Raw genomic sequence first — 144,179 nt, 5'->3', positions numbered from 1 at the left:
AGATCTGGAGACTGGCTAGGCCACTCCAGGACCTTGAAATGCTTCTTACGAAGCCACTCCTTCGTTGCCCGGGCGGTGTGTTTGGGATCATTGTCATGCTGAAAAACCCAGCCACGTTTCATCTTCAATGCCCTTGCTGATGGAAGGAGGTTTTCACTCAAAATCTCACGATACATGGCCCCATTCATTCTTTCCTTTACACGGATCAGTCGTCCTGGTCCCTTTGCAGAAAAACAGCCCCAAAGCATGATGTTTCCACCCCCATGCTTCACAGTAGGCATGGTGTTCTTTGGATGCAACTCAGCATTCTTTGTCCTCCAAACACGACGAGTTGAGTTTTTACCAAAAAGTTATATTTTGGTTTCATCTGACCATATGACATTCTCCCAATCCTCTTCTGGATCATCCAAATGCGCTATAGCAAACTTCAGACGGGCCTGGACATGTACTGTCTTAAGCAGGGGGACACGTCTGGCACTGCAGGATTTGAGTCCCTGGCGGCGTAGTGTGTTACTGATGGTAGGCTTTGTTACTTTGGTCCCAGCTCTCTGCAGGTCATTCACTAGGTCCCCCCGTGTGGTTCTGGGATTTTTGCTCACCGTTCTTGTGATCATTTTGACCCCACGGGGTGAGATCTTGCGTGGAGCCCCAGATCGAGGGAGATTATCAGTGGTCTTGTATGTCTTCCATTTCCTAATAATTGCTCCCACAGTTGATTTCTTCAAACCAAGCTGCTTACCTATTGCAGATTCAGTCTTCCCAGCCTGGTGCAGGTCTACAATTTTGTTTCTGGTGTCCTTTGACAGCTCTTTGGTCTTGGCCATTGTGGAGTTTGGAGTGTGACTGTTTGAGGTTGTGGACAGGTGTCTTTTATACTGATAACAAGTTCAAACAGGTGCCATTAATACAGGTAACGAGTGGAGGACAGAGGAGCCTCTTAAAGAAGAAGTTACAGGTCTGTGAGAGCCAGAAATCTTGCTTGTTTGTAGGTGACCAAATACTTATTTTCCACCATAATTTGCAAATAAATTCATTAAAAATCCTACAATGTGATTTTCTGGAAAACATTTTCTCAATTTGTCTGTCATAGTTGACGTGTACCTATGATGAAAATTACAGGCCTCTCTCATCTTTTTAAGTGGGAGAACTTGCACAATTGGTGGCTGACTAAATACTTTTTTTCCCCACTGTATAGGGAATAGGGTCTCATTTGGGATGCATCCAGTTGCTCCCATGTTAATATGAGTATTAATGATATTCCTCTAGGTCATCCATTTGGCAGTTGGCACCACACAGAGAAGCAGATAGAGAGAGCTCAGAATAAACCCAGTACACTCCCTCAGGCTGCCTGCACTGCACAGTGCCCCCACACATTGACTCGGTACCGGTACCCCCTGTATGTAGCCTCGTTATTGCTATTTTATTGTTTAACTTTTTTTAAACTTTAGTTTATTTAGTAAATATTTTCTTAACTCTTATATTTCTTAAAACTGCATTGTTGGTTAAGGGCTTGAAAGTAAGCATTTCACGGTAAGGTCTACACCTGTTGTATTCGGCGCATGTGACAAATACAATAGTATTTTATTTGATAGTAACACCTCAGAGGGTGATAATAGTCCGATCACAGCCATTGCCCTGCTGGGCCTGTATTCTCAACGCATCTCAGAGTAGACTGCTGATCTGGGATCAGTTTAGCCTTTTAAATCATAATGGATAAGAGGGGGAAACTGATATTGCTATGCAATTCATCCTCTAGGTTTACCATATCACCTTCACCTTCTAGCTGGGATCAAGGTTAACAAAGTCACAAAGCTAACAGATCCAGGATCCACATTCAATCTCAGCAAGGAGAGGATTTAAGCAAAATAGATAGTACTTTTCATTTACTGAAATTATTCAGGTTGGAAATTCAATCAAGTCCACTCTGGGGAAGTGCTTAACATCAATTTTTGATTGGTTTCGATATCCATGTGAAGTGTCAGTCAGTTCATTGGTTATTAGGTTAATATAATGTAATTGGAGTCATAATCGCATTTGTTCACCATGTGCGGTCAGTCACTCCACATAATCACAGTGAGTTGTTGCAATTCAAACGCAGTGGATATCCTTGCATGTGCAAATAGCTGTCGTCATCAGTTTAATCTGGATCATGTATAGTTTCCCCCTAAAATTTAGAAAATTGGACACGTAAACAGATATTTTTCTGTCTGTTACAGTGGCGCCTAGTTATGTGGCCCACTCATGCTTGGCCTATCGTAGCACTGGTCTCATCTCTCGGTAAACCTCTAAGGAAATACGTTTTGCACTACTGTTTCCTCTCATTAAGAGTAGCTTTAATGTTACTGTTAACAGGGACACAGGTAGTAGCAACTAGCAGGTTAAAAAGGTTTCAGTGAGTCCACATATGGCCTAATGTGTCAGGTAGCAGTCTGTAGAGCACATGTTGACCAGAGCACCACCCTGCTCAACAAGATGCTTTATGGCTGTTAAAAACACAAAGGACCTCTAATAAAAAATATTTACCACCACCGAAATGGAGAACAGGAGTTGGCTGTTGGTAAGTGGCTGGTATTCTGGTGTGTAATTGAGTGTAATGGAGTGTAATGTAATGTAATGTAATGTAGGCCTATACGTGGTGTGAAGGTTTTGTCTTGCAATGACTGTGATACGTGGTTGTTTTTACCTATTTGAATGCACTGACTATAAGTCCCTCTGGTTAAGAGTGTCTGGTAATGAATAAAATATAAATGTGTGTGTGTTGTGTGTGACAGGGCTGAAGCTGCTAGCCACAGCGAGTCGGGACCGGCTGATCCACGTGCTGGATGCAGAGCGGGAGTACAGCCTGCTGCAGACGCTGGATGAACACTCCTCTTCCATCACTGCAGTACGATTCGCTGGTGAGACTTGCAGATGACCTTTGACCCTTTACCTCAAACTCTCAAGTCTCACTCCTTTGACAGTTATATTAGTTATGGAAGTTAGACCTCTGGCATCCAAAGATATCATGGAAGTTTCAATTGTGGCACTAGCTTGCAGTTTAAAGTTAACATGGTTATTATTGCCATGGTAACATTGCTCCTTCTCTTTTAGCCAATGAAGGCAAGGTGAGGATGATCAGCTGTGGCGCTGACAAGAGCATCTACTTCCGCACAGCGCAGAAGGTAAAACACACACACACAATGGCGCTGCTCTAGAACAGCTGCTGCTGGAGGCGTAACTAGGTTAGGGGGACTAATGATTTTGTGGCACGGCTTGGCAATATTTCATCATGATCTTTCAACATATTTTGGCCATGGACCCACATTCTTAATCGTGGCTCAGCCAACCCCTCTTTAATTTGACTATCCTTGTTGCTTACAGCTAATTCATTAAACTCCAAGTGGCCTATTTAATAATGAAACTTTTCCTCTAAGGCTTTCTGTGTCACACTGGCTGTTGTATGCCCCAAGTCCCTGGGTCCCACTGCTTTTTCCAAAAACCTGCTCTCTTAATCTTCCCCTCCTGTTTTCAGAGCCCCGTGCTTATGAGGGTCACAGTGACATTTTTACAAGGCTGTTCAACACACGAAGTCAAATTCCTGACCCAAGGAACTCAGAGGGCCCCATGACTAGGCTACTATAACTCCCACCCGGCTTGGCAGAAACTAACAGGCAGGGCAATTAGAACCAAAGAGCTCCAATTAGAACCATTTCCCAAGGCAAGCTACAGTTTAGAGATTGTTCATTGACATCACAAACAAACAAGTTTGGTTTGTTTATCCGCAGTAATGCTACGTCTCTTTTGGAATCCAGTCAGGATTGAAGGAAAAGCTTGATGATGTTGCCGTCTGTGGTACATAGTGTTCTTAGTTCTTTTTAGTTCTCTTTGGCAGGCGTTGTGTTGTGTTATTTGGAGGGAATACTAAAGCAGGCCCTCCCTACTGCATATTGTTCTTAGCAGCTGTTATGTGAATTATTTAACAAACTATTTCAGTTTCTCTGTGCGTCTCCCAAAAGGTTGTAAGTCTTTTGGGATTTAAGTAACGGCCAGAGTCCCGGTCTGCATAGTCAGAGATATTTATTCATTGAGAATTCTGCCATCACAATTTCAGAGTCCATCTTTTATACTCATACGTCATACAAAAAGAAATCCCTCCCCTCTGTAGGCGGGCTGTAGTTTTCCACTCTAAAACTGCTCTACTGACCTTCAGTTCACACACACACACACATGCATACACACATACATACACACACACACACACATATCCTACTCCCTGCATTACTCAGTTATTGCCGTTCTCACAATATTCTGCACCATGTTTTCATAACAGTTTCTCCCCTCCCTAAATTTGGAGGCCTCTTTATCTTAGTTTCTCAGTTGTCTTTGTTGGCTGGCCTAACTCTTACTCACATTGCTAAATAGTGGCTCAATGCCATAGCCTTTACTGGTCCTACACTCACACATTTCTAACACATTATACACAGTTTCAGGGTGTAATAATTAGTCATTAATAATTAATCTATCAGCAGCGCTGGCAGCTTTGGGTGTCAAGAATCAGATAATGATCTAATGGAATACATAGAGGAAGAACACACAAAGTGAGACTGATGATATCAGGTGACCAAAGCCATTTTAGTGAACAGAAGCAAATCAACTTCAGATTAAAATGGACTCAGAATTGGAGGAGTCTTTTGAGGTGATAGCCTAATCCTGAAGTAGTCAGACTCATTTCAGGTCAACTCGTGGAATGTAACCTAACCCGTGTATGAAGAAACAAATGGAGAAAATTCTAATTCGTCCACATTGAGATCAGAGTGCAATTCTAACCCTCGGGATGTGAATTTTACAATCTAATTAACAAGTAGATGGAAAGTATCCTCATTCTCTACCATTTAATCCATGGACCGCTTTAGAAGTCACGGGACACTGCTATAAAAGCCACAAAAACCCTACAAGGATAAATGTTCTGGTTTATTAGAATATGCCTGCGTCCCAAATGGAACCCTTTTCCCTATATTTACTACTATTGACCAGGGCCCATAGGGACGCATACTATGACTCATTGTAACAATATGTCTGCCAAAACACCTTAAATAGGACAGCTCTCATTTCTCACTGGAGCATTTACAGTAGTGTTGTTAATGGGACTAGCATGGCAGTGAGTGGTGACCTGTTTTAACCTCTGGTTGTTTTACCCTGTCGTTTACAGTCAGATGAAGGAACCGTGTTTACTCGCACCCACCACATCGTACGCAAGACAACGCTGTATGACATGGATATCGACCCCACCAGGAAGTACGCTGCTATTGGTTGTCAGGACCGCAGCATCAGGTGGGGGCCTGGTCTACCTGTCCTTGTTTGTCTCAATTATTGTTTTTGTGTATGTATATGTCGGTCAATGTGTGTGTGACGACAGTGTTAGTCTGTGTGTGTGTGCGTGTGTGCGTGCGTACAGTACGCGAGTGTGAGTATGTACCAGTGGAGGCTGCTGAGGGGAGTACAGCTCATAATAATGGCTGGAATGGAGTCAATGGAATGGTATCAACCACACGTCTTTGATGTGTTTGATACCATTCCATTGGCTCCATTCCAGACGTTATTATGAGCCGTCCTCCCCTCAGCAGCCTCCACTGGTATGTGTGTGCGAGTACATGCGTGCGAGTACGTGAGTGCGCAAGCACGTGTGTGTATTTGTGTTTGACCTCTCCGTAATCTGTCAGACTGTGCAGTCATCCCTCCCTAGCAGGTGGATTAGTCCTAACTCAGGTGTTGTAAACACAGGAAGGATGAGATCAGGGGCCCAGCCCCTGGCTGGTGAAGCCTGTCTGTAGCTACGGTCATGCTGCTGTCCATGTGCCTGTCCTGACCTGAGCCTCCATCTGCCTGCCTGCCTGCTCAAGTGTTTACATCTCTCACTCACATTTTCCACCCTTTATCAACGACAATAACAAACACGCTTTGAAAGCAAATATGGCTTAGCGTTGGCTTAAGCTGCTGATATTGCAAATGCAGACTTGGAAGAAATGAGCCTCTCTGTTTCACCACTTGTCTCCAGCAGGTCTTGTGCCAACTTGTTTGAATGGCCAGTCCCTTTTATAGCCTAAATACCCCATGAATCTGATATTAAATTGTTATGGTTGAAAGTTCTACCATAACGGAGAAATTTCAAACAACCAAGTTATGTTAACAACCACCCTCAAGTTATAGCGTACTGCTTTATTAATCTAGGGTTCCCAAACTTTTTCAGTCGGGGGACCCCTTTTTCAGTCGGGGGGCCCCTTTTTCACTCGGGGGGCCCCTCTTCCACCACGTCTGTTTCTCTGGGCACAAGCACTGTTCATGACACAAACTGTTCACATCCCTCTTGTTGATGGAGAGGATTTTGCAAGTTTAAAGCTTATTTCATGCAGTTCTACACATTTTGTCACGGGGTGCAAATAAAATGTTGCAGTTTTAATGCTAAGTTTCTTGCAATTCTATACATTTTGCCATGTCTAATGTGTATTCATGTGATATTTGAGTGACTAAAAAATTACAATTATCTATGGGCTAAAAAAACTAAATAAAAAAACATTAGCTGACATGGGCTAGTTGATCTGGACATTTCTGACAAGTTATAAATAGTTCTCTAAGGTATGCAATGACTAACATGACAAGAGGAACTGATGATGCACTACCCAATTTCGAAATTGCACCTTGTGCATTCTACGTTTAAAGCCGGACTGAGTTCCTTAAGATTATTTTTTTATATACAGTGGAGAAAAAAAGTATTTAGCCAGCCACCAATTGTGCAAGTTCTCCCACTTAAAAAGATGAGAGAGGCCTGTAATTGTCATCATAGGTACACGTCAACTATGACAGACAAAATGAAAATCACATTGTAGGATTTTTAATGAATTTATTTGCAAATGATGGTGGAAAATAAGTATTTGGTCAATAACAAAAGTTTCTCAATACTTTGTTATATACCCTTTGTTGGCAATGACACAGGTCAAACGTTTTCTGTAAGTCTTCACAAGGTTTTCACACACTGTTGCTGGTATTTTGGCCCATTCCTCCATGCAGATCTCCTCTAGAGCAGTGATGTTTTGGGGCTGTCGCTGGGCAACACAGACTTTCAACTCCCTCCAAAGATTTTCTATGGGGTTGAGATCCACTCCAGGACCTTGAAATGCTTCTTACGAAGCCACTCCTTCGTTGCCCGGGCGGTGTGTTTGGGATCATTGTCATGCTGAAAGACCCAGCCACGTTTCATCTTCAATGCCCTTGCTGATGGAAGGAGGTTTTCACTCAAAATCTCATTCACTAGGTCCCCCCGTGTGGTTCTGGTATTTTTGCTCACCGTTCTTGTGATCATTTTGACTCCACGGGGTGAGATCTTGCGTGGAGCCCCAGATCGAGGGAGATTATCAGTGGTCTTGTATGTCTTCCATTTCCTAATAATTGCTCTCACAGTTGATTTCTTCAAACCAAGCTGCTTACCTATTGCAGATTCAGTCTTCCCAGCCTGGTGCAGGTCTACAATTTTGTTTCTGGTGTCCTTTGACAGCTCTTTGGTCTTGGCCATAGTGGAGTTTGGAGTGTGACTGTTTGAGGTTGTGGACAGGTGTCTTTTATACTGATAACAAGTTCAAACAGGTGCCATTAATACAGGTAACGAGTGGAGGACAGAGGAGCCTCTTAAAGAAGAAGTTACAGGTCTGTGAGAGCCAGAAATCTTGCTTGTTTGTAGGTGACCAAATACTTATTTTCCACCATAATTTGCAAATAAATTCATTAAAAATCCTACAATGTGATTTTCTGGATTATTTTTTCTCAATTTGTCTGTCATAGTTGACGTGTACCTATGATGAAAATTACAGGCCTCTCTCATCTTTTTAAGTGGGAGAACTTGCACAATTGGTGGCTGACTAAATACTTTTTCCCCCACTGTATATACAGTACCAGTCAAAAGTTTGGACACACCTACTCATTCAAGGTTTTTCTTTATTTGTACTATTTTCTACATCGTAGAATAATAGTGAAGACATCAAAACTATGAAATAACACATATGGAATCATGTAGTAACCAAAAAAGTGTTAAACAAATCAAAATATATTTGAGATTCTTCAAAGTAGCCACCCTTTGCCTTGATGACAGCATTGCACACTCTTGGCATTCTCTCAACCAGCTTCACCTGGAATGCTTTTCCAACAGTCTTGAAGGAGTTCCCACATATACTGAGCACTTGTTGGCTGCTTTTCCTTCACTCTGCGGTCCAACTCATCCCAAACCATCTCAATTGGGTTGAGGTCAGGTGATGCAGCACTCCATCACTCTCCTTCTTGGTCAAATAGCCCTTACACAGCCTGGAGGTGTGTTGGGTCATTGTCCTGTTGAAAAACAACAGCCCAAACAAGATGGGATGGCATATCGCTGCAGAATGCTGTGGTAGCCATGCTGGTTAAGTGTGCCTTGAATTCTAAATAAATCACAGACAGTGTCACCAGCAAAGCAACCCCCACACCATAACACCTCCTCCTCCATGCTTTACGGTGTGAACCACACACGCGGAGATCATCCGTTCACCCATTCCGCGTCTCACAAAGACACGGCAGTTGGAACCAAAAATCTCCAATTTGGACACCAGACCAAAGGACAAATTTCCACCGGTCTAATGTCCATTGCTCATGTTTCTTGGCCCAAGCAGGTGTCTTCTTCTTATTGGTGTCCTTTAGTAGTGGTTTCTTTGCAGCAATTCAACCATGAAGGCCTGATTCACACAGTCCCCTCTGAACAGTTGATGTTGAGATGTGTCTGTGACTTGAACTCTGTGAAGCATTTATTTGGGCTGCAATTTCTGAGGCTGGTAACTCTAATGAACTTATCCCCTGCAGCAGAGGTAACTCTGGGTCTTCCATTCCTGTGGCTGTCCTCATGAGACCCAGTTTCATCATAGTGCTTGATGGTTTTTGCAATTGCACTTGAAGAAACTTTCAAAGTTCTTGACATTTTCCGTATTGACTGACCTTCATGTCTTAAAGTAATGATGGACTGTCGTTTCGCTTTGCTTATTTGTGCTGTTCTTGCCATAATATGGACTTGGTCTTTTACCAAATAGTGCTATCTTCTGTATACCCCCCTACCTTGTCACAACACAACTGATTGCCTCAAACGCATTAAGAAGGAAAGAAATTCCAGAAATTAACTTTTAAGAAGGGTATTTGAAGAATCTCAAATATAAAATATATTTTGATTTGTTTAATACGTTTTTGGTTACAACATGATTCCATATGTGTTATTTCATAGTTTTGATGTCTTCACTGTTTTTATTTTTATTTATTTTATTTCACCTTTATTTAACCAGGTAAGCCAGTTGAGAACAAGTTCTCATTTACAACTGCGACCTGGCCAAGATAAAGCAAAGCAGTGCGATAAAAACAACAACACAGAGTTACATATGGGGTAAAACAAAACAAAGTCAAAAATACAACAGAAATAAGTATATATACAGTGTGTGCAAATGTAGCAAGTTATGGAGGTAAGGCAATAAATAGGCTATAGTGCAAAATAATTACAATTAGTATTAACACTGGAATGATAGATGTGCAAGAGATGATGTGCAAATAGAGATACTGGGGTACAAATGAGCAAAATAAATAACAATATAGGGATGAGGTAGTTGGGCGGGCTAATTTCAGATGGGCTGTGTACAGGTGCAGTGATCGGTAAGGTGCTCTGACAACTGATGCTTAAAGTTAGTGAGGGAGATAAGTGTCTCCAGCTTCAGAGATTTTTGCAATTTTTTCCAGTCATTGGCAGCAGAGAACTGGAAGGAATGGCGGCCAAAGGAGGTGTTGGCTTTGGGGATGACCAGTGAGATATACCTGCTGGAGCGCATACTACGGGTGGGTGTTGCTATGGTGACCAATGAGCTAAGATAAGGCTGGGATTTGCCTAGCAGTGATTTATAGATGGCCTGGAGCCAGTGGGTTTGGCGACGAATATGTAGTGAGGACCAGCCAACAAGAGCGTACAGGTCACAGTGGTGGGTAGTATATGGGGCTTTGGAGACAAAACGGATGGCACTGTGATAGACTACATCCAATTTGCTGAGTAGGGTGTTGGAGGCTATTTTGTAAATGACATCGCCGAAGTCAAGGATCGGTAGGATAGTCAGTTTTACGAGGGCATGTTTGGCAGCATGAGTGAAGGAGGCTTTGTTGCGAAATAGGAAACCGATTCTAGATTTAACTTTGGATTGGAGATTCTTAATGTGAGTCTGGAAGGAGAGTTTACAGTCTAACCAGACACCTAGGTATTTGTAGTTGTCCACATACTCTAGGTCAGACCCGTCGAGAGTAGTGATTCTAGTCGGGTGGGCGGGTGCAAGCAGCGTTCGGTTGAAGAGCATGCATTTAGTTTTACTAGTGTTTAAGAGCAGTTGGAGGCTACTGAAGGAGTGTTGTATGGCATTGAAGCTCGTTTGGAGGTTTGTTAACACAGTGTCCAATGAAGGGCCAGATGTATACAAAATGGTGTCGTCTGCGTAGAGGTGGATCTGAGAGTCACCAGCAGCAAGAGCGACGTCATTGATATACACAGAGAAAAGAGTCGGTCCAAGAATTGAACCCTGTGGCACCCCCATAGAGACTGCCATAGGTCCAGACAACAGGCCCTCCGATTTGACACATTGAACTCTATCAGATAAGTAGTTGGTGAACCAGGCGAGGCAGTCATTTGAGAAACCAAGGCTATTTAGTCTGCCGATAAGAATGCGGTGGTTGACAGAGTCGAAAGCCTTGGCCAGGTCAATGAAAACGGCTGCACAGTACTGTCTATTATCGATTGCGGTTATAATATCGTTTAGGACCTTGAGCGTGGCTGAAGTGCACCCATGACCAGCTCGGAAACCGGATTGCATAGCGGAGAAGGTACGGTGGGATTCGAAATGGTCGGTGATCTGTTTGTTAACTTGGCTTTCAAAAACGTTTGAAAGGCAGGGCAGGATGGATATGGGTCTGTAACAGTTTGGATCTAGAGTGTCACCCCCTTTGAAGAGGGGGATGACCGCGGCAGCTTTCTGTTAACCCTTGAATGAGTACCTGTGTCCAAACTTTTGACTGGCAGTGTGTGTGTATATATATATATATATATATATATATATATATATATATATATATGGGCGTGCCCCCTCCCCCATATAAGATGAATGTGGCAGCGTAGTACGACTGTCCAAATAGGCCTTTCCCTCCGCTCGAGATAATTAAAATAAACTGTAAACACACCTCATGCTCCTCTTCTGTTTCAGCACAGTGATTAAACATTACTATGGAAACTAGGCTGTTTAAACTGCATTTGAATGATAAATGTCCTCCAGGCCTTTTTGTGTATTTATTTCTGGTAGAGTTAGAGGGCTTAGCTTTTGTTTAACAGGCTCTGATTTGTTCCTTATGCAACTAAGCGGCGGTGCTTAAGAGTGTGAATCAATGGTTGACTGGCTGCCCTCACACACTGCCAGCTCCCCACAAGGTTGGCTGGGCCCTGGCTGGGCCTTGTGGGTGGTTGCCTGCCAGCTAGCTGGTGGATGCTGGTCTCTCCTTCTGGCACTCAGTGGAAATGCACCAGTTAGGCTGTTAGCGTGACCCCATGTGGTCAGATGGGGATAGACATGCATACCAGCTGAGCAGAGGGGTAGGCTACAAAGTAGGATCAATGAGTTAGCCAGCTAACTTTGATAAACAACCAGGAATAACTATTGATTTTCTGGTTCATTAAGAAAGCTAAACTTTGATATGTGTTTTTGGTTGTTGAGTCAATTAGACCATGCCCATTTCAAACTTATCTTTCTAAAAAATAGAAAGTCATTTCAGAATATTTAGGCAAGTTAGCTGGCTAACTCATTGATTCTGCTTTGTAGTATACCCCACAGCTGTGCTGTTCGCACACTATGTGGCACAGAGTTGGTTGATTCATGAACAGAACACAGTCAAGTGTTTCCTTGAACTTTCAAGGTCAGATGACACAGTCCCTTTATCTGAACGTTTATCGGTCTAAAACTTAACTGCTGAGGCAGGACGTAAATAGACAGACGTGTCTGACTTTGGTTCATTGACTTATCGGCTTCCATCGTCCTCGTGTAGAGACGTGCTGACATTAGATAAAACGGTCACCTGATAAAGCCACGGGCGCTTAGAAAGCAGAACTGTTTTTGTGATTTACTCCTGGAGTATTGAGCTGCTGGTGTGTTTTCATGTTGTGATCTAAACAAGACCTCTGTGTGTGGAGGCCGGTTCTTAGTTTAACACTTCTTTCCCCTCCAACAGAATCTTCAACATCAGTAATGGCAAACAGAAGAAACTGTACAAGGGTTCCCAAGGAGAGGATGGGACTGTCATCAAGGTGGGTTAGGCTTGCATGTTTTCATGTAATGTAGTGTTGCTGTGAAGACTCATTTGACAACACCGTAGCTGGTTTATAATAATGGGCCCACAATGGTTGTCTTCTTCGCTCCTCAGGTTCAGACAGACCCCTCAGGGCTGTATGTGGCCACCAGCTGCTCAGACAAGAACATCAGCATCTTTGACTTCTACTCTGGGGAGTGTGTGGCCACCATGTTTGGACACTCTGGTAAAAAAAATACCCCATTTAGTTAGAAGAAAAGAAATACAGCAAAATGTCTGACTGACAATCTGCAGCCAGCAGTGTATTCAGAAACAGAAGGAGAAACCAGCTGGAACTCCTCTTCTTCATCATTAGGTCCATCTTTGCATTTAATGACCTCTCATACTGTGAATTCCACAGATCAATTCTTTGTAAAAAAAAATATATATATATATGTCCATAATTGAGAGGCCAGATATTTTCCTCTTTTTCTTTTTCACAGAGGTTGTGACTGGAATGAAGTTTACCAATGACTGCAAGCACATGATAACTGTGTCCGGTGACAGCTGTATCTTTGTGTGGCGTCTGGCCCCGGAGCTGACCATCAGCATGAGACAGCGTCTCTCGGACCTCAAACAGAACGGCAAGCCAGTTCAGAGGACCCCACCTCACAAACCTTGCAATCTCAGGTAGCTACAGTATTTAAACACACTAAAGTACCTTGACTCTTATGACTTATTCCTGTTGTTGGTTGTTCTCTTGTTTCTGTTAGCTCCTCGTGGAGCAAAGGGCCTCCTTGGAGTATGTAGTTAATATGTTTGTGCTAGCTAATACCCTTAGAAAGCAAACATAACGTTTACGTAAGTTAGTGGAGACACATATATTCTGAATGCCAATTGAATAATATTTTTGATTGATGGAGTGAAAGACAAGTGTTAACCCTGTATTGTTTACATTTTAGTCATTTAGCATACTTACAGGAGGAACTAGGGTTAAGTGCCTTGCTCGTGGGCACATCAATAGATTTTCACCTAGTCAGCTCTGGGATTCGAACCAGCAACCTTACGGTTACTGGCCCAACGCTCTTAACCGCTAGGCTACCTGCCGCCCCCCTGTTTGTCTACAGGCTTGTTGCTATGACCGTTGTTAGTTATTATGAGAGTTGTACAATGGCAACTGGAAATGCACTCTGCTTCCCAAATGGCACCCTATTCCCCTTTATAGTGCACTACTTTTGACTAGGACCCATAGGGAATAGGGAATACGGATATATAGGGAATACAGTGCCATTTAGGACGCATACATGTTCCGTTTGACGATTGTCACCTAAAAGTGTGAGTGTTCTATTCTCTGTCTGTCCTGTGCAGCACCAGGAGAGAGGTACACAGCACCCCTCCCATTGTCACCATGTCCTCCGACAGTGACAAAGACTTGGAGGAGGAGGAGGGGATAGAAGAGGAGGATGAGGAAGAGAGGATCTCTCCTTACATGGTGTCAGGCTGCAGTGCAGGGGAAGAGACAGGTTGGTATCTCACTAACATATGCACACAAACAAACAATATATAGTGGGGAGAACAAGTATTTGATACACTGCCGATTTTGCAGGTTTTCCTACTTACAAAGCATGTAGAGGTCTGTAATTTTTATCATAGGTACACTTCAACTGTGAGAGACGGAATCTAAAACAAAAATCCAGAAAATCACATTGTATGATTTTTAAGTAATTAATTTGCATTTTATTGCATGACATAAGTATTTGATCACCTACAAACCAGTAAGAATTCCGGCTCTCACAGACCTGTTAGTTTTATTTTAAGAAGCCCTCCTGTTCTCCACTCATTACCTGTATTAACTGCACCTGTTTGAACTCGTTACCTGTATAAAATACACCTGTCCACACACTCAATCAAACAGACTCCAACCTCTCCACAATGGCCAAGACCAGAGAGCTGTGTAAGGACATCAGGGATAAAATTGTAGACCTGCACAAGGCTGGGATGGGCTACAGGACAATAGGCAAGCAGCTTGGTGAGAAGGCAACAACTGTTGGCACAATTATTAGAAAATGGAAGAAGTTCAAGATGACGGTCAATCAAATCAAATCAAATCAAATCAAATTTTATTGGTCACATGCGCCGAATACAACAGGTGCAGACATTACAGTGAAATGCTTACTTACAGCCCTTAACCAACAGTGCATTTATTTTAAACAAAAAAGTAAGAATAAAACAACAACAAAAAAGTGTTGAGAAAAAAAGAGCAGAAGTAAAAATAAAGTGACAGTAGGGAGGCTATATATACAATAGAATAAAGTGACAGTAGGGAGGCTATATATACAGGGGGTACCGTTGCATAGTCAATGTGCGGGGGCACCCAGGCTAGTTGAGGTAGTTGAGGTAATATGTACATGTGGGTAGAGTTAAAGTGACTATGCATAAATACTTAACAGAGTAGCAGCAGCGTAAAAGTATGGGGTGGGGGGCAGTGCAAATAGTCCGGGTAGCCATGATTAGCTGTTCCAGGAGTCTTATGGCTTGGGGGTAGAAGCTGTTGAGAAGTCTTTTGGACCTAGACTTGGCACTCCGGTACCGCTTGCCGTGCGGTAGCAGAGAGAACAGTCTATGACTAGGGTGACTGGAGTCTTTGACAATTTTGAGGGCCTTCCTCTGACACCGCCTGGTATAGAGGTCCTGGATAGCAGGGAGCTTTGCCCCTGTGATGTACTGGGCCGTACGCACTACCCTCTGTAGTGCCTTGCGGTCAGAGGCCAAGCAGTTGCCATACCAGGCGGTGATGCAACCAGTCAGGATGCTCTCGATGGTGCAGCTGTAGAATTTTTGAGGATCTGAGGACCCATGCCAAATCTTTTTAGTCTCCTGAGGGGGAATAGGCTTTGTCGTGCCCTCTTCACGACTGTCTTGGTGTGTTTGGACCATGATAGTTCGTTGGTGATGTGGACACCAAGGAACTTGAAGCTCTCAACCTGTTCCACTACAGCCCCGTCAATCACCCTCGGTCTGGGGCTCCATGCAAGTTCTCACCTCTTGGGGCATCAATGATCATGAGGAAGGTGAGGGATCAGCCCAGAACTACACGGCAGGACCTGGTCAATGACCTGAAGAGAGCTGGGACCACAGTCTCAAAGAAAACCATTAGTAACACACTACGCCGTCATGGATTAAAATCCTGCAGCGCATGCAAGGTCCCCCTGCTCAAGCCAGCGCATGTCCAGGCCCGTCTGAAGTTTGCCAATGACCATCTGGATGATCCAGAGGAGGAATGGGAGAAGGTCATGTGGTCTAATGAGACAAAAATATAGCTTTTTGGTCTAAACTCCACTCGCCGTGTTTGGAGGAAGAAGAAGGATGAGTACAACCCCAAGAACACCATCCCAACCATGAAGCATGGAGGTGGAAACATCATTCTTTGGGGATGCTTTTCTGCAAAGGGGACAGGACGACTGCACCGTATTGAGGGAGGGATGGATGGGGCCATGTATCGCAAGATCTTGGCCAACAACCTCCTTCCCTCAGTAAGAGCATTGAAGATGGGTCGTGGCTGGGTCTTCCAGCATGACAACGACCCGAAACACACAGCCAGGGCAACTAAGGAGTGGCTCTGTAAGAAGCATCTCAAGGTCCTGGAGTGGCCTAGCCAGTCTCCAGACCAGAACCCAATAGAAAATCTTTGGAGGGAGCTGAAAGTCCATATTGCCCAGCGACAGCCCCGAAACCTGAAGGATCTAGAGAAGGTCTGTATGGAGGAGTGGGCCAAAATCCCTGCTGCAGTGTGTGCAAACCTGGTCAAGACCTACAGGAAACGTATGATCTCTGTAAATGCAAACAAAGGTTTCTGTACCAAATATTAAGTTCTGCTTTTCTGATGTATCAAATACTTATGTCATGCAATAAAATGCAAATGTTTTACTTAAAAATCATACAATGTGATTTTCTGCCTCTCACAGTTGAAGTGTACCTATGATAAAAAATTACAGACATTTATATTTACATTTACGTCATTTAGCAGACGCTCTTATCCAGAGCGACTTACAAATAGGTGCATTCACCTTATAGCCAGTGGGATAACCACTTTACAAAGTTTATTTTTTTTTTTTGGGGGGTAAGGGGGGGGTAGAAGGATTACTTTATCCTATCCCAGGTATACCTTAAAGAGGTGGGGTTTCAAATGTCTCCGGAAGGTGGTGAGTGACTCCGCTGTCCTGGCGTCGTGAGGGAGCTTGTTCCACCATTGGGGTGCCAGAGCAGCGAACAGTTTTGACTGGGCTGAGCGGGAACTATGCTTCCGCAGAGGTAGGGGAGCCAGCAGGCCAGAAGTGGATGAACGCAATGCCCTCGTTTGGGTGTAGGGACTGATGAGAGCCTGAAGGTACGGAGGTGCCGTTCCCCTCACAGCTCCGTAGGCAAGCACCATGGTCTTGTAACAGATGCAAGCTTCAACTGGAAGCCAGTGGAGTGTGCGGAGGAGCGGGGTGACGTGAGAGAACTTGGGAAGGTTGAACACCAGACGGGCTGCGGCATTCTGGATGAGTTGTAGGGGTTTAATGGCACAGGCAGGGAGCCCAGCCAACAGCGAGTTGCAGTAATCCAGACGGGAGATGACAAGTGCCTGGATTAGGACCTGTGCCGCTTCCTGTGTAAGGCAGGGTCGTACTCTCCGAATGTTGTAGAGCATGAACCTACAGGATCGGGTCACCGCCTTGATGTTAGCGGAGAACGACAGGGTGTTGTCCAGGGTCACGCCAAGGCTCTTCGCACTCTGGGAGGAGGACACAACGGAGTTGTCAACCGTGATGGCGAGATCATGGAACAGGCAGTCCTTCCCCGGGAGGAAGAGCAGCTCCGTCTTGCCAAGGTTCAGCTTGAGGTGGTGATGTGACTGGTGGTGATTTCCCTCACAGGTGACAGACCTCTACAGTGAGGGAAAAAAGTATTTGATCCCCTGCTGATTTTGTACGTTTGCCCACTGACAAAGAAATGATCAGTCTATAATTTTAATGGTAGGTTTATTTGAACAGACAAAAAAATCCAGAAAAAACGCATGTCAAAAATGTTATAAATTGATTTGCATTTTAATGAGGGAAATAAGTATTTGACCCCCTCTCAATCAGAAAGATTTCTGGCTCCCAGGTGTCTTTTATACAGGTAATGAGCTGAGATTAGGAGCACACTCTTAAAGGGAGTGCTCCTAATTTCAGTTTGTTACCTGTATAAAAGACACCTGTCCACAGAAGCAATCAATCAATCAGATTCCAAACACTCCACCATGGCCAAGACCAAAGAGCTCTCCAAGGATGTCAGGGACAAGATTGTAGACCTACACAAGGCTGGAATGCGCTACAAGACCATCGCCAAGCAGCTTGGTGAGAAGGTGACAACAGTTGGAGCGATTATTCGCAAATGGAAGAAACACAAAATAACTGTCAATCTCCCTCGGCCTGGGGCTCCATACAAGATCTCACCTCGTGGAGTTGCAATGATCATGAGAACGGTGAGGAATCAGCCCAGAACTACACGGAGGATCTTGTCAATGATCTCAAGGCAGCTGGGACCATAGTCACCAAGAAAACAATTGGTAACACACTACGCCGTGAAGGACTGAAATCCTGCATTCGCCCGCAAGGTCCCCCTGCTCAAGAAAGCACATATACAGGCCCGTCTGAAGTTTGCCAATGAACATCTGAATGATTCAGAGGAGAACTGGGTGAAAGTGTTGTGGTCAGATGAGACCAAAATCGAGCTCTTTGGCATCAACTCAACTCGCCGTGTTTGGAGGAGGAGGAATGCTGCCTATGACCCCAAGAACACCATCCCCACCGTCAAACATGGAGGTGGAAACATTATGCTTTGGGGTGTTTTTCTGCTAAGGGAACAGGACAACTTCACCACATCAAAGGGACGATGGACGGGGCTATGTACCGTCACATCTTGGGTGAGAACCTCCTTCCCTCAGCCAGGGCATTGAAAATGGGTTGTGGATGGGTATTCCAGCATGACAATGACCCAAAACACACGGCCAAGGCAACAAAGGAGTGGCTCAAGAAGAAGCACATTAAGGTCCTGGAGTGGCCTAGCCAGTCTCCAGACCTTAATCCCATAGAAAATCTGTGGAGGGAGCTGAAGGTTCGAGTTGCCAAACATCAGCCTCGAAACCTTAATGACTTGGAGAAGATCTGCAAAGAGGTGTGGGACAAAATCCCTCCTGAGATGTGTGCAAACCTGGTGGCCAACTACAACAAACGTCTGACCTCTGTGATTGCCAACACTGGTTTTGCCACCAAGTACTAAGTCATTATTTGCAGAGGGGTCAAATACTTATTTCCCTCATTAAAATGCAAATCAATTTCTAACATTTTTGACATGTGTTTTTCTGGATTTTTTAGTTGTTATTCTGTCTCTCACTGTTCAAATAAACCTACCATAAAAATTATAGACTGATCATGTCTTTGTCAGTGGGCAAACATACAAAATCAGCAGGGGATCAAATACTTTTTTCCCTCACTGTACATGCTTTGTAAGTAGGAAAACCTGCAAAATCGGCAGTGTATCAAATACTTGTTCTCCCCACTGTAGCTGCAGTATTAAGAATGTGGTTCTTCACAATGTTGACAGGACACATCGTGACATCAATTGGTTTTGTGTTTGTTTTTCAGACACCTCAGACGAAAAGCACAACTCTCACGACGGAGAACTGAAAAGGGTTAGTAGCAGCAGTCTTTCTGAAGCAGCTTTTCCTCAGTCCTCTCTGCCCCCAGCCTTGTCTCTCTCCCTCCCCCATGTATTTTCGCTGTTGTTTTTGTCACTTGTAAAGTAGACATTTAATTCAGACACGGTCTGTGAATATTCCCATTATAAACTGTGCGCTCAACTCGTGTGTGTGTCCTGTAGGAGAACTCTTTTGGCAGGCGGTCCTCCCAGGGCAGTCACCACTCTGAGGACAGGGATCCCCGTCCGCGGCGCCGCTGGTCCAGACGCATGGACAGCATGGATCTGATGGTCAAGTCCATGTTGGACCTCAGACAGCTGGACTCCTTCGCCATGCCCCCCTCCTCCCCCACTAAGACCCAGACCCAGCCTGTTGCTGACTCCTTCAGAGACCCATTCAGAGAGGACGAGCTGGGCAGCACCATCAGCCTGCAACCCCTCACTGCATGGGTGAGTTAATAAAACAGAGAACGGCCACCTGACCTTACTTTGGCCCTGCTTGATACAGTGCATAGACAATGTATTACTCCATCTATATTACATATGGATTTGCTACTTCTAAATGTTTAACCATGGGTCACAAAATAGGTTGGGTGAAACCATGGTACTCTCATCCATATTTTGTGTATAGAGGATTGTGAGGTCCAATTCAGTTATTTCAGGTGATGTTTTATGAGTCATAGTATTTTCTCATGTTTGTGTTCCTTGCAGGGGGAGTCTGAGCAGAGGTCCCAGCAGCGGCCCCAATACATCATGCTCTCTCCACAGACACCTGACACAGAGACAGGCCCAGTGCTGTACCCCAACGGCTGTGAGGACAGGGTCAGCTTAGCTGGCAGGTAAATCAATCAAATCAATCAATCAATTAGCCGTCAGGTAAACATACAGCTTCTACCTTTTTTCTCCTGGAGCTCTACAATCTCTACATTACGCCATTGATGTATCTCACTGTCTTATCATAGTACACATACAATATAGTTGGGGCCTGTAGTTTTCCCTGACATGGAAAAACTCCTGGATCTATACTATATGCAGTGCCTTCAGAAAGTATTCATACCTATTGACTTATTCCACATGTTGTTGTGTTACAGCCTGCATTCAAAATTGGTTAAATGGATTACTTGTCTCACCCATCTATCTACACACAATACCCCAGAATGACAAAGTGAAAACATGTTTTTAGCCATTTTTGCTAATTTATTGAAAACTAAATAGAGACATATCTCATTTACATAAGTATTCACACCCCTCAGTCAATACTTTGTAGAAGCACCTTTGACAGTGATTACAGCTGTGAGTCTTTCTGGGTAAGTCTCTAAGAGCTTTCCACACCTGGATTCTGCAACATTTGCCCATTTATTATTTTCAAAATTCTTCAAGCTCTGTCAAACTGGTTGTTGATCATTGCTAGACAACCATTTTCAGGTCTTGTCATAGATTTTCAAGCAGATTTAAGTCAAAACTGTAACTCGGCCACTCAGGAACATTCATTGTCTTCTTTGTAAGCAACTCCAGTGTAGATTTGGCCTTGTGTTTTAGGTTATTGTCCTACTGAAAGGTGAATTCATCTCCCAGTGTCTGGTGTAAAGCAGACTGAACCAGGTTTTCCTCTAGGATTGTGCCTGTGCTTAGCTCCATTACGTTTATATTTTTTATCCTAAAAAACTCCCCAGTCCTTAACGATTACAAGCACACCCATAACATGATGCAGCCACCACTATGCTTGAAATATGGAGAGTGTCACGGTCGTCAATGAGCGAAGGAGACCAAAACGCAGCGCGTTGAACGAACATGACTTTATTAGAGAAAAGTACACGAACGACAAAAACAATAAACCAAGACGACTAGTGAAGTCCACAGTTACAAATACTGTACAGGAACAAAAACCCACAAAACCCAGGTGAAACCACACAGTATAAATATGGCTCCCAATCAGAGATAACTGAGCCGACAGCTGACACTCGATTACCTCCGATTGGGAGTCATATGACTAATCAACAACAAAACCAAACATAGAAATGAACAACTAGATCCAACATAGAAATACACCTAAATGAAAATAACAACCCTGGCTCAACAATCAGAGTCCCTGGAGCCAGAGTGTCACAGTACCCCCCTAAAGGTGCGAACTCCGGGCGCACCAGCATACAGTCTAGGGGAGGGTCTGGGTGGGCGTCTGTCCATGGTGGCGGCTCTGGCCCAGGTCGTGGTCCCCCACCCCCACCTTAGTCACTATCCGCTTCCGTAGCCCCTCCACATGACCACCCCCTCAACTAAACCCCACTGGATTAAGGCGGCACCGGACTAAGGGCAGCACCGGACTAAGGGGCAGCACCGGACTAAGGGACAGTACCTGACTAGCTGGCTCTGGCGGATCCTGGCTGGACGGCTCTGGCGGATCCTGGCTGGACGGCTCTGGCGGATCCTGGCTGGCGGAAGGCTCTGGCTGATCCTGTCTGGCAGAAGGCTCTGGCTGATCCTGTCTGGCGGAAAGCTCTGGCTGATCCTGTCTGGCGGAAGGCTCTGGCTGATCCTGTCTGGCGGAAGGCTCTGGCTGATCCTGTCTGGCGGAAGGCTCTGGCTGATCCTGTCTGGCGGAAGGCTCTGGCTGATCCTGTCTGGCGGAAGGCTCTGGCTGATCCTGTCTGGCGGAAGGCTCTGGCTGCTCCTGTCTGGCGGAAGGCTCTGGCTGCTCCTGTCTGGCGGAAGGCTCTGGCTGATCCTGTCTGGCGGAAGGCTCTGGCTGATCCTGTCTGGCGGAAGGCTCTGGCTGATCCTGTCTGGCGGAAGGCTCTGGCTGCTCCTGTCTGGCGGAAGGCTCTGGCTGCTCCTGTCTGGCGGAGAGCTCTAGCGGCTCCGGTCTGGCGGACGGCTCTGAAGGCTCATGGCAGACGGGCGGCTTTGCAGGCTCAGTACAGACGGGCAGTTCCTGCGGCGCTTGGCAGACGGACAGTTCAGATGGCGTTGGGCAGACGGGCAGTTCAGACGGCGTTGGGCAGACGGACAGTTCAGGCCTCGTTGGGCAGACGGGCAGTTCAGACGGCGTTGGGCAGACGGACAGTTCAGACCCCGTTGGGCAGACGGCAGACTCTGGCCGTCTGAGGCGCATCGTAGGCCTGGTGCGTGGTGCCGGAACAGGAGGTACCGGGCTGAGGACACGCATCTCAGGGCTAGTGCGGGGAGAAGCAACAGGGCATGCTGGACCCTGGGGACGCACCGTAGGCCTGATGCGTGGTGCCGGAACTGGAGGTACCGGGCTGAGGACACGCATCTCAGGGCTAGTGCGGGAAGCAGCAACAGGGCATGCTTGGCCCGGGGGACGCACCGTAGGCCTGATGCGTGGTGCCGGAACTGGAGGTACCGGGCTGAGGACACGCATCTCAGGGCTAGTGCGGGGAGAAGCAACAGGGCATGCTGGACCCTGGGAACGCACATAAGGGCTAGTGCGGAGAGCCGGAACAGGGAATGCTGGACCCTGGGGACTCACATTAAGCCTAGTGCGGAGAGAAGGAACAGGGCATGCTGGACCCTGGGGACTCACATAACGCCTAGTGCGGAGAGCCGGAACAGGGCATGCTGGACCCTGGGGACTCACATAACGCCTAGTGCGGAGAGCCGGAACAGGGCATGCTGGACCCTGGGAACGCACATAAGGGCTAGTGCGGAGAGCAGCAACAGGACGCACAGGACTCGGGAGACACACAGGAGGCTTGGGGCGTGGTGTAGGCACTGGTGGGAAAGGGCTGGCGACGCGCACCGTATCCCTGGTGCGAGTGGCCGGAACAGGCCGGGCCGGGCTGGCGACGCGCACCGTATCCCTGGTGCGAGTGGCCGGAACAGGCCGGGCTGGGCTGGCGAAGCGCACCGTGTCCCTGGTGCGAGTGGCCGGAACAGGCCGGGCTGGGCTGGCGCAGCGCACCGTATCTTTGGTGCGAGGGGTCGTAACAGGCCGGACCGTACTGGAGGCACACACCACTGGCTCTACCCCGGGAACTGGAACGGGCCGGACCGGACTGGATACACACCTCAGTCTCTCACGCCGTGCCTCTACATCTCCTTTCCCTACTTTGGCCAGTGACCCCCGTAACCTGGTTGCCTCTTGAATTCGCCCCTTCTCTGCCTCCGTTAGCCCCGTCGTCCAAGCCATGTGCCCCCCCCAAAAAACGTTTTGGGGTTGCCTCTCGTCCTTCCAACGATGATGGCCCTGCTGACGCCGTTGCTCCTCTCGCCGTCGCCTCTCCACCGTTTCGCTCCATGGACGGCGATCCATCCCATCCAGGATCTCCTCCCAAGTCCAGGACCCCTTTCCGTCCAAAATCTCCTCCCATGTCCAGGAAGCCTTTGGAGCTGGGTCCTGTTGCCGCTTGACACGCTGCTTGGTCCTTTGATGGTGGGTTTTTCTGTCACGGTCGTCAATGAGCGAAGGAGACCAAAACGCAGCGCGTTGAACGAACATGACTTTATTAGAGAAAGTACACGAACGACAAAAACAATAAACCAAGGCGACTAGTGAAGTCCACAGTTACAAATACTGTACAGGAACAAAAACCCACAAAACCCAGGTGAAACCACACAGTATAAATATGGCTCCCAATCAGAGATAACGAGCCGACAGCTGACACTCGTTACCTCCGATTGGGAGTCATATGACTAATCAACAACAAAACCAAACATAGAAATGAACAACTAGATCCAACATAGAAATACACCCTAAATGAAAATAACAACCCTGGCTCAACAATCAGAGTCCCTGGAGCCAGAGTGTCACAGAGAGTGGTACTCAGCAATGTGTTGTATTGGATTTGCCCCAAACATAACACTTTGTATTGAGGACAAAAATGTATTGCTTTGCCACATTATTTGCAGTATTACTTTAGTGCCTTGTTGCAAACAGGATGTATGTTTTGGAATATTTGTATTCTGTACAGGCTTCCTGCTTTTCACTCTGTCAATTAGGTTAGTATTGTGGAGTAACTACAATGTTGTTGATCCATCCTCAGTTTTCTCCAATCACAGCCATTAAACTCTGTAACTGTTTTAAAGTCACCATGTGGTGTGAATACTTTCTGAAGGCACTGTACATGCTGTACCATCTAATCCATATATGCAGATACTTGTGGTCCACAATGTTGTTTTCACTATGTAATGTCTCATCAATTGCTGTTATATTGTGTAGTAACACTTTAATTTTTTACATTTACATTTTAGTCATTTAGCAGACGCTCTTATCCAGAGCGACTTACAGTTAGTGAGTGCATACATTTTTCATACTGGCCCCCCGTGGGAATCGAACCCACAACCCTGGCGTTGCAAGCGCCATGCTCTACCAACTGAGCTACAGGAGGCCTTTAATAAGCGTAAAGGCTGTGTCCTAAATAGTACCCTATTTCCTATGGGCCCAGGTCATAAGTAGTGCACTTTATAGGGAATATGGTGCCATTTGGGATGCATCCTAACACTTTAATAAACTTACACTCTACTATGTGTGTTTCCCTCTCTGTAGTGAGTACCTGGTGAAGGAGCTGCTGCCTGGGCCTGGGGCCAGCAGGAGTGTGAAGGGGTACCAGAACCACAACCAGTGGAGCCAGGGCCACCATGACAAACACAGCCCAGACAGTGCCTGCTCTGTGGGCTACTACAGCAGCAGACTGTCCAGTCCAGACAGCCCAGACAGCCCAGACAGCCCAGACAGCCCAGACAGCCCAGACAGTCCAGACAGTCAGCAGCAGCCTCCTGGAGAGGGTGAGCCCCACACAAGCACATACAAATACACACACACAGGGCTCACACACAGGGCTCACACACAGGGCTCACACACAGGGCTCACACACAGGGCTCACACACAGGGCTCACACACAGGGCTCACACACAGGGCTCACACACAGTTTCTCTGTGGACATTTTTATGCAATGTACCTCCGCTAGTTAGTCAAATTGTCTGTGTGTCAGACTCTGAGCCCACGGAGCCTCTCAGTGTGGATGGGAACTCCTCTGAATTGGACATGGAGGAACTGGAGGTGGAAGAGGAGGGGGGCGTAGGGAGAGGAGAGGCCAAGGGGACGACGGTAGTACCCCAGACCCCGGACCAGGAGGCCTTCCTCAAACAGCACTTTGGCAACCTGGCTGAGCTTAACAACCCAGGTAAGAACGGAGTCTGTGTCCCAGTTACCTCTCCTTGACTGGTAAAATACATTTTGGTGGAAACTCCCACTATCCCATGCCTCCACCAATCCAATGCTTTTAGATTTGTAGTGAAGTAAATAGAAGTAGTGAACGAGTGCACACTTCAGGAGAAAATAAATATTATTGGGATGCACCCAGAGACTTTATTGTCCACACAGGAAAATTCATTGTGTAGCCAGGAGTACATGAGACACAATAGTTTACACATAACAAAGACACACACACGTTAATAGTAAAACTATTTTTCAGATATATTAATTGTATTAATCCTCTCTGATTGTCAGTGAGTCCGACCAGAGTTGCCACCCCTGACAGTGTCAGCATCTCCTCCAAGTTCTTGTCCCAATGCTCTGCTGGAAGGTATGCCGCACATACCAGTTAGTTGATCAAAGAAAATCAGTTAACCCATACTCATTTATCTCAAACGTGAGATATCATTTTAAATCTACTGAATATTGAGATAAACAGTCCTAACTGAATGACTCACTGTTTTTCCTTTCTAGCAGGACCTCCTTTCCATTCCTATCTAATAGCGTTGGTGAGGGGAAGGTAGCCAGCGGTGTGATGAGGCCCCTGGTCTCTCAGGTGAGGCCTCTCATGGAGCACAACCAGGGCCGAGACCAGACCCAGAACCAAGGTCAGAGCCAGGCTCAGGGCCACAACCACGGCCACAGCCAGAGGAAGGGCTCAGAAGACTCTCAAAAGGGCCCCACCGGGAGACTAGAAGCAGTGGACACTACGGATACGTTTTTTAATCTGCGGGCCTCTCCTCTGAGGAAGAAGCTGGCCAACCCTGCAGTGGACTCCCGTAGGATGGTCAGCCCCGTGGCCAAGGCTACAGCCTCACACCTCATCTCTACAGGCATGAGGAAGTCCCAGTCAGTCCAGAACCTGCACACTGAGGGTGAGACACTAAGTAAGGGATTGTGATAATGTATTAATGGACAATGTTATGATAATGTATTGATTTAAAAAGGTCCTCATCTTATATTCTATGTATGGTGTAAAACTATAGACTGTAAAATCAGACTGTAAAACCAGTAGGTAGTGATAGTGCTGACGTCATCCACATATTCCTATGGGAAACTCCCGATGGTGCATGAAGACGGAAGTATTTGAATTTGAGGCGCGCCATATTACTTAATGTGACTCAATGGCACCAAAAAATAGTTAAGGATCATGGTGAAAATGGCCGTAATTAGCAAAGGATCATGGTCGATGTAGTCGTTTTCATCCTGCCTGAGAGTCAACCTTAATGTCTATTGCATGAGAGCGCGCTCCTCCTCGTAGCCTGCCGGCCCGTGATTGGGTCTGTGTCAGCACGTGGTCCTGTGTGACGACAAATGTAATAGTCAGAATGGATCACTATTTAATTAAATATCTCGATTTGTAGCAAAACGGCCGTCTAGGTTGCTATGTAGTAGCCGACCAGCAGAGCTTATGACTTCACGCTCCAGACCGGACACTGGGGGCCTGTGTAAAGCATTGGTCAGCAACAGGAGGCCCGCGGACTAAAAAACACTGAAATCACCAGGAATTCAGCTGCAAATTAGTTTAATTTAGGAAATCTGTTCCCAAATATTCCCACGACTAAAACGATTTCTGATAAGAGACACAGATGTTGTCGCCCTGGCCTGCATAGCCTAATCATTTACCTTCCTTCTCTGTCTGTCTCTCTCTTGTTACCAGTAGACATGCCTCTGACCCTGTCTCGGCCCTCCAAGGAGGTGGCCCCCCAGTCCCATCACCCCCAGGCCAGCGAGCGTCCAGTGACCCTCCCCACCACCCCCCGCCGCACCCTGCCCAGCGTGCCCCCCTTCTGCAGCCCCACCTCCCCCCAGCCTCGGGACAGCACCAGCCACAGCACAGCCACTACGCCCAGGAGCCTCAAGTCCCGCTGCTCCTACATGAGCCCCACCACCAGCTCCATGGCCAAGATGTCCCGCTCCGTGTCCATGGGAGACAACCTAAACGTGGCAGAGGAGGAGGCTGGGTCTGGAGGTAGTTCCGACACCTCCAACTCCAACCCTCCAATGACCAAGAGTCAGAGCTGCTCCTCCCAGAGTCAGAGTACTACCCCAGTGGCCATGGTCTCCTCAGCCTCCTCCTCCCTCTCAGGGTTGGGTTTAGCCATGCCCCAGGCTGCTGTTATCCCCACCCTCATCGCTAGCTCTAACCCCAGCTCCAACGCTAACCCAACCACCAAGAGCCTGCAGGCCAAGCTGACGTGCAGCACTCGGCCCCAGCTCAACCTGGACAGCTCCAAGTCCCTCCCAGACAAGCCCTCCCTGGCAATCTTCACTCCCAATGGTACCTCTAAGACCGCCACATCCTCCAAGACTGTCAAAGAGGACAACAACTTCTCCCCCAGATCCCCAGTTAGCTTGTTACCCCACCAGGGCCAGAATCAACCACCACAGCTCTCCAGCAACGTCCAGCTAGTCATTGCACTGTCCCCCTCCCCTGCGGAGACTAGCCCAGCGCAGAGCCCTGAGGCGGAGCAGCGTGGTCTCACCGCAGAGCTGCGTCCTGAGGCCCCTGTTGTAGACAACAGACTGGAACAGCCAAAGACAGAGGAAAGCCAGGGCCTGACCCAGGAGGAGAGGCCCGTGACGGAGCTGTCTCTACAGGGCAATCCGGTCTACCTGCTGTCACATCGAGGGCCCGGCCAGGACCGCACAGGTTTGCTCCAGCGTTCTCCCTCCTTCATTCTGTCATCTCTGCGTCTGAGTCTGGCCCTGGCCAGCACCAAGCTCTTCTTTACTACTGGTGCACTGTGGCCTGCTGTCTCCACCCCCATGTACTCTTCACCTTCACCCTGTCCGTGTCCTCCGTCACTTAACCGTTTTCTCTTGAAGGGTGAGGCATTCTCTCTCTCTCTCGCTCTACCACTCTTTTAATCTCACGGTCTCTCCCTGTCTCATCTCTCGCTCTCTCACTTCCCCCTTTTCAGTGGTCCTGTGGTCCTCCTGTGTCCTTGTCCTGCTGTGTTTCCACCCCTTCTTGTGTAATAGATCAAACATACCAGAGCCTATGATTACGGTACATATTGTTGACAACATGTTCCCTATGTTGGCATATTGCCCAATGAAATAACCTATTGTCTTGTACTTTCTTACATTTACATTTTAGTAATTTAGCAGACGCTCTTATCCAGAGCGACTTACAGTTAGTGAGTGCATACATTATTTAATTTTTCATACTGGCCCCCCGTGGGAATCGAACCCACAACCCTGGCGTTGCAAACGCCATGCTCTACCAACTGAGCTACATCCCTGCCGGCCATTCCCTCCCCTACCCTGGACGACGCTGGGCCAATTGTGCGCCGCCCCATGGGTCTCCTGGTCGCGGCCGGCTACGACAGAGCCTGGATACGAACCAGGATCTCTAGTGGCACAGCTAGCACTGCGATGCAGTGCCTTAGACCCCTGCGCCACTCGGGCGCAGTGCTATGATGGTTTAAGCAGCGTGAACCTTACCATGTACTATAACTCTCTCCTCTTAAATAGACTGTTCTCTCAGTATGGAGTCGTGCAGGGTGTTGGCCAGCGAGCTACAGAATACTTTTAGGAAGGCCTCCCGGTTCTACAGGATGGTGAGTCACTCACTCCCCCGACAACTATACACTGAAAGTACTGCTTTACATTGGCTACTATTTTATAGACCACTATCTCTGTCTGGGTGATGCAGAGATGAAATGTGCTGTTGATATGCAACAATCAATGTACAACAATATGTTAGAACATTTGCATTCCACATTTTTGTGGTAATGTCTGTGTCTTGCAGGTGAACAGTGTGCCTGTAGACTCCAGGCAGGAGCACCATGAGATGGCCCAGGTCCTGTCTGAGGCCTTTGAGGCTGTGAGGGCCGAGCTGAGCTCCCTGCCCCAGAGCTCACCACCATCCCCCTCTGGAGAACCTGCAGCAGGAGGCTCCCTGTGTACACTGGGCTGCCGGCCTGTAGGACCAGGGACAGGGGGATCAGGCTCAGGCTCAGGGGAGGAGAGGACTCTGGCTCTGCTGGAGCAGTATTCTGAGCTCCTCCTCAAAGCTGTGGAGAAGAGGCTGGACAACAATCAGCTCTCCTAGACAATCCTCAAGGGAGAGGCATCTTCTTTTACCCCCTCCCTTTAAGACTGAACCAACCAACCCCCTTGCAAATGTAGGATCTTAAGCCATTGTGCAAGGATATCTGCGGACCTGATTTATCAGTGGACCTACTACAGTACTTGTTTTTTAAATCGACTTGTTGTTTTGAAGATGAACAGATTAAAATATTCCTGAGGGACACCTGTACATAAGTTCTTTTTTAAAGGACTTCTATCTCTCTCTCACCCTGCTGGACTCTGGTTGGGTGGTGGGATTGTGAGGGTTGCAGTCAGCACAAAGGCCCACTGTAGTAGGCCAACGTGTAACACTAACATGCCAACAGCACAGATACTGATACTGCAGGGAGACCCCTCAGGATGATCGATGCCTCAGCATTCATTCCCAGTGTGGCTAAACTGCACTATAGACTGTCATTCACCAACCTACCTCCCTCTTAATATGTATCACCTACAGTACCTACCAGACACCTGCACTCTCACAACCACTTGTTTTATTTACCCCTGTTGCCAAATATTGTGCCCTGCTACTTTGTTTTAAGGAAGTTGTTGTTGTTATGGAAACGCCTGAGGCTATTACGTAAGTAATTAGCAGTTATGCCCTTTGTTACATAGATCTCTCATAGATTAAGGAAATATTAATAGTTGCTACATTTCATGCTGGCTATCATTTTGGGTAGAAGAAGCAGAACATTTGACAATCGAAGGGTGTTGTTGTTCAATGCCATTCCTGACCCCAGTGTTCTAAAACAATACAATTGTGATCCCTACAATTTGAACTTTCTGTGTTGGTGTCCCTGTCCCGAGCAGGGCTCTTACCCACCAACACGATGCACCAGGCCATAGCCACCTCAAAACTACAAGTGGAACACAAGAACCTTCCAAGTCTTAGAAGACAGATTGTCAGACATAATCATGTTTTAGTGGGTGATTCGATTTGATACATTGTGTTTTGAGAGGCCCTGTCTGTGTGTGATGTGTGGTTGTATTTATTATATTGTAAACGGACCATGTTACAAATGGGGTTGTCAGCCTCTTGTGAGTTGTACATTTTGTTTTGATACTGCTGACTGGTGTCAGTATGTTTTGTGCCAGAGCTAGGTCATCAGTGGGGGACCAACAGAAGACTTGAAGATATACAGTATCAACTGAGTCTCCTCGTTCTTGAACTCTGCTGGATGATTTTATAAAACGTGTGAATTGTGTTCCCTGTAATAATACAAATGTCTCAAAGAAATGGGTGCCTTAATTCAAAACCAGCTTTTTTCATGGTTCTAAATTTGTTACGCAATACCAAAATAATATTTAATTGTGATCAAAAGGTGGCTACTGAAATGTATCTACTGCTGTGGGAATCAAATGACATTGAGGAGAAGCGTTCTCTGGTGACACTGAAAAGAGACATCTTAGGGTTGGGTTACCTGAGGATAATAACACATGTAATTCACAGCTCTTGCATCAGATACAAACCGGGCAGGAAAATAATGATTTCCGCACCAATTCCTCAACATTAATTGGCTTCAGGTTTTCATCCTAGTCTCTGGCACTTATCCACCACAGTAACAATATATAGCACTTCCTTAGCTATCAAAACGGTCATAGGTCAAATTAATGTATTTGTAATAGCTTAGGATACTAAACTAAACCTTCAGGGTCTCTGTGTGTATATAATGGTGTAACTTATCTGTGTCAAAGGCTCAGACTAATTATTGTGTTCTGCTGCTGCTATGGCAATTGTGGCTGCAGACAAGCACAACACTGCCCTCTGTTGTTGGACCTACATCACTGCCCAGCTGCTGTGACAAACAGCCCAATCACTCACCTCCCACCACTCATCTCTGGTCAGGAGAATGATATTCTGTGCTGTGTTTTACATGTTATAATACACTAGTGCTCTCAAACAATATTTTAATCACCTGTGTATACAATACTGGGTATTTTCTCAGTTATTGATAGACTTATTGTTAGGAAACTTTCACATATTGGTAGAAACAGTCTGATCTGGTACCCAATGTTCTTCCATCCTCTCAAAGTGCCATGCCTGGAACTTTATCATTTCTCTACTTTTGATTAAAACATTGTATGTACAAATGACTAGATGGATGTGCATGGACAGACCGCAAAGTTTTTAAATTGCAGTCGAGCACTGAAAGAACATGGGTAATGGTATAGAATAAGAATGAATTATTCTGCTGTTTATTAGTTATTCAGTATTTCCCCATCTGACTGACAATATTCAGAACGGTAACGTTATCTAGCAGACTGGAGGTTTCATTAAGACATAGGATTGTATTTCAATGGACAGTAGTACAGATACCTTTCTGCTGCTAGTATGCATGAGTATATATGCATGAAGGGTAGTGAGGTATGGAGGTTGACTGACTGGCTCGTTCCTTAGCAGGATTGCATGGTTGAACGTACCCTAGGCTTTTTAAACTGAGTCGATCCCGCTCTTTTTCACTGACTGGTACCCCTGTAGCTGACCCTAGTTCTAATCTCACCTTTTATATGTTATGATGATTACTTGTCTTAAACTGCAGATGATGGACCTGCATTTTCCTCTTTTAGGAATGATCACCTTTCAGGCATTTTGTGAGCTGTTTTCTGTTTAAACTGCAGATGATGGACCAGCATTTTCCTCTTTTAGGAATGATCACCTTTCAGGCATTTTGTGAGCTGTTTTCTGTTTTGCACCAACCTGAGTTCAGTGTTTTTACTGTATTCCCTCTCTGACAGAGAATAAAAACAAATGTATTACACTCAACTTTGTTTTTCAGACTGAGCAGACTTATTTACATTGGGTGCCATTTGGGATGTTAACATTAGAAGGGAATAGGGTGCCATTTGGGATGTTAACATTAGTTGTAGTGACAGTACAGTACTAGTTGTAGTGACAGTACAGTACTAGTTGTAGTAACAGACAGTACTAGTTGTAGTGACAGTATAGTACTAGTTGTAGTAACAGACAGTACTAGTTGTAGTGCCATTTGAGACGCAACCATACAGACATTTGCTGGTATATTATCAGATTAATTGAATGTGATGTCAAAGTGGCCCCACAGCTCCAGACAGGGACTCCACCAGCTGGAAGTAGCTGTATTTGATGTCATACTCCATATACCAGAAATTCACTCAGGAAGAAAAAAACGAGAAAAATATGCATGATCCTCCTGACAGACTCAATAGCCCTAGTGTTATCAGTTGTAGTAACAGGCAGTACAGTACTAGTTCTAGTAAGAGACAGTACTAGTTCTAGTAACAGGCAGTACATTACTAATTGTAGTAAGACAGTACAGAACTAGTTGTAGTAAGACCATACTAGTTGAACAGACGGTACAGTACTAGTTATAGTAACAGGCAGTACAGTACTAGTAGTAAGACAGTATTAGTTGTAGTAAGACAGTACTAGCTGTAGTAACAGACAGTACAGAACTAGTTGTAAAACCGTACTAGTTGTAGTAAGACAGTACTAGTTGTAGTAAAAGGCAGTACAGTACTAGTTGTAGTAAGACAGTACTAGTTGTAGTAACAGACAGTCCAGTACTAGTTATAGTAACAGGCAGTACAGTACTAGTTGTAGTAAGACAGTACTAGTTGTAGTAACAGTCAGTACAGTACTAGTTGTAAAACCGTACTAGTTGTAGTAAGACAGTACTAGTTGTAGTAACAGACAGTCCAGTACTAGTTATAGTAACAGGCAGTACAGTACTAGTTGTAGTAAGACAGTACTAGTTGTAGTAACAGTCAGTACAGTACTAGTTGTAAAACCGTACTAGTTGTAGTAAGACAGTACTAGTTGTAGTAACAGACAGTCCAGTACTAGTTATAGTAACAGGCAGTACAGTACTAGTTGTAGTAAGACAGTACTAGTTGTAGTAACAGTCAGTACAGTACTAGTTGTAAAACCGTACTAGTTGTAGTAAGACAGTACTAGTTGTAGTAACAGACAGTCCAGTACTAGTTATAGTAACAGGCAGTACAGTACTAGTTGTAGTAAGACAGTACTAGTTGTAGTAACAGTCAGTACAGTACTAGTTGTAAAACCGTACTAGTTGTAGTAAGACAGTACTAGTTGTAGTAACAGACAGTCCAGTACTAGTTATAGTAACAGGCAGTACAGTACTAGTTGTAGTAAGACAGTACTAGTTGTAGTAACAGTCAGTACAGTACTAGTTGTAAAACCGTACTAGTTGTAGTAAGACAGTACTAGTTGTAGTAAGACAGTACTAGTTGTAGGTGAGGCCAAATGTAAGATCGGAGCCATTTTGATAGATGTGCAGCAGAAGAGATGGGACTTTGAGCCCAAGGGTTGGCATTTATATGCCCTCCAAAGAAAGGTCGGTGGACCAAGATTCAAAGGTCAGATTAGGAAGGAAGAGGTGGATTTTGCTCGATTGAGCCTAGGACACTGTACATTGAACTCGTCCCGTGTAGGCTCAGTTGGCACTGTTTCATAGAGCCCCACAGTGGAGGTGTCATAATACCCATAAAGCTAGTGGTCAAACAGGGAAATGGTTCCAATTGTTTTTCCACCATTCATTTTCCCCATAGGGGATTTTAGAAACACTTACAGTAAATCAAATCAAATTTTATTGGTCACATACACATATTTAGCGGGTGTAGCGAATTGCTTGTGTTCCTAGCTCCAACAGTACAGTAGTATCTAACAATTCACAACAATACACACAAATCTAAAAGTAAAATAATGGAATTAAGAAATACAGTGGGGAGAACAAGTATTTGATACACTGCCGATTTTGCAGGTTTTCCTACTTACAAAGCATGTAGAGGTCTGTAATTTTTATCATAGGTACACTTCAACTGTGAGAGACGGAATCTAAAACAAAAATCCAGAAAATCACATTGTATGATTTTTAAGTAATTAATTTGCATTTTATTGCATGACATAAGTATTTGATACATCAGAAAAGCAGAACTTAATATTTGGTACAGAAACCTTTGTTTGCATTTACAGAGATCATACGTTTCCTGTAGGTCTTGACCAGGTTTGCACACACTGCAGCAGGGATTTTGGCCCACTCCTCCATACAGACCTTCTCTAGATCCTTCAGGTTTCAGGGCTGTCGCTGGGCAATATGGACTTTCAGCTCCCTCCAAAGATTTTCTATTGGGTTCTGGTCTGGAGACTGGCTAGGCCACTCCAGGACCTTGAGATGCTTCTTACGGAGCCACTCCTTAGTTGCCCTGGCTGTGTGTTTTGGGTCGTTGTCATGCTGGAAGACCCAGCCACGACCCATCTTCAATGCTCTTACTGAGGGAAGGAGGTTGTTGGCCAAGATCTCGTGATACATGGCCCCATCCATCCTCCCCTCAATACGGTGCAGTCGTCCTGTACCCTTTGCAGAAAAGCATCCCCAAAGAATGATGTTTCCACCTCCATGCTTCACGGTTGGGATGGTGTTCTTGGGGTTGTACTCATCCTTCTTCTTCCTCCAAACACGGCAAGTGGAGTTTAGACCAAAAAGCTCTATTTTTGTCTCATCAGACCACATGACCTTCTCCCATTCCTCCTCTGGATCATCCAGATGGTCATTGGCAAACTTCAAACGGGCCTGGACATGCGCTGGCTTAAGCAGGGGGACCTTGCGTGCGCTGCAGGATTTTAATCCATGACGGCGTAGTGTGTTACTAATGGTTTTCTTTGAGACTGTGGTCCCAGCTCTCTTCAGGTCATTGACCAGGTCCTGCTGTGTAGTTCTGGGCTGATCCCTCACCTTCCTCATGATCATTGATGCCCCACGAGGTGAGATCTTGCATGGAGCACCAGACCGAGGGTGATTGACCGTCATCTTGAACTTCTTCCATTTTCTAATAATTACGCCAACAGTTGTTGCCTTCTCACCAAGCTGCTTGCCTATTGTCCTGTAGCCCATCCCAGCCTTGTGCAGGTCTACAATTGTATCCCTGATGTCCTTACACAGCTCTCTGGTCTTGGCCATTGTGGAGAGGTTGGTGTCTGTTTGATTGAGTGTGTGGACAGGTGTCTTTTATACAGGTAACGAGTTCAAACAGGTGCAGTTAATACGGGTAATGAGTGGAGAACAGGAGGGCTTCTTAAAGAAAAACTAACAGGTCTGTGAGAGCCGGAATTCTTACTGATTGGTAGGTGATCAAATACTAATGTCATGCAATAAAATGCAAATGAATTACTTAAAAATCATACAATGTGATTTTCTGGATTTTTGTTTTAGATTCCGTCTCTCACAGTTGAAGTGTACCTATGATAAAAATTACAGACCTCTACATGCTTTGTAAGTAGGAAAACCTGCAAAATCGGCAGTGTATCAAATACTTGTTCTCCCCACTGTATATCAATATTAGGATGAGCAATGTCTGAGTGGCATTGACTAAAATACAGTAGAGTACAGTATGTAAACATTATTAAAGTGACTAGTGATTCCATGTCTATAGGGCAGCAGCCTCCAAGGTGCAGGGTTGAGTAACCGGGTGGTAGCCGGCTAGTGATGGCTATTTAACAGTCTGATGGCCTTGAGATAGAAGCTGTTTTTTAGTCTCTCTGTCCCAGCTTTGATGCACCTGTACTGACCTCGCCTTCTGGATGATAGCGGGGTGAACAGGCCGTGACTCGGGTGGTTGATGTCCTTGATGATCTTTTTGGCCTTCCTGTGACATTGGGTGCTGTAGGTGTCCTGGAGGGCAGGCAGTGTGCCCCCGGTGATGCGTTGGGCAGACCGCACCACCCTCTGGAGAGCCCTATGGTTGCGGGCGGTGCAGTTGCCGTACAAGGCGGTGATACAGCCCGACAGGATGCTCTCAATAGTGCATCTGTGAAGGTTTGTGAGGTTCTTAGGGGCCGAGCCGAAATTCTTCAGCCTCCTGAGGTTGAAGAGGCGCTGTTGCGCCTTCTTCACCATATTGTCTGTGTGGGTGGGCCATTTCAGAATGTCATTGATGTGTACGCCGAGGAACTTGAAGCTTTTCACCTTCTCCACTGCGGTCCCGTCGATGTGAATAGGAGCGTGCTCTCTCTGTTGTCTCCTGAAGTCCACGAACAGCTCCTTCGTTTTGTTGACGTTGAGGGAGAGGTTATTTTCCTGGCACCACTCGGTCAGGGCCCTCACCTCCTCCCTGTAGGCTGTCTCGTTATTGTTGGTAATCAGGCCTACTGCTGTTGTGTCGTCTGCAAACTTGATTGAGTTGGAGGCGTGCGTGGACACGCAGTCATGGGTGAACAGGGAGTACAGGAGGGGGCTGAGCACGCACCCTTGTGAGGCCCCTGTGTTGAGGATCAGCATAGTGGAGGTGTTGTTTCCTACCTTCACCACCTGGGGGCGGCCCGTCAGGAATTCCAGGACCCAGTTGCACAGGGCGGGGTTCAGACCCAGGGCCCTGAGCTTAATGATGAGCTTGGAGGGTACTATGGTGTTGAAGGCTGAGCTATAGTCAATGAACAGCATTCTTACATAGGTATTCCTCTTGTCCAGATGGGATAGAGCAGTGTAATGGCGATTGCATAATCTGTGGATCTATTGGGGCAGTGTGCAAATTGACGTGGGTCTAGGGTATCAGGTAAGGTGGAGGTGATATGATACTTGTTAGATATTACTGCACTGTAGGAGCTAGAAGCACAAGCATTTCGCTACACCCACAATAACATCTGCTAACCACTTGTATGTGACAAATAACAGCTAATTAGCATTTCATTTTGGTGGGGCATTTACAGGCGAATATAAGTCACCTTGTCCTAGAGAGATTTACACTGTTATCAAAATGTCACGCCAGCCTATGCCTATGGGAAAAATAAATGGTGGAAAGAGGATTGGAACCATTTCCATGTTTGACCGCTAGGTTTTTTGGTATTATGACTCATACTGTGGTACTCTATTGAGATAGAAGGAACACGATGTATTTAATATTATTGCTTCAGTGGGTAGGTTGCAAAGGAATTGTACAGTTTTACAAAGGTCACCTTTTTTTTAGGAGAATGTTTTAACTCACCATGTGCCTCCTGATGAAAGTCTCTCACAGTTTTTCACTACATCTATATTTTCTGCCATTACGTTGCACGTTAAAGCAATTCAGTTTTAAAATTGACATATTTGAGGTCTGACAACCCGCAAGAATCAATGCTGCTAATTCAATATTAGCAGCTCTAAACTTCTAAATGTCCCGAGGAACATTATTCATATAAATAATATATGCAATATTAGACAGTATTCGTGTAGAAATCTTGAAATACAGTAAAAACGTGATCATACGCTTTCATATTTGTTTACCTCCCGTACATATATGTTTACCTCCCGTACGCGCATGTATCGTCTACTTCTTCTACAAGACAATCGCTGCAGTTCATTTCAAGTTGTATCCCTCTTCTGGTGGAAGACTTGAATATTATAATTATATATATATATATATATATATATATATATATATATATATATATATATATATATATATATATATAATTATAATATTCTCATGCTATGTTGATATAAATATATATATATATATATATATATTTATATCAACATAGCATGAGAATCAGGTGAGCATCAAAACTTTACAATCCCTACAGTGGTTCATTATAATATTATCATTTAAATACTTTCTTTTCAGCGCACAATGTACTGTGGCCTAGTTATCAGAAACAGGCTACTCCTGCAGGGCATAGACGTTCACTCCAAAGCATTTACACCTGTAGCCAATTTAGCTGTCTGTCAATCACAAGGCTCCCACTTGTGTCTAAAAAATCCTGTCTCTGTTCCTACATGATCAATCATGGATGAAGATTCAGCATTGGAGAGTTATTTTGATGACCCAGTTGGAAATGTACCAGTAAGTAGCCAGTGGTCCTGATTGCCAGGGTAAAGGGGATTATGAAAGAAGTCAGAGTATTTTTCAGCAAAATTAACCAAATTGACCTCAACATTTGATTTGAAATTACTTCAACCAACAGGTGTTTTATCCTCATTTTCCACTTGGTCTCATCGACACATGCTATTCCCCAGCAAGTGACACAAGATAAACTGACAGTAAATGATGCATCTAATTCCACTCTCTTCATAGTTTTTTCTTCTCTGGTGTGATTTCTAGGATGCCTCTGGCTTCCTGTTTGAAGGGGACCTGGGCTTGCAGGGCCCCCCTCAGCTCCACGACCCATCCTTTCTCTCCTCCTTGAGCCAACCGGAGAAGGACATCGGGGAGGATCTGGATCTCAGCTTCCTACCTGATGACCTGCCAGAGGACACCTGTGGAAATGCTGCTTCTAATGCTAACATGACACAAGACCACGTGTTCGATGGCTACAGGCCTGAGGAGTCTGCTGAGACTGACCCTAACAAGCCGGCCGTGATGGGAGCCTCTACCTTCTGTCCCATGACGCCTATGACCCCCATGACTCCAGTGGCTGAGAGTTCTGGAATAATCCCCATTTTACAGTGCGTGATGGACGTTACGATAACCAGGATTGCATTCATTAGTGCAACGTAAACCGTTTACACCAAATGCTCTAAATGGTTTCTGTTGTGAAACGTTTTGCTATGGTTTGCACTAATTAATACGACCCTGGGAAATGAATTAGTGCACTATACAGGTATTGGCCAGGATAGGCTCAGATTAAAAGTTGTGCACTATAAAGGGAATAGGGTACCATTTCAGATTGCCCCCTACTTGTCTAGCCTCTAACATCTTATATTGATAAGCTAATATTGATCAGCGCTTGCATGTGAGCCTGTTTGTTGTTTATGTGCAGGAATATTGTATCCACAGTGAATCTGGCCTGCCCACTGGACCTGAAATCCATCGCTCTTCAAGCCAGAAACGCTGAGTACAACCCCAAGGTAATCAAAGTATACCCAGTCCAGACAATGTTTAAGTCAATATGGTGGTGTCGTGCCATGATGTGGGCATTGTACTCTGTTTCAGCGTTTTGCTGCTGTCATTATGAGAATACGGGAACCTAGGACCACAGCACTCATCTTCAGCTCCGGAAAGATGGTCTGCACAGGAGCCAAGAGGTGAGGAGGGAGAACAGTTCACCATGATCCATGGTCTTGTTCAGTAGGAAGAACATGTTAAGAAAGAGGGAGGTATAATCTGAATTTGTCCAATAAGAGCACATATTCATTTTCTGTTGCAAGATGTTTTGTTACGGTGTGCCCTATTGAACACTGACACTCTGTCATTACCAAGGACCACTCCTAGAGGATTCTCTAAATAAATAATTTGGTGTACTGTACCTGTCATTGCTCAAGGATAGGAAAAAGTGGAGGGAGGTCATTGAGCCCTTGTCCCAAAGTGGATGAAGAAGATGATCCCCTCATTCCTCAAGCCACTCCTCTTGTTTTTGCTGTCTATTCTGACAGCGAGGAGCAGTCTCGACTGGCTGCCCGCAAGTATGCTCGTGTGGTGCAGAAGTTGGGCTTTCCCGCCAAATTCCTGGACTTCAAGATCCAGAACATGGTGGGGAGCTGTGATGTCTGCTTCCCCATTCGGCTGGAGGGTCTGGTGCTGACTCATCAGCAGTTCAGCAGGTATACTTACTGTGACATATTGAGTGTCTGCTCTGTAAAGTACTGACACCCTTTAGTCAGAGAAAGTCTGTCCATTATGTTGATTGAATGATAAAGTTTTAATGTTTTCATTTATGAATTCCTTTTTACAGGGGGAAAATAATGTAAAATGTTTAGTGTACAGTTAAGAACAATACATGACCCCATACATGAGCAACATTTTATTTTATTTGACACTATGTATGTTAGTGCTGCAGTACTCGTGTTTTTTTTTCACTATGTAAATAAAATCCCTTGCACAGAAGTGCTTTTGCGGCTCCGCTATCATTTTCTTTTGTAGAGTTTAAGTCCAAATAGGTTTAAGTTAAAGGTTTTCAGTATAGCCTTACGGCTTACTCTACCCAACACAGTAGACCTATTGATATTCAGAGGGTTCCCTGTGTTTTTTTTACAGCATTGTCAAAATATACTCCAGACCTGAGCAACCTATTCTCCTGTAACCAGAGCCATATATTTAGATATTTCTAAATGGCTCCCTGTAACTAACTGTGTGATGGTATTTGGCCCTCTAGTTATGAGCCAGAGCTGTTTCCTGGTTTGATCTACCGCATGGTGAAACCACGTATTGTCTTACTGATCTTTGTGTCTGGAAAAGTGGTTCTGACAGGTACGTATGTTGACCACTGGTGTTTTCTGTCTGACTCCCACACACCACCACGCTATGATGACATGCTTCAAATGCTTGTTTTTCACATTTTAAAGTTTCCGATAACAAAACGCAGCCAGATCTTCTGTACATTTTCTTTCAGGGGCTAAAGAACGTGGAGAGATCTATGAAGCCTTTGAGAACATCTACCCCATTCTGAAGGGATTCAGAAAGCAATAAGTAGCGCAATTGTAACGCTGATGTGGGTGAAGAAAATGAATCTTCATTTGTTTAAAAACATGAATGTGTCCTAAATTGTTTCATTTTGAGTGTTGGCTACACTTGTGGAAAGTGTGTATATCGTGCACTTATGTACTTTTATAATTTTGTAATGGTGGATGGATGAATCTGTAATGGAATATTGACCATCTCAAAGAAACGAATTAAAGGAAAGTTTGCATATAATACAGCTAACCCATTCATAGACGCTAACCACCTTTAGCGCCTAATGACGATAGTATCAAAGATAGAACCATGAGCCAGATGTTTCACCAGATGTGTAAATCTGAAGCATCCGGTTGGCGTTTCCACTCGCCACCAAATATGGTGATGAGTGGATTTTGGCCGACATTGTGCAAATTTTCTCATCGATGAAACTTTTGATCCCAATACAGTTTTCTGTTCCCAAAACAACAATCTGTTACGAAACAGAGTGGACTAAGTTTTGTAGACTTTACCCTTTGCCCAAGTTTCAAAAAATTCCATTGTTTAGGAGTGCTAGGGCGAATTTAGTTATTGCACATGCGCACTTCAGAGTAGGTGTTCCCTAACGGAAATATGCAAATACATGTTAGAACAAGCCAATAGGATCTCACTAGCTCGTGCTTGGCTCTGCCCACCTCCTTGCTTGTTCTGCCCACTATGATTAATTTGCTACCATTGGAAACGACAGGCTGTGGTCTATCTTGGGTTATTTATAAAAAATCTTTGATAGTATCTTCTGGCCGGGGTAGTTTTGTTATTTACATTTTAGTCATTTAGAAGACGCTCTTATCCAGAGCGACTTACAGTTAGTGAGTGCATACATTTTTTTCTTCCATACTGCACCCCCCCCCCCGTGGGAATCGAACCCACAACCCTGGCGTTGCAAACGCCATGCTCTACAAACTGCGCTACACGGGACCCAACGCTCGTTTGAACGTTAAAACGCATCGCTTACGGTATGGTTTTGGAAACATAAGGAACATATCAGAGATAAACATTTCTAAAACCAAAAGGTTCAATTACTACACATCTTTATATGGTTAGGGTTCCCACGCGGCCATATTGCCATGTTACAGGGCTTGTTTACGGAAGACAGAGGCAGCCACCTGTGCTAATTATCTATCTAGTGTGCCCAGAACACCTGTGTAAGCTAACTCGGGAGGAAGTGTAGTTCGTCAACTGAATGCACACACAGCATATGGATCTGTGCAAAACTGCTACAGTAAGTGCATCTTTTTTTATTTGAAAATCTTTCTCGCTGATATTAAGGGACATATTAGCATATGTTTCAAAAACCGTTTTGCAAGTGATGATTACTAACGTTTCTAAACGTTAAAACACAGCGTTGGAATTGTAGTTCACATGCAACCAAATGTGTGCGGTGATAACTGCTGAAAACCCTAAGGAGACGGGTTTGAGAGCTAGTAATAATAAAACATGCATGTTTCCATATCAGGGAGTATAAGTTACAAGTGTGAGTTACTTACACTGATCCCATCCACATGTAATGTAATGTAAAGTAACCATCTCCTTACAGCATAGGCAACTGGCAGCCCGCAACCCCCGTATTGAAGGCCCTCGGATCAATTTCCAATTTACTGTTGTAAATTGGGGTCTAAACTTACTGTTGCAAGATAGAATAGTAGAATACACAACGTGCAATTTTGAAATGTGGTTGTGCATCAACAGTATCTTCTGTCAGTCACTGAGAGTCACTCAATTAACCCATGTCAGTTAACATTTTTTAGATTAGTAAATTAGTCTCGCGGCCAGCTATCTAAATGTAGTAATCATGATCGAATTACTGGCGGGGGGCCCCATTGATGTTGTTAGCCTGTCTCACTCAGATATCATTAAAACCTGCAAACATTTCTCTCTGTCCCATGGCAAAATGAGTAGAATTGCATGAAATGAGTTGTAAAATAGCTAAATCTTCTCTCCACCCCATGTCAAAATGTGTAGAATTGCAGTAAACTTGCTTTGAAACTGCAACATTTTCTCTACACCCCATGGCAAAATACAGTATGTAACATTGCACGAAACAAAGACAGTAGCTGCAGTGTGAAGATGGGTTAACTGCTTCTCCAATAGAAATCCCCAATCACACTTTAAGGCGACGTTGGCTAGCTAAACCAAAGATTTGTTATAACTAAACCTCTCAAAAAATCTAGTTGTTCTTTCTGTGGCTAAACTCATGCCTATAAACACGTAATCGGGTCTGAGGGTCGTCTTGTACCAAACTGCGCATGTCGTCAAATCAAAGGCACTCCTTCGATATAAAGTAGTTTTTGACGAAAATGAAAACGTGTCAGTTTGTCACCCTCACGAGGTTAGAGTAATAAGTTCAACTACTTAAAACATTGGCTCGAATCTAGGTTGTGCCTTTAGATTTCGAGAAAATTAACAACAAAGTAATAATGTTTCACTTCTCTCATTTACTTCCCAAACCCCGGGCTGGCCTGTTTGGTCTGTTTGTGGTGATGAGTATAATTTTTTTGTGGCCCCTACCCTCATCAAAGTTGCCCATCCCAGTCTTACAGCAAATATTATATCCATCTGTGCCAAATATCCATAAAACCAAATATTAGCTATATTCAAACGTAAACAGATCTGGGCCTACACTCAGATTTTCATATGCCCACGTGACCATACGTACATAAACAAACCATGTCACGCAAAAAAACTGTGACACAGTTTGCTAGCAGCCTCCTTTACCAAATATCCGAAAACGGCATAACCGTAACGTTTACAAGAAGCAATGAAGACTGTATACCTGTAGCTAGCTAGCCAGAGTAGCAATCATTTAGTTAGCTAGCGCTTGAACGGCAGTTCCCATGGCATCCTCAGCGGGAAGCGAAGTCCGAGCCCTCGGCTCTAGCGAAGGGACTTTGGGAGCACTGCCCGGTGCTCGGCCACCACTTCGCTCGCACCACCTACACACCACAACCACAACCACCGCAGGTTCCCCTGGATCTCTGATGGTGGAGTCGGTGGACGACGCGGAGGGTCTGTATGTCGCCGTGGAGAGATGTCCTCTCTGCAACACCGCTAGGCGCAGGCTGACTTGTGCCCGATGCATCCAGGCAGGGGATTTCGTGTACTTCGACGGTAGAAACCCCGAACGGTGCGTGTTAACATTCAGCTAACTTCATAACACTGCTCTAAGTGATGTCACTAATGAAAACATATGCGGCATCATCAGCTAACATTGCATTTAGCGATCAACAATCGAACAAACATGATAGCTAACTAGCTGTGTCTACAAGAAGCTAGCATTGCCATTAACAAAACGTTAGCTCTTAGCACTAGCTTGTTAGCTAACAAGGTAGTTTGTTTACAAGAGGACCATGGAACATTACACCCAGTAGGGCTGTTTGGGAAACATTCTTGTCCTAGAGTGGATAACACGTAGCTAGCTATATGTTATGAATAATCAAGCCATTTGAGAACCAACCTTCTCACACTAAACAGTGTAGCTAGCTTTCTAACTTTCTAGTGTCGTGAAACTAAAAATAACTGTCATGACATGTGGTGTCATGATGGCTCTTTGTCAGTGAAGTCGTGAATGGCCATTTGCCTACTACTTTACTTACATTTGCATGTTCTATCATACTTTTGCTTTTGTGAGTTTCCAGAATTCAATGACTAGCTAGTAGTCTAATGACATTTCATTTAGTTTTTCTAAAGTTCAATGAATCTCAACTTGTTTTCTGTAAAGTAGCATGTTCTATGCCACTCTCTCGCCCAACACCTGTGCTTGGAGCATGTGGGGGGCACTTCACTCATTCTGCTGTGCTGCTGTAACATGCCATTGGGTTTTTAATGAAGTCTCTCTTTTTTTTTATATAGATACACTGAAAAATTGGAAAGACTTCAAATGCTGAAGGAGGAGAAAGAACTTCTTGAACAGAGGTAAAAAAAAGACTAGTTGCAGTTAATAATCATGAATATGTTGAATAATATCATACTACTTTGCTGTTGTCATGTTTTCAACCATTTCTGTATACTGGCATATCTCTTTCATCATTATATACATCATATTAATAAATCTACACTATACTCTCTTTTCCCCAGGGTCATTACTGCCATGGATAAGAAGGTCCAGGCAGATCAGCTGGTAAGTTAAGTTATGACGACACACAAGAACATGATGATAAGCTTAATTTAGTCTGCCCTAAGCAAGGTAGCCTGTGTGTGTAATATTGTTTCTATGTGTCAATATCCTGCCTATTCTTTTCAAATCTAATGTGTTCGGTTTCATTCAGAAATGGAAGATGATGTCATGCAAGATGAAGATTGAGCAGCTGAAGGAGGCCATTGGCTGTGGGAACGAAGAGGTGAAGAGTGGTGAGTTACATGGCTCCAACGGACATTCAAATCAGTGATGAATGACCCTAGATTATTACATTTTAATGTATTGTCTTCTTTATACTTTCCGCGTAATGTCTTTATGAAACTTGGAATCTGAAATAGTGGAAGACATTGGATGCGTCCCAAATGGCATTATATTCCCTATATAGTACACTACTTTTGCCATTTGGGATGAATTCATTAAACATATTATCCCTCCCTCTCCCCCCCCCCAGGTAAGGACCTGCTGCTTCGCTCCCAGGAGGAGAGCCAGAGGCTGCAGCGGCGGGCCAGCCGCCACCAGGAGAAGAGGGACAAGATAGAGAGACACAACCAGCGGCTGGGAGAACTGCTGGAGAAGAGGGGCAAGGAGCTGCAGGGTCGTCTGGAGCACCTGGCCGAGGTCCGCAAGGGACACATCCTGGAGCTCACCGCTCACATCTTCCCCACACAGGAGGAGAAACAGGGCAGCAGGTCAGTGATGCTGTACCTCATAAAACAGGACCATAAATGTACAGTTGCGTCCAAATATATTGGCACCCTTGCATTTCATAAATTATTCCAATTTTTTTTCTAAAATAAGGTGAACAATTATAATAATTAGTCACCACACCTTGTTATTGGATTTTCAACATTGCAGACCAATTTTATTTTTTGTAAACTTAAGTTTACAAATTTAATTTAGAAAATAAAGACATGGCTTGGACAAAATTATTGGCACCCCGGAGCTAGTACTTGGTTGCACAGCCTTTGGCCAAGATAACTGCAGACAAACGCTTCTTGTAGCCATCCAATGAGCTTGCTACACCTTCCTACTGGCAATTTGGCCCACTTTTTAGCAGCAAACTGCTCTAATTATTCAATGTTTGAGGGGTGCCCTCCACCAACTGCGGGGTAAATAGAATACCCTGACATAATCCTTTGAGAATTCTGACAACGGTTAGTGCTCACATTCTCAGAGGACCCGAGGAGGGGTTAGAAGGTTGGGAGGAAGGGGGAAGTGGTAAAGGAAGAGATCCAGCGATTCCTCATCAGTATCAGCAACCTGGTTGCCCTCAGACTCCCCACAAATAAATGCACATATGGCGACACACAGACACACGCAGCCCTCAGACAAAATAAAGTGCACAGAAGTAAAGTCAGTTCTTCTCCCATTGTCTGTACCACCACTCCTCAGAGACCTCCCTGGGTTTCTTATACAGTACCAGTCAAAAGTTTGGCAAACCTACTCAAGGGTTTTTCTTTATTATAGAATAATAGTGAAGACATCAAAACTATGAAATAACACATATGGAATCATGTAGTAAGTGTGTAAAGCTGTCATCAAGGCAAAGGGGGGCTACTTTGAAGAATCTCAAATATAAAATGTATTTTGATGGTTACTACATGATTCCATATGTGTTATTTCATAGTGTTGATGTCTTCACTATTATTCTACAATGTAGAAAATAGTAAAAATAAAGAAAAACCCTGGAATGAGTAGGTGTGTCCAAACATTTGACTGGTACTGTAGATTGGTGATGGTCATACCAAGGATCATTTAGCTATTTGATTTTGAATTTTAGGACCCCTTTAGGTATAAAGAAGAAAATTAAATTTGGCCTTACTGCTATTAGCCCATAGAAACGCATTGAATAACAGATTCATACATGGAAAAACAGTAAAAAATATATATATCTAAAGGAAGTTTGTTTGAGGTGTCTGTCCTGTATCTGAGAGATATAAGAACCCCTTTTCTTAGGCACTAAACTCCTTCCATATATACTTCTATTAATTTTTTTAAACTGGTACCGGGCTACCTTCAGACGAGTCTTGTGAGGCTTCTGGGTGTCCTAGAGCAAAACAGACATGTTCGTGAGAGACTCACCTTTCCATAGAGGGGTCATAATAGTTTGTAGGCCTAACCGTTCGGACGCTACTGAAAGTTTCGTGAGAAGACACATTTTCGGGATGTCTCATGGTCTGACAAACACTGCTGTAGCTCTGCCACCTTTCACCGCAGAAGGCCAATATCGGCAGATGTGGTGGATTGCGACGCAGACCATGCAACTCCCCCCCCCCAGATCTCTCTACCTTAAACACAAACAAAGACTTTTATGGATATGTTTTTTATTATGCTAATTAGATTTATGCTGGGCTGCGGAAATTGACTCGAGGGTTAATGTCAATCCCTGCATATTCACTACATGATCAAAATTAAGTGGACACCTGCTTGTCGAACATCTCATTCCAAAATCATGGGCATTTAATATGGAGTTGGCTTTCCACTAGATGTTGGAACATTGCTGCTGGGACTTGCTTCCATGTTGGGCGAAAAACATTTCTGTATGGACCTCGCTTTGTGCACGGGGGCATTGTCATGCTGAAACAGGAAAGGGCCTGCCACAAAGTTGGAAGCACAGAATCGTCTAAAATGTCATTGTATGCTGTAGCGTTATCATTTCCCTTCACTGGAACTAAGGGGCCTAGCCCGAACCATGAAAAACCGCCCCAGACCATTATTCCTCCTCCACCACCAAACTTTACAGTTGGCACTATGCATTCGGGCAGGTAGCGTTCTCCTGGCATCCGCCAAACCCAGATTAGTCCGTCGGATTGCCAGATGGTGAAGCGTGATTCATCACTCCAGAGATCGCGTTTCCACTGCTCCAGAGTCCAATGGCGGTGAGCTTTAACACCACTCCAGCCGACGCATGGCACTGCGCATGGTGATCTTAGGCTTGTGTGCTGCTGCTCGGCCATGGAAACCCATTTCATGAATCTCCCGACGAACAGTTATTGTGCTGATGTTGCTTCCAGAGGCAGTTTGGAACTCGGTAGTGAGTGTTGCAACCGAGGACAAATTATTTTTACACGCTTCAGCACTCTGTGGTCCCGTTCTGTGAGCTTGTGTGGCCTACCACTTCGCGGCTGAGCAGTTGTTGCGCCTAGAAGTTTCCACTTCACAATAACAGCACTTACTGTTGATCGGGGCAGCTCTAGCAGGGCAGAAATTTGATGAACTGACTTGTTGGAAAGGTGACATCCTATGACGGTGCCACAGTGAAAGTCACTGAGCTCTTCAGTAAGGCCATTCTACTGCCAATGTTTGTCTATGGAGATTGCATCACTATGTGCTCGATTTTATACACCTGTCAGCAACGGGTGTAGCTAAAATAGCTGAATCCACTAATTTAAAGGTGTGTCCACATACTTTTGTGTATATGTAGTTTATATACTGTATTACTCCATGGCATCTAGCCATGACTGGCCGGAATATGGCTCAGGGCTTTAGTTTGCTTCAAGGACAGGACCAATAGTCTCTGTCCAGGGATTTGATGCTTTAACAATATACATCAAGTATAGGCCTACATTAAAATCCATACTGCCCTCTCATCTACTGGTTGAAGAGTTTTAGAGATGTTCTTCCCAGCCCTCTGTCCCTCAGGGACCCAGCGGACGTGTTGTCAGAGTGTGACCAGGCCCTGACCTCCAGCACGGTGAGTGAGCTGGCTGAGGCCCGCCGCACCACCTACCTTTCAGGGCGCTGGATCTGGGACGACCAGAATGGAGAAACCAGCATTAGCATCACCGGACCCAGGGTCACGCTGCCTAGCAACGGGGACTGCTCCCCCTATTACAGCTGGGTGGAGGACAAGAGCACCAACGAGGGGCCCGGTAGGACTTTTTAGCTAAATACAGTTGAAGTCGGAAGTTTACATACACTTAGGTTGGAGTCATTTAAAACTCATTTTTCAACCAATCCACACATTTCTTGTTAACAAACTATAGTTTTGGCAAGTCGGTTAGGACATCTACTTTGTGCATGACACAAGTCATTTTTCCAACAATTGTTTACAGACAGTATAATTCACTGTATCACAATTCCAGTGGGTCAGAAGTTTACTAAGTTGACTGTGCCTTTAAACAGCTTGGAAAATTCCAGAAAATGATGTCATGGCTTTAGAAGCTTCTGATAGGTTAATTTACATAATTTGAGTCAATTGGAGGAGTACCTGTGGATGTATTTCAAGGTCCTCTGTAGCTCAATTGGCAGAGCATGGCACTTGTAACGCCAGGGTAGTGGGTTCGATCCCCGGGACCACCCATACGTAAAAATTTATGCACACATGACTGTAAGTCGCTTTGGATAAAAGCGTCTGCTAAATGGCATATTATTATATTTCAAGGCCTACTTTCAAACTCAGTGCCTCTTTGCTTGACATCATGGGAAAATCAAAAGAAATCAGCCAAGACATCAGAAAAAAAATTGTAGACCTCCACAAGTCTGGTTCATCCTTGGGAGCAACTTCCAAACGCCTGAAGGTACCACGTTCATCTGTACAAACAATAGTACGCAAGTATAAACACCATGGGACCACGCAGCCGTCATACCGCTCAGGAAGGAGACACGTTCTGTCTCCTAGAGATGAACGTACTTTGGTGCGAAAAGTGCAAATCAATCCCAGAATAACAGCAAATGACCTTGTGAAGATGCTGGAGGAAACAGGTACAAAAGTATCTATATCCACAGTAAAACGAGTCCTATATCGACATAACCTGAAAAGCCGCTCAGCATGGAAGAAGCCACTGCTCCAAAACCCCATAAAAAAATAAATAAAAAAAAAGCCAGACTACGGTTTGCAACTGCACATGGGGACAAAGATCGTACATTTTGAGAAATCTCCTCTGGTCTGATGAAACAAAAATAGAACTGTTTTGGCCTTAATGACCATTGTTATGTTTGGAGGGAAAAGGGGTCTGCTTGCAAGCCGAAGAACACCATCCCAACCGTGAAGCATGGGGGTGGCAGCATCGTGCTGTGGGGGTGCTTTGCTGCAGGAGGGACTAGTGCACTTCACAAAATAGATGGCATCATGAGGAATGAAAATGTATGTAAGACATCAGTCAGGAAGTTAAAGCTTGGTCGCAAGTGGTTCTTCCAAATGGACAATGGCCCCAAGCATACTTCCAAAGTTGTGGCAAAATGGCTTAAGGACAACAGTCAAGGTATTGGAGTGGCCATCACAAGCCCTGACCTCAATCCTATAGAATATTTTTGGGCAGAACTGAAAAAGCGTGTGCGAGCAAGGAGGCCTACAAACCTGACTCAGTTACACCAGCTCTGTCAGGAGGAATGGGCCAAAATTCACCCAACTTATTGTGGGAAGCTTGTGGAAGGCTACCCGACACGTTTGACCCAAGTTAAACAATTTAAAGGCAATGCTACCAAATACTAATTGAGTGTATGTAAACTTCTGACCCACTGGGAATGTGATGAAAGAAATAAAAGCTGAAATAATTCTCTCTACTATTATTCTGACATTTCACGTTCTTAAAATAAAGTGGTGATCCTAACTGACCTAAGACACTGAATTTTTACTAGGATTAAATGTCAGGAATTGTGAAACTGAGTTTAAATGTATTTGGCTAAGGTGTATGTAAACTTCCGACTTCAACTGTACATTGTATGTAATGATGATGTATGCCATTTAGTGCACGCTTTTATTCAAAGCGACTTACAGTACATTTTTACTATGTTTTAGTATATTTTTCTAGCGCCACACACTTACCAAAAGAAGACATCTTAATCAAGTTATGTCTTTTGAGATGTAACAAGGAAAACTACTAGCCGATTGAGAGGAACATCTAGTCCTTAGAGATTACCAATTGACAATATTTACTTGTACTGTGCCAAGGCTATTTGTGATCATAAAAGAGCTTCCATTTCCAGAGCTGGACCACATCAACCCAGCCCACACCATCAGTGCAGCTCTCTGCTACGCTACCCAGCTCATCAACATCCTCTCTCATATCCTGGATGTCAATCTGCCCAAGAAGTTGTGCAACAGTGAGTTCTGTGGTGACAGCCTGAGCCGGTACAGGTTCACCCGGGCTGTCACCAAGCTCAACACCAACATCCTTCACCTCTGCTTCTCACAGGTACTACAGAGCATGGTTCCTCTAGGAGTTTCTTCCTTCTGAGTGTTTTTCCCCTTGCAATTGTTCTGCTGCAGCTTTTCTGTTAGGGATAGTTCACCTAAATTACAAAATGACATTTGTTTCCTTACCGTGTAAGCACTTTATGGACAAGGTATGACAGAAATCCATGCTTTGGTTTAGTTTCCCTGGCATGGTTTCTGCATGCAAAAGTTTTAGCATTTGTGGCACAAATCCCATTCAAGTCATGGGACCGATTATTAGCATTTTTCGCACATCATGTCCAAACAATCTAAAAATGATTGTGAAACTCTCTACAAAGTCACTTTTAGATGTTTTGAACGTGTGAAAAATGCTCATATCGGTCCCATGACTTGAATGGGATTTGTGCCACAAATGCTAAAATGTCAAAATAGAGGTAAGATGGATATCGATTTTGAGATATGGCGTAGTATTTTAGTATACGCTTTTGATTGAATTTATTACACAATTTTTAAAAAATACATACATAATGCGAAATTCCAGTTCTTATTTCGATTTCTCACAACCAAGCGAATCTCTGTGAAATGTCAACGGAGCACAGTGTACCGCAAACTTTTTACATTTAATTCAGTTCGTGTTAATTTGGCTTTTTGCGATCCGCGGAAAACAACTTTGCAGACGACCACCACATGTAAAATCCTCAAGTCGCTGCGAGAAAGCGCATAGCTATGTCAAAAGAGCTCAACTCTTATCAGATGCATTAGGCCACGAAATCCAACTTTTTGGATATAATGTTAATGATGTTTATAGAAAGACCCTACTGAATGAATCAGAACATGAAGAATCATATTTGTCTTTGTACAATGTATTTTATGACATAAGGAAGTGAAATTACATCACCAATGCACGTTTTCACCCACTCTGGGCCGAGTGGGTGGACACCCTACACTAACCAGTTGTGTGTATTCTCCTGGAGCATGTTGAGAGTGAGCTGCTGCACCCTCACCACACCCTGAGGAATATCATGTTCCTGGTCTCTCCCGACAACAAGAACCTGGGCAGGTAAGAAAATCCCTGGTCAAAAGTAGTGCATTAAATGTTGAATAGGGTGCCATTTGGGACGCAGACTGACTATCTCCTCCCTCTGTGCAGGACGGGTCCATATGAGGTGACTGCAGACCTGGAGGACTCCATGGAGTTTGTGGAGCCGGAGGCGGCCGGCCAGGCAGAGGAGAGCGGGGACGAGATGGTGACGGACGAAGAGACAGACCTGGGGACAGACTGGGAGACTGTCCCCAGCCCGCGCTTCTGTGACATCCCCTCCCAGCCCATGGACCTGTCCCAGAGCATGGCCATGCAGGTGTCCCAGCCCGTGGGCCAGGCCGGGGGCATGATCTCCTCAGCAGCTGCCTCCGTCACCTCCTGGTTCCGGGCCTACACCGGCCAGCGCTGAGGGAGAGGAGGCTCACTGGCCAGGGTTGTATTCATTAGTGCAAAGAATATATAAATAATTAAACGTTTTGTAATGTAGAATAAAAATGAGGGTTTCTTATTGGACAAGTTCAGGTAGTCCCTCCCTGTTTTAGTCCATTTGATTTCTAATGAATACACCCCAGGACAGGCTGGAGCTATGCAGAACCACCACCTACCAACACCATGGCACCAGCACACCCAAACACAGAGATAGTTCTGTTCTCTGCCTGTAGTCAACTGCAGCCCTGCTCCACAACCACCAACAAGGGATATTTGTTTTTACTAGAAAAGTTGTAATTGAAATAGCAGCAGTGATTCTTCTGGTGAAAAATGTTTATAGTGAGAAAGACTGACTTTTGGGGAGGGTGTTGTTCAATGAGTAGTCTCTCTCTTGCAAGACTCTGGGTGCTCTGCACGCTCCATCCCAGTGGTTGTGAGAAGACTATTCAAAGAGAGACTGGACCAGCAGTTGCATGAACTTACATTGATTGAAAATGTCAAGACTGAGGAATGCCACAGCATTGCACTGGATATGGGACTTCATTTTGATCCTGTTATTTTCCTCCTGAGATCTGGACTGTCCTGTGTACCTATCCTTATTGTCAGTTTTTAATGTATATTTTCTGCATCCCTACGGGCCTTGGTCAAAAGTAGTGCATTACATAGGGAATAGGGTGCCATCTGGGATGCAGTTGACTACCTTCATGTTGCATTATAACAAAATGGTTCATGTAAGGATCGTGTTTGAAGACTGACAAATGCCAATTATGACATGACACTTTCTTTGTTTTACATCAAATGTTGTTTGCTTACGGGTCGGGCCGGGCCGGGCCGGGGGGGAGGGAATGACCTAGTGGCATCTTGTTTTCCTTAAAAGGGTTAATTTAGGGCTCTAGTCAATCCGTTTCATGGAAATTCTGGCTACAGCCCAATATACATTTTAAAGCCCATGTTCCAACATTGGCGGAGACTACACTACAGGTGGACGATGACATATAGGTGGCTTAAATGAGAATGATAGAAAGGGACACATCTTTGGCTTACTTCATTTGTACACTGAACAAAAATATAAATGTAACATGTAAAGCTTTGATTTCATGAGCTGAAATAAAAGATCCCAGAAATGTTAAATATGCACAAAAAGCTTATTTCTCTCATTTTGTACACATATTTGTTTGTCTGTTAGTGAGCATTTCTCCTTTGCCAAGATAATCCATCCACCTGACAGGTGTGGCATATCAAGAAGCTGATTAAACAGCATGGCCATTCATTACATAGGTGCACCTTGTGCTGTGGACAATAAAAGCACACTAAAATGTGAAGTTTTGTCTCACACAATGCCACAGATGTCTCAAGTTTTGAGGGTGCATGCAATTGCGAATTGAATGTTCATTTCTCTACTATAAGCCGCCTCCGTTGTTTTAGAGAATTTGGCAGTACGTCCAACCGGCCTTACAACCGCATGGCGTCACGCGGGCAAGCGGTGTCAACGTTGTGAACAGAGTGCCCCATGGTGGCAGTGGGGTTCTGGTATGGGCAGGCATAAACTACGGACACCGAATACAATTGCGTTTTATCGATGGCAATTTGAATGCAAAAAGATACCGTGACGAGATCCTGAGGCCCATTGTCGTGCCATTAATCTGTCCCAGTTCTTCTATGGCCTGCATACTCACCATACATGTCACCCATTGAGCATGTTTGGGATGCTCTGGATCGACGCGTACGACAGCGCGTTCCAGTTCTCGCCAATATCCAGAAACTTTGCACAGCCATTGAAGAGTAATGTAACCTAAAGAATTTATTTCAATTGACTGATTTCCTTATATGAACTGTAACTCAGTAAAATCTTTGAAATTGTTTCATGTTGCGTTGTATATGTTTGTTCAGTATAGAACCCGATAGCTGTATTCTACTGATTGTTCCGTATTGGAGACAATTTGTCTCCTTTAGAGTGACGATCATCATCCGTCTGTAAAAGCATGTCTTAAACTGTTGGTTTATTTTGTCATTGGGTCTTGTGGAACGTAATTTGGAAATTAAAGGTAATACAGATTAAGCTTTTACGCAAAATGTCACAATAAGCAATATTTCACGAGACAAAATTTGAATGAAGATCTCTAATGACCTTTAACTTGTACCTACTAGTGACAAAATAGGTTGTGTAAAAGGATTCATGCGATTTATGTTCAGATGGACTCAAGGGCATAAGTGTTAACTGCACTGCAAACCCCAAACTATTGTAACGAGTTTACAGAAAAACAGGTTACATAGTTGAAGGCTGTGTTTACACAGGCAGCTCAATTCTGATTTTTTCTTCACTAATTGGTCTTTTGACCAATCAGATCAGCTTTAGGCTGTGTAAACATAGTAACCTTTGCTTGCTGGTAAATGTATATTTTGTATAGCAGGCAGACTACGGTGTACATGAAATACACATGGCATGCTAGTACTCAGATTTCAGAGATCTCTAGCAAGTTTAGATTTAGAAGATGATCCTTCTCGTTGATCAGCAATGCTCAAATCAAAACGACTGGCCACCACAATATATTTTAATGCATTTTATTACCAAGCCTTGTTTCATCCCCTAGTTACGAATTCCAAGGGCACCCAACAATTCATTTTTTGGGGGGCATGTGACCACACCATTTCAGGAGGCAGACAAATCCATGCTAGTCCAACCCTGGTTAATATTAGCACCCTTTGTTTGGTACATTGCCTACTTATCTCACCGTCCCTTTTAAAGTGGACAGTCCAGACCCTTTGTCTGAGGAGAATGCAATTTTGATATAAAATTGACAAGCGGTAAATCTCCCTCAAATGTTTGACATGACTAAATATCAACTTCCAGGAAGTCATAGATTTATTTTGCTTTTATAATTCAGTTGTGCTCTTTTCCAACACACCTGGACCCTAACCAATTCCCCTTGCCCCAGTGAAAGGCAAGCATACCAACCAGCTCTACACTACTGAACTTAAGTTGTGAAGAACACAACATTGACAATTGAATGTTATTTAATGACATCAAGATGTGATAAATGACAATTGAATGTTATTTAATGACATCAAGATGTGATAAATGACAATTTAATGTTATTTAATGACATCAAGATGTGATAAATGACAATTGAATGTTATTTAATGACATCAAGATGTGATAAATGACAATTTAATGTCATCAAGATGTGATAAATGGAAAGGGGTGACATTTAAGGCTGGAGTCCCTCCATATATATTCAGTAAAGATAAACATTCAATTTTATGTTGTAACAGTTCCACTTCCTTTCAGTTTAAAGAGACTGAATGAAAGGTAGGGTATGATAGTTAAAACCTCAAAATTAATGCGCTTTATTGAAGTAAAATGCATTTACAGACAGAATACAGCAGGAATATTATACAACAAAGTAAAAAAAAATATCTGGGAGCAAACTACTTTAAGAGACCATTATTTTCCCATTTGTAATCAATCCTGATTATTTTTTTTATATTTTTTATATCATGTCCAGTTAGTCATTGTAAAGAACAGCGACACTGAGGTGACATTTTCCATGGTTCCCTTCAAGAAATTACTGCATTATAAAAAGAGGGATATTAATAACAAACACCTGTCCAAATGGCACTATATAATAACACACTACTTTTGACCAGAGCCTTATGGGTCCTGGTCAAAAGTAGTGCACTACATAGCGAATCGTGTGCCATTTCCAACACATAAAAAAAACGGTAGAGAAAAAAAGAGTGGCTAATAAGCGTATGGATTACAGACTGGGTTATACATCTGGGACCCACTGCAAAAAAAACACCCAATAATTATTCATCAATATACACATGACAGGGTAAATACGTTTTTCTTTTTACCAAACTGAAGCTAATAAATGCATTCAAGTCATGTCATAGATATTCGTGCTGCTTGTCAATCTTATTCTCCCTGTTTTTGATATAGGACTCTAGCACTATGTACAATGTAAACACAACCGGGGACAGAACAAACTAGTTCCAATCAATTCAGATCCAAAACAGACAACAAACCCTCTCTGGCCCGGAGCCTGATACAGTGGAGTGGGGATATAGATTCCACCACCCAAATGGCGCCCTATTCCCTATATAGTGCACTACTTTTGACCGGTGCCCTATATAGGGAATAGGGTGCCATTTGGGATGCAACCAGGATATGGAATATGGGATGGGGTTGATTCACATTTTGCATAAACCGAGGACCTGCAGCAATGTATGTATCCACTTAGACAACATAATAAACACACTGAGTAAATCACTTGTGGGTGGGGTACACTGCATAACATTGATAGGCTTTACCTTGATTAAAGTATCTATTCCAATGTAACGGTCGGTCGATGCATAAGGAAGGAGATATGGCAGGAGGGACACATTAAGCATCAACACTGAAGAGAAAGATTAATTAAAGCTTTTCTCTGCAATACACTCTTATCAGATTTGATGCTTTAACCCAAAACGTTGAAGCAAGTAAATAGAATACCCTGACAGAATCCTTTGAGGATTGAGAATTCTGACCAAGGTTAAAGTGCTCACAATCTCAGAGGACCTGAGGAGGGGTTAGACGTCAGGGGTCAGGAGAAGGTTGGGAGGGAGGGGGAAGTGGTAAAGGAAGAGATCCAGCGATTCTTCATCAGTATCAGCAACCTGGTTGCCCTCAGACTCCCCACAAATAAATGCACATATGCATATGGCGACACAGACACGCAGCCCTCAGACAAAATAAAGCGTACAGAAGTCAAGTCAATTCTTCTCCCATTGTCTGTATCACTACTCCTCAGAGACCTCCCTAGGTTTCTTATAGATTGGCATGTTGATACTATGGAAGGCGGGCACCCAGCGGTTGTCATGGAGACCGACATTGCAGCCGGGCGTGTCTTTGTGGGAGCCGTGGCAACACATCCAGTACCCGGGGCCGTAGGGCAGCGCCTGGCAGTAGGGCTTGTGGTGCCAGCGGCAGAGGGACACGTCTCCACGCCCGTACCGCTTTTTACACTGCTTGCAGGGATCGTCTTTGTAGCGGGGGTCGCACACCCAGCGGGAGTCTGCGGGTCGAACGCCGTAGCTCTCGATGATGAACTTGAAATAGTGGCAGGTGCACTTGAGCACGGCCAGGCTCTCCGTGGGCAGCAGGCAGAAGATTTTGATGATGATGTGGTGAGGCAGGAAGGCCATGTACTGCTGGGGTTCCAGGAGCAGCTGGATCTTAAAGCGCATCTCCAGGAACTCGTGAGACACCATGCGGCGCAGGGGGAAAGGCACAGTCTCACACCGGCTAACAGCACTCCCCTCTCCCTCACTCACCGCCTCTTCCTCCTCAGCCCAGTTCTCACTGTGAGATATGGGTTCAGAAAGGAGGGAGGTGATAGCGGGGTCGCAGGGCTGAGTCTTGGAGGGTTCCGCTGAGTCTCTTGTGGGTTTAGGGCTGGACTCCATGTCCTGGGGGGTGGGGGTGTGGGTATTGTCTGTGTGTGGCAGTGTGTGTTCAAGCACCGCCTGTGAGGGCAGAGGGTGTGAGAAGAACAGCATGCCTGGGAGGGGCTCCTTACACTGTAGTTTACAACTACTGTCTGTCCTGCTGGCCCTGGCCTGCTCTGACTGGAGCTGGAAGTGCAGGTCCTGCCCAGCCTCTACAGCCCTGTTCTTCTGCTGCCCCTGCCCCAGGCCCTGGGCCTCACAGCTCTCCTCCGGCTCTCTGACGACGGAGGCGCCACACCCAGAGTCCACGCTGTGAGACGGAGAGCCTGAGTCAGAGGTGCTAGAAGCCAACTGGGCAGCTTCACGGCAGCTGCTGGGAACTAGTTTGTCCGTGTGGCTGGTGCCAGTAGAGGGATAGCCAGTAGAGGGACTAGCGTGGCGGTGCTGCACCCTGGTCGTCTCCTCTAGTCCATGGTGGGGCTCGGTGGGAGACTGAGGTGGAGGAGGCTGGGCTGAGATGGAGAAGGCGTCTGCTCCTGCCAGTAGAACCCGGCCCACCCTCCTCCGCAGGCTGTTGTTGCGCGAGAGGCTGTTGTTGCGCGAGAGGCTGTTGTTGCGCGAGAGCTCTCCCCCAGATCTGGACCCTTCCCTTGTAACATTCTGGTGCTTCAGGCACTCGGACTCCAGCTTGGCCACCATGTCTGACACCTTTACACACTCTGCTTCCTCACCTGTCCCCTGGGGGCTCTGGTCTGGGGCTCTGGGTTGCTGGGGCTCTTGGGTCAGTGACAGCCCCCTGGATAAGGTAATGCTAGTGGAGCTCCGCAGAGACACAGGCTTAGAGTCCACTTGCTTGTCGCTAGCTCTCTGCTCCAAGAAGGCCACCAACTCCACCACAGAGAGAGCCTTGCCCGTCCCAGTCTCACTCCCCTCCTCGCCCTCTACCCTACACACCTGCTCCCCACCCACCCTTACAACCACCTCCCCACACTCAGGCACTCTGGGGCTCTCTCCGAGGCAGATGGTCACCTCTACAGGGCTGTTCTCAGTGGGGCTCAGTGGGCTCTGTGTCTCCAGGGCTCTGGATGACTGTCTGTCTCGGTCCTTGTGTTGCCCCTGATGCCCTGACCTCCTCCTGCGCTTGGCCACAGAGCCACCCTCGTCCTCCCAGCAGCTCTTCATCTTCACAGACACTGTCCTCCCCAGGCTGCTGCTCACAAAGTCCTCACCGGCCTCCCTGACCGGCTCTCCACCGCCACCGTTCACCAGGCTGCCACGGCACTGGGGCGAAGCGAAGATTGCGATCTTCTCCTTGGTGTTGCCGGGCTTGATGACGGCCCAGATTTCCAGCGGTCCCTCTCTGTCCTCCCCTTCATAGGAGATGCTGAGGGAGGCCTCCTGGTCCTCAGAGCCCACCGAGCCTGTAGAGGTGGTGGTGCAGGAGGAGGTGGAGAGGAGTAGCAGGGAGGAGGGGGTGTTGCAGGTGGTGGTCTTGGAGGCGCTACTGTGGAATACATCCCCTTCGGACTCACTCAGCCTCGAGGTCTGCAGCCCACAGCCACTACCACGGTTGACGTGGATATTATTACTGTTGTTGTGGTGGTTGGAGCCGCTGTTGTCGTTACTGCAGCACTGCAGGGTGTTGGTGGATATGACACTGAGGGGGTAGCAGGCCGTACCCTGGCCAAGCCCGCTGCTAGACGGGCCCACCCGGCGGACCCCCCCCACTGTCCTCTGCGACAGAACACCCTGCTGGCTCACATGATGAAGGCCTCTCTGGCTGTCTTGACTGGACTCCAGGTGGAGCTCTTTCTTCTGCAGTTTGGGGTATTGCTTGAGATGCATGGCTGCAACCCTGGAACAGAAGAAAGGAAATTAATGAGTTATTGTGGTGCATGTGATGTGACCGTCTGACCAGGGGCCTGTTCAGGAGGATGCAATGTTAGTGAATATTCATAGAAGGCAGAATAGCTAATTAAGTCAGCTTTAGTGATTATATTTGTATCTGACACCAGATGTATTATCAACAAAATCCGTTAGGACAACTATGACCCTCTATCTAGGCACTGACTGCTGGGCCTCAGGTCAGCTGCAGAGAAATGTCCAGGATCAAAAGTCGTCCAATTGAGTTCCCTTGGAGAGGAGACAGATGTACGTCCCAAATGGCGCACTATGTAGTGTATAGGGTTCTATTCGCGACACAATCCGAGGAAACTGAAGAGCAGGTTTTTGCACTTGGCATGGAGACGCAGAAGGAGAGGAGGCCAGGAGGAGAGGAGACCAGGAGAGGAGACTAGCTAGCCTACTTTATATTGGCGTAAGATTGTGTCACGTATGCATTATCAGAGGTTGTTAAAGTAAAGATTCACCAATTTAAAAATGTTATATTGTTTTTGTGCATCTCTGAGCGATGTTCTACCGATTCCCTGGGTCCTTTCATGTGCATCTGAGCTATTGCCGTTCAAGCAGGCAGAAATTTGGCTGGTATGATGTAGCATTGTGATAAAGCAATGCTCTCACTACACTAGAAGTTAATAGGAATATGACTTTTAGATTGCGAAAACGTCTATTATATATGTCAGATTTCAATACTGGCTGATGTCATAACATGGGAGGTTGTCTTCTCTTGAATGTCAGACTCCACTGTGAGGCACATAGATCTGCAGGTTGAACATGGTGAGATTGTAGACTCCTAAATTGAGAGTGCAGTTTGTTTAGATGATTTTACGGCTAACTAGCATGCTGATATTAACTTTGGTATTATTGTGTGTAGCTAGCTAGCCCATAGAGAGCATTGCAGGTTTTGTAGTCTACCTGAGCTGCAACAGATTTCCACAACGATTTTCATGTTACTACCAACCTTATCATTATGACAAAATTATACTTTAACACATTTTTTTGTTATTTTGTAAATTATTGGATTGGGTGGTTTTGGGTGGATTCTTCCTTTAATGCAGCCTGCTTCCTAAGCTTATCTAAGATATCTTTAATCCCAGTGATCAGACAGGCAGGCAGGGAGAGGGAGCAGAGCTCCATGCCTTGGAATGGGTGGCTCAGAACCAGGTGACCCTATTTGTTCACACTGCAGACAGTCTTAGTCACAAATGGCACCCTATTCCCTACATAGTACACTACTTTTGACCAGAGCCCTATAGGCCCTGGTCAAAAGTAGTGCATTAAAAAGGGACTAGGGTGCTATTTGGGACGTATGTGGTTTCTTGGGGATGGAAAGGCGTGTCACATTAAACCTCAACACAAGGGCTGCTGTTCCCCCAGCCCAGCCTCCCTCTGCTGTTCCCCCAGCCCAGCCTGCCAATTGGTGCAGAGCCTCTGAAGTCAAGACACAGCTGGGCTCTTAAACAAGCCCTCTCAGCTGACCTAGCCCCTGACACACCCCTAACAAACAAACACACTGTCTCTCTCTCTCCGTCAGACACACACACAGGACATGACTTCAAGCAGCCGCAGTGGGACAGGACAGACGGCAGGCAGGCCCTAGCCTTCACAGCCTTACAGGCACAAGTGCATATAAGGCATTCTTCACTGCAGCCCTGGAACTCTGATAATGGGGGACAGAAGGGAGGGGAGGTGGGACACCTCACGTGACCAAATCAGGGATGGCATGCAGGGGTGGGGGGAGGTGTTAGAGGGCGACAAGGGGACAGCAAAGGCACTGGCTGCTTCTCAAAATGGCTCCCTATATAGTGCGCTAAGCTCGACCAAAGCCCATAAGGTATATAGGGAATCGGCTGTCATTTGGGATGCACAAGTAGGCTTCATCTACTCATTGGCTAGCTGGTGAGTGTGTAAAGTGGTGTGCCAAGGAAGGAAAAATTGCAGCCTGTTGTTGTGTGTCCTTGAAAGGCCTGCAGTAGCCCCCGTCACTCTCCTCTCCTTTCTTCTCTCTCACCAGTCCCAGGGTTCTCACTGCTCTATGGAAACCGACAGAAGGAATTTATGTCAGGTCAGTATCACATTGCCTGCCTCCGTCGTGGTCGTGTGTGTACTGAGGGGCAGTCACAGCAACAAGAACAAGTTAAGAGTGGCACAAACGTCAACAACATGGCTGATATTATATCTCCATGGGAACAACTACACGAAGACTTGCACTACTTCCTGGCACAATACTCCAACTTTCACTTCCTGGTTTCAATGACAACACTGTCTTGGCAGCACTTAAGCAGGCAGGAGGCTCTGCTTTCAAGCCAGGGATTGGTTTATCTGGGTTACTGAGGAACATATAGACTAATTCACCATGTCCCTTAGCCTGAGCAACAGTCTGTCTGTGCCATTGTCATGCCAACTCCTTGTCACTCATTGTCATGGCAAACATGGAGTGTATGCCTGGAGAGGAGCCAACTCAGGAGTGTATTATTCAGTGAGGTGAAACGTTGCAGATAGAAATGTAACGAAGAGATGCTGAAATGACTCCCTATTCTAGATGACAGAATTATGTTGTTATACACTATATATTTCCATGTGAATGTTTTGTAATGTTTTAGTTGCACCCTCCTAAACAGGCCCCTGGTCTGGCTCGCCAAGTTTCACTGTAAGTCATTTTTACACAACCAGGCCAGAAGAGACACTTCCCCTTCCCAGCAGTGCTCAGACCCTACACTACCCCTTCCCAGCAGCGCTCAGACCCTACACTACCCCTTCCCAGCAGCGCTCAGACCCTACACTACCCCTTCCCAGCAGCGCTCAGACCCTACACTACCCCTTCCCAGCAGCGCTCAGACCCTACACTACCCCTTCCCAGCAGTGCTCAGACCCTACACTACCCCTTCCCAGCAGCGCTCAGACCCTACACTTCCCCTTCCCAGCAGCGCTCAGACCCTACACTACCCCTTCCCAGCAGCGCTCAGACCCTACACTGAGGCTGCGTCCCAAATGGGGTCTGGTCAAAATGAATGCACTACATAGGGAATAGGTGCCATTTGGGGGACACCCCCTACACCAACTCTACCCTCCTCAGCCTTTTCTCAATGCCTTGGACTGTGCCAAAACACACATCAGCCTAATGGCAATTTGAGGGAAAAGTACAACTTAGCGTTACCTAAAAAGAAAACAAACGGTCTGAAGTGAAAAGCACAACAGAGCTGGCCCTGGGTAGACTGGGGGGTGAGTCATGGGCTCTGATGGGGTGAGCTCATGCCTGAACTCAGCGAAAGAGAGCAGCTTCAATTTAACAACCTTTTTCCTTTCTCTCTCTTTCAAGAGTCCATGACTTCTTCTGCATAGGGCGCTGCCAGGGAACTGAGCCAACTTCAAAAGTCAAAAGAATGAAGTCACATGAGGGCTGTGTCCCAAATGGCACCCTATTCCCTATGTTGTGCACTACTTTTGACCAGAGACCTATGGGATCTGGTCAAAAGCAGTGCCCTATATAAGGAATAGGGTCCATTTGGGACGAAACCGAGCAATCAGAGTCTGAGGCTCTGCCTGCCTGCTGCAATTATGGTGTAACATCACATCATGTTCTTCCTGAGGCAGGGGGCTAGTGGGCCTCAGACCTGGGTTCAAATACTATTTGAAATCGATCAAATACTTTTGAGCATTTGCTCTAGCCTGCCTGGAGTACCAGTATGGGCAGGGTTTGCAGTTTTGGGACTACGCTATGGATCCATTAAGCCAGGCAAACTCAATCATGCACAGATTATTATAAAAAATATTTAACTCCAGGTCTGGTTGGTTGGGCTACAGCAACTTGGGCTGAGGCAGCCTGAAGCACGGCACGGGCCTATATGTCATAAACAAATGGGCAGTTAATTACAGACGAGGTAAACACAATATACTTTTATCTGGCTAGGTAAACAAACCCCAAACAAATAAAGCTGTACGATTTGGACCAAATATCTCATTTCCAGATATTGCAATTGCGATTATGAATTGCGATTTTTCTAAAACTTGCGTGACAACTTGGCAATTCCATCAGACTTGGTTAAAATAAGTGTCAGGGTAGAGAACATCACTTTTATAATGAGATCATATGAATGAATACATACTGTGCTAACTGAATACAAAACCAAATGACACAAATATTTTCCAACATTGTTATTTACATTTACATCATTTAGCAGACGCTCTTATCCAGAGCGACTACAGATAAGATTATTACACTGCTACATACACACTGCTACATACACACTGCTACATACACACTGCTACATACACACTGCTACATACACACTGCTACATACACACTGCTACATACACACTGCTACATACACACTGCTACATACACACTGCTACATACACACTGCTACATATACACTGCTACATACACACTGCTACATATACACTGCTACATATACACTGCTACATACACATAAAATAAATATGGTGGGTACACCCCTGCATATTAACAAATAAAAATTTTACATTATCAAAATATAGTACAACACTTAATTGATGAATAACATGACTTCTGATTTCTATTTTACCATTATGAGTTCTTAAATAACCTAAGATAATTATTTATTCAGGCACCCATAGGCTGCAGATGGAATAGGAAGCTTATGACTGTGGTAATTATGTATAAATAAGCTCAATCATTATTATAATTTAAATTATAAAAGTCAAAGTGCCTTAAAAACTTGTAACATGTAGTCTACCGAATGCAAGGTGCAGCCTGTGTCCAAAACATTGGAGTCTGGTCCAGTCATTCAACGCGACATGTTTAAACTTTTCCCTTCATTTTGTTATAGTGTTGGAATGGCAACTTGGGAGAAATATGTGCGAGGTGGAATCTTGCATCTCCTGTCCAGCTTGTTTATCATCTTCTTGAAGCCGTCTTTTCTGACTGTGTCAATAGGAACCATGTCTTTGGCTATTTGATAGGCTCAGTTATTTCTATGTGTCTACGGGATGTTTTTTCGTAGGGTGTTAACACTTCAAAATGCATTGGCAATCAATGCTTGTTTAACGTAGGTGGCTGGTTGTGGCTGATGGCCTTTGCTGCTATCGGGCACTTTTTTACCATGCAATCGTGGTAAAGTAGGGGATGGTTCTATTTAAAATGATTGAATACATTTGTCGTATTGCCTCGTTGTCACCACAACTCGAGGAACTTTTTGCACAACACTTGCATTTGGTTGACATCGGTTTGCCTGTAGCAGAAATACTGCCATACCACTGAAGACGCGCCCTTCTTTGGCACCAAATCGAAGTTCTCGTTAGCACTCATGTTTCTGATGATACACTGAGGTAAAGACAGATTTATTTTAATCTCATACTGTACCACAGACAGAAGGGAAAACTCAGACACGGGGCTATCAAGCTGAAGCATCCGTTTAGAACGTTTTCTCACCACCAAATATGGTAGTGAGAGGAAGTCCAGTCGCAGGTAGTTGGAGATGATGGAACTAGGTGAAACTGGGCCATCATTCTGCTAATTCTCAAAAAATGTTTGTTCCCAAAACTAGAATCTGTTACACAGTGCACAAAGTTTTATAAACTTGACGCTTTGCCAAAGTTATTTTTTGTTATTTAGAAAGAGTGCAAAGTCTAATTGAGTTTGTGCACACGCAAACTTCAGAGGAGAGGCGTTCCCTAACAGAAATACATGCTACAACGCGCCAATAGGATATCGCTAGCTTGTTCTTGGCTTTGCCCACCTACTTGCTTGTTCTGCCCACTATGCTTACTTTGCTCCCACTGTAAACGCCACAGATGAACTATCTTGGGTTAGTTATAAATATCTTTAATTGTACCTGTCTTTGGTAAAGCCCTTTCTCTCCTCACCAGCATCTAACTGCACGCTCTAAGCGGGGACGCTTGTGATTGGCCAGCATGTGCATGCCATGCAGAGTGAGAGCCCACTTGTGATTGGTCAGCATCATCTGTGCATGTAGAGAGTGAATTAATTGAGTCTAGCGCATCTCATTGGAGGTACCGTAGATCTAGTTTTTTTCTATTAACGGGGGGTGTCAAAGAAATTCGATTTTTCTCATGTCAATATCACAATGAATTTGATTAATCGTGCAGCCCTACAAACAAAGCATGAATTGTAGTCTTACTTGTCCATAAACTACTTTTAACATAAGGAGCCAGGTATGTAATTTGGGTGAGCTGTCCCTTTAACTGTGCAGTAGGTAAGTAGAGTGGTGATTTGTGAGTGGGGGGTGAGGTGAGGCTTACCTCCAGTGTGTGTTTGTGTGTGGTCGCTTACCTCCAGGCTGACTGCAGCAGGTTGGGTGGTGGTGGTTTCCTAGGTTCCCTGTGAGAGGCGGCAGTAGCGCTGCAGTAACTCATAGATTCACATCTCTCAGGCATTCCCTCCAGTCCAGTGTGATGACGGACTATTCCCTTCAGTCTTCTCCCACAACCCCCTGGTCGTCTGCAGGCCACAATCTGAATGCCTTACAGTTCAGGGTCCCACCCAAAACACTGTAGGGAAACACAGGTACAGGATATACAGTTTATTACGCAGTTTAGTTTCAGACCACCTTGCCTAGGAAGGAACATGGCTGTGTGTGTGTGCTGTTATGACAACATAACGACAATTCAATTAGCCAATAATCATAATAAGTGAATCACCCTGGCCTCCCACAAACAATGACCTGAAGAACTGCCAAAGTCAATAAGCCCAGGGCCGATTCAGAATCAAACACTTCATGATGGAACGCAGCCTGACAGATTGACAGACAGGTTGCAATAAGTAAATATACTAGCAAAATACAACAAATAATTCCCTAAATAATTCCCACAAAGTTGTTCTACTGAATGTGAATGAATGGTTTATGGGCAATTCCACAGCAACAGAATTACAAACTCAGATTTTTCACTTTAAAATGTAAGCCAAACAAAAAACAAGGACAAGGACTACTTTGAACAATTTACACAGAACATGTCACAAAAACACATTTACTGAAAGAACTGTGCAGATGCAAAGTTTGGTAACAGAATTATGGTAAAATCTCCCTCAGTTTTCTTATGCGACCACGTTTTCCAAAAACGTAAAAAGGTGCACTATGCAGAAATCGCTCTGCCATTTACTGGTTGCAAAGATAAATAGTTTGCCTAAAACAAGCATAGAGAATGTAGAGAATCATTGTACCATCTAAACCGCTGTGAAATACACTGCTAAAAAAAATAAAGGGAACACTTAAACAACAATGTAACTCCAAGTCAATCACACTTCTGTAAAATCAAACTGTCCACTTAGGAAGCAACACTGATTGACAATAAATTTCACATGCTGTTGTGCAAATGGAATAGACAACAGATGGAAATTATAGGCAATTAGCAAGACACCCCCAATAAAGGACTGGTTTTGCAGGTGGTGACCACAGACCACTTCTCAGTTCCTATGCTTCCTGGCTGATGTTTTGGTCACTTTTGAATGCTGGTGGTGCTTTCACTCTAGTGGTAGCATGAGACGGAGTCTACAATCCACACAAGTGGCTCAGGTAGTGCAGCTCATCCAGGATGGCACATCAATGCGAGCTGTGGCAAGAAGGTTTGCTGTGTCTGTCAGCGTAGTGTCCAGAGCATGGAGGCGCTACCAGGAGACAGGCCAGTACATCAGGAGACGTGGAGGAGGCCGTAGGAGGGCAACAACCCAGCAGCAGGACTACCGCCTTTGTGCAAGGAGGAGCACTGCCAGAGCCCTGCAAAATGACCTCCAGCAGGCCACAAATGTGCATGTGTCTGCTCAAACGGTCAGAAACAGAGTGGTATGAGGGCCCGACGTCCACAGGTGGGGGTTGTGCTTACAGCCCAACACCGTGCAGGACGTTTGGCATTTGCCAAAGAACACCAAGATTGGCAAATTTGCCACTGGCGCCCTGTGCTCTTCACAGATGAAAGCAGGTTCACACTGAGCACATGTGACAGACGTGACAGAGTCTGGAGACGCCGTGGAGAACGTTCTGCTGCCTGCAACATCCTCCAGCATGACCGGTTTGGCGGTGGGTCAGTCATGGTGTGGGGTGGCATTTATTTGGGGGGCCGCACAGCCCTCCATGTGCTCGCCAGAGGTAGCCTGACTGCCATTAGGTACCGAGATGAGATCCTCAGACCCCTTGTGAGACCATATGCTGGTGCGGTTGGCCCTGGGTTCCTCCTAATGCAAGACAATGCTAGACCTCATGTGGCTGGAGTGTGTCAGCAGTTCCTGCAAGAGGAAGGCATTGATGCTATGGACTGGCCCGCCCGTTCCCCAGACCTGAATCCAATTGAGCACATCTGGGACATCATGTCTCGCTCCATCCACCAACGCCACGTTACACCACAGACTGTCCAGGAGTTGGTGGATGCTTTAGTCCAGGTGTGGGAGGAGATCCCTCAGGAGACCATCCGTCACCTCATCAGGAGCATGCCCAGGCGTTGTAGGGAGGTCATACAGGCACGTGGAGGCCACACACACTACTGAGCCTCATTTTGACTTGTTTTAAGGACATTACATCAAAGTTGGATCAGCCTGTAGTGTGGTTTTCCACTTTAATTTTGAGGGTGACTCCAAATCCAGACCTCCATGGGTTGATAAATTTGATTTCCATTGATAATTTTTTTGTGATTTTGTTGTCAGCATATTCAACTATGTAAAGAAAAAAGTATTTAATAAGATTATTTCATTCATTCAGATCTAGGATGTGTTATTTTAGTGTTCCCTTTATTTTTTTGAGCAGTGTATATTTTCAATAGCCAAAAAGATTGTATTTTCATCTGTTTGAAGCTGGTAAAAGTAAAAAAAGACTCAAACTAAACTTAAAGGAAAGCATAGAAATAAAGCACATAGAACATATCTACCGCTTCTTAGACTTGTTTTCAATGAGAACTACAGATCTATAACTCAAATGTCTATGTGAATTTGGTCTGGTCGCCCAAAAAGTTATATATTACAGCTTTAAATATCTACTCCACATTAAGATTCAAAGATATCTGCAGAAAGAATGTGCGCTCCTAGTGGCCGGGGACTTTAATGCAGGGAAGCTTAAATCCGTTTTACCTCATTTCTACCAGCGTGTTAAATGTGCAACCACAGAGAAAGAAAAACTCTAGACCACCTTTACTCCACACTCCCTCCATTTGGCAAATCTGACCATAATTCTATCCTCCCGATTCCTGCTTACAATCAATAACTAAAGCAGGAAGCACCAGTGACTCGGTCAATAAAAAAGTGGTCAGATGATGCTAAGCTACAGGACTGTTTTGCTAGCACAGACTGGAATATGTTCCAGGATTCTTTCGATGGCATTGAGGAGTACACCACATCAGTCACTGGCTTCATCAATAAGTGCATCGATGACATCGTCCCCACAGTGACTGTACGTACATACCCCAACCAGAAGCCATGGATTACAGGCAACATCCACACTGAGCTAAAGGGTAGAACTGCCGCTTTCAAGGAGCGGGACTCTAACCCGGAAGCTTATAAAAATCCCGCTATGCCCTCCGACGAACAATCAAACAGGCAAAGCGTCAACACAGGACTAAGATCGAATCATACTACACCGGCTCCGACGCTCGTCGGATGTGGCAGGGCTTGCAAACTATTACAGACTACAAAGGGAAGCACAGCCGCGAGCTGCCCAGTGACACAAACCTACCAGACGTGCTAAATTACTTCTACGCTCGCTTCGAGGCAAGTAACACTGAAACATGCATGAGAGCATCAGCTGTTCCGGATGACTGTGTGATCACGCTCTACGTAGCCGATGTGAGCAAGACCTTTAAACAGGTCAACATTCACAAGGCTGCAGGGCCAGACGGATTACCAGGACGTGTACTCTGAGCATGCGCTGACCAACTGGCAAGCGTCTTCACTGACATTTTCAACCTCTCCCTGACTGAGTCTGTAATATCAACATGTTTCAAGCAGACCACCATAGTCCCTGTACCCAAGAACACCAAGATAACCTGCCTAAATGACTACCGACCCGTAGCACTCACGTCTGTAGCCATGAAGTGCTTTGAAAGGCTGGTCATGGCACACATCAACACCATTATCTCAGAAACCCTAGACCCACTCCAATTTGCATACCGCCCCAACAGATCCAAAGATGATGCAATCTCGATTGCGCTCCACACTGCCCTTTCACACCTGGACAAAAGGAACACCTATGTGAGAATGCTATTAATTGACTACAGCTCAGCGTTCAACACCATAGTGCCCTCAAAGCTCATCACTAAGCTAGGGACCCTGGGACTAAACACCTCCCTCTGCAACTGGATCCTGGACTTCCTGACGGGCCACCCCCAGGTGGTACGGGTAGGTAACAAGACATCCGCCACGCTGATCCTCAACACGGGGGCCCCTCAGGGGTGCGTGCTCAGTCCCCTCCTGTACTCCCTGTTTACTCATGACTGCATGGCCAGGCACGACTCCAACACCATCATTAAGTTTGCCGATGACACAACAGTGGTAGGCCTGATCACCGGTAACGACGAGACAGCCTATAGGGAGGGGGTCAGAGACCTGGCCGTGTGGTGCCAGGACAACAACCTCTCCCTCAACGTGATCAAGACAAAGGAGATGATTGTGGACTACAGGAAAAAGAAGAGGACCGAGCATGCACCCATTCTCAGACGGGCTGTAGTGGAGCAGGTTGAGAGCTTCAAGTTCCTTGGTGTCCACATCACCAACAAACTAACATGGTCCAAACACACCAAGACAGTTGTGAAGAGGGCACAACAAAACCTATTCCCCCTAAGGAGACTGAAAAGATTTGGCATGCGTCCTCAGATCCTGAAAAGGTTCTACAGCTGCACCATCGATAGCATCCTGACTGGTTGCATCACTGCCTGGTATGGCAACTGCTCGGCCTCCTACCGCAAGGCACTACAGAGGGTAGTGCGTTCGGCCCAGTACATCACTGGGGCCAAGCTTCCTGCCATCCAGGACCTCTATACCAGGCGGTGTCAGAGGAAGCCCCTAAAAATTGTCAAAGATTCCAGCCACCCTAGTCATAGACTGTTCTCTCTGCTACCGCACGGCAAGCGGTACCGGAGCACCAAGTCTAGGTCTAAGAGGCTTCTAAACAGCTTCTACCCCCAAGCTATAAGACTCCTGAACATCTAATCAAATTGCTACCCAGACTATTTGCATTCCAGTCCATTGTCTGTGTTCTTTTGCCCATCTTAATCTTTTCTTTTTATTGGCCAGTCTGAGATATGGCTTTTTCTTTGCAACTCTGCCTAGAAGGTCAGCATCCCGGAGTCGCCTCTTCACTGTTGATGTTGAGACTGGTGTTTTGCGGTTACTATTTAATGAAGGTGCCAGTTGAGGACCTGTGAGGCGTCTGTTTCTCAAACTAGACACTAATGTATTTGTCCTCTTGCTCAGTTGTGCACCGGGGCCCCCCACTCCTCTTTCTATTCTGGTTAGAGACAGTTTGCGCTGTTCTGTGAAGGGAGTAGTACACAGCATTGTATGAGATCTTCAGTTTCTTGGCAATTTCTCGCATGGAATAGCCTTCATTTCTCAGAACAAGAATAGACTGACGAGTTTCAGAAGAAAGTTATTTGTTTCTGGCCATTTTGAGCCTGTAATCGAACCCACAATTGCTGATGCTCCAGATACTCAACTAGTCTCAAGAAGGCCAGTTTTATTGCGTCTTTAATCAGCACAACAGTTTTCAGCTGTGCTAACATAATTGCAAAAGGGTTTTCTAATGATCAATTAGCCTTTTAAAATGATAAACTTGGATTAGCAAACACAACGTGCCATTGGAACACAGGACTGATGGTTGCTGATAATGGGCCTCTGTACGCGTATGTAGATATTCCATTAAAAATCAGCCGTTTCCAGCTACAATAGCCATTTACAACGTCTACACTGTATTTCTGATCAATTTGATGTTATTTTAAAATGGACAAAAAAAATGCTTTTCTTTCGAAAACAAGGACATTTCTAAGTGACCCCAAACTTTTGAACGGTAGTGTATATCATTCTCTTCATGGTGATGTATCCTGAATAGGTACACAAAAAGGTAGAAATATGCAATATCCTTTTGCATATTTGGGTGTTATTCTACACACTGGCTATTATTGTAATGAGTTCCACCCCCAAACAAGACTACATTTGGTTGGTCCAGACCAAATCAGAATCAAATCATAGACGTCTATGTTTGGACATCAGTAGAAAACAGTAGATATATTCAGTAAAGTACAGTACATTATACTGTACTCTAGTGTGCTCTACTGTACTGAACTCTACAGTACTCTAATTTTCTTTACTTCACTGTACTGTTCTCTGTGTTGTACTTTTCTCTACTGTGCTCACACAATGCCAGTGGCAGGGAGGACAGCAGCAGGTGACCCAACTCTGGTTTGTGACTACTATGATTTCCCATTGTTGCCAATTCAATTGCAGTAATTCCGTTTCAGATTTGGTAACAGATTCACCTAATAATTCATAAACCTATATCAGTAAAAACACTAATTGGTAGGTCTACCTTTAATTGTCACCTCTGAACGTTCATTATCCTCCCTCCTCATGAGGGAAAGAAATGTGAAAACAATCTTAAAGATGTGGGTTTTTGGTAACGGAATTACAAGGCACAAGGCAATGTTTCTTAAAAACTTAGAGAAGGCAACTAATTTCTCCAAAACTAAATATACGTGTTGATATTAGTTGGCAGGGGTCTTTTACTTCAACATTGTGTTTTTATGTATTTCTAATACCTTTTAAGACTTTTTCTGGTAGTTGTCTAAGACCCCTTTTCTATCAGTTTGACCAGAAATCAAAGCATTTGCTTTTGACAAATTTTTGGGGTGGAAAATTGCAGAAAAATGTATATATGCCTTAATTTCTAAAAAAAATAGACCCTTAGCTTTCATTTGACACTCCTATGAACTTCCCATGTTGGTGCTCATGGGACCTTTGATGGAAATGCCCTTATGCAATGCAAGCCAAACCTGGCACTGTCTTCTAACAAAAAGAGACAGGAAAAACAACCAGATGCCTTTACATGGTTTCCAATTTTAGTCATTTAGCAGACGCTCTTTTCCAGAGCAACTTACAGTTAGTGGATGCATACATGTATTTTATTTTTTCCCCATACTGGCCCCCCGTGGGAAACGAACCCACATCCCTGCCGGCCAAACCCTCCCCTACCTTGGACCAATTGTGCGCCGCCCATGGGTCTCCCGGTCACGGCCGGCTGCGACAGAGCCTGGACTCTAACCAGGATATCTAGTGGCACAGCTAGCACTGCGATGCAGTGCCTTAGACCACTGCGCCACAATTTTGTGTTTTTGTGGTTTACCCACCTTCGTTCCCATTCGTATTGAAATCCCTTAAGCTTAATTTCTAAGACAATCCAATATGAATCAAATGGAGAGAAATCCAAAAAATAACCCACCATCACTGATCTGGAACAAAAGTCAACCACAGTTGGTCAAAACAACAAAGACAAATTATTCAAATTGCTTCAACTTCCAAGTCAGAGATCAAACCAAAATGACAGTCTAATATTCAGTTGCAGTCGTAGATGACTGAAAAACACAGCAGTCTAAATAATAATAATATGCCATTAGGCAGACGTTTTTATCCAAAGCGACTTACAGTCATGTGCGCATACATTTTTACGTATGGGTGGTCCCGGGGATCGAACCCACTAACCTGGCGTTACAAGCGCCATGCTCTACCAATTGAGCTACAGAGGACCACATTTAGACTGGCCTTGTAGTAAACTCTGTAGCTTTGTAAAGACAAAGCAAAAGAATTGAATCCAGTCCAAATGCTCATACAGTATAAATGAACTGAAGGCATGGGCACAGTAACATTACAGTACATAGACCTAGCTTCAGTTCAAACTGAGCCAACACTGAAATGGAAACATGCTCCCTCTTTAAGGCTGCGTCCCAAATGGCACCCTATCTACTCCCTATTAGTGCGCTACTTTTGACCAGGGCCCATATGGCACAGGGAATAGGGATGCCATTTGGGACGCAGATATTAGCCCTTCCCCCATTCTAATTTGCTGGCTGGGAAAAAACAAGCACCCAGTTTGTTTTCAAAGAGATATGTCAGCCATGAAGACCAGATAAGCCTGAACAAAAGCTGCTTTGGGAACAGTGGAACAGTGACCAGCCAGGGGACTGAGGGGAGGAAGGGACAGAGGGGAGGGGAAGCCTGCTCTGCTTACCATCCACTTGGCTAGCTAAAACACAAGACCATCAGTCACTGAGGGACATGCTTGCACCTCTTGTACACAATGATGATTAAGACTACTGGCCTCTCATTCCTTTATTTCAGTATAATTTTTTAGCCCAGCACCAGTATTCTCAGCACCAATGTGCATATCAAATCAAATCACCCTCATTTTCTTCAGAGACTACTGTCCCTGCCAGTGTGGCTGGATAAGGGTGGAAACAGAGTTAAATTCCTAAATGTTTGGTTACATTCGAGGGTCAGTACTGGACATGTGATCCTGCATGCTTGCACAATTTAATCTGTTGAGAACTCTGATAAAGAACTGATGTAGCCTAGCAAGCCTCCACATTTGCGTTCAATAAACATGTTCAGCTAGCATGTTAAATCAATAACATCCAAATATTTACAAATGTGTGATAGATACGAGGCAGGCTGAGGAGACACCACTTTCAAGTTACTATTGGCCAGTGTCTAATCAATCGTAAGCAGAGAGTTCAGACTATATAGACAAGAGGGAAAACAGAACACTGGTCCATTCAATGTTTCTCGGCACATCCCAGCACAGAGAGGGGTGTGAGCTGGACAATTTCCCTCCTGATACAGAAGGAAAAGTGCAATAAAACAAAAGTCTCTGTTGTCTGAGCAAAACATGGACAACAAACGAGGCTACTTCCACAGCGTGTTCCAGCAATGTCTGCTAGAAAATGCATCTGTACAGTGCAGGGAAGCATGGCTCTCGACCTCCGCCTCTCCCGAGTCCGTACAGGAGTTGTAGCGATGGGAAAAGACTAACTACCAATTGGATATCACGAAACTGGGGAGAAAAGGGGGTAAAAAATACCCACAAAATAAAATACTAACAAAATTCTGGTGATAAGGAGACTGGGAGTAGGACTTTAAAGATCCATCAATCTTTTTTACTTTTACTGTTGAAAAGCGATATCCCATGTCTAAATACAGTGAAGTACACACACTAAGGAGAAAACTATACATTTTAAGCAAACTAGTGTTTAGACAACTGCAAACTTTGAGTAGGGCATTCAAGGAGTTGGTCTGATTGGATGTCGTGATGTCATCGGAAAGGCCCGCCCCCACCACTTGTGCCATGTCATGAATTACCCGAACCACCTATTTTGATGTGCCTTTTGTTAAGTAAATCAGGTGTTAAATGAGGTGAGAGAGAGACTGGAGTGCCACTAAGTTCATCACCTCCCATTAAACTGTGATTAGCTTAAAATGACAGATGTTTTTGAGGAAGTAAACGACTGCGGCTTGTGAGGTGCTAAAGGTCATTGCACATGACATGATTATACTCTTGTTAGTCTTGCAAATACACTTTTAGCCCAAACTTTGGACTTAGGACAGGCCTGTGATTAACAAGTCAATTGTCTGCAAGATGAGCTGATGGATTCAAAAGGCTCTGTTTTTGCCATGTGGGAAGTGGGCTGTTCAAAGTGTTACAGCAGTGTTTTGCTCATTTATGCACAGTGTAGTTACACGGTTTTCCTACGGTGCAGTACCCACAATGTGTTGGATGATGAAGACCAATGAGCTATTTGGCAAAAAGCTTCTTCGAGAAAAAAATTCATGAGTTGTGATTGCTGTATAATAAATGCCTAAGTCGCGCTTCTGTTGAGCATTGTTCTTGCTATGTATTCATATGGTTGTACTCAACTAACTAGCTCTCCAAAGTGCTTATATTCAATGTTAGGCTTTTCCTAATTTTGTCGGTTGTGGTTTGTGACGAAGATGTACTAGGCTAAGTAAATCAAATCAGATTTTTTATTGGTCACATACATATTTAGCAGATCTTATTGCAGGTGTAGCGAAATGCTTGTAAATCAGGCGTTAAATGAGGTGAAAAGGAGACTGGAGTAGGACTTTAAGATACATCTGTTTTTCCAGCAGCTACTGAACATGAGAAAGACTTAACCATCAGTGACCGTATTCACAAAGCTTCTCAGAATAGGAGTGCTTATCTAAGATCAGTTTTGCCTTTTAAATCATAATGAATAAGATATGATCCTTAAATTAGCACTTCTACTCTAAGCCGCTTTCTGGGTGAGGGCCCTTAATAACAGAACTTAATAACACTGCACTATGCTTAAAATGCTCAATCAAAATATAAATTGCACTGATACAGAATTTACAGCCCAGAATAAATTACACTGGAACTAGGCCTATTGTCATTTCACTGAGCAAGACAGCCTTTTCTATTTGAGAGAAAGACTAACTTACATGGTTCCTGAAGAGGTGTTCTCTCTTTAGCTAGAGTCCTTGCAACGCAACGTTTCTGTTGCCCATTGTGGCCTGCCTGCAGCACAGCACCAGTGTAGACTAGAGTATGTGGGTGTATGCATGCATGGGAGTTAAACTAAAAGCTAGTAAAGTGCTAACTTAAATTCTTCCCAACCTTCCCCGTACAGCACTGCAGTCGCTCTGGATAAGAGCGTCTGCTAAATGACCAATTATTATTATTATTATATTATTATTATTATTATTATTATTATTAAGACTGGACGGACAAAGAGAAACAGACACCTTGTGAAAGCTTCACCTAAACAGCTGTCATTGGCCCCAGCATCTCCACTTACAGACACGTGTGTGGCTGTCAAGGAGGAAATAAAGCATTGCGATGAGCCAATGGGCTGCTGGAACTCACTTATGTCTATATACGGCAGCCAGATAATCAATAGTATTGTAGAGAGAGCGGGTCTCCTCTCCACTGACTGCTGATTATGTTGGGTAGGTGTCAGATTCTCTCCTGCTACTCCACACAACATGTGCCCCCGCGTACACAAATAGGCCTACACACTCTACAAATACACAAACAAACACCCTACTGAGCCAAGCCAACACTCCAGTCCCATGACTGGGACAAGACGAAAGGGAAAAAAGGACACCCTGAATGACACTGAAGCCCACAGAGAAGAGCAGAATCTCCAATGTCAGCAGCAGCTCAGACTGGCCACATTCTGATGCTGCTGCAGCATGTCCCTATGGACACAGGGAGACACAAAGGATACTACAAGCTCCACTCTGTTGAGCTACGTGAATACGTGCACATGGATGTAGGCTTGAGCGGTATACTGGGGTATTTGGAAAAAGCCACGAGATGGTTTTTCAATACAGTCCAAAGTATTTATTTGAAGTTTTTCCCAATATATTTGAATATTTGTAGCTACTTTAAATACCTGCAGTCAACTTGTGCAATACGTTAGGAGATAAAGCAGATTGTGTTCATTTCACCGGTCACATTATTTTACATTATGAAGCTTACCTTAGTGGCAGCCTGGCTAGCTGGCTAAAAACATAGCAAGCTAGCTAGCCTTTTTAGCTTCCCACATCTCCATGTGAAATAAATCGGATTTATTAAAAAAAAAATATGCCCTGGCAAATATACTTATACTTGCAGATGTAACCTAAAACATTTTCCTTGTTTGATATGCTGCTTGTGTATTAATTCCCATAGCAGCTAAAAATAAAACATGTTTTGGTCACGGAGAAAACGTCACATGGCTACCATTTCACAATAGCCTGTAATCACTGGATATTACTTCTAAACAAAATAACTTTGGGGGTTTTCTTGTCGTCTTCTCATTTGTGGTGAAAGCAAAAGAAGAGTCTCTGGTCTTCCCTTGCTAGCAAATCTCCAAGTGAAATAATCAGATTTATAAATAAATAAATATTCTTATACTCGTCAGTGTAAACTACAACATTATCATAATTTAATATGATGTGTCAATGTATTCGCTCCCATATCAGATAAAAATAGAAAATCATTTTTCAGAGAAAAAAAAAAGCACATGGCTATCTGTTTTAGCTTAAAGTAATGTTATCACCTCAAAACAAAATACATTTGGGGGGGATTCTATAAGGCTACAATGTTTGGTTTATTTTTTGAACAGTCACTGAGATTATACTTGGTTATCAATACAAAATAGGCTACTTCGATGGATAGTTTATATAGCCTATAGATCCGATTAAGGAACCAAGTGACAACACTGCCCCCACAGCAGCGGAAGGAATGATACATTTGTTCTCAATCTCCAGGTAGAAGAAAACTGCGTAGAATGCCTTAGCGTATTCTTTTGTGGAAAAAAACGACATTGCGCTATGCTCTGTCAGCCTCGACTACGTATCCTCTGTAGATGCCTTAAGGGGACTTTTCTGACCAGGATCCCATTGACAACCCATCTAGCCAAATCTAAAACTGACCCTTACATTAGGCTAACCCTAAACTTAACCAAACCTAACCCAATTTTAACAAATTTGGAAATTAAATATTGGTTTGCATGTCAGCCACATAGCCTTTCCCATAAATGATAAATGCATGGCTGCCCTCTCCTTTCATAAGGCACTTCCTTTACCTGAACCTACTGGGGTTTTTCCATACAAATACAATAGCACTTTAAACACCCAGGAAGAGGGGTGCGGCTGCCTGACTGCAATTCTTATACAAAGCTATTTTCATACCCAAGCACTTGTGGACGAGTGCTAAAATTGCTATAGAGTCCAGCTGCTGAAATACCTTTTGAGGCGGTTTTCTAATCTAGTGGTGTACAGGACGGTACATCCAAAACTCTAAAACATCTAGCCCAACTATAAATCAGAAAGCGACCAGAGAGAACAAAGCTTTAGCTTAATATATTTTGGACCACGCTAACAAATCAGTACTTTCCTGCTCTTAGTATCAACCTATCATAACCAAAACACCTTGTAAAGAAAGAAGTTCAAACAACGCATTTCACTGCTCGTGACTCCATTGACTAGAGCATCCTGACCACTGACTGACTATTAACAGTTGTGCAATAGCCTGGGTAGAACACATAACAGATTAAGTACAGAGACATCCATCCACTAACTCAGTAACAAGTGCTGTCCTGTTGGAACAGTAACATGGCACATAAGACCATTGATTTGGAGGTGATCTCTCATAGCAACATGAGTATGTCATAGCATACAGTCTCAACACTTCAGCTGGCAACAACCCAGTTAACCCATTGTTGATCAGTAGCTACATGCTAGCTGGGGCCTGGGCCAATAAAGCTATTAGCTCGGTAAGGTCAATCTAAAATAGGGAAATATTAGGCAAGTCAACACAGAATTTGACTATTGTAAATCAGATCTCTCCTTCAAAAGTTCAAACAAAAATATTCATATTTTTTATGATTAGGCTATTTAACATACAGTAGATTTCTAATGTCAATGCTCTAGTTACACATGCAGCCTATCAATAACACCATTGCAGGCATACATAGGCCTACACAAACAGAGGACCTCTTCCCTAACAGGGCTGGTCTTGAATTCCACACATCAACTAAGAAGTTCACACCTATTCAGTAATTACTTTAAGGAGACCTGTGAAGAGCGCATGATGAGTAGCTAGTTTTCCACAGCCAAAAGTTTGTGTATTCCCTCCTTTGCCAAGCACAAGGTTTCAGCTCTGACATCATACCACCAGACCAGGAATGGCAACAAAATGCAACAGCCTCTGCTATCTCACCCTCCCCATTGGATAGAGACTCATAAGGGGAATGGGAAACAACACATGCTGCTGAGGTGCAGGCAGAGGATACTGACATGAGTTGCGTTACGTCAAGACTGGGCAACTATCTTTTTTTCCACAGAGAAACTGGGAAGGCTTTCAACACACCTTATACAAACAACGACCATCCCAGTTCTTTTTGGTTTAGCGAATTCGTTCCTATCTGGCCCTTTCAGACAGTGGCACACTTAATTCATTCACAGTTCTATGCTACAGCCTTTCTTGTATTACAGTAATCTGGATGCCCACCATACAATTGGTCTGTCTGTATGTCCCAAAACACAGGCATTCTCTGCCATGTCTTTGTGGCAATTGTGTAGCCTAACATTAAAGCAGCATGCCTCCAACTTCAACATTGACCCAAATGAATCAGTGTGAAAAAGACCAATGCTGGAATGCACTGAGGGACAATGAGCAAGTAGGAAACGTGCATTCATAGCACAAGGCATGTATTAAAGTATTAAACAGGCCATTCTGAATATAACATGTAAAAAGGACAAGCAAGGCGACAATTCATACAGCAAAAGACAACCTATCATTTCTACTACAAAATGTGGCTTTCAATTGTTGCTTACAATTAGTATGGCCATGAAGTAGAAAACAAACACCTCAGCTTTTCTCAAGTTCTCAAGGGTGAATTATTGGGGCTCAGGCAGGTGGAAGGCTGAGCGCAAAGACAAGCCAACGCAGAGCGAGAGAAAGAAAGCAGTGGGAACAGAACAGGACAGGATTAAAAGCCACGTATCTAAAACACAAAGGCTTGTCACAACCTGTTGCACTCGCAAGGTCTGGCCCTCCTCACCCGCTCCAATCAACACTGTGTTGAACACAGGGCTCTAAATGTTAAATTATTAGTAGCACTGGTGCTCCCAATTTAAAAAAAAGATAGGAGCACCACATAAAATGTAGCAGCACCAGAAAATACGATTTTTTTTATTTTTTTTATTGAGATACAGCCTTTATTAGGCCTATGCATTCTAGCTACTTTTGAAGCACATGTTGTGCCCTAGAAACTATTATGTAACTCTGTAAAGACATTTGTTTATTATAAAAGCTAAAATGTCAATACAAATAACAGTCATTGAAATTACAAAGTAATTTGTGGAATATTAGGGTTTTGCAATGTGTAAAAACAAAGTTTCCTATTGAGATGCATTACATTGAAAATTGTACACTGTCTCTTTAAGAACGTCAAGTTTGTGTGTGAAGACATGGACATCTGTCATTCATTCATTCATTACTATGATATTGATCTCACGAAGAAGCTATACCTTTACCATTCTTTTGGTGCCCCCAAATGTTTGGACTGGTAAAGTTACCAGGTTGTGAGCAAGCTAGCTAATGTGGTAACATGAGGTGTTAACGGCCCGCGACATGGTTTATGAATGTAAAATGCGGCATGCCAATGGAGATGCACCCAGCTGCAGCGCCAATGTGCAATAGAAGGAAACAAACGTAGCGCCGGTAACGGTTTGGGCTAAGAGACAAGCCGTTTTCTCTGTAGTAATGATGCAACCACCACAGTCACAAATATGTGTCTTAGAGACTATTTGCACTGACTCTCCACACATTCAACCCTCACACAAAACCACCCACCCACACTCCCAACCAAACCACCCACAGCTGGTGTTCTACTATATACTATTTATTCAACTGACCAAGACACTACCCACTTCATATTTGTAAATACAGTCATACTTATAGCACATTCATTATCCATTCTGTATATCCTATTGTGTACATACCAGACATACTACCTCTTATTTTACTTTTTTTTTTTTTATTTGACTTTACTATTGTTATATTGATATTGATTATTGTACTGCAATGCTTAGGTAGCTAGCGCACAAGCATTTTGCTGCATCTTTTATACCTGCTGTAATCTGTACGTGACAAATAAAATGTTATTTGATTACAACAAGTATATGGCAGATTTTTTTTCTAGGTGCACTGGTGCTCCTAAATAAAAAATTCCAAGTCGCACAGCAAAATATTTAGGAGCATATGCAATCAAAATGGCCACACTTTAGAGCCCTGGTTGAACACGTCTTTCTCCTGCCACGCAAGTCTTAATAGAGTGGACAAAGATGTTTTTGACATTGAGCTGTCCAGTTGTCAGGGTGCCTTGGTGGGACGGAGAGGCTAATTCACCCCAACAGGTGGTAAAGGAATTCAGACAACTGCACTTGACTACACTAAAAGGGGTTCTAATCATTTGTTCATAAAAAAGGTAGGTTGCATGGCCTGGGCTTGATGAAAAGAGATTCACCCAACGTGCACACAAACGTCTATGTAAGCCATCTACATGGCAACTGTTGCTCAATGCCAAAAAAAAATATATATATATATATATATATATATGGATACAAGCCATGAACATTTCCATCGATCTTTATTGACAACGCTGAAGCTGAGTGCTTGTTTTCATGATGTATTGTAGAGTACAGGGTTCAACGTAAACTTTTTTTCTCACTGTCCCGAACAGAATCCCTACTGGCCCGGCCATTGGATTCATACAGGGCCTGTTGGCATGTTTTCTCTCTATATTCAGCTAGTAATAGGTTACATTTGGTTATTATGGTAAGTATTAAAAAGCTGTTTAATATCAATTAACAACGTGAGACATCACTCTATTCTTTAGAATTGCTTTGTATTAATTGCATACATTTTTGATTGTATAATAGCCGATCATTTTAAAGATTACATTTTTTATACATCTTAAAATAGGACGTTGCCCCAAGACAGCTGCTTCTCAAAAGAGATATTGATCTGGGTATAGTAGGCTATCCAAGATTAACGCTAGGCATCTTATTGTAGCTTTCTTTTTACATACTATCAACAGTAGCCAGCCTATGGCTAGTATGTTCACTATATAAAGATTTACTTTTGGAAATCACTTTCCCTAAAATAAATAAGCTCAACGTGTGGGTTGAGCGGTTCTTTTTGCTCTGGACAGCTGGCGTGTGAACACATCAACTTATTATGTACAGCTGGAGAAGTTCTGACTCCCGGGGAGCGTGGTTGTGCTTGAACCACCAAACATATCGATCAAACACAAATAGGATTACTTTTCCGTGTCTTGTCTTCAATGGTTTTCAATGGCAGAATGCGACAGAGCAGGTAAATGTTCAACTGGAATGCAAAATTCGCTGAGAAGTTACTGGCCTGTTGGGTCAGTGACTGACAAGCTCCACTGGCCCAACACGTTTTTACTGGCCTCGGGCCAGCGGGCCATTGTTAATGTCAGATCCTGGAGTCAAACGATTTCTCCCAGTTAAGCAAGACTTAAAGCATCATTGCACAATTTGGGCCTAGGCCTACACGTGAGATTATTGTTAGACAGTTAAGGGGTTCTGATGGATTAACTAACAGAGAGAAAACACACCAGACCGACAAATGATTAAATGCAGAGGGTGACCATCCCATCGCCTCTGACCACAGAACATTGGCCGCCATTTTATGGGAATTTCCCGACGATTCTACATGTTGAATCAGTATTGTTTGTCGACACCAAGCAGGTGATCTACTTCGCTCAGCCGACGATCGTCATGGTGGAGTGTACTATCAATAAGGTCTTACAGTAGTTGGGAGGTGTTACGGAGTTGTTCAATATTAAAATCATTGGAGACAACACCCGCCCTGAAACATCTGCTTCAGTTCCATGGGAGTGCCAAAACCTTCTCCGACTGTACAATTACATCAACCACTCAATACCATAAGGGAGATCAGGCACCTAGCCTAGTGCATCATCAGCACAAACCACAACCAACAAAATGAGGAACAGCCTAACATTGATTAGAAACACTTAGGAGAACTAGTAAGTTGAGCAGAGTGCCACCATATGAAGACGTAGCAAGAAAAAGACTAAACAGAATTGTGACTTAGGCATTTTATTATACAACAATCACAACTCATGATATTGTTCAAGAAAAATCCCATGGCAAAAACAGACCCTTGGAATCCATCAGCTACTCTCACAGACAATTTACTTGTTAATCACTGGCCAGGTCTAAGTACAAAGTTTGGGCTAAACGTGTATTTGCAAGACAAGAGTATAGGCATGCTGTGTGCAATAACCTTTAGCACCTCACAACAAGCAGCAGTTTACTTCCTCAAAAACATCTGTCATTTTAAGCCACTCACAGTTTAATGAGAAGTGATTAACTTCATGTTGCACTCCAGTCTCCTTCTCACCTCATTTAACACCTGATTTACCTAACAGAAGACATCTCAATAGGTGGTCCAGGCATGTCAACATAGCACAAGTGCCTCAAGCAAGGGGGAGGCCGATGACATCACGGATTCCCTTCAGACCAACTCCTTGAAGTTTGCAGTTGTGTCTAAAAACACTATTTGCTCAAAACATATTTTTTTTGTCTTTGTGTGTACTTGTGCCGTATTTATACTCTGAATATCGCTTTTCAACAGTAAAAGTTCAAAATCACTGGATGAGGTCTTTATAAGCACAACCAAAATCAAGTTCCTTCACTCCTATTAAGATGGGACATTAAAAGGTAGTCAGTGATATGACATAGCAGCTCAAAGTAAACAACAGTGAGACAATTTCAGCAAAAACTAGCAAGGTTAAACTTCTGCGGGTTTAGTCCCGTGGCTACCACATTGTAAGAGCGTGATGCGAACCCATGCACAGATACCAAATGTGAGTGTTTGAGGGAAGTCTTGCTCACTGCAATATCTGCAGTGCTGCTCCTGCAACATAATTTAGCTGACCTCCTTTAAAGATGCTCATCAGTTAGGCTAACACACTCAGGGGGGTTCTATTACATTTACATTTTAGTCATTTAGCAGACGCTCTTATCCAGAGCGACTTACATGAGCAATTAGGGTTAAGTGCCTTGCTTAAGGGCACATCGACAGATTTTTCACCTAGTCGGCTCGGGGATTAGAACCAGCGACCTTTCGGTTACTGGCACAACGCTCTTACCCACTAAGCTACCTGCCGCCCATGGCTATCTACAATCAAGATGGAAATAATCAAAGACAAAAGTAAGGAGAGGTTGTTTTACACTTTGGACAAAGCTGAGAGTTCTCTTCAAATCAGTAAAGACAAGGCTTAAAATAACAATAATGTTTTGTAAATGCACAGCTAAGTGTTGAATGCAACTATTCTGTATCAGGGCTAAGGGATGTGCATGGAGGTTTATGGGACGGTGTATGTGTGTCTGGTCAAGGAAATGGACTGCTCCAAGTCCCATCCATCTCTGACTTTCTCAGTGTATGCATCTAGTTTATAGTTCATCCAAAGGGCAGGCAATAATTTACCAGTCTACATATCAGAGCACCTAATCATTGGATTATCCATGTTAATAAATTCATAATTAGGAAGGTTGCTAACTGTTAGCGAAACAACAGTCAACACCGCCACACACAACTATTCATACACAACGCAGCCACTTAGCTAAGATAGATAGCTTTTAGATAAGTGACAATGTATTCACACATTGCACCATTTAGGTTTAGTAACGTTAACGAACAAGCGTGTTGTTATCGTGTCAATTGGATAATTCTTGTGAGCTTAGTTAGCTAGTTTGCTAAACTATTGTGAAAAAAGTTGCCAGTGACAACGTCATTGTTACCTATAGTTAATTTATAGCTTTAAAGTAGCTCGTTACATTTCAGCCAAACGAGATTGTAACGTTGATCAACGTTTGTTCGACTTGAAAAGGCCTTATCCACCCATGCAGCTAACTTTACAGGAACGCAACATCATACAGTCAAGGTAGCAGTTATGTGGAGTTAACGTTAATGCTAGATGCACGCTAGGTCCATAACGTTAGCTAGCTAGTTAACGTTGGTTAACTTTGTGTGGCTAAATATTTAGCTAACCAATTACCTTATCAGATTCAAATGAAATGCAGAGCAGTCTAAGCGAGTGCTTAAACGGACTCTGGGTCCATCTCCACTCCACCCACCTCGACTTTCCAGGCAAGTTAACGTTATTAGTTAGCTAACGTTAGCATTGCTAATGGCTAGTTAGTTACACAACTTTATTTTTTTAAACTTGTGTGCTGGGTTGGCAGAATGTCAACTTAGTTTAACAATATTAACTAGAACGTGTTAATTTAAATCATGTAGCTAGCTAGCTACCTAACCTAGCTATACACACACATAGAGGAATACCAAAGCAAAGGCAAACGTTTAAGCTGACCTGTACTGCTGCGAAAACTCGGAAATGATGAGGTCTCCAATCCCCTTGCCGGGAAAAGCAGCGCCGTGTTCGCTGTTCAGCAGAGTCCTTACAAGAAATTATAACCGTATCTATAATGATACGGTCTTCATAACTATCATATTAGGAGTAAAATCGTTGTCATTTCGGCCGTATTTGGTGCTACGCTGTTGCTAACATTCCCACACTACTAGCTAGTCGTTTTTGCAAAAGCTATTCGCGAGCGAGCGACGTCCCCCTGCTTTGATATAGCGCTCAGCGTTCTGACGTGCTTGCTTCTTCAACAATGATGAACGCGTCCGCAAAACTATCATGCACGCGCAAAAATAGCCTCAAAGAACATACTGTACTCCATGAATTGAACTAATATTGATCATTTTTATAGGTCATTTTCATTTTCGGAATAGGCCTACTTGTGGAAACAAATAGAAAAAGGACAATATTAAATGTTTAAAATAGATTAAAGCGTTATTAGGTGAACCAGTGCCTATGACTTTGGGGTGGCCACAATTATAGGAAACGCCACATCATAGCCTATAAGAGTTCTGAAATCCCTATTACAAGCCATACCATAAAGCAGGTGCAAAAGCGATGTGAGAACAATTCAAAGTTCCAACCTTTATGAAGTTCACAGCAGTTTATACGTAGACATAGAATAGTCATTGAATAATTAATCTCTCCTGTCTTCAGTTTCCATCGAGATTCAGTCCGTAGTCGGTTTCCATCATTAAAAATGAATCATTGACCTGACTTCAGGATACTACGGTGTCTTTCGTTGTGTCCCAAATGACACCCTATTACCTTTTTGTGCACTACTTTTGACCAGGACTTACAGTATAGGACTCTGATTAAAATAAGTGCCCTATATAGGGAATAAGGTGCCATTTGGAACATGTCTCTTGTTTCCCACCATAGGCCACAACACAGAGAATAGTGTCAGTCGGGTAAGCATGTGCCAGCCTCTTTTGGTAGCCTACTGTAGAGAGAAATGTGATCTCTGTCAGTTTTTTTGTTTTGTTTCCCTCCCATAGCTTTAAACCATCTTCATAGTTTATCATTGAATCATATACCAGAGGTAAGGTGCTGACTGTTATCTTAAAGACATACAAGCTTTGAACTCTTTTAAGAGACAGGCTTCCTGTGTTGGTGACCCATATTCATAGATCTGTGTTTTTGCTAGTGCCTACATAAAGTAAGCCTTATATATATTTAACTTGTGTTGTATCTCAACCAAGTACCTCAAAGTAAACAGTACCATGGAGCTCAGTGTATTATTGTACACTACAGTATTGTAAACATGTGCGCTACATCTGGCTGGCCACACCTGACCTTTCCCCATGGCCCCTCTGTCTGTCCCTGTCTACCTGACACACACACACACACACAAACGCTCTCTTAGAAAAAAAAGAGTTCCAAAAGGCTTCTTCGGCTGTCCCCATAGGAGAACCCTTTTTGGTTCCAGGTAGAACCAGTTTTGGTTCCAGTGTTCTACATGGAACCCAGAAGAGCTCTACCTGGAACCAAAAAGGGTTCTTCAAAGTGTTCTCCAATGGGGACATCCGGAAAAAAACTTTGTTGGTTCTTTTTTCTAAGAGTGTGTACACACGTACGCAGACCTTCCTATCTGCCCTGTCTACCTGACACACTACTATCAGTTATTGTTGGGGAAGTAATTATCAGGAGACATGGTCTGGCTGGTAGATTATGGACAACAGCCAGAGGCATGCCAGAAGCGGGGACGGGCTGGGGCGGGGGGAAATGTCCCTGGATGTTTCTCATGTATCTACATGCATCTTGTCAGTCTCATCTTGTGAGCTTAACAGTGCGAGGGGCTCATTGCTGTGGGTTGGTGGAGGACAGCGACGGCTGTAAATGTAATAACAAGTTTGTGAACATGGATTGAGAGAGGGCGGTTATGTGAGAGTAACTGTAACTGTATGAGTTTGTTTTACGAGTTCTTCCACATTGTGACGTAACTTATTGCTTAAGACGGACATAATGGAGAAAAACACAGTTGATGATAGACACCAGCAGCATAAGCTCTAAAATAGCAGTTCACTTCTTGTAAAGGGACTTCAAACGATTTAATCAGAGAGAAATCAAATATAAATATAAATCAAATTATAGTATTTATCTCTGTGGTGTAAGTCTCCTCATAGTCCTCATATTTTGTTTAGTGGCTACTAGTGAAAAGATTCCGTGTTGATTCAGTCAATGTGGTCTTTGTGTAAATAAAGTCACATTTGCTTCATTTGAGATATGATTGTCAACAGTAATATCACTCATAGACATTGACACTCTCCTCCCTGAATAAACATGTTAAGTGCTGATGGCTGGTAATGGAAATAAGATAATCATTGCTTATGGAAACACTATAGAAAGATGGTGCATGACATCATGACATTACCAAAAAGCGAACTCTCTCATGAGCTTTGAAAGTATGTTTACAGGATTTTACTGACAGTCCTTCATTCACTAATGCAAAGTAATAATAGCCTATATGTTAAGTGGTAATAGACCTTAGTGTTCTCAAATGTATCTACTACTGGGTGGTATAGGTAGCCTAGGTAATGTTTGTTTTGCCACAGCCTATCCAAATACTAGGCTTGTTGTGGTTCTCAAACATTCAACAGTCTCAACTGTGCCACCTAGTGGGAAAGGTTATACAACAATAACAATCGCTCAAAACACATACTGTACATCGCCCTGTATCTGGAGGAAGAGAAATCATTCAATGAAAAAATATGTTTGAGTCTAACATTGGATTTTTATTGGATATCGTTTGTTTTTTACTGTATGGATCCCTTGCTTACTTATTAATATGCAAAAGGATTACATTAAAATGTATGTACCTATCCAGGCTTAAAACCGATGAATTTGTAAATTAAAAGTTGTTGATGTTTTGTCCTTTATCAAAAGACTAAGAAAATATATTTTTCCACTTGAGTATTTCCACACAGAGAATATACCGGCTTAGTAGAAGTACAGAATATGATGGTAGTCCTACTGGGTTAAAGCTTGAGATTCAAGCTACTATATGTTTCTGTTGAAAGCCAATGATGGAAGGTCACTGGAACCATAAAAATAGAACCTGAGGGACTTTGGCTATTCTGGTCATTCTATTTCTTTGGCTGGAACCAACCCTGCTAGATCTTAGAGTTTGTCAATCTCCACAGACGTGAGGGTGACATCATTATAGATGCCCAGGTGTTTGATGGAGTGGAGGTCACGGATTTGGTGTTTGAACTCCAGGATGTGTGAGCTGTTCACTGCCATCTTGAACTCACTGTTAGTGCACATGATCTTCATCTGGAGAAACACAGGACCACAAACTAATTATTATGCAAAATCAAAGACTGTGTTGATAAGATATGACTGAAATGTAAATTTATATTAATATATTCATTGTAAAACATGATCTATTGATCATGAATAACATTTTAATATGTTATAAATTATTTTTAATCATCATAAAAATCATACAACTGAAAATATCTTCAGATGAATACAGGAGTGTCTATGTATGTGTCCCAAATTGCAACCTATTCCTTATTTAGTGCACTACTTTTGACCAAAGCATGTTCTGTTCAAAAGTAGTGCACTATATAGGGGGGTGCCATTTGGGACACAGTCTAATTCTCAATGGACCCCGGCCATCATGGTTTTAAAACTGATTGGTTGACATGAAGTAAACCGGAAGATAGATTCCTCACCTCAAAGGGTTGGCCCTGAGTGAAGGGGAAGTGTTTGTGCTCTCTCTCCTCTTTTCCCCATTTATTGCCTATCTGACTGTTCAACACAATTGTTTTCTTTCCCTGGTCATTAAAGCGTGGGTTGATGTGCATGGCAATGTCATTTCCTTTGGTCAGATTGATGGTGAACCTACAGGGAGATACATAACAGTGTTCATGCCAACTCCTTGTCACTCATTTTCTTTTCAAACAATTTGTTTGGCTTGACAATGAGCAATGCAGTTTCAAGAGCACAAACATATTTGGGACCAAGCTAATAACATGGTGGTAAACCTTGGATTTTGTGATGTTTACGTCATCAATGCATTTATTTAGTAGTGTCGATTACAAGTCATTATGTTTTGTGATGAATGTGTGTGTGTTCTATGAGCCATATGCTCAACAGCACTCAGAGATGTTTTCCATGGTGATGTGTGAGCTCTTTGAGATTGTGGCCATAGTTACTGTAGGCTTACTCTTGACTTTAAAGTGATTGGTATCATCTGGTATTGAATTCATCACAGATCATTTGTTCTATTCTCACCCATTGTCCTTACATTAGTGAAAATGTAATCAGTTGAGGATTAGAAATAATGATGTCAAGACACTCTATTGCGATTACTATCTGCCAACCTCTTTCAAAGGGGCCTCATTGATTTAAATTTGACATTAACCTATATTTGTTTACTACCCAGAGCTTGATTATCTAAATCCTCTCATCCAACTTCTATTAGTCTCTGTTTACATCGTGAGGTAGATATTTATGTATCACACACTTTGAAGAACAAAGGATCAACCGTCTGTATTTGATTAGACTTTAGTCCTTATTAGATTGAGAGTAGCAGTAGAAGTAGCCAGGTCCCAGATCTGTTTGTGTCATCATTCCAACTCCTTGTCATGTCATACATGATATTTGTCATGACAAGTGGCAAGGAGTGGTATGATGGCACAAACAGACTAGTACCCAGTGTGACGATCCCGGCTGTCTGAGTCGGGTCCTGTCTGGGGACTAGTGTTCCTGCTCGTATTCTCCAGTTTCCCGAGGGTTCGGGAACGCTCCGGGGAGCGCTCTGGTTTTCCGCACCTGCATCCCATCAGCAATCTGCACACCTGGTCCTGATCATCACCCTTCTTAGGCTCTGGCCCAACATCCAGTTCCTGCCGGATCGTTAGCCATGAACAGTAGGTTGTCAGCGTATCAGTCTCTGAGCCAGTATTGTTAGTTTTGTTGTTTTGCACCTTTTTTTGACTTGCTGTGTACTGACCTCCGTTTTGTTCTGTCTGCAGTCTCTCACCCGAACCTTCACCCAACCTCTGCCTGATGGTCGGCGGCTGCCGAGCCAGTACCGACCAACCACTGCACCCTCAACAACCCATCCACGCCACCCGCTCTGTTCCCTGGATTATTCAGCTTCACTCGGACTCTATTAATAAACACTCACCTTTGTCTCACGCATCCGTGTCCTGGTCTGCTTCTGGGTTCGGCTTAGTTAACCGTGACAGAACGATCCGGCCAGTAATGAACCCAGCGGACCTGGACTCTGTTCGCCATGCTATTACCCAGCAGGAGAAGATGTTGGGCCATCATAGCACGGTACTACAGGAGATCGCGTTGTCAGTTCGGAACCTTTCTACCGGTCTGACGGAGGTCCAGAACCAACGCCAGTGTCCGGTGGAGGATCCACTACCGGTTTCACCCATCTCGCCTGCCGCTTCTGAAGCTGTGTCCATCCGTGAGCCCAAGGTTCCGACGCCGGATAAGTATGAGGGAGAGCTGGGAAGATGCCGTTCCTTCCTTATGCAGTGTGGACTAGTGTTCGATCTACAGCCCTACTCTTATGCCACAGACAAGGCTAGGATAGCCTTTGTGATTGAGTTGCTGCGTGGTCGGCGCTGGAGTGGGCTTCAGCCGTTTGGGAACGACAGGATCCCTGCATGGCTTCATACCAGGGGTTCACGGCCGAGATGAGGAAGCTCTTCGACCATTCCGTCCGAGGGAGGGACGCAGCTAGGCGCCTGTTTTCGCCGCCAAGGAACTCGCAGCGTGGCCGACTTCGTGATCGAGTTCAAGACGTTGGCTGTGGAGAGTGGGTGGAACGAGGAGTCTCTGCAAGCGGCCTTTTACCAGGGTCTGTCGGAGCAGCTCAAGGATGAGTTGATCTCCTATCCGGAGCCTAGTGACCTGGACAGCTTGGTAGCTTTGTCTATTCGGGTGGATAATCGAGTCCGAGAGCGAAGGAGGGAGAAGCAATGGGTTCCGGCCCAACCGATCAGCTTCTCAGGATCCAGTCGGGTCGTCAAACTGCGCGGCTCGCTAAAGTTGGGAGGACTTTTAAGCGAGCCAGTTTCGACCTCTCAATACCTCTGTCAGACCCCGTTTCCGGCTACCCTTATGAACAGGAATCAGAGCTTAGCGATTAACGCTTTTATCGATTCAGGGGCCGATGGAAGCTTTCTAGATGCCGAGTTGGTGGAACAGCTGGGGCTTTCCAAGGAGCAATTGCCGGAAGCCATTGAAGCTACCACTCTGAACGGCAGTAGTCTGGCACGTATCACGATGAGGACCGAACCGGTTAAGATGCGGTTGTCGGGGAATCATTCTGAGATGATTTCATTCTTCATTCTGCCGTCTTCCCATGTTCCTCTGGTCCTTGGATACCCCTGGCTGAAGGAACACAATCCCACGTTCGATTGGGTGACGGGCAAGGTAACGAGTTGGAGCCTTGATTGTCATGCTAACTGTCTCAAGACTGCCTGCCCCCATTCGGTTCCCAGTCAGGTGATTGAGGCTAAACCCCCAGATTTGTCCCTGGTTCCCGAGACATATCACGATTTGGGGAAGTTTTCAGTAAGCAGAAGGCTCTGTCACTCCCTCCCCACCGACCATATGATTGTGCCATCAACCTGGTCCCTGGAGCTGTCTACCCCAAGGGAAGGTTATACAGTATCTCCCCGACCTGAACGTGAGGCGTTGGAGACCTACATCAAGGAGTCCCTAGCTGCTGGTCTCGTTTCGTCCCTCGTCATCACCCCCTGGGGGCAGGATTCTTCTTTGTGGGTAAGAAGGATGGCTCTCTTCGACCGTGTATTGATTATCGGGGTTGAATGACATCACGGTCAAGAACAAGTATCCCCTGCCCTTGATGAGTTCTGCCTTCGACTCCTTACAGGGTGCTACGGTGTTCACCAAGCTAGACCTACGCAATGCGTATCACCTGGTCCGGATCAGAGAGGGGGACGAGTGGTTGACGGGTTTCAATACACCGATGGGTCACTTCGAGTATCAGGTGATGCCGTTTGGACTGACCAATGCTCCAGCGGTATTCCAGAGTATGGTGAACGACGTCCTGAGAGATATGATCGGTCTCTTTGTGTTTGTTTACCTGGATGACATTCTGATCTTCTCGAAGGAACCTTCCGACCACGTCCAGCATGTCCGGCCAGGTTCTGCAGCGATTGTTGGAGAATCGCCTGTTTGTGAAGGCCGAGAAGTGCGAGTTTCACGCCCACACGACATCCTTTTCGGGTACATCATCTCCAGGGGAGAGATTAGGATGGACCAGGAGAAGGTTAGAGCGGTTCACTGGAATGGGCCCAGCCCGGTACGAGATTGCAGCTCCAGAGATTTTTGGGGTTTGCGAATTTCTACCGCAGATTCATCCGGGATTACAGCCGTGTGGCCGCTCCGTTAACTGCCTTGACTTCCAGCATCAGGACCTTCAAGTGGAATCCGGAGGCGGATCGAGCGTTTCTGGATTTGAAGAGGCGATTCACCAACGCACCGATTCTCTCTCAACCGACACGGCCCGTCAGTTCTGCCGTTGAAGTGGACGCGTCTGATGTGGGAGTTGGCGCCATCCTGTCGCAGCGATGCTCCACGGACAGTAAACTCCATCCCTGCGCCTACTACTCCCGTCGCCTTCGCCTGCGGAGAGGAATTACGATGTGGGTAACCGGGAGCTTCTCGCGGTGAAACTTGCCTTGGAGGAGTGGCGTCACTGGTTGGAGGGGCGGAGCAACCGTTTATGGTCTGGACGGACCACAAGAATCTTGCTTACGTGCAATCGGCAAACGCCTCAACTCCCGTCAGGCCAGGTGGGCGTTGTTTTTCGGACGATTCAAGTTTGCCCTGACGTTCCGACCCGGGATCTAAGAACGGCAAGGCGGACGCCTTGTCCCGGATGTTCTCAAGACGGAGGAGAGTGGGTCCAAGACCGAGACAATCCTCCCCCGGAACTGCGTCGTGGGAGCAGTTATGTGGAAGATTGAGGAGGAGGTGCTGGCGGCCCTTCGGACTCAGCCCGGTCCCGGTAACGGTCCACCCGGTCGGTTGTTTGTGCCTGAGTCGGTTCGTCCTGCTGTCCTCAAATGGTCCCACGCCAGCAAGATGGCTTGTCACCCTGGCGTGGCTCGGACTATGGCGTTTCTTCGCAGACGTTTTGGTGGCCTGCCATGGCCGAGGATACTCGGGGTTTTTGTTGCTGCCTGTCCAGTGTGTGCGCAGAATAAGAGTACCAATCGGCCCAGCTCTGGACTACTTCACCCCCTTCCTATTCCCCGCGACCATGGTCGCATCTGGCCCTGGACTTCGCCACGGGGTTGCCCGCTTCTGAGGGGAACACGGTCGTTCTGACTATCGTGGACAGATTCAGCAAGTTCGCCCACTTTGTGCCAATTGCCAAGCTTCCCTCTGCCTCGGAGACGTCCGAGATCCTGGTTAGGGAGGTTTTCAGGGTCCACGGTTTGCCCAGTGATATCGTTTTCCGACCGTGGCCCTCAGTTTACCTCTGCTGTCTGGAAGTCCTTCTGTTTGGCCATTGGAGCTACGGTCAGTCTCACATCTGGTTTTCACCCCCAATCCAATGGTCAGGCGGAGAGAGCCAACCAGAAGATGGAATCAACGCTACGCTGTCTGGTCTCTTCCAACCCCACCTCCTGGGTCTCTCAGTTGCCTTGGGTTGAGTATGCCCACAATACTCTTCCTACATCTGCCACTGGGATGTCTCCCTTCCAGTGCCTGTATGGCTACCAACCTCCCCTGTTTCCTTCTCAGGAGAAGGAGCTCTCAGTGCCTTCTGTTCAGGCCCATATTCGGCGTTGCCACCGGACCTGGCATCGGGCCAGAAAGGCACTCCTTAGAGTTTCGGACCGTATCAGCTCCAGGCGAATCGTCGCCGGATTCCCGCTCCCACCTATACCATCGGAGATAGGGTTTGCTGGCCACACGGGATCTTCCGTTACGGACTGAGTCTAGGAAGTTGTTACCGAAGTTCATTGGTCCGTTTGTGGTGGAGAAGGTGATCAATCCAGTGGCAGTTCGACTCAAACTACCGAGGACGCTCAGAGTCCATCCCACCTTTCATGTCTCCTGCCTCAAGCCTGTCTTCCTCAGTCCTCTGTTGCCTCCTCCGCCTCCTCCTCCTCCTCCTCGGATGATCGGAGGTGGTCCTGCCTACACGGTGCGTCGCATCATGGATTCCAGACGGCGGGGCCGGGGTTTCCAGTATCTCGTGGACTGGGAGGGGTATGGCCCTGAAGAGAGGAGTTGGATTCCGCGGCGACAGGTCCTAGACGCAGACCTCATCAGTGACTTCTACCGCCTCCATCCTGGCGCTCCGGGAAGTCCGCCCGGTGGCGTTTCGTCGGAGGGGGGTACTGTGACGATCCCGGCTGTCTGAGTCGGGTCCTGTCTGGGGACTAGTGTTCCTGCTCGTATTCTCCAGTTTCCCGAGGGTTCGGGAACGCTCCGGGAGCGCTCTGGTTTTCCGCACCTGCATCCCATCAGCAATCTGCACACCTGGTCCTGATCATCACCCTTCTTAGGCTCTGGCCCAACATCCAGTTCCTGCCGGATCGTTAGCCATGAACAGTAGGTTGTCAGCGTATCAGTCTCTGAGCCAGTATTGTTAGTTTTGTTGTTTTGCACCTTTTTTTGACTTGCTGTGTACTGACCTCCGTTTTGTTCTGTCTGCAGTCTCTCACCCGGAACCTTCACCCAACCTCTGCCTGATGGTCGGCGGCTGCCGAGCCAGTACCGGACCAACCACTGCACCCTCAACAACCCATCCACGCCACCCGCTCTGTTCCCTGGATTATTCAGCTTCACTCGGACTCTATTAATAAACACTCACCTTTGTCTCACGTACCGTGTCCTGGTCTGCTTCTGGGTTCTGGCTTAGTTAACCGTGACACCCAGGTTATAGTATAAGAAGTTTGCAGGCAACATATCAAGGAAGGGCAAGCCATTTGAGTACCTACTGCTGGCTACAAGACTGAAATAACAGCGCAACATTTAGAATCAAAGGGTGGAAATAGCTGCAATGTAGATCTTCACAATTTACCACGGAAACTAGATTTTGCTGTGAATACTGACATTTTGGCATTTTGGTTAATTGTCCCGTGAATTGTGATCAGCATCTTGTCGTAGCATCCATTTGGCAGGTTCAGGTCATATGGCACTTTCTGTTGGGGAAATAAAATGGGTTTGTTGAAAACAGCAAATGAAAACAGCCAAAACCATTTGAGTGTCATTAGGACAAGCTTACACCAATGTCTGAGTAGAGGTCTTGACGGCTAATCTGTCACAAAGATAGGTCTGAACCATGCAGAACCTTGCTCATGGTTTTTCAAACCGTCATAACCAACATCCTCAGGATTTAATGTCTTCTCTTACCAGTGAACTATGTTGTGGAGCACTTGGTTGGGCAGGGCCTGGACCGGGGCTTGGGCTTGGCCATCCGGGTGCAGTAGGTTGGCTAGGCTGTCCTGGCTGCCCTGGCCAGGTTGGCTGGCTGGGCTGTCCCCCTCCTGGCTGCCCTGGCCAGGTTGGCTGGCTGGGCTGTCCCCCTCCTGGCTGCCCTGGCCAGCTGGGCTGGCCCCCTCCTGGTTGTCCGGGCCATGAGGATTGGGAAGGGTTTGGTTGTTGTCCAGGCCACATGGGGGCAGGCTGGCCTGGCTGCTGCTGACCAGGCCAAGCTGGTTGACCACCAGGCTGTCCTGGCCATGTTGGCTGGTTGGGCTGCCCACCGGGCCACATGCCCCCACCACTCTGCTGGTTGGTCTGGCTTGGACAGCCCGGTCCAACACCCAGAGCATCTGAAAGCTACAGGGGAGAGAGAGGAAGAAGAGGGTGATGAGAGAGAGGATGAAGAAGGGGATGAGAGAGAGGATGAGAGAGAGGATGAAGAGGGGGATGAGAGAGAAGATTGGTAATGTGCACAAGTGGATGTGTCTCCTTGCTTAATGTTTCTCACTGGAAAAAGCTAGCACACATAACATTCTGGGAACCATATGTTTCTTAGGGCGTGGTTGCCCTATGGTAATTTTGCATACAACCTACCCACAACTTTCTGGGAATGGTGCAGGATAGTTGTTTGGCTTTGGAACATTCTCAGCACATTTAAGAACTTCACAAAATAACATTATTTTCTTGGTATTTCATTACTTTAACAAAATGTTTTCTAAAAGTTCAAAACAAGGTTACCTTTCATTTCAATTTTGGTCATGTTCTAGGAACGTTCTCCAACTGGTTTGACATTTAGGCTCACTTGGGCCAAAGACATCTCAGTGATTTTTTTGAAGGTTTATGTCCCTAGAGTTGGAAAATGTGTGATAGCAGTGCAGCAATCATGCCAGTCGGTATTAGATAGAACATTGCGGCCCCGCCCACCTGTGGGGAAACAACCTGTGGTTACCTAGGTTACCCCATTGACTCACAGCAAAAATGTGACTGCTTGTTTTAGTCAATTACAAAACTAAATTTAAGAAAAGTACAACATGTCTAAAGATTACTTTTCAACATTGCCTGCTCCCGAGCGTTGTCTCACTACTTAGAAAAACCTAATATTGTAGGGCTTCCCTCATGCCCCTTTTCATGATGGTGCTAGCCACGTGAGTGAGTGCTAGCTACCGACCGGAACATTATGCTAGCCAAGACCAACAACACAAACAAACGGACCATCAGCTAATAGGCATATACATTACTCTTACTGAATTTCCACGTGGGCGAGGATATTGGACATTTAATCAAAGCCTATTGGATGATAACTTATTTTTAACTAGGAGAGGAATTTATAACTGCATTTTTCAGACATTACATAGGTACAGCAAATCCCCTTATTGTATGGGACACTTTAAAAAATGTGCCTTTAGAGGCCATGCAATTCAGTACTCATCTCGAAAACAAAAGCAATTTAGGTCAAAAGAGTCCATACTAACAAAGGAAATAGGAGGTCTAACAGAACAGATAGATGGCAATAAAAACTGTACCATAGAGGCTCAGAATAAGTTAGAGGAAAAACAAAAAGAAATGGAGGAACTTATTCAAGAAGATCAAGTGAAATATATTATAAAAAATAAAGTAAATTGGATGGAATATGGGGGAAAATGCACCACATGTTTTTGTTTCAGTCTCCTCCATCTCTCTAACCGAAGCTAATTGTATGTTTTTTTCTTCTTCTATTGATAATGTAAAATTAACAGCCGTACAGAAAGACTAATGTGAAGGCGAAATTACAGAGGAGGAACTTCTTGATGCAATTAAAGCCTTTAAGTCCAGGAAAACTCCAGGGCTTGATGGCATACCAGTTGAGGTATACCAAACCTTTTTTGATATACTCAGAGGACCGTTATTAGCATGTTTTAACCACTCCTATGTAAATGGTAGATTATCAGACACTCAACAAGAAGGTCTGATTTCATTATTACTGAAACAGGATACAAGTGGAAATATAAAGATCCAGTCCATTAAAAAAATTGGAGGCCCCTTACACTTCAGTGTTGTGATGCAAAAATTAGAGCAAAATGTATAGTGCATAGAACAAAAAAGATATTGTCGGACATTATTCATCCTAATCAGAAAGGTTTTTTACATGGACGATACATTGGAGATAAAATAAGGCAAGTACTGGAAACAATAGAACACTATGACAAATCTGGGAAACCAGGCCTGCTATTCATAGCTGACTTTGAAAAGGCTTTTGATAAAGTACAACTGGAGTTTATATATAAATGCCTGGAACATTTCAATTTTGTTGAATCTCTCATTAAATGGGTTAAAATCATGTATAGTAACCCTAGGTGTAAAATAGTAAATAATGGCTATTTCTCCGAAAATTTTAACTGTCAAGAGGAGTAAAACAAGGTTGTCCACTATCGGCATATCTATTTATTAGGGCCATCGAAATGTTAGCTATTCAAATCAGATCCAACAATAATATCAAGGGATTAGAAATCCAGGGCTTAAAAACAAAAGGTGTCATTGTACGCTGATGATTCATATTGTCTCTTAAATCCACAACTTGGATCCCTCCACAGCCTCATAGAGGACCTAGATACATTTTCTAACCTCTCTGGATTACAACCAGTGTACTATATTACGTATTGGATCACTAAAAAATACAACTTTTACATTACCGTGTAGTTTATCAATAAAATGGTCTGATGGTGATGTGGATATACTCTGTATACATATCCCGAAATAAATTAAATGATCTCACTCCAATAAATGTTCATAGAAAGTTTGCAAAAATAGATAAGATCTTGCTACCATGGAAAGGTAAATATGTGTCTATTTGTGGAAAAATCACCCTGATTAACGCTTTAGTAATATCCATTTGCTTATGGTCTTGCCTAAACATAGTGAACAGTTTTTTTAATTATATGAGAAAAATATTCCATTTTATTTGGAACGGCAAGCCAGACAAAATTAAACAGGCCTATTTGTATAATGAATATGAATTCGGAGGGCAGAAATTATTAAATATTAAACCATTAGACCTCTCATTAAAGGCTTCAGTCATACAGTAGTTATACTTAAATCCGAACTGGTTCTCTAGCAAATTAGTAAGAATGTCTCTCCCTATGTTCAAGAATGGCCGTTTTCCCTTTATTCAGAGTACAACCTCTCACTTTCAGTTATTTGAAAAGGAAATCTCCCAAATATCATTATTTCTAAAAGAAGCCATAAAAAGTTAGTTGCAATTTCAATTTCATCCACCAGAAACGACAGAACAAATAATACAAAAATGTTGTGGTTAAACTCAAATATACAAATTGATAAACACATTTTCCTTAAAAAAATAAATAAAAATAGGTATAATCTTTGTAGATGATACCATAGGTAGGACTGGTGGAGTTGTCGCACATGCAGCTAACAAAAACATATGGAAATGTCTGCTCTATCCAAAATTACAACCAACTAATTGCAGCATTACCGCAAAAATTGAAGAGGAAAGAGGAAGGGGGAAAAAGTAAGGAACTTGTCTGTCGGCCCTGCATTAAAGACCATAATTGGTTAAAGAAAATTGTGATAAATAAAAAGTATACCAGTTTCATTTAAGGACCAAAAAATGGACAGCTGTGCCATATAGATTACAAAATAGTTGGGAAGAGATTTTGACATATCGATTCCATGGCACATGGTTTATGAACTGATACGCAAAACGACACCGGATTAAAAACATATAATTTTAAGGGGAAATATTTAAATGTTTTGGAATGGCCTAGTCAAAGCCCAGACCTCAATCCAATTGAGAATATGTGGTATGGCCTAAAGATTGCTGTACACCAGCCTAACCCATACAACTTGAAGGAGCTGGAGCAGTTTTGCCTAGAAGAATGGGCAAAAATCCCAGTGGCTAGATGTGGCAAGTTTATAGAGACATACCCCAAGAGACTTGCAGCTGTAATTGCTGCAAAAGGTGGCTCTACAAATTATTGACTTTGGGGGGGTAAATAGTTATGCACGCTCAAGTTTTCTGTTTTTTTTGTCTTATTTCTTGCTTCTTTCACAATAACAAATATTTTGCATCTTCAAAGTGGTTGGCATGTTGTGTAAATCAAATTATACAAACCCCCCAAAAATCCATTTTAAATCCAGGTTGTAAGGCAACAAAATAGGAAAAATGCCAAGTGGGGTGAATACTTTCGCAAGCCACTGTATGTGTATATATGTATGTGTATATGTATTTGCAAAAACATATATGGGGGATTGGAAGTGATGCAGACAATTACATTGATAGAAGCTACAATCTATCTGCAATATTAAAGCTGATCTACCCCCCCCCAAAAAACAGACTATACAGCTGCAAGTAGTGAATGGAGTTACAAACTGACTATACTAAACAGGTCTTACCTGTGATTAAATGTTTTCCACATACATACATTAGCTACATGTAGCCTACATGGACACTGGGTCCCCACATTTCCCACGCTGAATAGCCTGAAGCCACAGGGCTTTTCTCGCAGGCTCTATTTCCCTACATGGTTGCATTGCGAACCGTAGGTGGGGAATTTTTACCTGGTTACCTAGCAGCTTTTCAGCATGTTTTGTTATTTCTGTATAACAAATAATTAACAATGAAGTTGGCTCTTTTACAATGTAGGTCTATTGGAAAGAATGTTTGTTTTCCCCAATTTGTGGGCGTGGTAGAGGGGAATTCCTTCCTATGACATGAATACCGACTCGGCTATAGCAGCTTTCTCTGTGTTGTCACTGTTTTTCATCCCCCCATCCCATTCATTTTACCCTATGACAAACAATGTCATACAACAAGTTATTGCTCACTTATACCCTTCAATTATATATATAATTGGAAAGCTTAGAGTCACAGCTATCCAGCAGACACATTTTTCAAAATGTTCAGGTCAACAGAACTTTGACCTCTATGTTACATATCAGAATTACCTGTATAAATGGCTTTAAAAAGGAAAGCATGATACATTTAAAACTTTGACAAGTGGTTCTGAAAGGTAATGAAATTACCTTTCAAATCATATATCCAACTTTGAAATGACCAGCTACAAGTATTGTAAAAAAAAATTAATAAACGGCCGTATGTGCCATTGACATTAGAATGTTGAAAGCTTAGCCATAGAATTCCATGTAAAGGGACAGCTATGTTTGATGTATTCTAACTTTGATAGAGGCAGCAAATTGCACACACACAGCTAGGCCTAGATATTAAAAAGATTTGTAGATACAGGGCCATCAGAGAATTCACACATTAACCCCACAGAAGCCTTTTTCCAATATTGCTGCCAAACAACTCAATGGGGTCTTATTGGACCATTTTAAATGACCATACCTGTATGAAGTATAATTGTAGTATGCCCAAAAATATCTTAAAATGTTCATAGTGATGTAGAATACACAACCACATGAGCCAGGTGTTCCAGATATATGAAGATATTAAATTATTCTCAGAAATGTGGAAAGAATGTTCCCAAAAAGCTGTCTGAGTCGCTGATTTCTGAAGTTTTTATGATCAGTAATTGCAATATTTAATCATCAACCATGTTGAAGACCCCTTGACTTTTTCCAAATTTTGTTAGGTTACAGCCTTATTCTAAAATTGATTAAATTGTTTTTTCCCCCCTCATTAATCTACACACAATACCCCATAATGACAAAAGCAAAACACTTAAATTTTTTTTTTGCTAATTTAAAATAAAAACTTTGTTTATATCACATTTACATAAGTATTCAGACCCTTCACTCAGTACTTTGTTGAAGCACCTTTGGCAGCGATTACAGCCTCAAGTCTTCTTGGGTATGACGCTATAAGCTTGGCACACCTGTATTTGGGGAGTTTCTCCCATTCTTCTCTGCAGATCCTCTCAAGCTCGGTCAGGTTGGATGGGGAGCGTTGATGCACAGATATTTTCAGGTCTCTCCAGAGATGTTCAGGTTTAAGTCCGGGCTCTGGCTGGGCCACTCAAGGACATTCAGAGACTTGTCCCAAAGCCACTTCTGTGTTGTCTTGGCTGTGTGCTTAGGGTTGTTGTCCTGTTGGAAGGTGAACCTTCGCCCCAGTCTGAGGTCCTGAGCGCTCTGGAGCAGGTTTTCATCAAGGATCTCTCTGTACTTTGCTCTGTTCATCTTTGCCTCGATCCTGACTAGTCTCCCTGTTGACACAATCCTGTCTCTGCGCTCTACGGACAATTCCTTCGACCTCATGGAATGGTTCTTGCTCTGACATGCACTGTCAACTGTGGGACCTTATATAGACAGGTGTGTGCCTTTTCAAATCATGTCCAATGAATTGAATTTACCACAGGTGGACTCCAATCAAGTTGTAGAAACATCTCAAGGATGATCAATGGAAACAGGATGCACCTGAGCTCAATTTTGAGTCTCATAGCAAAGGGTCTGAATACTTATGTAAACAAGGTATTTCTGTTTTTAATTTTTAATAAATTTACAAACATTTCTAAAAACCTGTTTTCGCTTTGTCATTATGGGGTATTGTGTGTAGATTGCTGAAGATGTTTTATTTATTTAATCCATTTTAGAATAAGGCTGTAACGCAGCAAAATGTGTTAAAGGTCAAGGGGTCTGAATACTTTCTGAAGGCATATAAATAGTCATGGATGTGAGCTGATTAAAATGATATATGATGTTATCCTAGTAAATGTTTTCATTATGAGGACTATACACCTGCACCGTACATTCCATTACAGTGTAGTAAAATCCAGTGTTGGGCCTGTTGAGGCCAATAACATTATTTATAGTATTATAGTAACAGACCAATCAGCTATGGCCCCATAGTAAGAATACATCTTAATTTAGATGAACTACGTAATAGTAATAGTTTGCCGCTCTCATCATCAGGTGAAAATGTATTGGCATTCCTATGGAACTTTACGTTGTAATGTATTGGCATTCCTATGGAACTTTACGTTGTAATGTATTGGCATTCCTATGGAACTTTACGTTGTAATGTATTGGCATTCCTATGGAACTTTACGTTGTAATGTATTGGCATTCCTATGGAATTTTACGTTGTAATGTATATACGTGGTCCTCTGTAGCTCAGCTGGTAGAGCACGGCGCTTGTAACGCCAAGGTAGTGGGTTCGATCCCCGGGACCACCCATACACAAAAAAAAAAATGTATGCACGCATGACTGTAAGTCGCTTTGGATAAAAGCGTCTGCTAAATGGCATATTATTATTATTATTATTATTGGCATTCCTATGGAATTTTACGTTGTAATGTATTGGCATTCCTATGGAACTTTACGTTGTAATGTATTGGCATTCCTATGGAATTTTACGTTGTAATGTATGCTGCAAGTGGCTAGTCCTCTGTTTTATAGAAACAGTTAATAGGATAACATTGTATCTCATTTTAATCAGCTCACATCCATGATTGTTCACATGTACATATCCATTTTACATGTTTGAAGATGAAATATTGCAACTAGTGATCATAATATCTTCAGAAATCAGCGTTTCAGACAGCTTTTTGGGCACATTCTTAACACAATTCTGTGAATAATTTAACATCTTTATATCTGGCACACCTGTCATGTGGTTGTGTATTCTACATCACTATGAACATTTAAAGATATTTCTGAGCTTAATACAATTACATTTCAAACAGGTATGGTCCAACAAGACCCCATTGAGTTGTTTGGTGGCCATATTGGAAAAATACTTATTTGGGGTTAATGTGATGGCCCTGTATCTACAAATCTTTTTAAACCCCTGTTCTAGCTGTGTGTGCAATTTGGTGCCTCTATCACCAAAGTTAGAATCCATAAACATAGCTGTCCTATTACATGTAATTATATGGCTAAGCTTCCAACATTGGCGATATTTATCTAATAGTTGTAGCTGGTGCTTTCAAAGTTGGCTATACTATATATCATTTGAAATATAATTTTATGACCTTTCAGAACCACTTGTCAAATAAAGTTAAATGTACCATGGTTTCCCTTTTAAAGCCATTTATACAGGTAATTCTGATATGTACCCTAGAGGTCAAAGGTCAAAGTTATGTTGTCCTGGGCTCGGTTTCCCGATAGCGATGGAACTTAGGCTTCCAAGTGTTTTAACGATGCATCGTTCCTAAAACGTCCGAAGATGTAATGTGCGTTTCCCAAAACACCACGCAGAGAGAACATTCGCTAAGTACGTCGTTAGACCATGTGTCGATACTGACAGGATCGAAAGAAAAGCAGCGCTGCTCTACGATCACCTTCCTCCATTGAAATCTTACCTTAACATTAGAATTATTCCACAATACTGACGACAGACAGCTACTAGAGCGATATTACCACCTATGGCTGGAAATATTGAGGCGGTTTATTATGCACTAAATCACAGATTGGGCACATCATTGCGCTGTTGTTACATTAAATATATTGAGGCAAAAATTACAGTCAGTAGCCTATTGGCAAAATAGAACTCAATTGACTGAACATGAAATGTATTTCAATATGATTTAAATATATAGGCCCATGTAGCCTATTTATATTTTAAGGCAGTCATCTCAGCTTTCATTTGAAGCATATTTTTTATCCTCCACTTGTTTGTAACAATTGCAAACACTTTGGCAACTTTGTATTTGTAGTCAACTTCGTTCTGAAGTTATCGGCGGTCACAGTCAGACAGGTAACCTGTTTCATTCTATGTTTAGCGGAGATCTGTGAATAAAGTGACACGGAAGGGCAAAAAAAGCATCTAACGACGCACTTAGCTGTTCTACAAGTGGTCTGAGGTAAGTAACGAGCGTTTTCAAGTGCAACTTTAGTAACAATGGTATTGGGAAACAGCTCGGAGATTGAATGATGCTCCTATGAAGGGTCTAACGATGAACTTAGCCTTAAGATGCTTTTGAGAAACCGGCCCTGAACATTTCCGAAAATGTGTCTGGTGGATAGCTGTGAATCTAAGCTTTCCAATGATATATGACTAAAGGGTATAAGTGAGAAATGACTTGGTGTAAACTAACATTGTTTGTCATAGGGTAAAATGAATGGGATGGAGGGGTGAAAAACAGAGTGACAACACACAGAAAGCTACCATTGCTGCATTGCTATCACACATTTTCCAACTGTAGTGACATAAACAATCGTTATGAGACATTATCGGCCCAAGTGAGCTCAACAGCCCAAATTTGGGGGTCTGGCTCATGGACTAATTAGGAATGTTCTCAAATACTTCAGTGAACGTTCAGAAGCAACGTTCTTCTGTGGGAATTTCAGTACTTCAGCATTGCGTTTCCTACAGGTTTCCTCATGGTTCCATTTAAAGTCATGTTCCCAAATTGTTCCAAGAACGTTAAGAAAATGTACCATAAAAACCACAAGAAAACTTTAGTAACGTTCTGAGAACGTTCTAAGAATGTTATTTAAAAACATATCCATTCCCTTCTCAGCATTAAAAAAAACTTGTGCTATCCTATATCTTGTTACGTGTGTTGGCCGCGCCCACTAACTGGCCACACCTGATCTTAATGAGGGTTTGTTTCCTTTGAAATGGGGTCTGTTTGAACAGACTAACATTAACAGCTTTATATGCATAAAAATAACATGGCATGCTAGCTCCATCCTGGTGGTCAGTGGACTAAATCCACAGATAGAGAACAGACTATTATAGGTTTGACTCTCACTGATGCTGTGTCACAATAAAAAAAGAAATGTGTTTGCATAATTAATGCCTAAGGAAATTAATTTCCATGTGCTTGGGAGTTCAAAAAAGCTAACCCAAAATAAGAGAAAATAAAACCTCCCTGGAAAACTTTCAAGGAACCAGAGTAAAACGTTCTCAGAATCTCCCTGCAACCTAAAAATAAATGTTCCCAGAACAGGCTAAATGTTTACTTTCTGAAACCAAAAGCGTACATTCCCACAACTTCCAAGGAACCAAATGTGCTAGCTGGGGAATATAGTGAGATCTTTATTGCCTATGGTATTAAACATTCTTGCAATTTGATAGAATATTAGAAAAAGTGTTTACTTACATCCATTGTATCTGAAAAGGAGAATGAAATGTTTGAGTTAAAATGATTGTATGTTTCAAATACTTCAACCATACAGGTCTTGAGAGGAAAGTATGCTCAAATGTTTATATGACAAACTTTAGCCGTAGTCGTTTCTGTGGAACCATACAGGTGAGTAATGTTTTCTGTACAGAACTGTAAGAATGCATTAATGTCATCAGACTGTATCAAACAGGGGAACACCTATCCTCAGCCCATCCATTTGGAATTTTCCTTCATATGCATCTTTGAGTCTGGTTATTGGTAGAGGTGAGGTGTTTATTTCAGCAGACAAAGCTATAAAACCTGTCTGACCTCATTCTACCCTCCTGCCCCACACACACCCTTCGCTCCTCCAGGTCCGTCGCCCTTCAGCAGCCCCGCAGCAAACTAAAAACTATGGGTGACAGGGCTTTCAGTTGCACGGCTCCGCGGCTATGGAATGCACTTCCAGACACTTTGATTGTTGTCTGTGTTCTGTGTTTTGGATTGTTTTTATTATTTGAGTCTGAGAAAAGCACTTTAAAAATTAAAATAATAATAGCCTATAATACATAATAGCCCTGAACACATTATATTAATTTAAAAAGTAAACCAAAAGTATTTATGTAGGTATATATTTTAAGATTAGCCTACTTCCTGGATTATTTGCGTACCATGAAGCCTAACTAACAATTGTCATGATCATGAGGAGGATGGTGAGGAGGGGCTGATTCTCTGCTATATTTAGATTCCTAACTGGATATGTACTGACTGGTATTACTATGCTATCAAACAGAGAGTATAAATGGGAAAACAGAGAGGCTGTAATAAAAGAAAAGCATTTAAAAAATGGCACTGACTTATAAGCACTTTTCTTATAACTTCTTTATTTTGGAAAGATGTACGACTGTGATATGTGTTTGTCTCACCTAGCTATCTTAAGATGAATGCACTAACTAAGTCGCTCTGGATAATTGTGTCTGCTAAATGACTAAAATATAAATGTAGAAATTAAAACATGAAAGAACACAGAGCAAAAAAGGTAGGAACATGATACATTGACTTACACTGAAAAATACTCTCCCACCTAGAACAAACATTCAGTCATATTGCAGAGTTTTGTGGAATGTTCAGTGCCTCATGGAAACTATGCACTCTTAGAAAAACCGAGTTCCAAAGGGGTTCTTTGGCTGTCCCCATAGGAGAACACTTTTTGATTCCAGGTAGAACTCTTTTGGGTTCCACATAGAACCCTCCGTGGAAAGGGTTTTACATGGAACCCAAATGGGTTCTACCTGGAACCAAAAATCGTTATTCAAAGGGTTATCCTATGGGGACAGCCGAAGAACCGTTTTAGGTTCTAGAAAGCTAATATTTTTCTAAGAGTTTGATTCACAACACATGAATCGCAGGTACTATCTTCTGTAAAAACCTTTCCAGTCCTCACTCATTAAAGACAATTTTGCAAGACCACTGATCAAGATAAGCAGCAGGAATCCATTTGGATCATTGACATGCATCTCCAGCGGGAGATAATGTATATCTAACAATCTGACATGAAAATATCTCTTCCTGGTTATTTAATATGCCCTCTATCTCCCTACACGGAAGAATTTGTATCCTTCGACGTGAACCTTCCTTAACAGTAATATTAGTATAACAATACACATATGAATATCTCCAGCCTACAGTACAAGCAGCTGATACACAATACAAAGCAATGGCTGGTGTATGACCGAAGTGAAGACATACCTGTTGTGAGTAGCTCCGCTCAGTTGGTAGAGGTACAGTAGACAGCGAAGGATGTGTGTGAGGGCGTATATAAACTGGTCCCCCCCCACCCCCCTCAAGGCCACACCTTTATTTCACGGTCTCTCTTCTGGGAGACTACACCCTGCAGAGTAACTTTCTGTCCCGCATGAAAAGTATGTACAGCAAAATGGCGCACAGATTTCTATACGTTTATTTGTGAGTTTCTTTCTTAAACAGCACAATTATGAATAATAGTAATGTGAGGTTCTTACAGTTATCTTAAAAATGTTTAGTTATGATGAGAGAAACCTTTCCAATGAAAGTGTACCTTTCCATGTGTACACATGTTACGCCTCTGGGATGGTTTGTTTGCAGACTGTCCAAACCACAAAGGTCTAACGCATAGCAAAAAACAAGTCCGTTTCTATGGCTTGTGGGTGTGGTTGGACTGTTGTCAAGCATAATTTTTAAGGGTGTGTTGTTTGTAGAAGTCAAACACACCCCGAGTCGAAAATATACAGGTTAGAACAAGATGGATTCTAATATCCCGTAACTCTTTCATAATTGCGGAATAATTCTAAACAATTGTTGTGTTCGTAAATTCGCTCTGGCTATCTACTCCGATTTCAGAGTACTCTCGTCTGAGTGTGCCAGAGCGCAGAATAACCGATTAATTTACGAACGCCCAGAGCGCACTCTGGCACTCCAGATTGAATTTACGAACACACCCATTGGTACCAGCAATGCGAGCGAAAATTACTGGAAGTTAATGTTAGCTGTACAGAAAATTCACCATCAAAGTGGAAAGTAAACACAATCATAGTGATTGTTCTAAGAATGTTATTTAAAAACATATACATTCTGTTGTCAGCATCAACAAAACATTCTATCCTCTATTTCGTTCAGTGTGTTGGCCACGCCCACTAATTGGCCACACCTGCTCTTCATGAGTGCTTGTTTCCATTGAAATGGGGTATGTTTGAATTTACATTTTAGTCATTTAGCAGACGCTCTTATCCAGAGCGACTTACAGTTAGTGAGTGCATACATTTTTCATACTGTACCCCCCGTGGGAAACAAACCCACAATCCTGGCGTTGCAAGCACCATGCTCTACCAACTGAGCTACAGGGTACTAAACTAAAATGAACAGCTTTGTATGAGTAAAAAAAAAAAGATGGCATGCTCACGCCATCCTGGTGGCGCAGTTGACTAATTCCAGGGATAGAGAACAGAAGATCATAGGTTTGAATCTAACTGACGCATGCCATAATAAAAAAAAAGTGTTTGCATGATTAATGCTTAAGCAAATGAATTTCCATGTCTCCTATTTGTGCTTGGAGTTCAAAACAGTTAACCCCAACTAAGCTGGCAGTGTTATAAAAAATCTTACTGAAACATGTTCTCAGAACATTAATTAATTATCTTCAAATAACCTATAATATTTGTTCTCAGAACATTAATAAAACCTGCCAGGCAAACTTTCAGGGAACTATAGTAAAATGTTTTCAGAACCTCTCTGCAACCTAAAAATGAACATTCCCAGAACAGGATACATTTTCACTTCTGTTCTCAGAATGTTAAAAAAACATTCAGTTTTACCAGTTAGGAAACGTATGGCTTGAACACACCTGAACACACTTAACAAGATAGAGCGAGTTTTGTTGATGCTGAGAAAACGGAATGCAAATATTTTACTGTTGAAAAGTGATATCCCAAGTATTAATACAGTAAAGTACACACACTAAAGGCTAAAAAATATATATGGTTTGAGTAACATAGTGTTTTTTAGACACAACTGCAAACTTCGAGAAGCAGGGCATTCAGTCCGTGATGTCATCGGCCTCCCCCCTTGATTGAGGCACAATAGAGGAGCAATAGAGAACTAAATAGGAAAGGCCCACCCCCCCACTTGTCATGGACCACCTATTGAGATGTGCCTTTTGAGTAAATCAGGTGTTAAATTAGGTGAAAAGGAGACTGGAGTGCCACTTTAATTTAATGTGCTGAGAATGTTCCAAAGCCAAGCACCATTCCCAGAAGGTTGTGGAAAGGTTGTATGCAAAATAACCATAGGACAACCACACTCTCACCAAGCTCTAAGAAACATATGGTTCCTAGAACGTTATGTGCTAGCTGGGAATTCTATAGAATCTTTGTTTGTTACTAGGTGTTCATGCCCACCTACATAGCAACCTGCAGCTGTATATTAATTACTATGATCTAAGGCATCATCAATTAACCATAGCAGACCTGTAAGAATAATGGGCAGATTAACATTATTTCAAACCAATCCTCAACATCATAAACTTAATTAAAAGAACACCAAGGAACAAAGATGGAACAAGAACCAGGGGTGTATTCATTACATCTTGCAACGGAAACCGTTTTCCGTTGAAGAACCAAACGTGAGCAAACAGAGCAAACAGAACGAAACGTGGAGGGACCTACCTGAATTTGTCCAATAGAAACTCTCATTTTCATTGCAAAGTGTTTTCCGTTTGGAGTAAACTGTTTCTGTTGCAAAACGTTTTGCAACAGACGAAACGTTTTGCAACAGAATCAGCGTAATGAATACACCCCAGGAATTGTCTGACATTCAGTTAGCCCTGTTTTTGGGAACTGTATGATACAGGACCCCTCCCTCCCTGCAGCATTAATACTATTCTTCCCAGGACGCCTCCCTGCAGCATTAATACTATTCTTCCCAGAACCCCTCTCTTCCTGCAGCATTAATACTATTCTTCCCAGAACCCCTCTCTTCCTGCAGCATTCATATTATTCTTCACAGTGCAGGTTTGAAATGCAAACTATCACAACACATACTGCATACACACGTATATGTATTCCTTAAAGCTTTAGATTATGAATCATAGAGAAATACCTGCTAATCTGATGGCAATTTCAAAGAGTCTCTGTACACTGTGTTATTTATTCATAAAGTTGTTTGCTATTTGGCAACCTCTCTAGCACATAATGATGTGCCTTGTACTTTTAACTCAGCTACACTTTAAACAAGTTAGGCTACTCCTAGCACACATGCAAATGCACACACACACAGCAATGCACACACACACACACACACACACACACAAAGCACATGCAGCAATCAACACACACACGCAGAAACACACGAACGCATGCACACACACACAATCATAACAGTGTCATTCTTTGATGTCATGCATGGGACATACAGTGGCTTGCGAAAGGATTCACCCCCCTTGGCATTTTTCCTATTTTGTTGTCTTACAACCTGGAATTAAAATTGATTTTTTTGGAGTTTGTGTCATTTGATTTACACAACATGCCTACCACTTTGAAGATGCAAAATATTAGTCATTGTGAAACAAACAAGAAATAAGACAAAACAACTGAAAACTTGAGCGTGCATAACTATTTATATCCATTTAAATTACAGGTTGTAATGCAACAAAATAGGAAAAACACCAAGGGGGATGAATACTTTTGCAAGGCACTGTAAGTGAGTGCCTTACATAGAAAGTGCATAGCAAATGATAGGATTGTAAGGATACCCATACACTATACCATGGTTTGTCTGTGGCTTCTTTCTTCTTTACCCCCAGTCACAAAGCTGTCATATGATTCAGATAAGGTCAAATTCACTGACTGAAAGGTCAATTTACCCTGAATGGCTTCAGAACCCACAACATTTCTGGGAATGTGACCAGTGTTGAGGCAGAGCCAGACTCCTACACCTTGGATCAAAGCGAGAGCCAGGCGGAAACATTATGCTGAAGTACTGAAATTCCCACAGAATAACATTGTTTTTTAATATTCTCCAAAACATTCGAGAACTTTCATTTTTACATACATTCTTATCCAAAGCGACTTACAGTAGTGAGTGCGTACATTTTCATACTTTTATTTAGTACTGGTCCTGCATGGGAATTGAACCCACAATCTTGGCATTTCAAGCCCAATGCTTTACCAACTGAGCTACATGGAACCACCAATGTCAAACCAGTTGGATAACATTCATAGAATATTACCAAAATGTAAATTAAACGTAACCATGTTTGAACTTTTAGGAAACGTTATTTTAAAGTAATGAATACCAATAAAATAATGTTTTTTTTGTTAAGTTCCTTAAATGTGCTGAGAATGTTCCAAAGCCAAGCAACTATCCTGCACCATTCCCAGAAAGTTGTGGTAAGGTTGGATACAAAATAACCATAGGACAACCGCGCTCTCACTAAGCTCTAAGAAACATATTGTTCTCAGAACGTTATGTGCTAGCTGGGACCACTGCCTGCACAAAGATGAATGCAACCATACTTATCTCTTGAGTCCAAGCAGACAAAACAGAACGTTTGTCTGTTTTAAAGATCCCAGTAGATCATATTTCTTTTGCAGTCACTAAATCATGATGATCAAAATTGGAAGTACAACTATCCAAAGGTGCAGAATTAAGGGAAAGAGTCTCCTTTTATGCATATTTCACCAAACAATTTCATACACATCAAATATGATTCCTGATTTTAAAAAATAGTGTGCAGGATGCATTCATCGGTATCATCACAATCCAATTCCACGTATTCAATACAAAGGTTGGTTTGCTCCAATTCCACGTATTCAATACAAAGGTTGGTTTGCTCCAATTCCACGTATTCAATACAAAGGTTGGTTTGCTCCAATTCCACGTATTCAATACAAAGGTTGGTTTGCTCCAATTCCACGTATTCAATACAAAGGTTGGTTTGCTCCAATTCCACGTATTCAATACAAAGGTTGGTTTGCTCCAATTCCACGTATTCAATACAAAGGTTGGTTTGCTCATCGTTTTGTAGACTTTCCATTGGCGCACAGTAACACAATCCTCAATAGAAATAAGGAAAGATGAATAAAATGGAGGAACAAAACTGATATGAATGTATAGGCCTAAATCCACACTAAAACAAAGCTCTATAATGGAAGGTCAGAATGTTGGAGATGATGACTTAGGAGTAACCCAAAGTTACGTAAAAGTAACCCAACTTCATTCTCTGGGAAGCAGCCCATTGCTAAAAACAACGGGCAATAAAAAAGCCCTAAAGAAACATGTTGTTATTGCGATAATTCTTCAAGACAGAGCAGGAAATTCCAATAATGTGGAAATAATTTCTGTTTAGATGTAATCTACAGTACAAGTCAAAAGTTTAGACAAACCTACTCATTCAAGGGTTTTTCTTTATTTTTACTATTTTCTAAATTGTAGAATAATAGTGAAGACATCAATATGTGGGAACTCCTTCAAGACTGTTGGAAAAGCATTCCAGGTGAAGCTGGTTGAGAGAATGCCAAGAGTGTGCAAAGCTGTCATCAAGGCAAAGGGTGGCTACTTTGAAGAATCTCAAATATAACATATATTTTGATTTGTTTAACACTTTTTTGGTTACTACATGATTCCATATGTGTTATTTCATAGTTTTGATGTCTTCACTGTTATTCTACAATGTGGAAAACAGTAAAAATAAAGAAAAACCTTTGAATGAGTAGGTGTGTCCAAACTTTTGACTGGTGCTGTACAGTCGTGGTCAAACATTTTGAGAATGACACAAGTATTGGTCTTCACAAAGTTTACTGCTTCAGTGTTTTTAGATATTTTTGTCAGATGTTACTATAGTATACTGAAGTATAATTACAAGCATTCCATAAGTGTCAAAGGCTTTTATTGACAATTACATTAAGTTTATGCAAAGAGTCGATATTTTGCAGTGTTGACCCTTCTTTTTCAAGACCTCTGCAATCTGCCCTGGCATGCTGTCAATTAACGTCTGGGCCACATCCTGACTGATGGCAGCCCATTCTTGCATAATCAATGCTTGGAGTTTGTCAGAATTTGTGGGTTTTTGTTTGTCCACCCGCCTCTTGAGGATTGACCACAAGTTCTCAATGGGATTAAGGTCTGGGGAGTTTCCTGACCATGGACCCAAAATGTTGATGTTTTGTTCCCCGAGCCACTTAGTTATCACTTTTGCCTTATGGCAAGGTGCTCCATCATGCTGGAAAAGGCATTGTTCATCACCAAACTGTTCTTGGATGGTTGGGAGAAGTTGCTCTCGCAGGATGTGTTGGTACCATTCTTTATTCATGGCTGTGTTCTTAGGCAAAATTGTGAGTGAGCCCACTCCCTTGGCTGAGAAGCAACCCCACACATGAATGGTCTCAGGATGCTTTACTGTTGGCATGACACAGGACTGATGGTAGGGCTCACCTTGTCTTCTCCGGACAAGCTTTTTTCCGGATGCCCCAAACAATCGGAAAGGGGATTCATCAGAGAAAATGACTTTACCCCAGTCCTCAGCAGTCCAATCCCTGTACCTTTTGCAGAATATCTGTCTGTCCCGGATGTTTTTCCTGGAGAGAAGTGGCTTCTTTGCTGCCCTTCTTGACACCAGGCCATCCTCCAAAAGTCTTCGCCTCACTGTGCGTGCAGATGCACTCACACCTGCCTGCTGCCATTCCTGAGCAAGTTCTGCACTGGTGGTGCCCCGATCCCGTAGCTGAATCAACTTTAGGAGACGGTCCTGGCGCTTGCTGAACTACTTGGGCGCCCTGAAGCCTTCTTCACAACAATTGAACCTCTCCTTGAAGTTATTGATGATCCGATAAATGGTTGATTTAGGTGCAATCTTACTAGAAGCAATATCCTTGCCTGTGAAGCCCTTTTTGTGCAAAGCAATGATGACGGCACGTGTTTCCTTGCAGGTAACCATGGTTAACAGAGGAAGAACAATGATTTCAAGCACCACCCTCCTTTTAAAGCTTCCAGTCTGTTATTCTAACTCAATTAGCATGACAGAGTGATCTTCAGCCTTGTCCTCGTCAACACTCTCACCTGTGTTAACAAGAGAATCACTGACATGATGTCAGCTGGTCCTTTTGTGGCAGGGCTGAAATACAGTGGTGTCACGGATTCTGCCGAGGCTGCCCCTCCTCCTTGCTCGGGCAGGCTTCGGCATTCGTCGTCACCGGAATACTAGCTGCTGCCGATCTATGTTCTATGTTTCTATGTTGCACCTGTTGTCTGATTGTCACACACCTGTTGCCCATTATGTGATTACTCCTTCCCTATTTAACCCGGTTGCTCCCAATGTGTTTTGTGCGTGTTTGTTTTTCGTTTTGTGTGTCGTTGGTGAGCGGGTTTGTTGCTCCCTGTGTGGAGGTGTTTTGTATTTGGATTCTTTACTTATTTCAGTAAAGTATGTTTCATTGAGTTCTGTGTCCTGCGCCTAACTTCAATCCACCGCATTACACTGACACTCGTGACAAGTGGAAATGTTTTTTGGGGGATTAAGTTCATTTTCATGGCAAAGAGGGACTTTGCAGTTAATTACAATTCATCTGATCACTCTTCATAACATTCTGGAGTATATGCAAATGGCCATAATAAAAAATGAGGCAGCAGACTTTGTGAAAATTAATATTTGTGTCATTCTCAAAACTTTTGACCACGACTGTACAGTGAGGGAAAAAAGTATTTGATCCCCTGCTGATTTTGTACAATTGCCCACTGACAAAGAAATGATCAGTCTATAATTTTACTGGTAGGTTTATTTGAACAGTGAGAGACAGAATAACAACAAAAAAATCCAGAAAAACGCATGTCAGAAATGTTATAAATTGATTTGCATTTTAATGAGGGAAATAAGTATTTGACCCCCTCTCAATCAGAAAGACTTCTGGCTCCCAGGTGTCTTTTATACCGGTAACGAGCTGAGATTAGGAGCACACTCTTAAAGGTAGTGCTCCTAATCTCAGTTTGTTACCTGTATAAAAGACACCTGTCCACAGAAGCAATCAATCAATCAGATTCCAAACTCTCCACCATGGCCAAGACCAAAGAGCTCTCCAAGGATGTCAGGGACAAGATTGTAGACCTACAAAAGGCTGGAATGGGCTACAAGACCATCGCCAAGCAGCTTGGTGAGAAGGTGACAACAGTTGGTGCTATTATTCGCAAATGGAAGAAACACAAAAGAACTGTCAATCTCCCTCGGCCTGGGGCTCCATGCAAGATCTCACCTCGTGGAGTTGCAATGATCATGAGAACGGTGAGGAATCAGCCCAGAACTACACGGGAGGATCTTGTCAATGATCTCAAGGCAGCTGGGACCATAGTCACCAAGAAAACAATTGGTAACACACTACGCCGTGAAGGACTGAAATCCTGCAGCGCCCGCAAAGGTCCCCCTGCTCAAGAAAGCACATATACAGGCCCGTCTGAAGTTTGCCAGTGAACATCTGAATGATTCAGAGAAGAACTGGGTGAAAGTGTTGTGGTCAGATGAGACCAAAATGGAGCTCTTTGGCATCAACTCAACTCGCCGTGTTTGGAGGAGGAGGAATGCTGCCTATGACCCCAAGAACACCATCCCCACCGTCAAACATGGAGGTGGAAACATTATGCTTTGGGGGTGTTTTTCTGCTAAGGGGACAGGACAACTTCACCTCATCAAAGGGACGATGGACGGGGCCATGTACTGTCAAATCTTGGGTGAGAACCTCCTTCCCTCAGCCAGGGCATTGAAAATGGGTTGTGGATGGGTATTCCAGCATGACAATGACCCAAAACACACGGCCAAGGCAACAAAGGAGTGGCTCAAGAAGAAGCACATTAAGGTCCTGGAGTGGCCTAGCCAGCCTCCATACCTTAATCCCATAGCAAATCTGTAGAGGGAGCTGAAGGTTCGAGTTGCCAAACGTCAGGCTCGAAACCTTAATGACTTGGAGAAGATCTGCAAAGAGGAGTGGGACAAAATCCCTCCTGAGATGTGTGCAAACCTGGTGGCCAACTACAAGAAACGTCTGACCTGTGTGATTGCCAACAAGGGTTTTGCCACCAAGTACTAGGTCATGTTTTGCAGAGGGGTCAAATACTTATTTCCCTCATTAAAATGCAAATCAATTTATAAAATTTTTGACATGTGTTTTTCTGGATTTTTTAGTTGTTATTCTGTCTCTCACAGTTCAAATAAACCTACCATTAAAATTATGACTGATCATTTCTTTGTCAGTGGGCAAACGTACTAAATCAGCAGGGGATCAAATACTTTTTTCCCTCACTGTATATCTTGGAATTCAGTGTGCTGTGTTCTAGTGCTGGGAGTAAGCACTAAGCATACACTGGCTTGTTCAGTTAAGGAGCCAGAGGCTACATCCCACAGTAATAACTATGTTCCTATTATGGTACAAACTAGACACTCCATCTTTGAGGCAATTGTGCTGCTTGTCTTGGTGAGCTAGTCTTAGGATATGGTTGTGTCTGAAATCACAACCTTTTCCCTATGAAGTGCACTAGAGAAGTTATTCATACCCCTTGACTTATTCCACATGTGTTGTGTCACAGCCTGCATTAAAAAATGATTAAACATACTTTTTTTTACCCATCTACACACAATACCCCATAAAGTGAAAACATGTTACTCCCGAGTGGCACAGTGGTCTAAGGCACTGCATCACAGTGCTAGCTGTGCCACTAGAGATCCTGGTTCAAATCCAGGCTCTGTCGTAGCCGGCCGCGACCGGAAGACCCATGGGGCGGCGCACAATTGGCCCAGCGTCGTCCAGGGTAGGGGAGGGAATGGCCGGCAGGGATGTAGCTCAGTTGGAAGAGCATGGCGTTTGCAATGCCAGGGTTGTGGGTTCGATTCCCATGGGGGGCCAGTATGAAAAATAAAAAACAATAATGTATGCACTCACTAACTGTAAGTCGCTCTGGATAAGAGCGTCTGCTAAATGACTTAAATGTAAATGTTTTTAGACATTTTTGCAAATGTATTGAAAAGGAAAACAGAAATATCTCATTTACATAAGTATTCACACCCCTGTGTCAATACTTTTTAGAAGCACTTTTGGCAGCGATTACAGCTGTGAGTCTTTCTGGGTAAGTCTCTAAGAGCTTTCCACACCTGGATTGTGCAATATTTGCCCATTATTCAGAGTTTGGGAAACCCTGGTGTAGAGAATCATTGTACTATACAAACCCCTTGTCACTATTCCGTCGTGGATGTGGTGGAGGAGTCAAGCGCAGGAAACAGAGGTTAAGTCCAACAAGACTTTTAATAGTCTCAAAAACAAGCGAACAAACCCCGACCTCGAAAACACGAAGTGGCGAGGGAAAATTACGCACACGCGTAAAACACTAAACATGGAAAAATGACACGGAAAACAAACACGTATCATAAACACGGTGGCAACAGAATAACAACACACAAATACCCTAGATCACAACACGGAACTTATAAGACACGTAATCAACTCCCAAACAGACACAGGTGTGACAGACAGACAAAAGCAATCAAACACAGAAACATAGAGCGGTGGCAGCTAGTACTCCGGGGACGGCGAACGCCGAAGCCTGCCCGAACCAGGAGGAGGAGCAGCCTCGGCCGAAACCGTGACAGTACCCCCCCCTTGACGCGCGGCTCCAGCCGCGCGCCGACCCCGGCCTCGGGGACGGCCAGGAGGACGCGGACCCGGGCGCGTGGGATGCCCATGGTGAAACTCAGTCAGGAGGGAAGGATCGAGTATGTCCCTCCTGGGCACCCAGCACCGTTCCTCCGGACCGTACCCCTCCCACTCCACGAGATACTGGAGACCACTCCTCCGGCGCCTCGAGTCCAAGATGGTCCGGACCCTGTACGCCGGGACCCCTCCATGTCCAAAGGGGGCGGAGGGGTCTCTCCTATCTCATCTTCTTGGAGTGGGCCAGCTACCACCGGCCTGAGAAGAGACACATGGAACGAGGGGTTAATATTTTTATACTCAATTGGCAGTTGTAACCTGTAACACACCTTGTTCAATCTTCTCAGGACTTTTTAAGGGCCCCACAAACCGCCGACCCAGCTTCCGGCAGGGCAGGCGGAGGGGCAGGTTTCGAGTCGAGAGCCAGACTCGATCTCCCGGTGCGTACACCGGTCCCTCACTGCGGTGGCGATCGGCGCTCGCCTTTTGTTGACGGATGGCACGCTGCAGATGGACATGGGCAGCGTCCCACGTCTCTTCCGAGCGCCGAATCCACTCGTCCACCGCAGGGGCCTCGATCTGGCTCTCGTGCCACGGTGCCAGGACCGGCTGATAACCTAAAACACACTGGAAAGGTGTTAAGTTGGTGGAGGAGTGGCGGAGCGAGTTCTGGGCCATCTCTGCCCAGGGGATGAACCTCGACCACTCCTCCGGCCGGTCCCGGCAATAGGACCTCAAAAACCTACCCACATCCTGGTTGACACGTTCCACCTGCCCATTACTCTCTGGGTGGTACCCCGAGGTAAGGCTTACCGAGACCCCCAACCGTTCCATGAACGCTCCCCAAACTCTGGAAGTGAACTGGGGACCTCGGTCAGACACAATATCCTCGGGGACCCCATAGTGCCGGAACACATGGGTAAAGAGGGCCTCAGTGGTTTGTAGGGCAGTAGGGAGACCCGGCATGGGAAGGAGACGACAGGCCTTGGAAAACCGATCCACAACGACCAATATGGTGGTATTCCCCTGGGAGGGGTGTAGGTCAGTTACGAAATCCACCGATAGGTGGGACCATGGTCGTTGTGGAACGGGCAGGGGATGTAGCTTACCCCTGGGCAAATGTCTAGGCGCCTTACACTGGGCACACACCGAGCAGGAGGAGACATAAACCCTCACATCCCTAGCTAACGTTGGCCACCAGTATTTCATGCTAAGACAGTGCACGGTCCGGCCAATACCTGGATGTCCAGAGGAGGGTGATGTATGAGCCCAATAAATAAGACGATCACGGACCTCGAGCGGAACGTACGTCCGCCCCCACAGGACACTCGGGGGAGTAGGGTCGGCACGCAGTGCCCGCTCGATTTCCGTATCGACCTCCCATACTACCGGAGCCACCAAACAAGATTCCGGCAATATGGAAGTAGGCTCGTTGGACCTCTCCTCCGTGTCATACCGCCGGGACAGGGCGTCTGCCTTACCATTCTGGGACCCTGGGATGTATGTGATCTTAAAAACAAACCGGGTTAGGAACATATTCCACCTAGCCTGACGAGGGTTCAATCTCCTAGCTGCCCGGATGTACTCCAGGTTACGGTGATCAGTCAGAATGAGGAAAGGGTGTTGACCCCCTCAAGCCAATGCCTCCACACCTTTAGGGCTTGGACTACGGCTAACAGCTCCCTGTCCCCAACATCATAGTTGCGCTCCGCCGAGCTGAGCTTCTTCGAGTAGAAAGCACAGGGGCGGAGTTTAGGTGGCGCGCCGGACCGTTGTGACAGGACTGCCCCAATACCGGTCTCGGACGCGTCTACCTCAACCTGGAATGGTAAAGAGGGATCCGGATGCGCCAGCACCGGAGCCGAGGTGAACAGGTTCTTAAGTTTGACAAATGCCCTGTCCGCCTCAGCCGACCACCGCAAACGAACCGGACCCCCCTTTAACAGGGACGTAATGGGAGCTGCAACCTGTTCAAAACCCAGAATAAACCTCCGGTAGTAATTAGCAAAACCCAAGAACTGCTGCACCTCTTTTACAGTGGTTGGAGTTTGCCAATTACGCACGGCCGATACCCGGTCTACCTCTATCTCCACACCAGACGCGGACAACCGATAACCCAAAAAGGAGACGGACTCCTGGAAGAACAGGCATTTCTCTGCCTTGACATACAAGTCATGCTCCAACAGTCTTCTCAACACTCGGCGCACCTGGGCTACATGCTCGGCTCGAGTAGCAGAGTACACTAGGATGTCGTCGATGTAAACTACTACCCCCTGCCCGTGGTGCAGGGGATGGCCCCCCTCGGGTTCCCTCTCCTCCTCTCTCTAGCGCCAGCACCCCCTAGCTCCATGGGAATCGGCTCGGGGGTGCTGGAGGGTGGACTGGACGACCCCCACTCGGGACGTCCGCGGGTAGCCAGCAGGGTATCTAGACGGATGGAAATGTCCACCAACTGGTCAAACGACAGGTTGGTGTCCCTGCAGGCCAGCTCCCTACGAACGTCCTCTCGTAGACTACACCGGTACTGGTCGATGAGGGCCCTCTCATTCCACCCCGCATCCGCCGCTAGTGTCCGGAACTCCAGTGCGAACTCCTGTGCGCTCCTCTTCCCCTGTCGGAGGTGGAATAGACGCTCTCCCGCCGCTTTCCCCTCAGGGGGATGATCGAAGACAGCCCTGAAGCGGCGGGAGAACTCTGCGTAGGTGATGGTAGCGGCGTCTATTCCCCTCCATTCGGCGTTGGCCCACTCCAACGCCTTGCCGAGAGACAGGAGATGAGGGCGGAGACGCTCCTCGTATCCCGAGGGCGCCGGGTGTATGGTGGCAAGGTAAAGTTCTACCTGCAGGAGGAATCCCTGACACCCGGCTGCAGAACCGTCATATGCCCTCGGGAGTGAGAGCCGAATGCCACTGGGTTCCGGTACTGAGAGAGGAGGACTGGCCGTTGGTGATGCGATGTTGTAAGGGTCCTTGGCCACCTCAGAGTTCACCAATCGGCGCAGAGCGTTGGACACCTCGTCCATGGCGGTCCCGAGTTGCCGGATCATGGCGTCCCTGGAAGTTGATCCGGTCCAGCAGGGATTCGGGTGCCGCCGCTGTTCCTGCTGACTCCATGAAGGTGTGTTGTTCTGTCACTATTCCGTCGTGGATGTGGTGGAGGAGTCAAGCGCAGGAAACAGAGGTTAAGTCCAACAAGACTTTTAATAGTCTCAAAAACAAGCGAACAAACCCCCGACCTCGAAAACACGAAGTGGCGAGGGAAAATTACGCACACGCGTAAAACACTAAACATGGAAAAATGACACGGAAAACAAACACGTATCATAAACACGGTGGCAACAGAATAACAACACACAAATACCCTAGATCACAACACGGAACTTATAAGACACGTAATCAACTCCCAAACAGACACAGGTGTGACAGACAGACAAAAGCAATCAAACACAGAAACATAGAGCGGTGGCAGCTAGTACTCCGGGGACGGCGAACGCCGAAGCCTGCCCGAACCAGGAGGAGGAGCAGCCTCGGCCGAAACCGTGACACCCCTGTAAAATATATTTTCAATAACCAAAAATATTGTATTTTTAACTGTTTGAAGCTGGTGTATAAAACCGAAAGTAAAAGACGCAAAAACAAAACTGAAGAACGAAGCATAGAAATAGTGCAATAACACAGATCTACCGCTTCTTAGACTTGCTTTCAATGAGAATGACAGATCTTTAACTCACATTTCTATGTGAATTTGGTCGGGTCGCCCCAAAAGTTACATATTGTAGCTTTAATTGCTTTACCACATTTTTTGCAAGATTACTTTAATGCCTTGTTGCAAACAGGATGCATGTTTTGGAATATTTTTTATTCTGTACAGGTTTCCTTCTTTTCACTCTGTCAATTAGGTTAGTATTGTGGAGTAACTACAATGTTGTTGATCCATCCTCAGTTTTCTCCTATCACAGCCATTAAACTCTGTAACTGTTTTAAAGTCACAATTGGCCTCATGGCGAAATCCCTGAGTGGTTTCCTTCCTCTCCGGCAACTGAGTTAGGAAGAACACCTGTATCTTTGTAGTGACTGGGTGTACTGATACACCATCCAAAGTGTAATGAATAACTCCACCATGCTCAAAGGGATTTTCAATGTCTTCTTTTTTTTCTTTATTTAAATCTACCAATAGGTGCCCTTCTTTTCGAGACATTGAAAAACCTCCCTGGTCTTTGTGGTTGAATCTGTGTTTGAAATTCACTGCTTGACTGAGGGACCTTACAGATAATTGTAGATGAGGTAGTCATTCAAAAATCATGTTAAACACTATTATTGCACACAGAGTGAGTCCATGCAAATTATTGTGTGACTTGTTAAGGTCATTTTTACTCCTGAACTTATTTAGGCTTGCTATAACAAAGGGGCTGAATACTTATTGACGCAGGACATTTCAGCTTTTCATTTTTTATTATTTTTTATTTATTTTTTATCCACTTTGACATTATGGGGTATTGTGTGTAGGCCAGTGACATATATATATATATATATATATATATATATATATATATATATATATATATATATATATATATGGAATTATATATATATGGAATTAAGAAATACAGTGGGGAGAACAAGTATTTGATACACTGCCGATTTTGCAGGTTTTCCTACTTACAAAGCATGTAGAGGTCTGTAATTTTTATCATAGGTACACTTCAACTGTGAGAGACGGAATCTAAAACAAAAATCCAGAAAATCACATTGTATGATTTTTAAGTAATTCATTTGCATTTTATTGCATGATATAAGTATTTGATACATCAGAAAAGCAGAACTTAATATTTGGTACAGAAACCTTTGTTTGCAATTACAGAGCTCATATGTTTCCTGTAGGTCTTGACCAGGTTTGCACACACTGCAGCAGGGATTTTGGCCCACTCCTCCATACAGACCTTCTCCAGATCCTTCAGGTTTCGGGGCTGTCGCTGGACAATACAGACTTTCAGCTCCCTCCAAAGATTTTCTATTGGGTTCAGGTCTGGAGACTGGCTAGGCCACTCCAGGACCTTGAGATGCTTCTTACGGAGCCACTCCTTAGTTGCCCTGGCTGTGTGTTTCGGGTCGTTGTCATGCTGGAAGACACCAGCCACGACCCATCTTCAATGCTCTTACTGAGGGAAGGAGGTTGTTGGCCAAGATCTCGCGATACATGGCCCCATCCATCCTCCCCTCAATACGGTGCAGTCGTCCTGTCCCCTTTGCAGAAAAGCATCCCCAAAGAATGATGTTTCCACCTCCATGCTTCACGGTTGGGATGGTGTTCTTGGGGTTGTACTCATCCTTCTTCTTCCTCCAAACACGGCGAGTGGAGTTTAGACCAAAAGCTCTACTTTTGTCTCATCAGACCACATGACCTTCTCCCATTCCTCCTCTGGATCATCCAGATGGTCATTGGCAAACTTCAGACGGGCCTGGACATGCGCTGGCTTGAGCAGGGGGACCTTGCGTGTGCTGCAGGATTTTAATCCATGATGGCGTAGTGTGTTACTAATGGTTTTCTTTGAGACTGTGGTCCCAGCTCTCTTCAGGTCATTGACCAGGTCCTGCCGTGTAGTTCTGGGCTGATCCCTCATCTTCCTCATGATCATTGATGCCCCACAAGGTGAGATCTTGCATGGAGCCCCAGACTGAGGGTGATTGACCGTCATCTTGAACTTCTTCCATTTTCTAATAATTGCGCCAACAGTTGTTGCCTTCTCACCAAGCTGCTTGCCTATTGTCCTGTAGCCCATCCAAGCCTTGTGCAGGTCTACACTTTTATCCCTGATGTCCTTACACAGCTCTCTGGTCTTGGCCATTGTGGAGAGGTTGGAGTCTGTTTGATTGAGTGCGTGGACAGGTGTCTTTTATACAGGTAACGAGTTCAAACAGGTGCAGTTAATACAGGTAATGAGTGGAGAACAGGAGGGTTTCTTAAAGAAAAACTAACAGGTCTGTGAGAGCCGGAATTCTTACTGGTTGGTAGGTGATCAAATACTTATGTCATGCAATAAAATGCAAATGAATTTCCTAAAAATCATACAATGTGATTTTCTGGATTTTTGTTTTAGATTCCGTCTCTCACAGTTGAAGTGTACCTATGATAAAAATTACAGACCTCTACATGCTTTGTAAGTAGGAAAACCTGCAAAATCGGCAGTGTATCAAATACTTGTTCTCCCCACTGTATATATATATACACTGCTCAAAAAAATAAAGGGAACACTTGAATGAATGAAATAATCTTATTAAATACTTTTTTCTTTACATAGTTGAATGTGCTGACAACAAAATCACACAAAAATTATCAATGGAAATCAAATGTATCAATCCATGGAGGTCTGGATTTGGAGTCACCCTCAAAATTAAAGTGGAAAACCACACTACAGGCTGATCCAACTTTGATGTAATGTCCTTAAAACAAGTCAAAATGAGGCTCAGTAGTGTGTGTGGCCTTCACATGCCTGTATGACTTCCCTACAACGCCTGGGCATGCTCCTGATGAGGTGGCGGATGGTCTCCTGAGGGATCTCCTCCCACACCTGGACTAAAGCATCCACCAACTCCTGGACAGTCTGTGGTGCAACGTGGCGTTGGTGGATGGAGCGAGACATGATGTCCCAGATGTGCTCAATTGGATTCAGGTCTGGGGAACGGGCGGGCCAGTCCATAGCATCAATGCCTTCCTCTTGCAGGAACTGCTGACACACTCCAGCCACATGAGGTCTAGCATTGTCTTGCATTAGGAGGAACCCAGGGCCAACCGCACCAGCAAATGGTCTCACAATGGGTCTGAGGATCTCATCTCGGTACCTAATGGCAGTCAGGCTACCTCTGGCGAGCACATGGAGGGCTGTGCGGCCCCCCAAAGAAATGCCACCCCACACCATGACTGACCCACCGCCAAACCGGTCATGCTGGAGGATGTTGCAGGCAGCAGAACGTTCTCCACGGCGTCTCCAGACTCTGTCACGTCTGTCACATGTGCTCAGTGTGAACCTGCTTTCATCTGTGAAGAGCACAGGGCGCCAGTGGCGAATTTGCCAATCTTGGTGTTCTCTGGCAAATGCCAAACGTCCTGCACGGTGTTGGGCTGTAAGCACAACCCCCACCTGTAGACGTCGGGCCCTCATACCACCCTCATGGAGTCTGTTTCTGACCGTTTGAGCAGACACATGCACATTTGTGGCCTGCTGGAGGTCATTTTGCAGGGCTCTGGCAGTGCTCCTCCTGCTCCTCCTTGCACAAAGGCGGAGGTAGCGGTCCTGCTGCTGGGTTGTTGCCCTCCTACGGCCTCCTCCACGTCTCCTGATGTACTGGCCTGTCTCCTGGTAGCGCCTCCATGCTCTGGACACTACGCTGACAGACACAGCAAACCTTCTTGCCACTGCTCGCATTGATGTGCCATCCTGGATGAGCTGCACTACCTGAGCCACTTGTGTGGCTTGTAGACTCCGTCTCATGCTACCACTAGAGTGAAAGCACCGCCAGCATTCAAAAGTGACCAAAAAATCAGCCAGGAAGCAGAGGAACTGAGAAGTGGTCTGTGGTCACCACCTGCAGAACCACTTCTTTATTGGGGGTGTCTTGCTAATTGCCTATAATTTCCACCTGTTGTCTATTCCATTTGCACAACAGCATGTGACATTTATTGTCAATCAGTGTTGCTTCCTAAGTGGACAGTTTGATTTCACAGAAGTGTGATTGACTTGGAGTTACATTGTGTTGTTTAAGTGTTCCCTTTATTTTTTTGAGCAGTGTATTTTTTAAATCAATTTTAAATTCAGGCTGTAACACAATAAAATGTGGAAAAAGTCAAGGGGTGTGAATACTTTCTGAAGGCACTGTACATACAGAGTGAATAATTCCCAGGCTACATAAATAACTTGAGTTGGAACAGACATGCATAGATCCTATTGCATAGATCCTACTGTGATATGGTGTATTTGAATAGAGCTTATCGTTCCTATTTGTTTAATAGTTCTGAAATTAAGCTTTGAGTGGTTACATTGCGGGAGTAACACAAAGTTAACACACAAAGGCTTGTGGCAGTGGTGTTGGTGTTTAGATACTGGTGTGAATAGCTGAGTGTTGGATTTGGGTTAGTAGGAAATGTTTGTACTGGGAGGGCTTCTGTGGTATTATTAAAATGTATTGTACTGTATTCTATTGTTCTACTGCAAACTGTTGCTGTGCAATGGATTGTTCTACTGTACATATAGGCCTACCGTAACCCCTTTTACCATGTAGGCTATAGAAGTACACATTGGTAACACAAGATGATTATGATGATGATCTGAAGTTCTGTAAATGTATTTGAGCATTTGATCATTGCTGTTCTGCTATAGATACTGTACATTTAAACACAGAAAAAAAAATTGCTTGTACACAATTGAGAAAAACTATAACCTAACCTTACCGCAAACCCCCCCAAAAAAAACTCCCCCTCACCAGCAGTTTCAAACCTTTTCTGTTCCGGGGACCACCAAATCATCATCAAAAGCTCTTGAGGACCACCATTTGCGGAGTCGCAATTAAAAATATATAGTACATTTTGTAAATTTTAGCAGTTAATTTAACAAATTAAAGGCCTAATATTATTATCCACGGACCACAGGTTGAAAACCACTGCCCTAACTTAATCTTACCTCAAACCACACCCACCCCTAAACCACACCCACCCCTTAAACCACACCCACCCCTTAAACCCACCTCCCCCTTCCGCCCCACTTCTTACCCAAGTGATGCTGGAGGTTCTAGTCAAAGATGGACAATGCATCAAATAAAAAATCAAATCAAATTTTATTTGTCACATGCGCCGAATACAACAGGTGTAGACCTTACCGTGAAATGCTTACTTACAAGCCCTTAACCAACAATGCAGTTCAAGAAATAGAGTTAAGAAAATATTTACTAAATAAACTAAAGTAAAAAAGAAAAGAAAAGTAACACAATAAAATAACAATAACGAGGCTATATACAGGGGATACCGGTACCGAGTCAATGTGCGGGGGTACAGGTTAGTTGAGGTAATTTGTACATGTAGGTAGGGGTACAGTGACTATGCATAGATAATAAACAGCGAGTATTAGCAGTATGAAAACAAAGTCAATGTAAATAGTCCGGGTGGCCATTTTATTAATTGTTCAGCAGTCTTATGGCTTGGGGGTAGAAGCTGTTAAGGAGCCTTTTGGACCTAGACTTGGCGCTCCGGTACCGCTTGCCGTGTGGTAGCAGAGAGAACAGTCTATGACTTGGGTGACTGGAGTCTTTGACAATTTTTTGGGCCTTCCTCTGACACCACCTAGTATATAGGTCCTGGATGGCAGGAAGCTTGGCCCCAGTGATGTACTGGGCCGTACGCACTACCCTCTGTAGCGCATAACGGTCGGATGCCTTTTTTCGCTGTGTTTTCCTCAAGGAATTCAACTCCTGGGGGAAGCATAGGGAAATAGGATTTCTCACCTAACCTGACCCTAGCCATAACCCTAACCTCAACCTTATGTTCAACCCTGGCTCAACCCTTAACCTCTCCAAATAGGGCTCCCCAAACTCACAATTGAAACCCTTAATGTGACTTTAGTTGTCAATACAGTGAAAGGTGTATCTATCATATCAATCTGTAGAACACAATGTTTATGGTGTACTTAAATGTTTACAAATGGAGTATTCTATCTCAATTTCCCATATTGATCTAGAGGAGGACAATCGGATTTGTCCTTGAATTACAGAGCTTCATTATGAAGATATTGGATCCTCTGACAACAAAATCTGCCCTGTAATAAATGACAAGATCACATTTTAAATCAAATGTATTTGTAAAGCCCTTTTTACATCAGCAGATGTCACAAAGTGCTTATACAGAAACCCAGCCTAAAACCCCAAACAGCAAGCAAGGCAGATTTAGAAGCACGGAGGCTAGGAAAAACTCCCTAGAAAAGGCAGGAACCTAGGAAGAAACCTAGAGAGGAACCAGGCTCTGGCTGTGCCGGGTGGAGATTATAAGAGTACATGGCCATTAAGGCCAGATTGTTCTTCAAGATGTTCAAACGTTCATAGACGACCAGCAGGGTCAAATAATAATCACAGTGGTTGTAGAGCAGGGGTGTCAAACTCATTTTAGCTCAGGGGCCACATGGAGGAAAATCTATTCCCAAGTGGGCCGGACCGGAAAAATCATGGTATATATAACTTAAAAACAACAACTTCAGATTGTTTTCTTTGTTTTAATACGATCAACATTCAACATAAAGCTGGAGCCTGAGGACAGTGTGTCCAAAATAGTACAAGCACAACATCACTATTAATCATAAAACACGTCAAGTTTATTTGAAAATTCTAAAGAAAAAGAACACACAAACACACAATGCCTCAGTGATTAACAGAACTGTTTCACAGATCACAGAACTATATCAGGGTGTCATTTCTCAGGCAGAAATGTAGATAAAAATAATGAAATCCTGTTCCCCAAACAAGTGCAAGAACCACAGAGTCAAGAATAGGTTAAATATACAAATAAAATAAAATCAGTTAAAAACAATAGCACATCAACATAAAAACATATAAACATAAAGCTGGAGCCTGAGGACAGTGTCCAAAAGCACAACATCACTATTAATCATAAAACACCTCAAGTTATTTGAAAGTTCTGAGGACAAAGAACACACAAACACACAATGCCTCAGTGATTCACAGAAGTATATCACAGATCACAGAACTATATCAGGGTGTCATTTCTCAGGCAGAAATGTAGATAAAAATAATGAAATCCTGTTCCCCAAACAAGTGCAAGTTCCACAGAGTCAAGAATAGGTTAAATATACAAATAAAATAAAATCAATTAAAAACAATAGCACATCAACATAAAAACATATAAACATAAATCTGAAAGCGTTGCTCAAACTCCCGTAACAGTCCCGTTATTTTATCTTTGAACCGCTTCATGTCTGCCACATGTTGGGTCGCGCACACATTTTTCAGACAGGGGAAGTGAGCTGCTTCACCACCGGCAAGTTGCGTCTCCCACAATGACAGCTTCAACTTGAAAGAACTTATGCTGTCATAATACTGTGTGACAACTTTGTTGCGCCCTTGCAGCTGTTTGTTCAAGTTATTCAGGTGCTCTGTAACATCCACCATAAATGCAAGGTCCTGCATCCATTCTGCGGAATGAAATTCTAACACTGGTTTGCCCTTTTCTTCCATGAACTGTTCAATTTCTTCTCGTAAATCAAAGAAACGCCTCAGCACAGCACCTCGGCTTAACCATCTTACCCCAGTGTGGTATGGCAGGCCATAGATGTGGTCTTTCTCTCTGAGAAGGCTGTCAAACTGACGGTGATTCAGGCTTCTGGATCGGATGAAATTAACAGTTTGGATGACCACCTTCATGACATTATCCATCTTTAATGACTTGCAACACAAAGCCTCCTGGTGCAAAATACAGTGAAAAGTCAAAAATCACGTCCTCCATTTGCAGATTGCACTTTCTCTCTGAACTTTGTCACAACGCCTGCTTTTTCCCGATCATTGAGGGCGCACCATCTGTAGCCAGGCTGACAGCGCGGGACCAGTCCACTCCGACCCTGTCCAGCGCGCCGACGAGTGCGGTAAAAATATCAGCTGCTGTCGTTGTATCTGTCATCGGCACCAACTCCACGAACTCCTCGGTGACGGTCAATGTGTCATCAACTCCGCGGATGAAAATGGCCAGTTGTGCAACATCTGTAATGTCCGTGCTTTCATCAATTGCAACCGAAAACACAATAAATGACTTTACTTTTTGCTTCAACTGGCTGTCCAAATCCACTGAAAGATCGGAAATCCTGTCTGCAACTGTGTTTCTTGTCAGGCTGATATTTGCAAAAGCCTGCCGCTTTTCAGGGCACACAATCTCCGCTGCCTTCATCATGCATATTTTTACAAATTCACCCTCACTAAATGGTTTTGAAGCCACTGCGATTTCATTAGCAATGAGGTAGCTAGCTTTCACTGCAGCGTCACTGATGTCTCGGCTGTGAGTAAACACAGACTGCTGTTTCTTCAGACCCGCCAACAGTTCATTCACCTTCTCTTATCTCCGCTGTCCTTGAAAGTTGTCATATTTGTCGGCATGAAGACTCACATAGTGGCGACGAAGGTTATATTCTTTCAGCACTGCAACATGCTCTGAACACACCAAACATACAGCTTTCCCATTCAATTCCGTGAATAAATAGGATCACCATTTTTCTTGGAACACTCTGCACTCTGCGTCCACTTTTCTCTTTTTTGACAGAGACATATTGGGGCAATGAGGGTGCCAAAGCACATCATGTTAAAAGTAGAAGCCGTAATAAATATCGCGGGCAAAACAAAGTAGCTCATTGGCTGCACGTGCTTGACCTACTTGCTCTGCCCCGGTATAAACAGTTTGCTTGCTTAACACAATTGCTATTGCGCCATCCAGTGGACGCAATTGGAACAGCAGTTTATTTTATTGAAAAATTGCAGCGCATTTTTATACTTAAAAAAATATATATAATAATAATTAAAAAAAAATCTTTTTTTTGTTTTTTTCTTTTCAAAATCTTCTCGCGGGCCGGATTAAACCCGTTTGCGGGCCTGATCCGGCCCGCGGGCCGGACGTTTGACACCCCTGTTGTAGAGGGTGCAACAGGTCAGCACCTCAGGAGTAAATGTCCTTTGGCTTTTCATAGCCAAGCATTCAGAGGTCGAGACAGCAGGTGCAGTAGAGAGAGAGAGAGGACGGGAGAGAGGGAGAGGGAGAGAGAGGGTCGAAAACAGCAGGTCCGGGACAAGGTAGGGTGAACAGGTCAGGGTTCCATAGCCGCAGGAAGAACAGTTGAAACTGGAGCAGCAGCACGACAAGATAGCATGCCTGGGCAGGATATAGTCAGGATATAAATGCCTGGCACGACGTGAAGCACCCTTCCTAGGGACGACATGGAAGAGCACTAGTAAGCCAGTGACTCCCATAATAGGGTGAGAGGCAGAGAATCCCAGTGGAGTAAGCCAGTAAGCCAGTGGAGAGAGGGGAGCCGGCCAGGCAGAGACAGCATGGGCGGTTCGTCACTCCAGTGCCTTGCTGTTCACCTTCGCACCCCTGGGCCAGACTACACTCAATCATAGGACCTACTGAAAAGATGAGTCTTCAGTAAAGACTTAAAGGTCGAGACCAAGTCTGCGTCTCTCACCATTCCATAAAAATTGAGCTCTATAGGAGAAAGGCTCCAGCTGTTTGCTTAGAAATTCTAGGGACAATAAGGAGGCCTGCGTCTTGTGACCATATCGTACATGTAGGTATGTACGGCAGGACCAAATCGGAGAGACAGGTAGGAGCAAGTCCATGTAATGCTTTGTAGGTTAGCAGTAAAACCTTGAAATCAGCCCTAGCCTTAACAGGAATCCAGAGGCTAGCACTGGAGTAATATGATATACTTTTTTGGTTCTATTCTAGATTCTAGCAGCCATATTTAGCTATAACTTAAGTTTATCTAGTGCTTTATCCGGGTAGCCGGAGAGTAGCGCATTGCAGTGGTCTAATCTAGAAGTGACAAAAGCATGGATTAGCTTTTTTGCATCATTTTTGGACAAATGTTTTGAAGATGGAAAAAAGCTGCTCTTGAAACATTCTGAGAGATAAAAATAGATCATAAGTAGAATCCCTTTGATATAATATAATGTCATTTTTACTAGTGAAGTACAGAGGGCTTAATGTCAGTCAATGTCAGTTTAAGAAAGGGTGATGTGATGGTACATACTTTCAACACTAGATGGCACTCTAATCCTTCAAATGACTATTACAGATTGGCTAGACTAGGGATTGGTCAAGAATACTTTTTCCCCCTCTAAATGTTTTCGCAATCCAGTTTGGATCCATTTAATTTTACAGTGACTCAATGCAGCTCAACATTTGGAAAACCTTCTTCAGTAATAATATACTGTACATCATACCAGTGTGGTTATTATCAGCGCCATCTCTTGTGTGCTCTTTGATTCATTTTTAAACAGATACAAATACAGTACATTGTGTTGAAGCCCACAAATATAATTATAATTGTTGTAATGAGTTCAAACTCATTTGGTTATACCTCACTTAGTATGTATGAAGAGCGTGCTCTTCAACCAATGTGTGCTTCCATACATGGTAAAATGGGGTAGGTAGGCCTATATCTACAGTAGAACAATGCATTGTACAGCGACAATAGAATACAGTACAATAATATTTTATTTTATTTAGGGGATAGATCAGCTATGAAATTAGCAGATAGAATTGGAGACTATTAAATAACATTACTTGCATCATTTCTAATCCCCTTTTTTAATATATATTTTTTATTATATTTTGTATTATGCCCCTACCCCCTCTCCCCTATTTGGAGCACATGGTGGAAAACATAAAATGTCCGTATATATATTTATTTCCTAATCGTACTGGATTACTAGTGTAACGGCCAATCAACTAATCACTCTAATCTTAATTCCAACCCTCAGATATCCACAGACAATACATTTCAATAATAACACAGAAGCCTTCCAAGTAAAAACAGGAGGTTGGTGGCACCTGAATTGGCTCCCCTCAGTAGTCTCCTGTGTTACTTACTAACCCAAATCCAACACTCTGCCATTCACACCAGTATCTAAACACCAACACCAATTACACTGGTGTGGAGTGGGTAACAGGTGCACTATCTCACTTTAATAGCTGGGTGCTCTGCCATATATGACAATAACTTCAAATGAAATCCCAAGTTCAAGAAACATTGGGAAACGGCAGCACTCCAAAAAGTAAAACCCCCCAAAAATGTGTAACTCCCCCCACAATGTAACTGCCATTCAACAGTGACCTTGAAGCAATTAGGGTTAAGTGCTTTGCTCAAGGGCACATCGACAGATATTTCTCCTTGTCAGCTCAGTGATTTGAACCAGTGGCCTTTCAGTTACTGGCCAAACACTCTAACTGCTAGGCTACCTGCATATCAGAGTGTTTGAAATAGGATCCCTGTTCCAACAAATGTAGGTTAAATGGTGCAAGTTATTTATGTAGCCTGGGAATTATTCACTCTGTATATTGTGACGTCACGAGAGGCTACACAGCTTTCAGCGGGATTGCTCAAGTAGTGCAAGGAGACAAGGTTCAAACAAAACAAGGATTTTATTATAGGTCTTGGGAAATTAACGAAAATATAACAAAATTCTGTTCTCTTGTGGCTCTTTAAGGGTTAACAGTTCAGGGATGTCTCTTCCACATCCAAAATCATAATTCTCACTCGCTCAGATAACTTTTCCCCAGCCTTACTGTAGTCCACGTTGCAGCTAGTGGCCAACCCAGCAAAAAGTCCTTCCAAATGTCTCTCACGTATTTCCACAGGTGCATATATCCAAAGGTGAGTATTTCCCAAAGGTAAGTATCTCCAAATCCTTATATTCCTCATGGAAGTGGACGTGCAGCCCTCTTGTCCTCCAGAGCGCCCAGGTTGGAGACTGTGTCTCTTCCCTTCCCAAACCTTCAGCTCATCAGCTCCTCATTTGTTTCAGCTGCGTGGGAAGATTGGCCATAGAGGGGTGGAGTTCCCCGACCATACCAGCAGATGGAGCCATAGCCGTCTGGGTTTGCAGCCACCTCAGGGGATGTAACGTCCCTCCAGGACACAGCCTCTCGTGACATCACACATCCCCTCCTCGGGACCGACGTCCTCGTCGGGTAAAGGCAGCGAAGAAGGCATCACGCCGGGAGAGGGCGTCCGCATTGCCGTGGTGCTTGCCAGACTGCTCTCTCTTCAACTCCTCCAACTCTAGGACCAGGGACTCAGCCTCCTGTTGTCTCTCCTTGAGTTTCTTACTGAACGCATCAGCCTTGGTTTTAGCAGAGTTTAGCTTCTGTTGAGCAGCTTTCAGTTCCTTCTCTCTCTCTGCCTCCGCATTCTTCATCTTGTTCTCCAACACCTTGTACTTCTCCTCTGCCTTCTTCTGGACCTCCTTACTACTGCGCAGGGTCTCCTCACACTCCACGATGGTCCTGCGCAGCCTCTCCAGCTCCTCCTGTTGCTTAGGGAAGGAGCTCTGTTGGAGTTTAGCCTGGAGGATATCTAACTCTTCTGTCTTCATGTCTAACTGTTGCTTTAACAAACGATACCTCTCAGCGGTCCCCTTCAGACCAGACAGTTCTTTGTCCAGATTCTGTAGCTCCGTCTCTGTGTCGGTCTGGGCACCTGCCATCCCTATCAGAGCCCGGGCGGGAGTGAGTAACTCGGAGGATTGCACCGGAGCCTTCCCAGGATGAGTCTTGCCTCTCCGTTTCCGAGGTACTCGGGTTATCCTCTCCTGAGACTCTCTCCAGAGTGGGTAAAAGGCTGGGCAGTCTCGTCCAATTAGGACAGGGACGGGGAGGGAATCAACCACCCCCGCCGTCGTGTGTATGGTTCCCCGTGTGCTGGTCATTGTAAGTTCAGTAATGGGGTATTCCCTGGTGTCCCCATGGACACAGGAAACTGGGAGGACTTTCCCCGGGGTCAGACACGTTGGGCCCACCAAATCCTTACGCACCAGGGTGGCCCGGCTACCAGAATCCAGTAAGGCCTCCACATCATGGTGATTCACAGTTACCGGGCAGGTGGGGGGTCGATCTGGGCCGCCATCTACGACTCCCAAGAGCGAGGCAAACGGTGTGTGGGTGCTGAGCTGGAGGACTCCGCAGTGGGCATAGGTTCATCGGCTGGTTTCCCACACTGCCAGGAGATATGTCCCATCTCCCCACACCGGTAACACTGTCGAGTTTCCCCCTCCTGGTGTACTCTTCTTGGACCCGCCTGGTTTCTGGCTCCCCCTGGAGCCGGGATAAGTCCTGACGTGGCTGGGTTCGAGACCTTGGGGTCCTTTGGACGGGTTCTTCCCATTTGTGGTGGGGCCGCACTCCTGGGGTCTTTTCGGGAAGCATTCAGCATCTCCGCTGTGGCCTGGTACTTTTCCACAGCTTCCACGGTCAGATCAGCCGTGGTCAAGGCCTGTTGACTGATGAACCGTTTTGCCTCATAAGGCAGGGGCGCGTAGGTAACGATCCACCACAACGGCCTCCACCACCGCCGCTGCTGTATTCCTCTGCGGATCCAGCCATTTCCTTGCGATTCGGACAAGTTCATGCATCTGCGCCCGAGGAGGTTGGTCTGGTTGGAAGGTCCAGCTGTGAAAGCGCTGGGCCATACCAAACTTTGTGAGTCCATATCTGCTGAGGATCTCAGACTTCAGGGCATTATAGTCAGTAACCTGGTCAGGGCCCAGGTCCCGGACAGCATTCAGCGATTCCCCGGTTAGAAAGGGGGCTAACAGACCAACCCACTGTTGCTTGGGCCAGGCTTCCCTAGTGGCCGTGGCCTCAAATGCATGCAGGTATGCCTCAATGTCATCGGTAGCTCCCATCTTAGATATAAAGTCACTTGCCTTTATTGGGCGGGTATTTTGGACCACCCTCTGTCTCTGCAACTGCAATTCCTCTGCCTTCAGAAGGTTGGCTTTCTTTTGCTCCTCCAAGAGAGCCACGTTTGCTTGCATCTGGGCTTGCTGGCCAGCAACAAGGGCTTTCAATATGTCCTCCATTTCAGTCGGCGGGGAGCCTACGGCCAACTTGGAAAACTGGGTGATCAAACCTTCGGTATCCTCCTCTGACATGCACTATTAACGCTTGAGCGTGCCCGTATTCTCCACCATCTGTGACGTCACGAGAGGCTACACAGCTTTCAGCGGGATTGCTCAAGTAGTGCAAGGAGACAAGGTTCAAACAAAACAAGGATTTTATTATAGGTCTTGGGAAATTAACGAAAATATAACAAAATTCTGTTCTCTTGTGGCTCTTTAAGGGTTAACAGTTCAGGGATGTCTCTTCCACATCCAAAATCATAATTCTCACTCGCTCAGATAACTTTTCCCCAGCCTTACTGTAGTCCACGTTGCAGCTAGTGGCCAACCCAGCAAAAAGTCCTTCCAAATGTCTCTCACGTATTTCCACAGGTGCATATATCCAAAGGTGAGTATTTCCCAAAGGTAAGTATCTCCAAATCCTTATATTCCTCATGGAAGTGGACGTGCAGCCCTCTTGTCCTCCAGAGCGCCCAGGTTGGAGACTGTGTCTCTTCCCTTCCCAAACCTTCAGCTCATCAGCTCCTCATTTGTTTCAGCTGCGTGGGAAGATTGGCCATAGAGGGGTGGAGTTCCCGACCATACCAGCAGATGGAGCCATAGCCGTCTGGGTTTGCAGCCACCTCAGGGGGATGTAACGTCCCTCCAGGACACAGCCTCTCGTGACATCACAATATATTTATAGATCTTATTCCTATCAGAGCCATTGTCAAAGCAGAAAGTGCACAGAGAGGGAATGGCTGTGTCTGAAATGGCACCCTATTCCCTAGTAAACTACTTTTGACGAAAGCCCTATGGGCCCTGATCAAAAGTAGTGCACTGTATGGGAATAGGTTGCCATTTCAGATTTAGCCATAGCCTAAAACTACCTCACCAAGAACAGCAGCACAACTGCCTCAAAGATGGAGGGTCTTGTCTGTACCATAATAGGAACATGGTTAATACTGTGGGATGGGATGCCTCCTCTGGCTCTGTAAACTGAAAGAGCCAGTGTCTGCTTAGTGTTTACCAGCACTAGAACACAACACACTGCATTCCAATATATAGCTCACATCAAAACACAAATCATTTCCACATTATTGGAATTTCCTGCTCTATCTTGAAGAGTTACAGTGGGGGGGGAAAATATTTAGTCAGCCACCAATTGTGCAAGTTCTCCCACTTAAAAAGATGAGAGAGGCCTGTAATTTTCATCATAGGTACACGTCAACTATGACAGACAAATTGAGAAAAAAAATCCGGAAAATCACATTGTAGGATTTTTAATGAATTTATTTGCAAATTATGGTGGAAAATAAGTATTTGGTCACTTACAAACAAGCAAGATTTCTGGCTCTCACAGACCTGTAACTTCTTCTTTAAGAGGCTGCTCTGTCCTCCACTCGTTACCTGTATTAATGGCACCTGTTTGAACTTGTTATCAGTATAAAAGACACCTGTCCACAACCTCAAACAGTCACACTCCAAACTCCACTATGGCCAAGACCAAAGAGCTGTCAAAGGACACCAGAAACAAAATTGTAGACCTGCACCAGGCTAGGGAAGACTGAATCTGCAATAGGTAAGCAGCTTGGTTTGAAGAAATCAACTGTGGGAGCAATTATTAGGAAATGGAAGACATACAAGACCACTGATAATCTCCCTCGATCTGGGGCTCCACGCAAGATCTCACCCCGTGGGGTCAAAATGATCACAAGAACGGTGAGCAAAAATCCCAGAACCACACGGGGGGACCTAGTGAATGACCTGCAGAGAGCTGGGACCAAAGTAACAAAGCCTACCATCAGTAACACACTACGCCGCTAGGGACTCAAATCCTGCAGAGCCAGACGTGTCCCCATGCTTAAGCCAGTACATGTCCAGGCCCGTCTGAAGTTTGCTAGAGTGCATTTGGATGATCCAGAAGAGGATTGGGAGAATGTCATATGGTCAGATGAAACCAAAATAGCACTTTTTGGTAAAAACTCAACTCGTCGTGTTTGGAGGACAAAGAATGCTGAGTTGCATCCAAAGAACACCATACCTACTGTGAAGCATGGGGGTGGAAACATCATGCTTTGGGGCTGTTTTTCTGCAAAGGGACCAGGACGACTGATCCGTGTAAAGGAAAGAATGAATGGGGCCATGTATCGTGAGATTTTGAGTGAAAACCTCCTTCCATCAGCAAGGGCATTGAAGATGAAACGTGGCTGGGTCTTTCAGCATGACAATGATCCCAAACACACTGCCCGGGCAACGAAGGAGTGGCTTCGTAAGAAGCATTTCAAGGTCCTGGAGTGGCCTAGCCAGTCTCCAGATCTCAGCCCCATAGAAAATCTTTGGAGGGAGTTGAAAGTCTGTGTTGCCCAGCGACAGCCCCAAAACATCACTACTCTAGAGGAGATCTGCATGGAGGAATGGGCTAAAATACCAGCAACAGTGTGTGAAAACCTTGTGAAGACTTACAGAAAACGTTTGACCTGTGTCATTGCCAACAAAGGGTATATAACAAAGTATTGAGAAACTTTTGTTATTGACCAAATACTTATTTTCCACCATAATTTGCAAATTAATTAATAAAAAATCCTACAATGTGATTTTCTGGAATTTTTCTCATTTTGTCTGTCATAGTTGATGTGTACCTATGATGAAAATTACAGGCCTCTCTCATCTTTTTAAGTGGGAGAACTTGCACAATTGGTGGCCGACTAAATACTTTTTTCCCCACTGTATGGCGAGAACAACATGTTTGTTTAGGGCTGTTTTATTGGCTGTTGCTTTTAGGCTTTGTCCCAAATGGCACCCTATTCCCTATTTAGTACACCACTACCCTATGGTCAAAAGTAGTGCTCCATGTAGGGAATAGGGTGCCATTTGGGACTCAACCATGTCTGAACACAAAAGGTCCCTAACAAGCCCTGTCTAATTCCTCTACCCAAGAGGAATCTAAACAAAAACTATCTCTTAATTTCCATTCTCCAGCCCATAGCAGGCCCCTGATAAGCATCAGGGCTATGAGAGAGAGAGAGAGAGAGAGTGAGAGAGAGAGAGAGAGTGCACGTGTATGTGTCCAGGCCAAGGCTACAGCACACCACACAGGCTGAGGAGCTTGGCCGGCCATTTTGACGGCACAAAAAGCTCCTTGTATACATATTGCCCCGACTCCTGCTAATACAACTAACGTTCTCTCTCTTCTGGCTGCAAGCCGCTCCTTGGAATTCCACTTTGTTTTGCTTGGAGTCATGTATCCCTGCAGTCAATCAGTCAGTCAGTCTAAATCCTACTAGAGTTTCAGTCAATCAGTCAGTCAGTCAGTCTAAGTCCTACTAGAGTTTGTCTATCAGTCAGTCAGTCAAAATCCTACTAGAGTTTCAGTCTATCCAGCCAGGCAGGCAGGAAGAACATCCTGAGCCTCCGAGTGGCTCAAGGCAGAACATTAAACATGTTATGTAGAACTGAACCCTGCTGTTCTCAGCACTGCTGTCCTCAGATCAATAGGCCTCTGACACTGTTCTCTCCGCATATGCTGAGTGATGTAACATTGTAGTAGCCTGCGTGCCAGTCTGTTTGTGTCATCATGCCAACTCATTGTCAAATAAAATGGTCATGTTTGGCTTGACGATGACAGCAATGGCATTGACAAGAGCACAGAACAGATCTGAGACCAGGCTAGTAGTAGGATGATTCTTTAAAAAAAGGATTGAGATTGGGGAATGGGTAGCATATAGGAAACAATATCAATGCAGTAGCTATCTAAACCAGAATGTCTTACCGAAGATTAAGCGATATGATTCTGCTGAGAAGAACATGTTCCATCAGGAGTAGGGCTGAGGGGTTAAACTAACTGCTAGTTTAATCTAATGCTTGGCTACTCTGCTTCCCTGTTGGCAGAACCATGACTAATGACAAAAGCAGAGCTCTGGTTCTTTCTGTGAGGAGGCGAGGGGTGAACCCACAAGATAAAGTGAATGAACATTATAACTGCAGACCCAAGACGGAGAAATACCAAGGTCGAATGGTACAGTCATCAAAGACATTAGTTTGGCCTTTCGGTGGGCCAGAACTCACTCACTGTGCGTTATTCATTTGCTTCTAACCTAAAACCAGAATGTCTCTCCATCGTTTACAGTAGCTACAGTTTTGCACAGTCTGCAAGTTACTTTACAAGCAGCTTTAATTGGATGGCAGAACAGTCAACCTAGCCTGGTGATGTGAGACCTAGCGTTCCATTACAGCAAGCCTCATCAGAATATAGGCATATGTAATAAATCTTATTGCCATTGTGTTCAATGTTTGTCTACTTAGCCCCAGAGTTAATGAGTGTCACGTCAAGTGCATTTAGTGCAGTCACAGTACACTCATTACACGTTGTGCTCTCTCTGCTAATGTAGAAGATAGCTTGCTACTCAGACTTGGGGCGTCCAGTATTGTTGCATACTGTAGAAACAGGGAATGTAATCTCTTGGGGAAGATAGAGTAGAGGACAATTTGTGAACCTCACTTCTATTTCCACTTGACAACCGTGGAGACATAGTGACAAACTACTCAGGCCTCTGCAGAGACATGTTGAAGGGTAAAGTGAAATGTCAGCACAATCATGTGATAGCTAACACTTCCTGAGTTTTCCCTGTAGTTTGTTATTTTAAGACTGAATTATTTAGTTGTTCATTATGAGTGTATTTACCTCATGAGTCTCGCCATGGATCATTGCAACATGCGGTAGAGCCATTCAAGGTCTTTATGCATTCAAGGTCTTTACTGCTCAATGTTATGTTTAGCATATTATGCTGCATTGCACCATGTGTGAATTACATGTGTATGGACTGGAAATATTAGCATTTGAATTAAAATACAACTATTCTTCTGCTTCTTCTTCTGAATTATTGAAAGTATAATTCATTGCATTTGCGAAAAGGACTCATTTGAAATGCATTAGAAAATCCAGAGAATCTCAAACTGAAAGGCTTTGTGAGAAACGATCTGCCTGGAGTCGAGTGGAAGAACATTGTGGTTGGTTGGTTTCCATGAGACAGGACATTTATTTAACAGATGTGAACTACTGCACATTAATACAGCCAACTGCTGACATCAAAGGAAATCTAACGTTCCCACATTTTGACCTCTTGTGTGCTACTTTTAACTTACATACTGTACTGTATGTTGTCTACATGTTGTCTACATGGAAATACAACATGTCTTTGAAAAATATTAAGGGTAAAAGCTGCAATATGTAACTTTTTGAGCTACCCGACCAAATTCACATAGAAATTTATGATTTCGTTATACTCCGGTGATTTCTATGGTTTTTACTAGATTACTTGTAGTTTTTCATGTTGTCTGTCTGTAATTGTGTAATGACTTGGTACTGCCTATCTTGGCCAGGATGCTCTTGAAAAGGATATTTCAAATCTCAATGAGCCCTTCCTGGTTAAATAAAGGTTAAATAAATAAATAATTAAAAGTTGGTTTAGATGGTATATTGTGATTCTCTACTGCTTGTTTTGTCACATAAACTGAAATTAGGCAAACAATTAGAATATTAGCAACCAGGAGTGATTTCTGCATATTGCACCTTTAATAAAGGTGCCACTTTTTAGACATGCTTTCAGTGAGAATGACAGATCTATAACCCACCTTTCTATGTGAATTTGGTCGGGTCGTCCAAAAGGTTACATATTGCAGCTTTAAGTATAAAGAGAAAATAATAGTTTGAGTCAAAAAATGTTTGCGAGGTTCACATATTGGTATCTGTTTTCTCAACTTAAATGAACTGCTTGTAGAAGCATGTTGTCACGCCCTGACTCAAGGGACGTTTATTTGTTGAGTCAGGATGTGTATATTCCGTGTTGTGTTTGTTCATTGTTATAGAATCTATTATGTGTAGATCTATGTTGGCCGGGGTGGTTCCCAATCAGAGGCAGCTGTAGCTCGTTGTCTCTGATTGGGGACCATACTTAGGCAGCCTTTTGGCATGAGTTAGTTGTGGGATCTTGTTCCAGTTATGGTATGTTTGTGTGTTACCTTGGACTTCACGTTTTGTTTGTTGTTTTGTCGCGTGTTCATTTGTTTCAATAAACATGTATGCTTATCACGCTGCGCCTTGGTCCTTCTCGTTCATAAACGATCGTGACAGAAGATCCCACCAATCCTGGACCAAGCAGCGTGCCGAGGAGAGAGGATGGACTTGGGAGGAGATGAGCGAGAGTCTGGCAAGAGGGATGGAGGCCATGATCACGGGGGAGAGACAACCCCCAAAACATTTTTTGGGGGGGCACACGCCGTGGACGACGAGGCAGCGGGAGGCCGCGATAGAGCGGTTCAGCTGTTTAGCAGAGGAGGCCACCAGATTAGGGGTGGTCATTGGTTCAGAGGGAGCAGAAGGAAAGTGTAGAGGCACGGCGAGAGGAGCTGGTTAGGCAGCAGAAGGAGCGGGGGTTAATGAAGGAACCCAGTCCCGCTCCTCGCACCAATCAAGTGGTGCGTGTCGCCAGCCCGGTCCGGCCTGTTCCTGCCCCTCGCACCAAGCCAGTGGTGCGCATCGCCAGCCCGGTCCGACCTGTTCCTGTCCCTCGCACCAAGACAGTGGTGCGCGTCGCCAGCCCGGTCCGGCCTGTTCCTGCTCCCCGCACCAGGCCAGTGGTGCGCGTCGCCAGTCCGGTACGGCCTGTTCCTGCTCCCCGCACCAAGCCAGTGGTGCGCGTCGTCAGCCCAGTCCGGCCCGTTCCTGCTCCCCGCACCAAGCCAGGGGTGCGCGTCATCAGCCAGGTCCGGCCTGTTCCTGTCCCTCGCACCAAGACAGTGGTGCGCGTCGCCAGCCCGGTCCGGCCTGTTCCTGCTCCCCGCACCAGGCCAGTGGTGCGCGTCGCCAGTCCGGTACGGCCCGTTCCTGCTCCCCGCACCAAGCCAGTGGTGCGCGTCGTCAGCCCAGTCCGGCCCGTTCCTGCTCCCCGCACCAAGCCAGGGGTGCGCGTCATCAGCCAGGTCCGGCCCGTTCCTGCTCCCCGCACCAAGCCAGTGGTGCGTGTATCCAGTCCGGCACGGCCCGTGCCTGTTCCACCGGTGCCTGGTCAGGCCCCGGTCAGCTGCTCCACTCCGGAGCCAGAGCAATCCGCTCCACCGGGGTCTAGTCCAGCTCCGGTCAGCGGCTCCACTCCGGAGCCAGAGCAGTCCGCTCCACCGGTGCCTGATCCAGCTCCGGTCAGCGGCTCCACTCCGGAGCCAGAGCAGTTCGATCCACCGTCGTCGGGTCCAGCTCCAGTCAGCGGTTCCAGTCCAGACCCAGACGTCAGCCCCTCTCCAGGTTCGGGGTCTCCCACACCAGGGTCCAGACAGGGCTTGGTACGTCGTGGGAGGAAGGAGAGGGGAAGCAGCGTGCCGAGGTCCAGACCAGACCAGGGGCGCAACAGGGAGGTGGAGAGTAAGTGGTGGTCACACCTGGAGCCGGATCCGCCTCCGAGGCGGAATGCCCACCCGGCCCCTATCCTGTTATGTTTATGTGGCGCGGTCGGAGTCCGCACCTTTGGGGGGGGGGTACTGTCACGCCCTGACTCAAGGGACGTTTATTTGTTGAGTCAGGATGTGTATATTCCGTGTTGTGTTTGTTCATTGTTATAGAATCTATTATGTGTAGATCTATGTTGGCCGGGGTGGTTCCCAATCAGAGGCAGCTGTAGCTCGTTGTCTCTGATTGGGGACCATACTTAGGCAGCCTTTTGGCACGAGTTAGTTGTGGGATCTTGTTCCAGTTATGGTATGTTTGTGTGTTACCTTGGACTTCACGTTTCGTTTGTTGTTTTGTCGCGTGTTCATTCGTTTCAATAAACATGTATGCTTATCACGCTGCGCCTTGGTCCTTCTCGTTCGTAAACGATCGTGACACGTGTATTAGTCAGCATATTATGACATACACTACCGGTCAAAAGTTTTAGAACACCTACTCTTTCAAGGGTTTTTCTTTATTTTTACTATTTTCTACTTTGTAGAATAATAGTGAAGACATCAAAAATATGAAATAACACATATGGAATCATGTAGTAACCAAAACAGTGTTAAACAAATCAAAATATATTTGAGATTTGAGATTTTTCAAAT

General features: G+C 44.3%; 5 protein-coding genes across 14 annotated transcripts in view; 3 read left to right on the top strand and 2 right to left on the bottom strand.

Annotated features, from left to right (window-relative positions):
- The window catches only part of LOC121544690 (mitogen-activated protein kinase-binding protein 1), a gene marked incomplete at its 5' end in the record, with an annotated part of 54,327 nt that extends 22,210 nt beyond the window's left edge, over positions 1-32,117 (top strand). For 2 of the 5 annotated variants that reach the window (XM_045209106.1, XM_045209104.1), the window contains 17 exon segments: positions 2,772-2,897; positions 3,091-3,161; positions 5,189-5,310; positions 12,286-12,361; positions 12,478-12,589; positions 12,846-13,032; positions 13,711-13,865; positions 19,014-19,060; positions 19,249-19,515; positions 19,777-19,904; positions 24,569-24,807; positions 25,014-25,205; positions 25,532-25,607; positions 25,751-26,163; positions 26,937-27,929; positions 28,757-28,842; positions 29,034-32,117. In XM_045209106.1, coding sequence (XP_045065041.1) covers positions 2,772-2,897; positions 3,091-3,161; positions 5,189-5,310; positions 12,286-12,361; positions 12,478-12,589; positions 12,846-13,032; positions 13,711-13,865; positions 19,014-19,060; positions 19,249-19,515; positions 19,777-19,904; positions 24,569-24,807; positions 25,014-25,205; positions 25,532-25,607; positions 25,751-26,163; positions 26,937-27,929; positions 28,757-28,842; positions 29,034-29,336 — 3,593 coding nt within the window. 5 annotated transcript variants of the gene reach the window in all.
- A 5,955-nt stretch (positions 32,118-38,072) lies between these two features.
- Positions 38,073-41,069, top strand: LOC121544307 (TATA-box-binding protein 2-like). 2 transcript variants are annotated; one of them, XM_041854225.1, is made up of 7 exons: positions 38,073-38,170; positions 38,429-38,772; positions 39,087-39,174; positions 39,260-39,351; positions 39,700-39,867; positions 40,419-40,513; positions 40,656-41,069. In XM_041854225.1, the coding sequence occupies exons 1-7, from the start codon at positions 38,114-38,116 to the stop codon at positions 40,730-40,732; spliced, it is 921 nt and encodes a 306-aa protein (XP_041710159.1). In that variant the 5' UTR covers positions 38,073-38,113; the 3' UTR covers positions 40,733-41,069. The 2 variants fall into 2 exon arrangements, with proteins under 2 accessions (XP_041710159.1, XP_041710158.1); XM_041854224.1 differs by having other exon boundaries at positions 39,589-39,867.
- A 1,632-nt stretch (positions 41,070-42,701) lies between these two features.
- Positions 42,702-53,606, top strand: LOC121544691 (beclin 1-associated autophagy-related key regulator). Of its 3 annotated transcripts, none has more exons than XR_005996141.1 (9): positions 42,702-43,880; positions 44,606-44,668; positions 44,831-44,873; positions 45,022-45,103; positions 45,343-45,580; positions 48,519-48,763; positions 50,820-51,028; positions 51,890-52,069; positions 52,160-52,172. XR_005996141.1 is itself a non-coding variant. In XM_041854760.2 (9 exons), the coding sequence occupies exons 1-9, from the start codon at positions 43,591-43,593 to the stop codon at positions 52,458-52,460; spliced, it is 1,542 nt and encodes a 513-aa protein (XP_041710694.1). In that variant the 5' UTR covers positions 42,702-43,590; the 3' UTR covers positions 52,461-53,606. The 3 variants fall into 3 exon arrangements, 2 of the variants coding, with proteins under 2 accessions (XP_041710694.1, XP_041710693.1); XM_041854760.2 differs by having other exon boundaries at positions 48,534-48,763; positions 51,984-52,069; positions 52,160-53,606; XM_041854759.2 differs by having other exon boundaries at positions 51,984-52,069; positions 52,160-53,606.
- Positions 53,607-55,800: 2,194 nt separating this feature from the next.
- On the bottom strand, positions 55,801-85,993 carry LOC121544692 (F-box only protein 34). 3 transcript variants are annotated; one of them, XM_041854761.2, is made up of 3 exons: positions 85,730-85,993; positions 66,081-66,298; positions 55,801-59,765 (listed from the first exon to the last, which is right to left on the bottom strand). In XM_041854761.2, exons 2-3 carry the CDS (start codon positions 66,182-66,184, stop codon positions 57,263-57,265), a joined length of 2,607 nt encoding a protein of 868 aa, XP_041710695.1. In that variant the 5' UTR covers positions 66,185-66,298; positions 85,730-85,993; the 3' UTR covers positions 55,801-57,262. The 3 variants fall into 3 exon arrangements, 2 of the variants coding, with proteins under 2 accessions (XP_041710695.1, XP_041710696.1); XM_041854762.2 differs by lacking the exon at positions 85,730-85,993 and adding an exon at positions 76,251-76,333; XR_005996142.2 differs by lacking the exon at positions 55,801-59,765 and adding an exon at positions 59,777-61,842.
- A 2,501-nt stretch (positions 85,994-88,494) lies between these two features.
- Positions 88,495-108,057, bottom strand: LOC121544693 (galectin-3). Its single transcript, XM_041854763.2, has 6 exons — positions 107,981-108,057; positions 106,229-106,239; positions 96,152-96,580; positions 95,852-95,940; positions 89,461-89,629; positions 88,495-89,056 (listed from the first exon to the last, which is right to left on the bottom strand). Exons 2-6 carry the CDS (start codon positions 106,232-106,234, stop codon positions 88,901-88,903), a joined length of 849 nt encoding a protein of 282 aa, XP_041710697.1. The 5' UTR covers positions 106,235-106,239; positions 107,981-108,057; the 3' UTR covers positions 88,495-88,900.
- Between the last annotated feature and the right edge of the window lie 36,122 nt (positions 108,058-144,179).

The sequence above is a fragment of the Coregonus clupeaformis genome, chromosome 29, assembly GCF_020615455.1.
Source record: "Coregonus clupeaformis isolate EN_2021a chromosome 29, ASM2061545v1, whole genome shotgun sequence".
Taxonomy (NCBI): Eukaryota; Metazoa; Chordata; class Actinopteri; order Salmoniformes; family Salmonidae; genus Coregonus; species Coregonus clupeaformis.
Note: the sequence above shows the minus strand (reverse complement) of the source record. Positions and strands in the feature narration are given on the sequence as shown.

What these genes read in the sequence shown, in the direction of transcription:
- LOC121544307 (XM_041854224.1), top strand. Translation starts at nt 38,114, where the DNA reads ATGGATGAAGATTCAGCATTGGAGAGTTATTTTGATGACCCAGTTGGA. An exon ending in ACGCTGAGTACAACCCCAAG is followed by an intron (nt 39,175 to 39,259) that starts GTAATCAAAGTA and finishes ACTCTGTTTCAG; the next exon opens with CGTTTTGCTGCTGTCATTAT. An exon ending in ACTCATCAGCAGTTCAGCAG is followed by an intron (nt 39,868 to 40,418) that starts GTATACTTACTG and finishes TTGGCCCTCTAG; the next exon opens with TTATGAGCCAGAGCTGTTTC.
- LOC121544691 (XM_041854759.2), top strand. Translation starts at nt 43,591, where the DNA reads ATGGCATCCTCAGCGGGAAGCGAAGTCCGAGCCCTCGGCTCTAGCGAA. An exon ending in AAAGAACTTCTTGAACAGAG is followed by an intron (nt 44,669 to 44,830) that starts GTAAAAAAAAGA and finishes TCTTTTCCCCAG; the next exon opens with GGTCATTACTGCCATGGATA. An exon ending in GAGGAGAAACAGGGCAGCAG is followed by an intron (nt 45,581 to 48,518) that starts GTCAGTGATGCT and finishes TGTTCTTCCCAG; the next exon opens with CCCTCTGTCCCTCAGGGACC.
- LOC121544692 (XM_041854761.2), bottom strand. Translation starts at nt 66,184, where the DNA reads ATGCCTGAGAGATGTGAATCTATGAGTTACTGCAGCGCTACTGCCGCC. An exon ending in CTGCTGCAGTCAGCCTGGAG is followed by an intron (nt 59,766 to 66,080) that starts GTAAGCGACCAC and finishes CTTCTGTTCCAG; the next exon opens with GGTTGCAGCCATGCATCTCA.
- LOC121544693 (XM_041854763.2), bottom strand. An exon ending in CTCCACAACATAGTTCACTG is followed by an intron (nt 95,941 to 96,151) that starts GTAAGAGAAGAC and finishes TTTCCCCAACAG; the next exon opens with AAAGTGCCATATGACCTGAA. An exon ending in CTCAGGGCCAACCCTTTGAG is followed by an intron (nt 89,057 to 89,460) that starts GTGAGGAATCTA and finishes GTGTTTCTCCAG; the next exon opens with ATGAAGATCATGTGCACTAA.